This window comes from Magallana gigas, chromosome 3, assembly GCF_963853765.1.
Source record: "Magallana gigas chromosome 3, xbMagGiga1.1, whole genome shotgun sequence".
NCBI lineage: Eukaryota > Metazoa > Mollusca > Bivalvia > Ostreida > Ostreidae > Magallana > Magallana gigas.
Window position 1 is genome coordinate 51,969,324 of NC_088855.1, and position 144,179 is coordinate 52,113,502.

General features: G+C 33.9%; 9 protein-coding genes and 1 long non-coding RNA gene across 20 annotated transcripts; 5 read left to right on the forward strand and 5 right to left on the reverse strand.

Annotated features, from left to right (window-relative positions):
• Nucleotides 1–6,284: 6,284 nt before the first annotated feature.
• LOC136274086 (uncharacterized) lies at nt 6,285–9,426 on the reverse strand. The gene is made up of 2 exons (XR_010712378.1): nt 7,799–9,426; nt 6,285–6,357 (listed from the first exon to the last, which is right to left on the reverse strand). It is a non-coding gene; the product is annotated as an uncharacterized lncRNA (long non-coding RNA).
• A 3,523-nt stretch (nt 9,427–12,949) lies between these two features.
• On the reverse strand, nt 12,950–19,239 carry LOC136274087 (uncharacterized). Of its 2 annotated transcripts, none has more exons than XM_066080274.1 (3): nt 17,698–19,239; nt 13,953–14,173; nt 12,950–13,112 (listed from the first exon to the last, which is right to left on the reverse strand). In XM_066080274.1, exons 1-2 carry the CDS (start codon nt 19,121–19,123, stop codon nt 14,118–14,120), a joined length of 1,482 nt encoding a protein of 493 aa, XP_065936346.1. In that variant the 5' UTR covers nt 19,124–19,239; the 3' UTR covers nt 12,950–13,112; nt 13,953–14,117. The 2 variants fall into 2 exon arrangements, with proteins under 2 accessions (XP_065936346.1, XP_065936345.1); XM_066080273.1 differs by having other exon boundaries at nt 13,994–14,173; nt 17,698–19,238.
• Nucleotides 19,240–24,758: 5,519 nt separating this feature from the next.
• Nucleotides 24,759–29,176, reverse strand: LOC105318421 (large ribosomal subunit protein uL16m). Its single transcript, XM_011415544.4, has 4 exons — nt 29,053–29,176; nt 26,978–27,037; nt 25,651–25,817; nt 24,759–25,364 (listed from the first exon to the last, which is right to left on the reverse strand). Exons 1-4 carry the CDS (start codon nt 29,135–29,137, stop codon nt 24,912–24,914), a joined length of 765 nt encoding a protein of 254 aa, XP_011413846.3. The 5' UTR covers nt 29,138–29,176; the 3' UTR covers nt 24,759–24,911.
• LOC105318420 (GATOR complex protein Iml1) lies at nt 29,173–57,311 on the forward strand. Of its 5 annotated transcripts, none has more exons than XM_011415538.4 (39): nt 29,173–29,288; nt 29,508–29,595; nt 30,706–30,755; nt 30,931–31,016; nt 31,401–31,534; nt 31,841–31,910; nt 32,967–33,110; nt 33,380–33,449; nt 33,650–33,722; nt 34,018–34,205; nt 34,537–34,671; nt 34,919–34,980; nt 35,826–35,899; nt 36,012–36,090; nt 36,181–36,211; nt 36,379–36,499; nt 37,158–37,378; nt 37,727–37,945; nt 38,339–38,439; nt 39,680–39,774; nt 39,952–40,205; nt 44,871–44,972; nt 46,292–46,436; nt 47,415–47,661; nt 47,941–48,026; nt 48,190–48,364; nt 48,486–48,568; nt 49,954–49,965; nt 50,752–50,869; nt 50,988–51,046; nt 51,966–52,037; nt 52,399–52,531; nt 52,758–52,869; nt 53,130–53,342; nt 53,910–53,939; nt 55,490–55,653; nt 56,079–56,247; nt 56,564–56,624; nt 56,764–57,311. In XM_011415538.4, the coding sequence occupies exons 1-39, from the start codon at nt 29,228–29,230 to the stop codon at nt 57,188–57,190; spliced, it is 4,764 nt and encodes a 1,587-aa protein (XP_011413840.3). In that variant the 5' UTR covers nt 29,173–29,227; the 3' UTR covers nt 57,191–57,311. The 5 variants fall into 5 exon arrangements, with proteins under 5 accessions (XP_011413840.3, XP_011413842.3, XP_011413843.3 ...); XM_011415540.4 differs by having other exon boundaries at nt 47,442–47,661; XM_011415541.4 differs by lacking the exon at nt 53,910–53,939.
• Nucleotides 57,312–58,348: 1,037 nt separating this feature from the next.
• On the forward strand, nt 58,349–98,155 carry LOC105318419 (microprocessor complex subunit DGCR8). 3 transcript variants are annotated; one of them, XM_011415535.4, is made up of 18 exons: nt 58,349–58,462; nt 59,382–59,425; nt 59,989–60,982; nt 61,125–61,267; nt 61,479–61,608; nt 61,866–61,988; nt 62,114–62,183; nt 62,351–62,411; nt 62,598–62,667; nt 62,956–63,057; nt 63,554–63,652; nt 63,752–63,831; nt 94,827–94,927; nt 95,030–95,129; nt 95,220–95,276; nt 95,643–95,726; nt 95,840–95,950; nt 96,925–98,155. In XM_011415535.4, the coding sequence occupies exons 3-18, from the start codon at nt 60,049–60,051 to the stop codon at nt 97,000–97,002; spliced, it is 2,343 nt and encodes a 780-aa protein (XP_011413837.1). In that variant the 5' UTR covers nt 58,349–58,462; nt 59,382–59,425; nt 59,989–60,048; the 3' UTR covers nt 97,003–98,155. The 3 variants fall into 3 exon arrangements, with proteins under 3 accessions (XP_011413837.1, XP_011413839.1, XP_011413838.1); XM_011415537.4 differs by having other exon boundaries at nt 58,351–58,462; nt 60,037–60,982; XM_011415536.4 differs by having other exon boundaries at nt 58,354–58,462; nt 59,934–60,982.
• A 1,290-nt stretch (nt 98,156–99,445) lies between these two features.
• On the forward strand, nt 99,446–104,496 carry LOC105318418 (coiled-coil domain-containing protein 63). The gene is made up of 9 exons (XM_011415534.4): nt 99,446–99,647; nt 99,849–100,038; nt 101,051–101,170; nt 102,691–102,872; nt 102,978–103,165; nt 103,295–103,587; nt 103,692–103,943; nt 104,068–104,177; nt 104,262–104,496. Exons 1-9 carry the CDS (start codon nt 99,493–99,495, stop codon nt 104,416–104,418), a joined length of 1,647 nt encoding a protein of 548 aa, XP_011413836.3. The 5' UTR covers nt 99,446–99,492; the 3' UTR covers nt 104,419–104,496.
• Nucleotides 104,497–104,857: 361 nt separating this feature from the next.
• Nucleotides 104,858–111,567, reverse strand: LOC105318417 (ankyrin repeat, bromo and BTB domain-containing protein DDB_G0293800). Of its 3 annotated transcripts, XM_011415530.4 has the most exons (10): nt 111,280–111,567; nt 110,794–110,918; nt 110,143–110,308; nt 109,823–109,921; nt 108,995–109,372; nt 108,742–108,793; nt 107,867–107,983; nt 107,252–107,263; nt 105,799–105,816; nt 104,858–105,421 (listed from the first exon to the last, which is right to left on the reverse strand). In XM_011415530.4, exons 1-10 carry the CDS (start codon nt 111,476–111,478, stop codon nt 105,157–105,159), a joined length of 1,431 nt encoding a protein of 476 aa, XP_011413832.3. In that variant the 5' UTR covers nt 111,479–111,567; the 3' UTR covers nt 104,858–105,156. The 3 variants fall into 3 exon arrangements, with proteins under 3 accessions (XP_011413832.3, XP_011413835.3, XP_011413833.3); XM_011415531.4 differs by lacking the exon at nt 107,252–107,263 and having other exon boundaries at nt 105,055–105,421; XM_011415533.4 differs by lacking the exons at nt 105,799–105,816; nt 107,252–107,263.
• Nucleotides 111,568–111,694: 127 nt separating this feature from the next.
• Nucleotides 111,695–115,225, forward strand: LOC105318424 (NADH dehydrogenase [ubiquinone] flavoprotein 2, mitochondrial). Its single transcript, XM_020063357.3, has 9 exons — nt 111,695–111,843; nt 112,357–112,416; nt 112,627–112,689; nt 113,012–113,099; nt 113,381–113,480; nt 114,054–114,157; nt 114,257–114,366; nt 114,549–114,625; nt 114,977–115,225. The coding sequence occupies exons 1-9, from the start codon at nt 111,805–111,807 to the stop codon at nt 115,077–115,079; spliced, it is 744 nt and encodes a 247-aa protein (XP_019918916.1). The 5' UTR covers nt 111,695–111,804; the 3' UTR covers nt 115,080–115,225.
• Nucleotides 115,226–115,951: 726 nt separating this feature from the next.
• LOC105318416 (sodium-dependent multivitamin transporter) lies at nt 115,952–121,911 on the reverse strand. 2 transcript variants are annotated; one of them, XM_011415528.4, is made up of 13 exons: nt 121,204–121,904; nt 120,870–120,935; nt 120,162–120,213; nt 119,967–120,034; nt 119,541–119,695; nt 118,449–118,589; nt 118,126–118,252; nt 117,927–118,015; nt 117,444–117,729; nt 117,130–117,341; nt 116,502–116,602; nt 116,212–116,303; nt 115,952–116,127 (listed from the first exon to the last, which is right to left on the reverse strand). In XM_011415528.4, exons 1-13 carry the CDS (start codon nt 121,543–121,545, stop codon nt 116,029–116,031), a joined length of 1,830 nt encoding a protein of 609 aa, XP_011413830.3. In that variant the 5' UTR covers nt 121,546–121,904; the 3' UTR covers nt 115,952–116,028. The 2 variants fall into 2 exon arrangements, with proteins under 2 accessions (XP_011413830.3, XP_065936347.1); XM_066080275.1 differs by lacking the exons at nt 116,502–116,602; nt 117,130–117,341 and having other exon boundaries at nt 121,204–121,911.
• Nucleotides 121,912–124,128: 2,217 nt separating this feature from the next.
• LOC136274090 (melanopsin-A-like) lies at nt 124,129–125,358 on the forward strand. Its single transcript, XM_066080276.1, has one exon. It carries the CDS (start codon nt 124,189–124,191, stop codon nt 125,239–125,241), a length of 1,053 nt encoding a protein of 350 aa, XP_065936348.1. The 5' UTR covers nt 124,129–124,188; the 3' UTR covers nt 125,242–125,358.
• The last annotated feature ends 18,821 nt before the right edge of the window (nt 125,359–144,179 follow it).

Genomic DNA, 144,179 nt, shown 5'->3' on the forward strand with positions numbered 1-144,179 from the left:
TCTTATGTTGAAACCTCCCCCCCTTTCAACAACAACCCCCCCCCCCAAAAAAAAAAACAACAACAAACAAACAAACCCAGAACACCTTTGCTTGAACGGGTTATTAATTTTTCCATTTATTAAAATTGTTTAAATTTCCATTCCTGTTGAATAATTCTAGTTGTGTTGATAGAAGTTAATCCGTTTACAGAAAAAAAAATCTGCCAGCGCTTACCCTTGAGCACATCTTGTTTTTGACATCTTTCTAAGAATAAGCTCTATTGTCAGAAATCACATCATCATACGTCTTTATTTTTTAAATACATGTATTGTTTTCACACACTCTAAAAACAATAGTCTTGAAAGATAAGCGGAAAAGATTTAATCGTTTGTCCTAATTTTTTATCAAGGAAATGTGCAACAATCTATACAATATATAAATGCAAAAACAAACCATTTTATACGGCAAAGCATATTTAACCCCATAAAAAGGAAAATAAGTACATGAAAATATTGACCAAAAATCAAAAACATTTGAAAATAGCATTCTACTCTAATTTATCATTTATAATCTACTGTCTTCCCAAATGTTTATTTAAAATCAAAACTGGTGTTATGAATAGTTTCAATTATTAAACATGACCTTCCATTCCAATATACTTCAAATAAAATATACATTTCTTTAAAATCATTGAAAATTGATAAATTAATAATAAACTGTCCGGCACTCCAATGCCGGGTTCGTGAATTTACACATTCGGTTTCTGTAACATACATTGTTGGTGGAAAACATAAAAACGGTCCGAAGATTACATTTCACACTGCGACATATGTGTATGAGTGAATCATATAGCATTTTACTATTTATCTAATGCTACGTATTGCCAAAAAAAAAAACCACCATTCGTCTTTTACATTTTTTTTTTCATTTAAAGAAATGGCACAATCAAATAAAGTTGTTCAGATAGAAAAAAAAGAGTAATTAAACTCGTCATACTCAATTGTATGTTTAACAACAAATTAAAGTAGCTCTGACGGAATCCCTTAAAACAAATCGTTTTAAAACAAAGGCGTGTTGCAACGGTAAAATATAAATATGTAATTAAATGAGACTAAGGGGACGTGATGCATGTCTTCTCTCTTATTTCATTTCGTGTAAACAAGTGCACACCTGTGCTGACCCCAACAAAAGACTGCTGAATTGCACACGGAATCAAATCTGCGTCATTCATAACAAAAATCATTTCCGCCAAATAGGATACAAAATTTAATTGCTTCGTTCTGAGCTTTTTGAAATTCTGTTTTGTCTCTCCTAAATCGAATATAGTAACGTCATTTATCAAATAAAATCATGAAGTTAAAAAATTCTGATGATTTTTCGTGTTTGTAGATTAAAGTAGTAATTGTTAAACATAAAAAAGTGGCCACTTAAAAGCATCGCGATTAAATCGTTTTTTTTTATGGATTCTCCTAGCCCTTTGAATTGGATATTTTATATCCTATAATATACCTGTAATTTACACCCTGTAAATATCACTTTAAACTCATTCTACCGTGTGCACCCAGGGCATGTATTTAGAAGAACCTGCGTAATACCATCTTCACAACGTCAAGGTTTTGTGATTACGGAACTCCACACAAACCTTGACGTTGTGAAGATGGCGTAATACATGTACATTAAGGACATGTGAACCTGACATGAAACTAATTGAATAATTGAAAAAATTGTTTAAACAGACTCTAATCGATTTGTTTTTGTCAAAAAAGACATTTTAAGCATATGTTCGTGAGTTCGTTTCCATGGCAACGACCTTCAAACTTACCGATGTTCAAAAAATTAGAACGAGAAAAAAAAACTTAAATGCAAATTAAAAATGTCATAAAAGACATATTTACAATAAACTAGAAAAATTTTCTCACCAAAATATTAAAAAGGTTAATAAAATACTCTATTTATCTGAAAATGGATTATAAGAATTCCTTTTATTTAATCCTCTATTTTAGTCTGAATTTCCTCTGACCACTAAAAAAGTGACACTTTTTGACGTGACCAGAGCTAGAAAAATTGCAAAAAATACTATTTCCTATAATTACACTATTATGTTTTTAATGTAATTTTGAAGAAATGATAAATAGCAAAAAATAAGTAATCAATAATTGGCATGTTGGTGAATTAAAAAAAAAGATAATAACGTCTGAATTTCCTCTGACCTCTATTGAAATAAACGCTACATTTCAAACCTTACATGCTGTTAAAAAAAGACGTATAATTCAGTTTTAAATGGCAATTTCTTTCAACTAGTTATACTGTGAACCTGCATAAGTTCTTGTATAACAAAATTAATGGAGTTGTGTTGTAAATACTACAACTAATTGAATTTAAAAAACTGAAAATCCGAATTTCCTCTGATCTGACTTTTACAAAAAATCACTCTGCGCGCTTCATCAAAGTCAACACTGCATAAATGGTTGTATTTCTAAAAACCAATCATATAGAGAGAAAATGATTCTTTAATTTAACAATTTTTTCACTTCCTAAAGAGTTTATTTTAATGGTAATGAACAGAATGTCATAGTTGTGCATCTGATATAATCAAGAAACTCTAGTCTCTGTACACAAAAAAGAAAAACATGCATGAAAACTTTAATACACACAATCTTTATTAACGAGGCCGAGTACAGAACGAGTACGCACGCTTTCGCGCAGCGTTTCATTTGTATTGTGACGTCATCTTTTTGCTTGTTTGACGCCATGGCGTGATAGTTTTATCTGCAGATATTCAGCGAAATTTGTTGAAAATGGCTCGTTTAATGCGTAAAATTAATGTTATATTGTGGAATAAACATAACTGTCTCGAAGTATAAGCTATATTTGGGCTCGGGTCGAAAAAGTGAAGAGAGTTCAGCAGGCCAAACCCTCTGTCACGTTTTCTTAACCCGCCTAAATATAGCTTAATTCATATATTTCAAGACAGTAACCATGTATTTTATATTAATGACCCTTAATATGTGATGTTATATATTTTTTTATTACTTAAATATGTCTGAAGGCTTTAATAATACTATAAAGATCACCTTTTCCGCCTTTGTCAAATAAAAAATAGCCATTATCTGACAAATCTGGGAAATTGGGCATACAAAAATCAACTTCGAAAAGACCCCTGGAACAAACCAGGAGGTAAAAGGTTTTTTTTATATGACCATTTGATGCCTTTTAGCAATAACTTTAATATGTAGAACAGAAAAAGAAATCCCTAGGGCAGAAGTTTAAAAAAATGTGCAAAATTGATACATTTCAAGCGAAATCCCATAGGGTCCTATGTTAAAGATTAACAAACTTTGAGATGACCCCCTAAACAAACGGTGTGGTAAATGTCTTATTTTTTAATCTTAAAATAATAATTATATCAGTAGAAATTCAGGTAAAAAAATTCATTAAAAAATCTAGGGCAGAACTAATTAGACCCGGCCTCGTTAAGCCTTTGTTGAAAGATTTAAAATACAATCAAACCAAATAAATCACAGGTTTCATAAAAATCATATACTGATTGTAATTAATTTGAATTAAAAGTTTGTCTGATTTGCAAGGTATTGCATTAAAATGGGTGTCGGAAAATAGGAGAATCTTTCAAATGATTACAGGTATAAAATGAAATTTGATACTTAATCATGATAATTCTTTAAATCATATTATCTGATTGGACTAAACAACACTGCAGATTCTGAAATGATTTATGATTTGTCCTTATGTATATACATGATTTATGCAATCCTATAATTCCTTTGAACTTTGAACCCTTCCTTGGTCCCCATATTGGTCTTGATGCTATTTATTATCAAAACCGATTTGGTTTGACTTTTCCTATAGCGTCACGATCATTTCTGTCAGCTACGTCATGCATAAATTATACACGCCGCCGGTGTGAAAACTTTATGATTGGTTAACTCCTATTTTTAGGCCGATTTATCAGTATACGCTTATGCAATGCCAGAGCTGAAGGATTTCTCAGAACAGTTTATTTCCCCCCAATATTATTCATTCAAAATCGACTATCCCGTATGTTTAAATTCTGTGCTAAACTCTCTCTCTCTCTCTCTCTCTCTCTCTCTCTCTCTCTCTCTCTCTCTCTCTCTCTCTCTCTCTCTGTGTGTAAACGGGCGTTAAACCATAGCCTCAAGCCACGGTCCAGAGTACGGCGTTATAAAAAATATAATATTTAAAAGTTGCATGTGCTAAGCGTTCATTTCATGTAAATACCGTAAATGTATAATGCACATGTATTACCTACTAACTTGCCAGTAAAAGTGATAGGTATGAATTCCTCGATTTCTACACCTTTCGATCGGCAATCGACAGTCAATAAAAGTATTGAACGATGGTGTGAAAGAACGAGACGGAAGTGGAGAGTGCAAGGAGGTTTGTACATGTGCGTCTTCATTAGGCAAGTGTCCGATTCGTTTCTCCTCTGTTGCCCTATCACTTTCGGTGTAAATATATATACTAAAATATCCACAAACCATTTACTGCAGATTTCTTTATTTTACCTGTCTCTGAACCCCCGATCACCCGCTCCATACATGAACACTGGTTTGTTTACATACATAAAAAATACAGTTCTTGATCCGCTTTCCGAGTACGGTTAAAGGTTGTTTAATAGGAGAAAGTTTTGGGCGGGTAAAGCTACAATTATTAACAGTAGTTAACTAAATGAAGAATTATTTAAATGGATAATTATTTGCACAAAATGTGGTATGGTATGATGTAAATAATTTTAAAAAATAGTGTTATTTTTATACGCGGCAAATTGCCGTAAAGTTTTTTTGTACATGTAAGTATTGTATGCACTGTAGCTTTATATTTTCTAACCCAAAATTTATACACAGAGCTACAGCTATATATGTTATGTACCGTTTGTATTGTTTTATCACAAGTGTACACTTTCGAAAAATAGCCCAATTTCGACAGTCACGAGTACCCATGTGAATTTTTCATTCTCTGATATGTTGTTGTTCTGTCCGTGCATAATTTAGTCTTAGTTAACCAGCAGCCAATCAGCGGTAAGCTGTATCCACCAATAAAAAAACTGTGGTTAAGGTGCGGGTATTGTTTATGTATGACGTAGCTGAAAAAGTTGAACGCGACGCGATCGGAAAAGTCAAACCAAATCGGTTTTAGTAATATAATGTATGATTTAGACTTTATCAGAATGATTATGCAGGGTAATATATTACAATTGTTCAGCCTCAATTTGAACTAAAATATAGAAAATGTGGAAGGCCACACCAATTTAATTTCTCTTTCATCGGATCCTGCATGCTCGTGTTTAAATAAAACTTTACAAATCATATCATTATGGACCGCCTAAAAATTTCGGCTACAAAAAATAATAATCTTATTTTTTTATCGCTAGCCCGCTTGTACCCTTTTCCACTTAATGTCCGACAAGCAAGAAATTATATTGGTGTGGCCTAACTAGGATATGTATATTTTTTTTTCATGCAAAAATGATAAAAATATAGATAAGGATAAGTTATAACAAAAATATTCTTATTCACAAAAATCATTTCAAAAAATATTTAAAATAAAAAATTTACTCAACAATACATTCATAACTCATTCAAAAACTCTGTAATTTAAGAGGACTGATATTTTCTGTGAGGCTTGTTGTATATAATTGTCATAATGATGATAAAACAGACTTCAGACAGATAAATGGATGGACAGACAGACACTAATAGACAGAAATGATGATTTGATATACTATGCAATCATCAAATTAAACATAATTATAAACATAAGACATATATTTTAAAAACCAGTTTCTCCACATGAACAGTATATAACCATTACAAACTTCATTACTGCACTTGGTCAGCATAAACACCTTTTGATATCTATCAATTGTATTTCTTATAGCATATGCATTATCATAATATATATTCTTTTAAAATACTAATTCTTAATTGTATGCATTATATGTCCAAATATTCATGACTTTTGGAGTTTAAGAAATGGTTTTCAAATCCAAGTAAATGTAATAAATCATAAATGGTAGATTATCACTGGTTTGGTCCAGTTTCATATTTCAGGATATGTTGTGCTGCTTATTAATTGTCTTCATATATTATATCATAAATGTTGAAATAAATATTGTCATCCTTAAATTACCAAATAAATGATCCAGGGCATCAATCGGGAAAGGCTTTATCAGGATGAACATAACAGAGAAAATAATCTGATTATCAGCTCTTCTCTTCATCACTCTTGGTTTCAGTTCTTTACATTAGTCTTATATTTTTCCGCATTGTGTCTTGTATTAGGAATGACCTCGTTAACACATACCAGTGATGTTCTCATCTCTTGGAGGTTTGAAAAGTCTGTATTAAAAAAAACCCTGATATTACTGGTACTATAACTTATAACATATAAGAAAGACTTATATGAAAGGATGATTTTAAGAAGCTACATGTAGAAAAATAAAATTCATATAGGCACATCATGAAAGTGTATGCAACATAGACAGACAGAACCTTATATAAATGGATTCTTCTATATAAAAATTTGATATCAGATGAAACTTGTCAACATTTTATTCTAATCTTGAAAATTTAAATTGATGTTACTTAACTTGACAATTTCATATCTTATATACTTGTGTGTATTTACAAATCTTGCGTTTTAATGATTTGAAAAAAATGGGGAAAAAATAACAATTTGTAACAATAATGAACCCAGCACATGAAAACCAAATATGATGTGAGCAATTATATCAATCGATAAACCATGACATACTAATTTTTCTTTCAACTGTACTTTGATTTTTACAGTTAAATAAAGTTGAATATCAGTCAGCTGTTCAAATGTTTTCACAGTACAGAGAATCAACATTATCAATTAATGATAGTGAATAAAAGATTAATTCTTCATGTTATGAACTATACTGGCGTGCGACCAGTTCTCGCCGAGTACCATTTCTCGCCAGTACATTGTGACGTCATTTTATCAACACATAAACTTAAAGACGAAATATGACGTCACAATGTACTGGCGAGAAATGGTACTCGGCGAGAACTGGTAGCACGCCAGTATGTGCTAAAAAAATCATCAATACAAACATATAACCAATTCCTTACAAATATACTGTTCAAGCTAATGTGCATGAAAGTGTTACACTAAAAAGATTTTGAAAGTAAATGTTGGTAAATAAGCTTGTCATATGCTAGAGTAAACTCAGGGCCCTCTATGCGGTTAACCTTACCATTTATCATCATGGTTAATTTCATTTAAGAAAATTCGAACTAAAATTGTGATTATTTTAATTACAAACACGTATGAATTAACAATGAATAATTTTTATGTTTGAACAAATTAGGATTATTGTGTAGCTATTCTGCATATAGGCTAGGCGATATTGTTCTCACGTGGATAATATACGAGCATAATAATCTGTAATGTGATCATAATACAATAGACCAATCCACACTTTACAAAAGGTATGTCCCTTGTCCGCCATCTTTGGGGAAACACCCATATATTTCTCACAGTAGCCTTTGTAGTTTAGAGGGTTGTAACTTCGTCAAATGACATTAGAAATCTGTTTCCGCTGTGAATTTTATTGCGCAAAGTTGGGGCAACCCACACATCGAAGGAATGAATTAAATTCCAAGAGATTTCTTCACAGGACGTCCAAATATTTGGTTGCATAAAGAAGGGAAAAGTTGTTTTTTCCCTTTTGACCTTTGGGTTGACCCCGCAAAGGGGAACAACTTTTGCAAAGTGTGGATTGGACTATAGCACATGTCATAATAAGACACCTACCATGCTTACTGCTTGCAAATGGCAGGTTTAGATCACAGGGAACTGGTGTATGGTCTCGTCCTTTTTTTCCATTCCCTTTTTATGACACCCGACATCAGTTTGTGCTCGCAATATTCGTCATACACTAATAATATTCATCAGTTTTTGTCATTCCGACTTAAGAAATGAAGATAATAATTTTTCTATTGATCGACGTATCAAAGAAAAAATTGACCGAAAAACTTCATCAATGCGCGTCATTTAATAAAACATTTTCAAATAAAAAAATGTGAAGTGTCATTGATCAAAAATATAAATATTACTAAAACCGATTTGGTTTGACTTTTCCGGTCGCGTCGCGTTCAACTTTTTCAGCTACGTCATACATAAACAATACCCGCACCTTAACCACAGTTTTTTTATTGGTGGATTCAGCTTACCGCTGATTGGCTGCTGGTTAACTAAGACTAAATTATGCACGGACAGAACAACAACATATCAGAGAATGAAAAATTCACATGGGTACTCGTGACTGTCGAAATTGGGCTATTTTTCGAAAGTGTACACTTGTGATAAAACAATACATACGGTACATAACATATATAGCTGTAGCTCTGTGTTTATATTTTGGGTTAGAAAATATAAAGCTACAGTGCATTCAATACTTACATGTACAAAAAAACTTTACGGCAATTTGCCGCGTATAAAAATAACACTATTTTTTAAAAATATTTACATCATACCATACCACATTTTGTGCAAATAATCCATTTAAATAATTCTTCATTTAGTTTACTACTGTTAATAATTGTAGCTTTACCCGCCCCAAACTTTCTCCTATTAAACAACCTTTAACCGTACTCGGAAAGCGGATCAAGAACTGTATTTTTTATGTATGTAAACAAACCAGTGTTCATGTATGGAGCGGGTGATCGGGGGTTCAGAGACAGGTAAAATAAAGAAATCTGCAGTAAATGGTTTGTGGATATTTTACTATATATATTTACACCGAAAGTGATAGGGCAACAGAAGAGAAACGAATCGGACACTTGCCTAATGAAGACGCACATGTACAAACCTCCTTGCACTCTCCACTTCCGTCTCGTTCTTTCACACCATCGTTCAATACTTTTATTGACTGTCGATTGCAGATTGAAAGGTGTAGAACTCGAGGAATTCATACCTATCACTTTGACTGGCAAGTTAGTAGGTAATACATGTGCATTATACATTTACGGTATTTACATGAAATGAACGCTTAGCACATGCAACTTTTAAATATTATATTTTTTATAACGCCGTACTCTGGACCGTAGCTTGAGGCTATGGTTTAACGCCCGTTTGCACACAGAGAGAGAGAGAGAGAGAGAGAGAGAGAGAGAGAGAGAGAGAGAGAGAGAGAGAGAGAGTTTAGCACAGAATTTAAACATACGGGATAGTCGATTTTGAATGAATAATATTGGGGGGAAATAAACTGTTCTGAGAAATCCTTCAGCTCTGGCATTGCATAAGTGTATACTGATAACTCGGCCTAAAAATAGGAGTTAACCAATCATATAGTTTTCACACCGGCGGCGTGTATAATTTATGCATGACGTAGCTGACAGAAATGATCGTGACGCTATAAGAAAAGTCAAACCAAATCGGTTTTGATAATAATGTAAATGAAGCGGCGCGTATGAATACAAAACAACAACAGCAACAATATTCAAAATGGATGCGCCTTCAGCTGATGCAGAGCTATTGAGCTGAATGAAAGGATTAAACACAAATAGTGAGTTAAAATCTGAACTGGCTGAATTGAAAACGAAAGGAAAATACATGCGATAGCTTGTGATATTATTCACTGTGCAGAAAAACTCGTAATAAAACTAGTTTTCATGTGAGATCGCTGGAGCTGGAATATGCAACTGGACATAACCATCAAAGGAAAGGCGATCGTGGATGAAAATAACTGATATGTCGACAGAGAATAGTATGTATAAGCGACTTTTGTAAATGTTGCGGTAACTAGATAGCCAGTGATGTACTTGAATGGTATATCAGCCGCTTGGAATGCGCAGAAGGAGTTGATGCATCACTCATAGCTTTTCTTTACGACGCTTATTCTGATGACCGATCATGCATGTACGTGTGTAAATTTAAAAATTATCGTTACCAAACTTGAACAGCAGTGTTTACCGTGAAAGTTTATAGGCCTATATGTTCGTTATAATATTCCTGGAAAAGGAACAGCCAGCCTCGCCGCGCTGTAAATGTTGATTGATCTCAAGCAGACGAAATCGTGAGAAGACGCTTAATTTTCTATTTCGTGATCAAATAATCAAATAATGTGTTTTGTTTATTTTTGAAGGTTAAACTTTCAATTTTTTATATTCACAAGGTTGCATTTTGTTTGCTGACAATAAAACAGACACAACTTTACATTTTCTTGGCAGTGTTTATCTTGGAAATTCCCGTTCTATAAATAGTGTTAGATCAGAACAGTTGAGAAAAGTAGATCCGGCAAAAATTTTATTGATGCAGGTATCAAAGAAATTTTTCGACCAATCAGAAGCGCCGATATCTCATCAAATGAATAAATATTAAATGATTTGTTGTTTACATCGAGATTTGGGAAATTACCGGAAATCGGCGCAAGTGTGTCGTAAACTTTAAGTTTGTAAATGATTAAAAAAGTAAAACCTTTTGATGTAAATGTTGATATAAATGATATTTTATGCAAATTCATAAACTTACACATTTTATATCACTGTTTTAAATCTTAAATTAAGCAAATAAACCGTCGATGTGGAAATACGACAGCTCATCGCCAGACGACAGTTCGCGTTGCGCAATGAACTTGTTTTTGTCAGGTTTACATATCCTTAATTTTGTAGTCACGACTTCTTCACGCATTTTTCGTTGATATTGTGCAACTGATCAAAGAATATAATGACGTTATTTCCCAGATAAGTTTTACATGAAATAAGTGCATTCACGGGTCAAGATGGGACGTCACCCCCCCCCCCTCCCCCTTCCTTTTATTACAGGAAGGTTTGTAATTAATTAAAGAGCTAGAGCCACGAAGCATCAAATGTGCCTTAAAATTTTCACAAAACTCAAGTTTGAAACAATACAAATTGTAATTACTTATAATGTAGGGCACAATATTCTGCTTCTATGCATATGAATTTTTTTCACTTCGGTCCCACCGTTTAGCACATGCGCATCATCAAACATACTATGATCGTTAAAAATAGCTGAAAATTGTAGGTTTTACTGCAGTATTCCCCAAATTTGAATGTGGCCACACTTGAGTACCTCTTTGAAACTTTTAAAACTGAGAGATATTGAATAAATGCTTCCGCCTGCAAAATTTCGTAGAGGTACTCAAGTGTGGCCAATGTGTATTTTACAAATTTTGAAAATTTTAATAACAGAAAATAACACTGACCACTCTATTTTAGAGTAATTATTTGCTTCCTTGTTATTGAAATAGCAGAATTTAATTAATAATGATAAAGAATTATTTGTGATTATTTACAAAATCATCATTTTATTATATATTTGAGGAAGAAATGCATATAATCTGAACTTTAACATGTTTTATCTAGTAATTTTATACTGTGTATTCATGCTTACATCGTGCATCATCAATGACGTCATAGTTTGACGTTTGCGACGTCAGTTGAATCTGTACATGGAATCTTGAGTTCTTTCAGTATTTTGCCAATAGAATTGACCAGTAAAGTATGCATTTTTAAAAAGCATTATTTCTATGTACCACGGTATTATTCAATTGCAGTAGAATATGAGATACATGAACATTGCTATAAACAGAAAAAAAATTAATTGGCAAAGTTAACATTGTACGTACGTAAGTAAATATATATTCCTATACCTTTACATATATAGAATAAGCGATAGCATGTATACGTAGCTAGTTGTGGGTTTTTTGTCAAACGGTGAAATGCATTAAACGAAAGGAAAGATGCAAGAGATTTTTTTCACACAAGTACGTGTTCCTGAATACCGCGGGAGAAAGACAGTCGACATCACATGAAAACATGTACATATATGATAAACTTAATTTATTCCGTCAAAAAACTTGATTATTTAATTCGTAAGTACAGCTGTAATTGAATATTAAGCCAACGTCCCTTGCATAAAAAAATTTTGCAAATGCATACGTCTTTTCTTTATCAGCCACCTGTTGATCAGTGTTGATTTGTCGCGTGGTCAATGTATTTCCGGTGAACCGTTACATGCAGTTACACTCCTTTCTTAAAAGATCGATTGTGTCCGATTCGATGAAGACGGCTTTTGGTATACACAGCTTAGAATACATTATCAGCATGTGCTCTATATAGAAGTCTAATCCTAATTGCGATGTCTTTGTTGATAATTTGTCCAATAAAATAAAAAATCACCCTAAATGTGTGTACATCGGTGACTTACTTTTGCCTATAAAATTCTCGATTGAAATCATCTTTGATTATTTTATGCGTATTAAATCTAATCAAAGTTTTTCTTGTATGGAATATAGAAAAAAATCAGATTGCCGGGCCCTTTCTTTAAAAAAAAAAAACAGCGATGAGTACAGAGATATTTAAAACAGTATTTGTTTCCATTCAACCCCCCCTTCCCTACCCTCTGAAAAAATCGATGTTCATGCATATTTAAACATTTTAGATATGAAAACATTGACAGTAGAAATTCTTTATTCTTTATTGACCAAATGAGCCATGTGGCTCATAGGCATATATATAATACACACAAATTAGCTGGGGAATGGCGGAGGATTCTACATAGTATATATATCATATGGGTTAGCAGTGTACAACATTATTAATGAATATATAATATATATGTAAATATACGCAAGACAGATGCCATCATAAGGGATTAACATATTAAATTCTTTCTCAGATTTGAAGCTTTCAATAAATATTGACAAAGTTTCTGAATAGATTTGAAGTTATCATAACTAAATAACTGTTGATTGTTTAGTTATAAACGTATCCCCATATATATAATAGTATTATTATAATATATTATTATATTGTATAGTTGATTACGGCTGAATATTCGTATTTGGTTCTTTCTTGATTCATGTTTCTTTCTTAATTCACAACCAAGGTAGGGACATTTCAATAACGTAAATAAAATCTAATTAATAATAAGAAAAGCTATTTTCCTTTTATTTATTTTGCCTTTCATTTATTTTTAAACGCAGAGAAACTATCAAAACTCATTACACGCTATAAAGCATTATATTGATTATCGTGCAAAGATGAAAAGGTCACATTGATTTTAAGGAGGTTCAACTCTGCTATAGTCGGTTTCACTCGATCTGCAAATAACAAAGATTCTCATTTATTGGTTAATAATTTCGGAGAAAATCTATTTTTAAATAACAGTGACAATATATCAGATCGTGAAGAAAAGTGCAAGAATAACTTAAATTAAAAAAAAAACTTTATAATAAATTTTTAGAGTTAAATTCGGATAAGACGAATTCCCATTCACTTTTTAATTTACTTCGATTTGTCCGTAATTCTTAATATATCTATGATTTCATATATACGTTTAACAAATTCATAATGATAAGTAAAGCAAGAAACATATCAGAGTTACTGAATAATTGAAAAAAACCCTGCTTTTGAGAACTACCCGTTAGAACTTCAAAATGTAATTATAGAACTTATGATATCATATGATCTCACCTTTAAAATTCTTAACTTTGAAACAGTTCGTAATGAAGGTGTAAATTTTGTTATTTTTCAAATTTGAATTTCTCAAAATCAGTTCGCTATGTTCGTTCGTTATATTAGGATATGTCATAAACGTAGAATAGTTGTAAAGAATTTTAGCCGGCCCGAGACCCTAAAATCGGGATAAATTCATTAATTAAATATGTCTCTCTTCGTTATAAACGAGTTTAAAGGAGTACCTCTAAAGAATCTGAGCCAGAACTATATATATATATATATATAAAATAATTATTGTTACTCAAAGTCAATAGTTTTGTACTTATCACTTTTTGAGTGGTTAAATTTGCAAAATCAGTAGTGAAATTTATTACATAAGTCATATCAAAGTTATAAAATATGTCTTATGTTTTTTAAAACAATTTTCATTGAAATATAGACTCTCAACATCAAAATTTATTTTAACGTCAAATATATCTTACGCAAAATCGCTCGTTGTATAGTACAATTCTTATCTGCTTACATCGCGTTTCTCTCTGGTCAGTTTGTCTCCACACATCGAGAGCCCGTTGCAAAGTGCCCGGCGAATCCTGCTCATTCCGTCACAGCTCACCAGACCCGTCCCACAGAAGGAGTCGGCCACCACCCTAGTCAGCGTAGTCATACACAGAACGAGGAGAATGACGACGACAGTGTTCCTCATCTGTGGAGGATATCAGTATCACTTCTTGAAGCAAATCTCCAGAAAGAATAAATACGTACTGTATACAGGGTTATTTTAGCATTGTGTAATGTTTGCCAGTTTACATTTGCAAACAGTTTCGCCCCGTCTTGAATTCGCCCAGAGACAGTTGTGTTTTAAGAGAGATAATATGAGGAATTGGAGGTCGCCCAGTCTGACAACGAAAACGGGGGAAAATATATCCCTGTTTACAGTAAATACCCCTCCCCCTCCAAAAACAAATACAACAAATGAAATAAAAAAATATATCAGAGCTGCTCATGTTACGTGAAAAAAGCTTAATGAACAAAATAATTTTCTAATGGGGGTAACAATAGATTCGCTCAAAGATATTTACTCAAATATGATCCTTTGATATGAAACAGAAATTGAAGGAATTAAAAGGTATTTATCTTTAAAATGTGAACAGTTAAGTAAAGTTGTTGGCGGAACATAGTAATTTTGTTGTCATAATTATTATAGTACATTTAATAAGGAGATTAGTTTATAATTCGATGAACATTGTACATGCATATACAATGTACATGTACTTACATGCATTTACATGTAAGAGGATACAATTTTCTGTATGGGGCTTTACTAGTTATCAAACTACCCCGGTGATAAAAATCGGACTTCTCCAATATGAATTAACTTGTAAATGTATTCTAGTATCCTACGGGTTAATATATCAGACAAGTGAGGATATAAACATGCTTCAAAATGAGAAAACAAAGTGTTTTGTTTTATGAACATTCTCGTATATTTAAAACAATCTACATGCCTTACTGGTACACAGTGAAATGCGAACTTGATAAAGAAACAGATCAGAAATCGCGGAGTTTTTAGTTTAAGTAGACAACATGACAATAGTCCTCGACCGTGCTTACCCCAGCTGTTACATTCGGGGTCCTTATGTTGTTCTAAATCAATCGAAAATAGATATAGGATATGTAGTATCAGTGTGAACCTAATCAGAAAGGGTGACACATCTTTTGTTATTTCACAACAATCTTTTTTTTTATCTATTGTAGTGAAATCTTAAAGGGGCTTTTTTGGAATAAACATTGGAATGGGGAAAATTTTATTTTCTTATGACTGTTCTGAAATTAATGTCCTCCCTGTTTGCTTCCAACGTATGAATTTCCTTCCATTTAGTAAGAGTTGCCTTTTTCCATCTCTTTTAATTACCCACCACAGTTCTCTTATATTTGGTCTTTTATTTTACACAAGGTTTGCTAGCTTTGACTGTACAGAAGTACTCTACTAGTATATTGCATCGTGTGATACCCCCCCCCCCCCTTCCCTCTGATTGACGCACCCAGCTGTTGCCATTGATCGTCCACCACAAGACTTGGTCGATTCTATTCAATTCACGCCTATAATAACCCCTGTACCTAATTTATTTTTACCTGTGCTATATTCAAATACGTCACCTTTTTTCAGGTAGTTACTGTAATTGAGGTAGCAATAAATTTGTTCTCTCTTGTCACAATGAGGGATGGGTGGTCGTAGTTAGTTTTAGACTAGAAAAATAATATCATTGATACGAAGCCCTTTGTAAGGATATAGAAAAATATTCAAATTTTAAAGCTAACATACAATTTGGATTTCTTTCTTTACTACATGTCCAAAATAGGTTAAGGCCAAAAATATCATATCAAAAATGTTGAGGCCGATATGATGGGTAGTTTGTTGATCATCAAAATGGCCATCATGCCACTTTAAGTTTGCTTAATGTTCTCCCATACCACATTATGTGGTAGAAACTTACAGACCATTAGTAAGAAAAAATAAGATGTATAGAATCATGCAATTTAGTCTGGAATTAGTTTAATGGAGAACATACTATTACTAATGCACTATTTAAAACAAGAGGCCAATTGGCCTTAACGGTCACCTGAGTAGCATATAACCCATACACAAACTTGTCGCGGAGTCTCATATATGCATTTAATTAGTTTTCATTCTGGAGTAAAAAAATTATAAATCTGTAATGACGACCACCTCCCTGCCTGAAATCTTTCAAAAAGAACTATGAAACCTATAATTTTGGTGAAAAACTTAAAGATATGGTCTACAAAATCATGAATTCAGTTTTCCTTTCAGGTGTGTGGGAGTAAAGAAGATATTTTTTAAACATTATATGCATTAACACATATACATCCATTTTGGCCATGTCCTAGAGTCAAAACCCATAATCCAGGGGACATAAAATTTGAAATTTTAGTACAGGACTTACTGGTAAACATAATTATGAAGTCAATTTTATATACAGATGTGTGAGAATAGAGAAGAAGATTTTAAAACATTATATGCATTAACACTATATTGCCCCCCCCCCCCCCCATGTCCTGAACCCCTGACCCAGGGGCCATGAATTTCACAATTTTAATAGAAGAGTTAGTGGACATCATTACCATGTATTCAGTTTTTTGCCCACATGTGTGGGAGTAAAGAAGAAGATTTTCTACGATTTAATACATTTTAACTATATGGCCATATTGGCCCCACCCTAGAGCCTGAACCCCTGACACAGGGGTAATGAATTTCACAATTTTGGTAGAGGGCTTCATAGACATTATAATCATGCATTTAGTTTTTAACAAATATACATGAAAGTAGAGAAGAAGATTTTCTAAGATTCAATACATTTTTACGATATTTCACAATTTTGGTAGAATATTTCATGGACATCATAACCATGCAACCAGTTTTTCCCTCACATGTGTGGGAGTAGAGAAGAAGATTTTTGAAAAATTGGCTTTTTTTGCATATTTAGCCCCACCTGTGGTGCCCCGGGGGTGGTAGAGCCATGAATTTCACAATTTAGATTCCTCTTACCATAGAGATACCTCACATCAAAAATGGTAACAATTGGACTTGTAGTTTTTAAGAAGAAGTTAAAAATGTAAAATTGTTAACGCACGACGCACGACGACGGACGACAACGGATAGCAATAGGTCACCTGAGTTTACTCAGGTGACCTCAAAAAGAAATCTACATACATACAACATTAGTATTTAAAGATAGAGCAATATTACAAATTTGTTCACATTTGGTCTATGAAAATACAAATATAGTTTTTTTTCTTATTCTTTAACAATGCAATCAATAATTACTTACATCATTTCTTTTGTTTCTAAAGTACTGGTATGAAATATAAAGGAAATTTGAAAAATTAATGATGATCAATTGCATTTATTTTGTGCTAGTTTCACAGAACAAATACAACGTGTAAGTTACTTCTTGCTATCACCTTATCTGCGCAATTCATCCCGCCGGAACTAGTTCACGTCTTCGAAAAAAAAATTCTCATTTTGTTTGTCTTGCGAAGAACATGAGTGGTTAAGTTCATGAATGATAATATGTTTATAAACAAACACGAGATGTCATTATTGTCATTGTTACTTTCTTTAATTTGCTACCGTGAGAGTGCGTTATAACATACTAGTGCTTTGAATTGTCTGAATCATTGTCCAAGAGAAATTAGCAGCTGTCTCACCGGAAGTGTAGCCGCTACAGTAAGCTGTGTCCAAATGCAGTCGATCATTCAATGAAAATACCAAAATCTCAAAAACGGGATGGTTGTCAATTCCTATTTTCGATAGACCGGTGAACCCCTTCAGTTGGAAGCAAGGATGCTCGTCTGGTCGCACGATACGGTCCACACTGTTGAGGTTTGTAATGCACAGTACGTGCGGGGATTTCCCGACCCCTTCCCCAACTGTATCGATTTCATACTCGACTTCTTCCCTCATGATTCTGAGAGGCTTTGAAGAATCCAATGCGCTGGTCATGTCAGCGGAGCATTTTTTTGCAATTCTCCAAAACAACGTTTGTGAATCTAAATTTTCCTGTAGAGGAACTTTGACGAGGAAATACAAATGCATGGCTGCAGTGCCTGGGAAAATGGGAAAGTCCTTCATAGGTTCTGTCGTATAACGACGCATATCCACCATAACATCAACTGGAATATCGAGGATTTTAACAGTAGGTTGGAGTGATTTTTTCAGTCGTTTGGCGAATGCAATAGACGCAGCGGCCATGATGGCTCCAGAGACCAAAATATGTTGTTGCTTGCAGTTTGAGAGAAATTGAAATGATTTCGTTCTGTCCATATTCAATCGCAACGCCTCGGTCCGTTCTGGCTTCGATCTAAGAAACCCGATTTCAGAGAAGAAGCATCGCTCGTAGGCGGTTAAAGCATCCATAGATTGTTTAATATCACTGCGTGTTGGTACAAATATGGACCTTTCTCTCCATGATACAGGTTGTAAAAAGTGTTCAATTGGAGGCAGGATTTCTCTTTGTTCGAGATCTTTTGAACTATTGAATTCCTCATTCAGTTGAATGTTTTGTAAAATCTCTAAAAAATCTCTCAACAGGCATACTAAGTACATTCCATCTATTAAACTATGATGAAAAGACAATGCAAATGAAAAATTGTGCAAAAAACGATCTTTGTTACTTATCTGGCAACCAGAGCAAACATCGCCATTTTCTTGAATTATACTCCTTGTTTTTTGTATGATGATTCTCCACAAGGGGCCATCAGCTAAAAACTTCTTGTTGAGTGCCTCTTTCAGGAGATCTTCTGTCGACAAATACGACACACTGCAGTCAACACTACGGGAATTCCTCTCGACGAAATGAAAGCGATGTTCCGTGTCTTCGTCGATGAACATGCGCAACATTGGATGCTGCATTTGAAGACGTTCCATTGCTTCACGAACTTGGGACAGAGTAACACATTGAACACAGTCAAGATGGACCACCTGGGCACACATATCGATGCCTTTCTTGTGATACGTGTGATACATGGTCTCCAGTCTACCCAGGGTACGAACTGGAGCACGTTTAGCTCTACCCCCGCTCATTTCTCTGCCGTCTATCATTTCATTTGTGACAACCAACTTCTTGACATTCATTTAAATAAAGCTCCCAGGCATTATAGCATTATCATGACGGTCCCTATCTACCCCCGCGTTACATAAGATTAAAACATATACCAAAGCAAGTAAACAATGTGTTAACGCTGTGGGTTAAATATTGTTGTTTATTGGTTACGGTACTAAACCATCGATGTACATCACTGTTTATCTATCCATTTCCTTGATCTGCTAGCTTACTCAGTTGTATTTACGGGAGTGGTCTCAATGTATCTTTGTTTAGTGGAAAAGAAAATCGTATCACAGTGACGTTGCCTTTCTTTTTTTTAAATTGCGAATTATAACTTTCCAACAAATCTCCTAATCTTATGTTGAAAAAACCCCCCAAACAAACACCCCCTTCCCCCCAAAAATACCCCTCCCCCACCAAAAAACAAAACAAAAAAAAACCCCAAAATACCTTTGCTTGGACGGGTTATTTCCTTGTTTTTTAATTGTTTAAATTTCCACTCGTGTTGAATAATTCTAGCTGTGTTAATAAAAGTTAATTCATTTTCAGAAAAAAAAACTGCTGACACTTGAGCACACCTTGTTTTTGACATCTTTCTAAGAATACGCTCTAATTGTCAAAAATCATCACATCATCATACGTCGTTTTTAAATATTGTTTTCACACACTCTACAAGCAATAGTTTTGAAAGATAAACAGAAAAGATTTAATCGTTTGTCCTAATTTTTTATCAAGGAAATGTGTAACAATCTATACAATATGTAAATGCAAAAAAAATTTTTATAAGGCAAAGCATATTTAACCCCATTGAAATGAAAATAGATCTTGACCAAAAATCAAAAACATTTGAAAATAGCATTCTACTCTAATTGATCATTATAATCCACTGTCTTCCCAAATGTTTATGTAAAGGAGAAAATCCGAAAACTGTCCATTCTGTGAGAGAAAGAACTTTTCGAGGCCTGAAGGGCCGAGAACAGTTTTTTCTCTCACAGAATGGACAGTTTGAGGATTTTATCCTACTTAAAACATTTTTTCTATTGTTAACTTAATAAACTGTCTCAGGTGTTGGCATGAATGATTGCTAAGATTACGTAACACTCTTGATTGTCCATTTAAAAACAACAACAAAAGGGGTGAAAATAATTGTGTATTGTTGAACTTAATGGACAGTGCCAGGTAAGTTTATATTTAAATGATACTTAAGGTGATTTCTGACTACTCTCTGGGTTAAACTCAATGACACAGTTTGATTTAAGACTGGATTTGTTCACAGATGTATCTGAAGAAGAATTATTAGAGGCTAGTGAGTGAAATAATTCATGGAAAAGAGGGAAAGGGGGAATTCAAGTGATGGCCAGTATGGCCAGTGTGGAAAAAAAAGATGAAAATGTGCGATCCCTTTGATTCCAATCGCAGTGCACCTAGTGAAATAAATATTGCCTCTGGAAATATGTCTTTCTCATTCAAATTCTGATATGTTTCTGGAGTCCCATTTACAGAACCATTCACTGAAATGGTCAACATATTTTCTGCATGTATGCCTTTCTCCATAGATGATAAATTCATATTGTTGTAAAATAATATTTTAAATACTAATGTTGGTATTTATGTTTATATTTGAATTAAGTAAATTTTCCTAACTGTTGAAGACCATGGTTGGGTATTGGTTTCAACATTTAAAACATGTACATTAAGTTACCTGTAGCTGTACATTAAGTTGGAGAATCTGTTGATTAAGTTAAGAATCGACAGTTTTTTCCACTTAATGTACAGCTACAGGCAACTTAATGTACAGGTTTTAAAAATCCAAATATATTACGCTATATAATGTACCAAAAACATAAAGGATTACATAACAAAAATGTTTTAATTAAAATTAAAACTGGTGTTATGAATACTTTCAATTAATAAACATTACTTTCCATTCCAAAATGCTTTTAAAAAAATATACCTTTCTTTATAATCATTGAAAATTAATAATGAACTGTCCGGCTCTGCAATGCCGGGTTCATGAATTTACACATTCGGTTTCTCTAACATACATTGTCGGGGAAAAAAATAAAAACGGTCCAAAGATTACATTTCACACTGCGACATATGTACATGTACATGTATATGCATGAATCATATAGCATTTTACTATTTGTCTAATGCTACGTATTTCCAAAAAATGAGACAATCAAATAAAGTTGTTCAGATAGGAAAAAAAAGTGTAATTAAACTCGTCATACTCAAGTGTATGTTTAACAACAAAGTAGCTCTGACGGAATCCCTTAAAACAAATCGTTTTAAAACAAAGGTGTGTTGCAACGGTAAAATATAAATATGTAATTAAATGAGACTAAGGGGACATGATGCATGTCTTCTCAGAACTTATTTCATTTCGTGTAAACAAGTGCGCACCTGTGCTGATCCCAACAAAAAACTGCTGAATTGCACACGGTATCAAATCTGCGTCATTTATAACAAAAATCATTTCCGCCAAATAGGATACAAAATTTAATTGTTTCGTTCTGAGCTTTTTAAAATTCTGTTTTGCCTCTCCTGAATCGAATATAATAATGTCATCTATCAAAGAAAATCATAAAGAAAAAAAATTCTGATGATTTTTTCGTGTTTGTAGATTAAAATCGTAATTGTTAAACATAAAAAGTGGCCACTTAAAAGCATCGCGATTAAATCGGTTTTTTTAATGGATTCTCCTAGCCCTTTGAATTGGATATTTTATATCCTAAAATATAATATACCTGTAATATACACCCTATAAATATCACTTTAAACTCATTCTACCGTGTGCACACAGGGCATGTATTTAGGTGAACCTGCGTAATACATTAATTTTGTAGTCACGACTTCTTCACGCATTTTTCGTTGATATTGTGCAACTGATCAAAGAATATAATGACGTTATTTCCCAAATAAGTTTAAACATTTTACACGAAATAAGTGCATTCGCGGGTCAAGATGGGACGTCACCCCCTCCCCCTTTCTTTTATTACAGGAAGGCTTTGTAAATAATTAAATTTACATCGTAAAGTAATCACATTTACGCTTTGGAAACCCTTATCACCATAAGGCCATTGCAAGTTTTTTCTTTGTTTAGCGTCCACCCAAAACTCAAAAACCTATCTTTCTATCAGGTAAAAAAAACACAAACCTTAGAAAAAAAACCACAACTTTAAAATTTCAACAAAATACAATTTGTTATATATTTTGAAGTATTTTCTTCATTTTGTAACAAAAGTAACAAATACCTACTATATGATTTCCATTTTGAATGTTGTTATATTTGATTTCTGATCTGGATCCTGATCCTGAGCCCGACATAAGAAAGCAATCTAATTTTATGAACAACAATCGTGTGTATTTTTTAAGTTTTACATCTCAAAACCAATCCGTCCGCGGACGCTAAACATAGAAAAACTTGGAATGGCCTAAACCTCCAACGAAAATGAGTTTTCAGACTGATGCTACTAATGTATCAAATATAAAGATTTCTCAATAAGTATTCAAATTTTTGAAATTATTTACATTTGTCCCCTACCCCTATTTAAATGAAACATTTTTAAAGTTACAGCTATACAGCTGTCTGGTCCATATAAGGGAGCTTGTTTTTTGTTGTTTTACTTTTGTAATACGCCGCTGTCGCATCTCTTTAAACAGCGAAAATTAAGAAGATGGAGTTTTGGGGAGTCATAGTCAGAAAATAAAGAAGTTAAGCATCTAGCACCGCGAAAAAACAAATCTAAACTACGTTGTGACAGCCCTGATAACTCGGCGCCTGGTGAGATGTCGTAGTCCTCAATCACAGATTCCCACCAGGGCTACGTTCAAGATGGTAGCAGCTATCCACGGGCACCTGATGCTGTACATTTTTATCATATTGAAAAATATTACCATCTACATAATATTGCACAAGGTGTATTATTACTAGTAAAGAATATATAGCGCCAGGTGTCTGTGCAGCTAGCCTAGCTGCTAGGTCGAAGATACTAGTATCTAGGTACAATGTATAAAATTACTGAACGGACCGCTATTTAAGCCGCTGGACCTCTGATTTTATGTTGTAAGTACATGTATTCAATTTAGACTTCACATATCAACATCATTTGTTAATTTCAATCGGAAATACTAGTACATGTATACATATTTTCAATTCATAATAACTTATGGGATGAACAAAATTCACAAAATTATATAAAATTCATGTTTGTAGTAACTGATGTAGCCATCTTTACTTTGATGCTTAGCATAAAAAAAGTTAGGCTACGGATATCTACGTAGCAGCTGGGCTAGCTTACCGTTCAACAGCCTAGCTGCTACGCAACCTATTGCAGCAGCTACGATCTTGAACGCATCCCAGGCATTGCGGTATGATACAAAGATGTTACAGGCAAACTGCCGTAATGTAGTCGAACACGTTCGTCAATGACTTTGCACAAAGGCATGCAGTACGATTCCGGCGGGTATCTAAGATGGTCCATAGCTCAACGACAAAATTACACAGAACAATTTCATGAATATTATTAGGAATGACCCATAGATGTTTAGGTGGTTCCGTGCGCAGAGGATGTTGAATTGAGCAAAGTCAAGGTCGGCAATCATTCGGTCGCTCCTAGAGATGTACTAGATAACGGAGGACTCCAATGATGTTTTCCACTGAGTGTTGTTGAGGAGGAATCCCTTTCTTATCCAAACTGTTTAGGTACGGAAAAGTCATTGAGAAATGGAACATCGAACCGGTACCCCATCCATCATTTTAAAAAATGAGGTGTGGCAAAGTTAATCTCTCTCCCATGTTTTTGTAACGTTTTTGTGTTCGATACGAGAATCGGCTGTTCTTCCTGGGCAAATTAAAAAGTGAAGGTTTTGAAATATGTGCAATAATTATCCCTGCTCTTTGAATGAGTTCCGGGGCTGCAGCATACTAACCAGTTATCAAGCCAATCTCTCTCTCTCTCTCTCTCTCTCTCTATATATATACAGTTTTTTGTATATATAAACTGTAACACACAATCTCGAAAGCCTATTTCAGGCATGTAAGAGTATATATGTTAACCTTACAAACCTGTTTCTGTCCTGGCTTTTCCGTGTTGATTTATCAGCCGTCAAACACAGGCGCTCCGAACATCCCGATTTTCTCATATTATATACCCTTTTTTTAAGTATCACGTGACAAAATGAGAATCGAATGGGATGGCGTACATGAAACCAGAATCAGCACAATACTACCACTAAAATGTTTTTGATTATAACTCCGCTTCATTTAATTTGAGAAAAAAACCCCAATCCCACTTGAGATAAAGTCATTTTTGTCTGAATTCTTAGAAAAAGCTTTGTTTTTTTTTTTAATGAAGAATAATCATTTTAAATTTTCTGTTCTAAGAAAAGCCTTATTTATAACAATAAGATGCAACATTAATTAAGTCAAAATGAAGTAATGCACAGGAACTGAGGACAATAAAATAATAATGAAATAAAAGATTCTGTTGACTTACAACATCTGAAAAGTCGCTGTTTGACATTAAACATGATTCAGGTGTATATTTAAACCAGCCACATTTCTTGGAAATTTAAAATAGAAAACTATTCTCAGTTTCTTATAATTGTACACAATTAATTCTAGAGTAGCATTAAATTTTACTTAAATATAACTAAAACTGAAAGTTTTGGTACATTTAATCAATTTTTACTTTACCATAGAAAGGTATAGTACAAACTGAATAAACTACAACACTGCAATGTTTAAAGAGAAAATAAATAAAAGACCTGGAATTGATACTGGTAAAACAGATTTATTAGTTTGTAATCTATTCAATATTTACCAGACCATTTTAGATCATATGGACTGAGGTCTTTTTTAATTCCAAGAAAATTGTTTCTTGCACAATATCTGAATGAAAATGGGTTTAGATTATTTGTTGCAATCCAGTTCTTTTGCTCCTCTTCTTTCTGTAGAATTTCAGCACTGATAATTCGTGCATCAAAAGGACACTGAGCAGCCACATGGCGTAACATTTTGTAAACTTGTTTATATTCAATTTCTCCACCCACTTCCAGAAGAATCCTTCCAGCTTTCACAGGAGTAACATAATGGGAAATGGAGCTTTTCCCTTTTCCCATACGTTTTCCAGTTCCCTTTTTTGTTACAGGTTTCCATGGCGGTTCTATACGCCATTCAGCAAACATTACATTTGTTAATTTACTATTGATGTACAGTCTCCAGGCATCCATGTGTTTATGACTCAGGTATCCTCCATCTAGAGCCTACAATAAAAAAGATCATCTTTAAACGACAAATACTTCTAAATCTTAGCAGAGCTTGATTAAGAGCTAAGACTCAAAATTGTGCATTTATAAGAAAAATCCTTCAACCCTATTGAAAAAATCATATGCAATCTTATCTACAAACTGCAGCAATTTACAAATTTAGCACATGTGCAAAGGAAGAATGATCAAAATAAATAAAGATTAGAGCAAAATGAACAAAAATGCCACATCAATCAATCAACAAGCAGGCATTGCCATGTTACACAATATGAAACTGTATGACCTGTACTCCGTATTGTCCGTAGTTCAGCTTGTTGTGGATCGGCTCCGGTCCCCGGCAGTATTTGGCCTCACTCCTCTGCTGTACAGCCAGGTTACTCGCTGTGTGTAACACGGGTGGAGGAACCTTATCCATCATTCTCAACTTTTTCTTCTCAGGAATTTCAATATCTGTTAGAATAATGATATGGAATTCCAAATCTATATCATATTGACTCGAACTAAAATTCTATTTAACAGCGAGTTAGACCACAAACTGACTTCGCTGTAGTGCGACTTAAATGAAATCAAACTATCTTTAATCTGACTGAAATGAAACCATGGTTCAACTAATGGAGAGACTCTGGTCAAGGTAGTTAAAAGAATGCATAGGAAAACAAAACCTCCAAATTTTGCTTTTATGAACCAGCATAACATGCTTTCTGGTAAATTTGAGCACACATACTCAAGATTTAATATGTTAACATTATTTTAACTAGACACAGACCAATGTGCATTCAAACATGGACATGTGCACTATAAGTTTGCCTTTCTAAGGTGGTTCAATTCTAGTTAATGATCCAACTAGCCCAATACGACGTGATTTTGAATGACAGCAGTTATCTATGGAATTGAAGGTAAATTACTTGACCAATTTTATAGAAATAAACAGGTAGTGAAAGTAATTGATGCACAGGATCATGCACAAGACAAATAAAGGGTCATAACTCTAAATGTTAAGAACTTCCTACGCATCGTTTGACCTCAGAATGTTATGTTAAATGAGGCACAACAAAAAAGGGACATAAAAATGCTTGGCGGATCTAGATATTAATTATAATCCTATATCAAAATGATATTGTTGATGACACCTGTGAATTCACATTATTTTCTCTTACAAGATTTTTAGATTGTGCTTGTGTCTGTCTAAATTGAATTAATTCATGGTCTTTTCACCTTCTTGCTGAAAAATATGCTGAAATGTTTATAATTGATGCTCATGCACTGTTGAACGAAAAGCTGAGCTAGCAATATTTATTTATGGAACATCTAAAATTATGAATTTTGATGATAAATTTAGAATTTTTAGATTTTACATAGCATAATTTTTACAAAGTTCATACTTTTAACCTTGCAAGAAAATTCAGTTACGGTTTTGAAAAATTTTCAATTCATGGTATTTGCGCAAAATGAGCTGTAGTGTCTCTTTTAACATTTCTCTTAATTAGTTCATTTAATTTATAATTAATATTTGTATTTATCTTTAAACAGTTTAAACATAACACCAAGAGCATCCTTTTTTATTTGCTTCTGGATTTCTCCTATTTAATTATTTCACCAACATTACTTACCGTCATAATTTGGTGCTACCTTTATCTTCATATATGCTGCACTTTGAACATAACTATGTGCTGAAAAAAAAAAGAATGATCACACTGATAAACAATAAATAAACCATGCATATATGTTGTTTAAATACATATGCTATTATATAAATAGTGCCTGTTTGGGAGGGTAACAGTTGAAATTGACACCCCGAGAAAACCATTGTCAACCGACGCGAAGCGGAGGTTGACAATGGTTTTCGAGGGGTGTCAATTTCAACTGTTATCCTCCCAAACAGGCACTATTTATTTTGTTATACTGAATGTCTTTTTTAAAATTTTTAAGAAAATTTTACTGCTTTTATATAGGAATAACGTGAATTCTACAGCGAACCGTACGCACATAATTTTCGCGCATGTAACATTTTTTAATGTTACCCGTTGCCAAGTGCGTTGCTAACGCTGAGGGTAATAGTAAATATCATTAACTGCGTCTTAACCAATCAGATTTCAGTATTTAACATGAAAGTATAACAACAATAATTATTCCATCTCTATGGTATAAAAATCAAAAATCTTTTATCAAATTTAACCATCTTCTTAATGTTTTTTTTTTAATGAGAATTAGCTTTCTGTATAAACGTTTCTTCTTATAAATGAAAGAAAATTGATGAAGCTCACATAGCCCATGCTCCCCAATTACTTGACAATGGTACACATAATGAATGGCAAGGTATGCATAAAATATGGGGTCCACAAAAAAAAGAATCGATAAAGGGCATAACTTGCAAAAAACTTCCTGTGAATATGCACATCATTTTATTCTTTTGTCTTTAACAATTAAAATCATTCTAAGTTCAGATGGGCCTAAATTCCTAGAAAAATAAAGAAATTAATATTTCCTGGTAATATGCACATCTAGACATTGTGTCCTAAATACATACAAAGTTTCAAAAAATTAAACACACCAATTTAAAAGGAGTTGTGCTTACTTAAAACAGGACTGAAAGACTGACTGACGAACCAGTCAAAAACCTTAATATTGATTATAGCCCTCGAATTTCATTGCGAAGGGTATAATAAAACAGGTAGTGAAAAATTATTGACTCATCCTGGGGACAATGAGCTGTTACAGTTTTTTAACCACCAAACTCAAAATCCAATAAATACATATCATCAAAAGATGACGAAGTATATATTTGTTCCCTATCATATCGTGGGTTCTATGGTATGATTGGCTGTTCGTTCGCCCTAAAACGCGCTCGCCCTTGACGCCGTTCGCTCTAGTTTCCGTTCGCCCTAGGTCCGTTCATTCTTGACGCCGTTCGCACTGGGTCCGTTCGCCTTATTTTTATATAGGATTAATTTATATATTTGTTGTATATTCTGATCAATTTAAACATTATGAAGATATATATCAATTAATGAAAATAATATCACTTCTATAAATAATGACCATTTGACTTACGGTGGCATAACGTTAACGTTGAAATTTGTGGTTTTGACAAGGGACCTATATATCAGAGAGCAGTCTTTGCAAAGTTACAATTAAAAAAAAAAAAACATGTACAGTTGCTGTATATAACTTTAAAAAGGATATACCGCTACATGTATCACGTTAATTCTGTTAACGTCTCTGCGTATAGTAGCACACATTGAAATTGACATTTGATGTCAGGATATTTTTTGACATAGTATTAAAACAGAGGCACACTGAACATCTCTGAGGTATATAATAGAGGTAGAATAGAGGAATCTCAAATTAACATTAGTTTTGGGAAATATTTCCGTATTGATAGGTTTTTCGACAAAATAATTTAACTATAAAAACTGGCTCTGAACAGTTTAAACTACAACATATGCAACCATTAAATGATAATCTTAATACTGAGTCAATAATTCCAAACATTACTTTAAAATATATTGAATTAAAATATTATTTTGTGTGCCATATGTATATAGAGCATTATGAAGAAATAAGTTTTGTTATTGTTTCGAATTTCCTCGGGATGCATTTATCATAATCCTGCATCCTATATTAACGCAAATATAAATTAGGTATTAAACGGAAATGATGATTAAATGACACTGTTTCTACATACGCTTCGACAATGATTTTATCACCCAAGCAGCGTTTGTGTTATAGAAGTTTAAGAACACCTTCGTCGACATCGTGACCGACATCATCGGCCGAAAACTAAAATCTCAATCTTGAAAACGCTTTTGTTTAAATATAGAGCAAGCAGAAAACAAACGTCCAATCAACATCGATGGAGAATGGAAAAAACATTGAACTTGAGAGTCCACAAAAGAAGTTTTAATGAAAATAGCAATTTAAGTGAGATATTACGGTGACAGTGAATTTATTGCATACATTTTATGTTAAAGATGCATTGTGTATGCGTGTGGAACACTATCTATGCCACAATTATTGTTTTACCAAATGTTAACACTGTATTCCACATTCCACTGTTCCAATTAATGGATTATTAGATTCAGGGGTTAAATTTTAGCTGGTTTTTGATTGCAGTAATTGTTTTTATTGTTCATTCTCTAGATGAAGAAATATTAATCAATCAAAAAGATGTACCAGATGTGATAATCGGCGATGTCGTGGAAATTTATCACATTGAAGATGAGGAAAGGTGAGATTGAAATTTCTGAAGATTTCCTAATGACAGATATCAAAACTAGTACTTTTGTCCCTCGTCCAAAATTGAAATAAAAGAAACAGGTTTCTTGTTAATGCATAATGTTATGTATAGGAGTTACTGTCACCCATTGATAATACACAGCATGTACATGTACAAGTGTACCATATATTTCATGTACTTAAAGCATCTGGCCAGAGACATACTTGCCAACTAACCCGATTTCGTCGGGTCACACCAGATTTTTCAACCCTTCACCTGATTATTTTATTAAGTAACGCGTAAACAATGCCAATGGCTATAACAGACACATTAAGTGTAATTATTATCGTGAGTTGTTTTGACTAAGGGAAGGTTTAAATCATTAAGTGTGATGGCTTCCAATAAGAAAAGGTCTTCATCGGGGCCAGCGGAATCAAAACGAACAAAAGGAAAACGATATTTTTGTACCTATCAACATATCTGGGAAAACGAATTCCCATAGGTTAAACAAAGTAATCGAGTACAAAACGAGGCTTTTGCGTTCTATGTAACGCACATTTGAATATTGGATTTTGTGCCCAAAATGATCTGACTAAACATTCAAAAATGCTAAGTCATGTATTATAATAGAATGCTTTTTAATACACAAAAGTCTTCCAAGTCACTTACAACTTTCATGCCATCATTTACAGAGTTCAAAAGCAAGGTTAATGTAGCAGAAACTCTTTTTGCATTTTTTTTTCAGCTGAACACAACCTACCATTTTCTGTGTCAGATCACTTTACAAAATTCAAAATCAGCAACTGTTAGTTAAAATGCTTCTTTATGGCCCAGAGACATAAATAACATGTTATTTATGTCTCTGATCTGACAAATTGGTAAAACCTTTACAGACATATGAACTTTTGTGCAAAAATTTTAGAATTTTTTCTATCATAAAAGAAATATGAGCATGCATTGTATAGTCTATCAGAAGGAAGAGAAAAAAAAATCATTTTTGTGTTTCATTCTGATATATTTAAATAGTTTTGAGAGAGATTGTCGGGCAATCTGTACTATGGATATTTAATTTGTATTTTAAACTTAGTTTTTTTTTGTCTAATGAATCAAAATATATTTCAGCCGCCTACTTTTGCAAGTGACATCATTATCTGATGAATTTCAGCAAAAAGGTAATCATATTAAGATTTTGTATGATTTATCTGTATATGTTTTTTTCTAAAAATGGTTGATTGTTATTAATTCATTTTGAAAGGATTATTAAGTTGTGAGAACTTGTATCCAATTTTTCTGCATGCATTATACAACAATAAATTTTCAAACCACTAATTTCATCTATTTGATCAGGGACAGTTAGTATTGAGCAAAGTATTGCTAATACTTTCCAGCTGAGAGCATACAAAGATGTCATTGTCAAGAAAGTGGACCCCAAGGTAATACATTACAGTTATGTACATGTGTTGTACACTTAAATACTGTGGTTTCATCAATATTCGTTGAATACCAATTTTCATGGATTTCGTTATTAAGTTGATCTACGAAATTAATTAAGTGTTCATTGAAGTGCAATTTCTATTAACATTTTGTATTGATAGGGTCATTGGCCACAAATTTATGTCTTCTTGAAACTGTGATTTTCACTTCATCCACGAAAATTGATACCCTTGAAAATTAATGAGACCACAGTATTGCATTTGTTTGACTTTTGAAATGTACCTGTAGCTTGACCTCTTACAGTAGAATACACTTTTGACCTTGACTCGTAACCTGGCCTAGTTATTATATAATGTGTCTGACCTATCTGTTATATATTGTAGGGTGTTGCACTGGATCTTGTGGAGATGCTATTTAAGGATCAATACTTTAGCAGAAGCGATTTCTGGAGGATGAGAAATGGCATCATCGGCACCTGCGTGTACCTCAATAAAAAGATTGAACATGCAGAAATGAGGTCAGTGTAGATTTACCCCCAACTGACTCATATGTCAATCAATAGCTTGGAAGATAGGAATATCAATACAAGTTCATTTTCAATTTTTCTTTATCTGTAAATTTAAATTAAATAGCCCATATTAATGTATATACCTGCAAAGATGATTTATGTACATGTAATTGTTAAGATTTTGAATTGTATATCATTGATAATGTATCAGTCATTCATCTCCTTTTTTTTAAACTTTAAAATACATAAACACAGTAAGTAGAACCAGGGTGCCAGTGTGCATACATGTACATGTACTATATTTTTCTCTTAAAGGCAACAAGTGATGGAGATGTGGTCTAAAGGAGAGAGAGTCATGTGTGGAACCATCACAGAGGAAACACGGGTACGCCCATTACTTTACAGATCAATATTGTCTTTCTGGGGTAGGCCCATTACTTTACAGATCAATATTGTCTTTCTGGGGTAGGCCCATTACTTTACAGATCATTATTGTCTTTCTGGGGTAGGCCCATTACTTAACAGATCATTATTGTCTTTCTGGAGTACGCCCAATACTTTACAGATCAATATTGTCTTTCTGGAGTACGCCCATTACTTTACAGATCATTATTGTCTTTCTGGGGTAGGCCCATTACTTTACAGATCATTATTGTCTTTCAGGGGTATGCCCATTACTTTACAGATCATTGTTGTCTTTCTGGGGTACGCCCATTACTTTACAGATCATTATTAATTTTCTGGGGTACGCCCATTACTTTACAGATCATTATTGTCTTTCTGGGGTACGCCCATTACTTTACAGATCATTATTGTCTTTCTGGGGTACGCCCATTACTTTACAGATCAATATTGTCTTTCTGGGGTACGCCCATTACTTTACAGATCATTATTGTCTTTCTGGGGTACGTCCATTACTTTACAGATCATTATTGTCTTTCTGGGGTATGCCCATTACTTTACAGATCAATATTGTCTTTCTGGGGTATGCCCATTTCTTATTGTCTTTCTGGGGTAGGCCCATTACTTTACAGATCAATATTGTCTTTGTGGGGTACGCCCATTACTTTACAGATCAATATTGTCTTTCTGGGGTACGCCCATTACTTTACAGATCATTGTTGTCTTTCTGGGGTAGGCCCATTACTTTACAGATCATTGTTGTCTTTCTGGGGTAGGCCCATTACTTTACAGATCATTATTGTCTTTCTGGGGTACGCCCATTACTTTACAGATCATTGTTGTCTTTCTGGGGTACGCTTATTACTTTACAGATCATTATTGTCTATCCACGGTTGTTGTTTAATCTACCAAACAAAAGGAGTTGATAGTTATGTAACTTTTATCTTACAAGAAAATATACACTGTACAAGTAGATCCTGAATTTGTTATCCAAATACTAAGAGTTGATAGTTTCTATGACTTTTTTGGTACAATGTAGATTGTGTACAGATCCTCAACGGCTGTTGTCCAGATCTTTATCCAGATGAGTAGCGAGATGTGGGACTTCGACATCCTGGGAGAGGACCTCTACTTTGAGAAAGCTCTCAATGGTTTTCTGACTGATCTCTTTGCAAAATGGAAGGTACAGAAATACGACTGAAATTGTTTGAGATGTGTTGTAGATCATATTTATTTTTTCCTGAATATTCCTATGTACATTGTATCTATCATGAACACGTCAGTTTTATCCCAGACTGACCTGTATTTGTAAACTTTAATTTTAATGCGTGATGTTGCTACTGTGGGAAGTTTCAAGACTAGTAAAAAATTATCGTTAACAAAAAGTTATTTTTGGTACGAAATATTCATCAGGTTTATAAAGAAACTTTGACTGAAATTTTTTTTTCTCAGGAACAGAACTGTCAGCACGATGTCACAATTGTCTTGTTTTCAAGAACCTTTTATAAAGCTCAATCACTAGGTAAATTTTTTTTTAAGGATTCTGTGTATGGATGTCATTAAATGTTCTAAAACATATTCTACACAAAATGCAAAATAATATTAATTGATTCTGTGTACCAGACATTTATAAGCAGTGCAATCACTACTGTATTGATCTAATGGGTCCAATATCTTTTCTGGCCATGTCATTTTACTATTTGCTTCTATTTGTCATTGCAGATGAATTTCCAGAATACATGAGAGATTGTATTGTGTGTGATTATAAAGGACGGTACTATCAGGACTTTTACAGGTAAACATTGGAGTAGACATGCTTTAGATGAATAAAGTACAGATTTTTCACATCTTTTCACTCTTTCACTTTCACACCTTTTCTTTTCTTGCTATATTTTTATTTTATAAGACTTATCTGTTACTGATTTTGTAACCTGTTACCATCATTCCTACTAATTAATTGGTTAACCAATCACAGAATGTCATCCCTAATATATTTCTTTTAATTCCTCTTAAGAAAACATGATCTGTAAGTCTTTATATTTTGGGAAATAATTGCCTGAGTTTTGATGAGATATTTTATGTGTATGTAGAATTGTGGTTCAGAACGAGCGATACGATGACTGGACATCCACCATGATACTGCTCCGTAAGCTGTGTAACTCGTACAAGGATAAGATCTTGAACTACCACAAACAGAAGGGCCACAAAGCCCCAGCCGCCTACAACTCAACTGCCGCCCAGGGCAACTTCCTTGAGACCCTCAACATGTCCCTCAACTGTAAGTGTTCATCAGATTTATGAACAAGTGGTTCATAGAGGTTCCCTTGTCTGCCTGATAGGACTCATATAGTATGGACTCAAGATTTTATTGACAAGCATTCTTATTCTTCACGTAAAAAGTGTAAAAAGTGATGAAATGATAGAATAGCAGATGTGTGTGCTTGAAGTTTCTGAGTAAATACATGCATATATAAGAAAATATCAGACTGAGAGTTGATATTATTACTGTGTTACCCGAAGTTATATTTGCCTTCTGTCCATTAGATACATGTAGTTAAAGGTAACAAAAGATAAATATATTTAATTAACTCCTCTCCATTACTCTGCAGTGTTTGAGGGCTACTACATAGACAGGAACTTTGATCGGACGGGGAAGGTTGCCGTGGTTATTACACCGGGAGCTGGCGTGTTTGAGGTGGACAGGGAACTAGCCAACATCACTAAACAAAGAACTATTGACTGCGGTAAGAGAGCACCATTGTCTTGAAAAGTTAGATATTTTAATGATTGTCATTTATGTATACTTGCTATAAAAAGTATTTGTAATCAAACATTTGTCTCTGGTAGTGCATAAGCAAATTAAGAGGTCTAAAAATGATATTTATTCAATAAAAAATTGTTATTCATGTACCGGTATATGCAGCTAATACATGTATTTGTTTCCGATATTTCAAGGCAAAATTTAATACTTATATTTCTGCCTCATTACAGGAATAGGGAGTGACTTGGTCTGTATGGGGGAACAGCCTCTTCATGCTGCCCCATTATTCAAGGTACACTGTATATTTAATTTTCATGAGCAGCTTTGCATTGCTGTTGTGTAGGTTTTTATTCTTTGACTTCTCTATAGATAAATACATGTACATGTATCAGTAGATTGTATTTTGTATAGATGATTATTTACAGGTATACTCTATGTATATAAATTGTATATCATCTTTATTTTATGTAGATACTGTGCAATCATTAGAATTCATGGTGGCTTAATTTTCGTGGTATTTGTGGATAGCCCTCTTCTACGAATTTACATCATCAATGAAAACAAATTTTTAAAGAGTTAGTTATCACTGAAACTGATAACGAATGCATTCAAGAAATTATATCCCCACGAATAAGCAATAAAACCCACAATCCATGAAAATTAGTCCCCACAAATTTAAATTATTCCACAGTATACATGTAGATATGCTCTAAAGTAATTTATTTCCATGTATTCTCTCTATATCTTCTTTTAATAAAGGTATTTTCTATTGAACTATTATAAATACATGTACATGTATACTTTATAAACATCCAGTATTTGGATTGTTCTATAAAACCATATTCAGCATGTTTAGTTGGTTATGAATATTCTTTTTTAAAAAACTGTACACCAACATTTATTCGCGACTTCTTTATTTCGCGATTTACTTCCGATAGAGTGGTTTGCGACGACTTATGTTCGCAACTAGGCCTTCTCCAGACCAGTCTTGTTATAACACCCATACGACAACGAATGATTCGCGGAAGAAATATTCACAACGATGATGTCCTTGCGAACCTCGCGAAAAATTCTCGCATGCGGATAAAAGTTGGCTTACAGTATTCATTCACTGGTTTTCTCTCACTCTTCTTTCAGTTCCACAACAAGCTTGCCAAAACATCTCTAGAGGTTGGAGATGATTACAACATCCCTCACTGGATGAATCACAGGTAAGCCCAGAATGGATGTAAACATTTATCAGGTTATTGTTTGTCTGAAGCACAGGGTGTTCTGGCTAATCAATTTCTAAATATTTGACTGGATTTTTGTTGATCATTTCAGCTTTTACATATCAAAAAGTCAAATAAAGGCACGTCTGCAAGGCTCATTCATCCCAAGAATTAAACCACCACCAGAATTTGTAAGTGCTTGCTAGATGTTGCTGATTTCCAGAAAATGAATCAAATCTGAATTTTGTTGAATAAGAAAAGAGCATGATCTTTATTTATAGAATGAAACCCAAAGAAGACCCAGTGAGAGAAGTTAGTATGCCAGCTATTTAAAATTCAAAGACTTTTAATATATCAAATAATTTGAGCATTGTTTACATGTTTTCCTGGTTTATGGTAACATTCTCTGAGTTATATAAGTGTTAATTTGATACTATTTCACTTACCAGTAATTATAAAACTATTTATATATTCTTCAGAGTTGTTGGCCCATTCTCCAAATAAACAGATTCAGGATGAAAACAATATTCCATTTGTTGATTATGATGAATACGATGCTCAGATCTGGAAACTCCCTACACCCAACTCTACCAGGTTTGGGTATGTACACAAGTTCCATTCCTACTAATTTTTCTAGCAAATCATAGGACAATGATGCTGGAAATGTAAACAATTTTGTTTGTGTGTGTTAAAATTTTACAGGAATTTTTGTAGCATATTAGTTACTGCAAACCAGCCTACACTTGTCTTTGTTTGTTAAGGATTTTAAACATAGTCTTGATACTGTAAAAATTCATTACCACAAGCAACAGTAGACATATTATATTTGGCATGTACGATATTTGGCGGAAAATAGTTTTTGAACAAGTTGGTGTAGATTTAAGTTTGCTTATTCCCTAATGTGATTTTGCTTATATATATATATGCATTGCATCTAGAGACTGATGTATTTGATTTAGCGGAAGTTGCATTCCACCAAAAACGCTAAATAAAATACACAGCCAAATGTAATTTGTAATACAAATGTAATACAGTATTTTATCACCACTCAGTCCATAAAGAAGTTGTCGCAAATGATAGTTTGTTAATCCATACCAATAGTTTCAAGTTTTTATCATAGAGATTCTACACTACCATAAATTTTCATAGAGTAATTCTTCATTATTTAAATTGAAGTAATAAAAAGACAAGTGTAATATAATTCTTAACCTACTCTTCATGTATTGATATATACTGTATATGTATTCAATCTGTGCAGGTCTTTGAAGTTTTCCTACCAAACCAGAAGACAACCACAGACCATGGCAGAGGCCAAGCAGATTAAAAAGCCAAGAAAGCGGAACGTTTCCGATGACTACCCGAGCATGGCGGTGGAGAAAGGGGAGAGGAGGGGGTCCCCAGCCATCAACATCCCCACCCTGTCACGCTCCAGCAGCTCTGAGGACATCTCCTCCTCTGTTGGGTGTTATCCAATCATAAGTAAGTATAATCTACATAAGTAATATATATTAATACACGTGCATGTAAATGTCCAAGACTATATAAAAACCACTTCATATACTGTAACTTGTAGCACAATAAGCAAATGTACAGGCAGTTAAGATTTCAACATTGTCTTTATGATAATACTATTATTCTTTCTCTGAATATTTCTTTCATTCCTTAATAATTCCTTAAGACCTAAGTACATATGCACAAAAACTTTTGTAAATATTTGTCCATGTATTAGCTTTTTTCATGAAGAAAATCATGAATATTTTTATATTCATAGAAAAATCTCAGTGACAATACAATTTGAAAAAAATGCAAATATTTTTGCACTTGCAGAAAAACCCTCCAGCAAGGAATCGAATGAATCTGCCGAGACGGACGACTCTTTCTTTATGCGTAGAATTGTTGGTAGTGCAGAGTCTCCTGTTGGCTACTCCCGTAAACACATTCACCAGGCCAAGTCACGACGAGCTCTCATCAACCCATTTGCTCCCTCCAGGATGCAGTTCAAAATGACCTCAAACAGACGGAGATGGGTGCATGCCTTCCCCACAGGTCATTGAGTTGTCCATATCTAATTATCCATATCTAATAGAAGATTTTAAAATTTCTCTACATTTAACTGTCACATTTATTTTGTCTTAATGATTTAAACTTCATTTTTGGGAGATCATTGCAGTGTTTAAATGACAAACAGTACTTACATGTGTATGAATATATGGAAGTGCTGAGGGTGATAGCCATTCTTCATTGTCAGTTCTTACTACAGTAGTAATTTTTGGCCATGATAATACATGCATTACCGATATTACCAATAAAATGAACACTCTTTTGAAAAAAAGAATATTTTTTTCTAATATGCATGCATATGTATCAAAAGTGCATTGTATTTGTACATTACATTCTCATCTCACCGTTGTTTATACTTTCTGTTCTTTTACATTTCAGATCCTCAAGGTGCAGCAGTACAAACCCACCATTTTCACATGTATAATAAGAGAGAATCTTCAGCTACATTAGAGAAGAAGCTCAGCAGAGACTCATTAAAGGTACAAAGATACACTGTCACTAGTCCTGTGAAATTGCCCCAATAACTGTAGTATGGGTGTGTTCATGGTACCAGTCTACCAGTAGTATGGTATTTTTCAGAAATTAGGTCGATACTTTTTTTCCCTGACATGTGGACCTCGCCCTATTCATCGCTTCGCCCAATTTATTTATTTATTTTTTTTGGTTGGAAAATTTGATATGAAATTTTGCAAAAATTTATGCAACCCTCCAATAAAATCATGAGTGTTTACTATAATTATACTGCTTGAATTTCTGTGTAAAAATCGTATGGATTTTAATCAATATACTGTAGTAATTTATCATTTAAACAAATTAAATGTAAATAGATTTATTTCTTCTTACATTTTTTACTTAGATCACTGACTGAATCATCTTTCGATCATTATTATATGCTGTCATGCATTTTGATACGATAAACAGGAAATCGATTTGCGTGGTAAAAGTAAAATGAGAACCGTACAAAGGGTAATTATGGGGGGAAAATATCGTCGGGTAGAAATAAAAAAAAAAAATGTTTTCATAATAGAATACATGTACAAGTTTTTTTTCTGTTTATTCAAAATAAAACTTTCGATGAAATCTTAGCCAGGTGTCTCTGAAATCAGTCTGGGTAGCGCCTACTTTGTTTATACACAGTTGAACTCTTGGCACGTGCTACTCATGCCTGCAGGCTTCAATAAGATCAGAGGTTGACTACTGTGTATAAACACAGTAAAAAGTCACACAGAGACACAGGGTGGCATGTGCTACCGTAGTCATGCCTCCAGGCTAGGTTACTATCCCCCAGTTAACACCAGTTTGTACACATGGCAGGGAAGTGATAAAAAACGATCTTAAATTAACCCGGCCATACTGAATTAATTGGTTTGAAAATTTTGATGCAATTTCAGACATTTTCTCGCGATGTTTTTAAGAAATACATTTTATTTCCCTTTTGTTTAAAACTGTGAAATAAGATTAAAGGATACTATATGATAATGTTATTGGTTTAAACCATTTATTCATTAAAACTAGCAGTAATTTTTCTACCAATTCTTCGAAGTCAACCTATTTATACTTTTTTTATTTTTTGGCTAAAAACGGCCTCCTTCGCCCAATAAACCGTATCGACCTAATTTTCGAAAAAACACCGTAGTTGTAGTAAGATTGGTTGTGATAAATTGTTGATACATGTATTCCTGTAATAATACCCTGTTTAAAGTCTGACCTTCATTTCAGATGTCTCAGTTGTCCATGGATATGAAGACACAATCCTCTTTCAGCAATTTTGACAGCACTGAGAAGTTCAGTGAGAAGTTCTCTGAACCCTCCAGGTAGGAACGATGTCACTATTTCTTTATTACAGTATTGGTACATGATGTATCAAGTGTAAAAGTAAGTGACTGTCAGCATGAATACAATAGTTATTGTATCATCAATAGTAACTTATTTTGCGACGCCATTGATATATCATAATTGTGCAACATTTTCTGTTGTATCCATATCTTTAGTCTAAATCGCATCCCGAGTGGCCTCGTGTCGGAGGATAAGTTTTATGTGGGGTCAGTGGATAGCTCCCCTACCAGTAGTGTCCAGAATCTGGAGCGACTGTTCCAGGGTTCCTCCCTCACCTCTACAGTACAGCACAACAGTTCATCTGACCTGGGTTCCCTGGGAGGACGAGGCATGAAAAAGGCCCGGGAAAACAGGTCTTACCTGTGGGGGCCGACAGGTGAACAGGAGTGGAGCCCGGACATGACCACAGGTAGTGACGTATTCCTTCGCCTTCTGCACTGTTTCTTGACCGTCTAACAATGTACATATACCCTTTACATATTTTAGCTGTTACATGTCTAGGCGGTATGTTGTAGTGTAATACTGGTACTTACAATAGGGAGTATCTTACTATGAGATTAAGTAATTTTCTTGAATTAATTCAATGTAAGGAAAAGAATATACATGTAGCATGCATGTAATTTAGAATACTGTCATCTTTAGAACATTTTCTTGATGTATTTGGTATTTTGGTAGACACTGTAATCAATTTCTTTCAACTATACAGTCCACAATTCTTCATTGCTTCACAGGGAGAACTAAATTCCATGTAAATAAGAGTTTTCGTATGTGATTTGGAAAGAAAATAACAAGTATAGAAGGTGTAGTTCTTGTGTGTTGGAGAATGATGCATATTTCTCGAGATAGGGTGTAGTCTTACAAATCCTGTCTGTGTCATGAATGTGTGATGAGTGATATATATATATGGGTATATATATGTAAAAAAGTTAAATATACATAATTATAAAAACACACTGACTGCCTTGAATCATTTGAGTTTATTATTAATAATAGTGGTTTGTTTCATTCCTCTTGCAAAATGTACCATAATGTAGAATTGGTTGTTAGATATGAATTTGAATTTCACAAGAGTAGGTACAGGTCTCCTTGTAGTCACAATACTGCTGTATAAAAGTGTAAAAGGACAATATGCAATTCTTACATATCCATTGTTTAAATTTAGGGGTTTGATTCCTTTTTGACATAGTGTTTACTGCATGTGGGTTAGACATTGATTTTGTGGTGACATAGGTGTGATTTATAAGAAAATTTTTGCTTAAATAATATCTAAGCATGATTTAAGCAGTTTTAAAGCATATTTCATTACATTCATGTACATGTTCATTCATTTCCTGCCTTGTTTCATTTTGTTTCTAGCTGTCAGGTTTTTCATAGTTGTCATCCTTCCTCTTCCTTCCATAGGACATACATGTATTTAATATTACTTATAAAAATCACATTTTTAGGAGGTATATTGTACATATATGTAATTTCTAGGACATCTTGTGGATCTGTGACATTTGTATGTGGATAGTTTTAGAATAACTCAATTTTATTTGCTGATCAAGGGTTTTTAACTCACTTGAGCTGAAAGGTCAAGTGAGCTTTTCTGATCACTTTTTGTCCGGCATCTGTCTGTCTGTAAACTTTTTACATTTTTGTCTTCTTCTCCAGAACCACTGAATCAATTTCAACCAAACTTATCACAAAACATCCTTGGGTGAAGGAGATTCAAGTTTGTTAAGATAAAGTTCTACCCCCTCTTTTAAGGAGAGATAATTAGGAGTTCTTAAAAATTTGTCAGTGAAATATACGTTAAAAAATATTCTCCAGAACCATTTGGTGGCCGCAAAAGCTAAAACTTGTGTGAAAACATCCTCAGGTGGTGTAGATTAAAGTTTGTTCAAATCATAATTCCCAGGAGTAGAATTGGGTTGTAGTGGTGGTCAAAATTTTACAAAGGAATATATAGAGAAAATTCTTGTGTGGAAGCATCCTCATAAAGTGAAGACTCAAGTTTGTCCATATCGAAATCTTCGCAGGTTAGGTGGAGGGTGTCGTATTCTTATATACAAATATATAGAGAAAAAAATTTAAAATCTTGAGAACCATTTGCCTAGAAAAGCTGTAACTTTAATAAAAGCAATCTCATATGGTGAAGATTCAAGTTTGTCAAAATCATTATCTTCAGGGGTGGGGTCGGGCCTCATTAGGGCGTCCAAGATTACGCAGGAAAAATATTTGAATTACTTTCAAAAAGGAGACATGGTGACGCACAAACCCATGATATACTAAATATTGAATGTTTTCACCATTTCCTTATGTTTTTTGTATCATATGGAAAGATAAAACTTTTTAAAAATAACGATGTTCAAAAGTAAATAAATCCGATTAAAAAGAGAAAATATTGAGTTTCCCTTCCGCTTTATAGCGGGAATGTAAATTTTTATGTGTTGAAATTGTTAATAAACTTGTTCGTTTAACTTTACAAAAGTCTTACTTATTCTGCGAATGGTTGAGTTATTTGGTCGTTATTTAACCATATTATAAATACAACCGGTACTGCTACGTTACATTTTTGTAATGGCATTTTGTTGTGGCATATATCATGAGCGAACGGCCTCTCTGTGAAACCTGACTTCAAGAACTGTTTATCTATTAAAGTGCACAATCTATAAATGCATGTTTCTTACTACAGATATCAAATAACTTCAAATTCAAATTCTTTCTCAGTGTTAAATCCCACTGTAACTATTTTTAAATGGGCATGTTTACATGCGTGATTCTGGATAAGTTTCAACAATTTGTAAACTGGTAGATGATGACTTATAATGCGTGAAACCGTCGGTATGATGAAATTTTATACATTTCCGTTGTTATATTCAAAAAGTCAAACATCTTTTTGTGAATCACCAAGTCACTTTAAATGTTATTATGTACATGTATGGTAATACTTATATACAAGTATCTTGACATATTGTAGTTTCTTAAATATTATGGGTAAGACTGTGGCACCTGGACAATTCTTGGGCCCCACAAGGGGTTCAAAGTTTGATGAAGGTTAATATTTTAATATTATCTTGAGAACTGCAATGGTCAATATGTGATATGGCTATGATATTACTATGATATAATCCTGTTACAATAGGAGCTTAATATTCAACATGAAAACACCCAGAGAAATATTTGATAATCTTTCAATACAGAATCTATTCTACGACATTGTCCAGATATTTTGTATATGATTTCATAAAGCTGATTTTATTATGGCTATTGTTGCTCAGGTGAGCTATGTGGCGCATGGGCCTTTTTTAAATTTTTACCTTTTATGCCAACATTTTATTATCAAATAATCTCTGCTAGCGAAGATGTACTTAAAAGGGAGGGACACTTATGTAATTCTTCTAAAAATAAATTTTAAAAAGCAGTGAAGGATTCAGAGAGATGATAAGATTTTTTCATGTGTATCTTGCATCTCTATATATTAACAATGTATTGATCACTTCTTGCGATAATAATCATATAGTTTGTTAAAGTTATAAAAGTAAACCTATGTAAGTAGATGAATTTTGTGCACATATATTCAACAAGAATTATGTATCAAGTTCAGCTTTATCATTGTATATGATTATTAGAATCTAGATTGTGTTTGATCAACATATATATACATGTATGTACTTCATATTCGGCAAACTGAAATATCTCTTTATATGTACATGAAATCCAGTAATTATTATGTGTGTTCTTAGTGGGTTTCACGTGACTTGCATGTACGAGGGTTTAATTAAAAGTTTGTGAGCTAATGCTATAAAATTGATATAGACATAACTATAAAATTTGACATACATCAGATAGACAAAATATACACTTATTCTTGCACATATGTAACAGAGACACTTTTTGCTTCTCCTGGGGTTTGAATCTGGCATGTCAGTCCAGTGCTCTACTGATTGAGCTAAAGGATTAACCCTTTAGCTTGGTTGGTAGAATGCTGGACTGGCATGCCAGAGGACCCGGGTTCAAACCCCAGGAGAAGCAAAAAGTGTCGTTTTTGACAATATGAATCAATCTACCCGCCTAACATAAAACAAAGATCAACGTACTGCGGGAGACATATATATATATATAAGTAAAATAAACAACCAAATGTTGTTATATTCTTTTATTAATTTATAAACAATATTCAAAACATCGTAAAAATTGAATTAGGCGAATTGTAGAAAGCTGAAATAAATAGTTATATTTGATATTTAATTATTGCAATAAAAACAAATTTAAAAATAACTCTCTACCACACAAACAATGTCCATTAAATTGAAATTTTATTATAGATTTTATTAATGAGAAAAAATCGTCTTGCCTTGACGCCGCATCCCAGATAACCTCAAAACCATCAAAAATATTCTGTTTGTATTACAGCTGAACTCTACTCATCAAAGGCATTGTCTGCTGTATTTCTCTTTCACCACCGCTATCCCTACAACCTATATATAAGCTGAAGACCTCTGTACAGTTTTAAAATATATTATTTCGCAGTAGAGGTCTCACCTGTGTTGACGCACATCTAACATCGCCATGTTATTCAATCGCAATAAAAGTATAAAATTTTCCTCACTTTTTTCAAGCCATGAAAAAAAGGAGCATCAAATATAGAGGTCAATACGTACATCATTTACACACAGGAAATCCATCTTTTGTTTTATGGCGTTAGTCCACAAAACTTTTGAGAACCCCTTGTAAATCTCTCCTGGTTTGAAATTATGAACTTTATTTCGAACACAAGTCGTTTACTGTGTACACTTGATAAAAAAAAAAATAGAAGAAAAAATGAACAACAACTATATGCTTGGTACCTGTATCTTTATTTTTGAATGTCAAATACAATGTATTACTTTCATGTGTTGCTCATGTATATATGTATTGCAAACATATATTCCAATGCAAGCATGTAATATACAGGTTTCCAAGCCCCCAGACATCTGGCTTTGTCCAGCAGTGTGGAGGTATTTGAAGAACCCAGATTCTTCTGATCCTCACTAACGTTATGCTGATGAACAATATCAAAAAAAAATTTTGTGTGCTATGTAAATTTCAGGCCAGGACTGGTTTCCTGCTCATGGTTGCCAAACTGACTCGTGTCTCGTCAAGCCAATACTTACTGCAGATATACACTCACAAAATTTCTGTGCTGGAATAAGTATGACTCTTCTTCATGTCCTCTATACAGCAGACGGCACTGTAGTGTTTGTACTTCATTTTATTAATGATGTCGCATATCGTTGCATGCCAAAAAAAAAGAAGCATATATCGTCACTACTTTTGACAATTTTATCTATTAATATAAAATGAGATTTAAATTGGCTTTAAGTGAATTTCTAATTTTATTTTTTGTCATTGTTATTTCAAGCATTTGAAGTGCATATATTGCTATGAGAGTTTAGTTTAGTAACAGTTTTATTTTAATCTTTGCTTGGTGTGGCTGAGTGAAACATTATCAGCTTGTTATCGATAATGATTTATTTGGAGTAAAGGCAAACTAGTAACAGTGATATATGAATTGAATGAATCTATAAAATAAGTGTAAAAATTGCAATGAATAACAACAAGAAAATAACAACCAATCTCAGCTTTTAACTGTGTTGCTTCTTAGAGTAGGAAAACAGGTGTAAATGAACTAATACATGTATGTCTTCGGCTATGATGATAGATGTACTGTATGATACAGAGAGGATTTTCTATGAAGCTGTCAAAAATGTTACACACGCATTGATGATATGTATGACCACCTAAATGACCCCTCTGGTTTCTAATTAACTGTTATATAGGTATGCATGATGTGTTTACTTGTTCACTCTTCTTCTTTACTAATAGAATGTCAATGGAGTATTTTTCTTCCTGTCCCTTCTCCTATTTGCGTAATGAATGTTTTCTTTTGATTCAACATTCAAATTGCCAGATTTTAAAAAATTGTTGAAAACTAGTGTGTGATAAAAGCAGTGATATATATATAAGATAGTTAATTAAATCTGAAATGTGTTTGGAAGTAAAATGTCTCCATAGACATGCATGTAATAACACATGTCTATTCAGTCAGTTAGAGTTGGATTCATATTTAAGGTTATAAAAAATTATCAATAAATGAATTTTATGTAAATCACATGTAATTTTACATGTTAAATACATGTATTATACATTTACATGGATAGAAGATCTGTTATTTGAAAAGATTGGATCTCATCTAACTGACTGAATAAAAGAGTTTGTGCATGCCATAAACTACCTATTTCTTCTGTCTCTTTGCAGTGGCTGCCTATTTTCTTTGCTTTTTCTTTGTTTGAAATATCTTGAAATAACATACAAATCTATTTTGTCACAGATTTGCAAGGCTTTTAAGCATTTTTCTGATTTTTTTTTTAAGTTATCAGACAATAAGACTGCTTCTGTTTCATTCTTTGTGAACTGTTAATTCCTGTCCTGGTCAGCTCAGGGTAGCTAACTCTGTCAAGTTTTCCGCAGGCGTAGACTGGAAGTCACTGACTATGCCTGCCTCTCTCCCGATCACCACGGATTACTTCCCGGACAAACGTAGTCTGGAGAATGACTACACTGTGTCACAGTACACGCTGATTCCAGAGGACGTCAATAGTGAATACTACTCAAGGTAATCAAACCACTCCAGGTATTCAAACTACTCAAGGTATTCAAACCACTCATGGTAATCAAACTACTCCAGGTATTGAAACCACTCCTGGTATTCAAACTACTCCAGGTATTCAAACCACTCCAGGTAATCAAATTAATCCAGGTAATCAAACTACTCAAGGTATTTAAACCACTCCAGGTAATCAAACCACTCCAGGTACTTAAACTACTCCAGGTATTTAAACCACTCCAGGTAATCAAACCACTCCAGGTACTCAAACTACTCCAGGTATTCAAACCACTCCAGGTAATCAAACTACTCAAGGTATTTAAACCACACCAGGTAATCAAACTACTCCAAGTCATCAAACCACTCCATGTAATCAAACTACTTCAGGTAATCAATCCACCCCAGGTAATCAAACTACCCAGGTATTCAAACCACTCTAGGTATTCAAACTACTCCAGTTAATCAAACTACTTCAGGTATTTAAACCACTCTAGGTAATCAAACTACTACAGGTAATCAAACCACTCTAGGTATTCAAACTACTCCAGTTAATCAAACTACTTCAGGTATTTAAACCACTCTAGGTAATCAAACTACTACAGGTTTTTTGGGGAAAAGTTTGAAAAAAAGAACAAAATCAAGACTTTTGGGTGATTTCGAATCAGGATCAGGAAATGGGGCTTTGCCTTTTGGACTTATCAAAATTTTGATAATAATGTCTAAATCATTACACTTCATCAGGTGATTAGAAGTGTATGCAAAATTTTGTGTACTCTGCAACTGGGCAAAAAAATGTTCTTCTGAATATTGAGCCAAATGTACCAGTTCATCTGTTGATAAGGGGTTTACAAATTCAAATTAAAGTAAATTAATTGATAATAAAACCGGTCACTTTATTAAAGGATCCTCTGAAATAAATTTATGCATTGAATTTGAGATGCATAATCCAATTTTGACAACTAACTTACCCACTTTTCTGAAATAAAGATGGTCGTTGTACCAATCTTTCCATAGTCCCCCTGTGACAGAAGATGATAAGTTCTACAGAAGGCAGCCGTTATCGGTGACGGAACTGTTCCGAGAGTTGATCTCTCAGAGGCTAGCCCAGGGCTTCCAGATCATCACCAAGAAGAAGCCCCCCAAGCAGCCCCTGGACACCATGTCTGTGGGGGCGAGTCCTCAGTTTCAGCACACCTCCAGTCTGATTCGGGCCAGACCCAGATCTGGGCCACAGGTCAGTGGTTAAGGACACCAAAAGGGAAAGTAAAAAATGTAGACTGACACACTATATAATGTGAATCAATGGTAATCAGTAATAATCATCAATGGATTATTATATTATGTTAATCAGCAATAATCTGTGATAATCATTGGATTATTACATTATATGCCTGAATGCATTACCGACAGAGAAAGTAAAGAATGAAGCATTTAGACTTGAATACATTTACTGTAGCATGATATGCCTGCAGTATTTCAATCAGCAATGCTATTGTTTGTTTTTGTTTCACAGGAGGAGATATACCTGAGTATAGGACTGATATTCCATAAGCTGACCCTCAGTGGACAAACCATTCAGGTCACTCAATACAGACCTAGGTACACGATTGTTAAAACTCTTGTACAGAATGTCTTGCAACTTTCTGATTTTTTATCTGTAAGGTTTATGTACGTTAATGTACATGTACTTGTCACTGCAAAAGAGATTTCATAAATGTTGTAAAGCGATAAGTGATTGGTCCATTATTTTGTTGTTTTGTAGACATGAACAGCGACAGTTGAAGTATCTGTACCACTACCGATTCCAGGTCCCAGACTCCCCGAGTTACGATGTCTCTACCAGCCAGTTCAAAAACGAAAAGCTGGAGAATTATAATTGGAACTATCTGGATCAGTACATCTGCACTCGGGGCGAGGGCGATTATGGACTTTTGGATGTAGGATCTTGATCAATATAATATATATTTACCTTACATATTCACAATTGGAGTGTTAATATCCTTTGTGAATGCATGTGTGAATGTGAAATTACCAATACATGTATAATCATTTTTGTAGCCCCTGAAGTACTGGAGATCCCGATTTTTCCTGCTGCCATGCAACAATCCAGCAACCAGGAAAATTATTGAGGGAAATGATAGGCAAGTTTATATGTACATTAAGTACATCTACATGTACATGTATGCATAGGATTCAAATTTGGCTCAATTAAGCAATATATTTTAAAGGTAATAAAATGTTGTTGTCATGTTACATTTAAACTACCGGTAGTACAATGTACTGAAATCTGTCAAAAATTGTTTCCATTTACCTGGTCAACTATCTTGGTGTGAAGGTAGTGAGCATTGCTTAAGGTGGAATAACACACCTGGAAAAAGTCACTCAAAATATGAAAGATATATGATAAATAAACTGTACATATGTCAAATATACAAAAATTTTCAGTTTTGGGAAGAAAAAGTGAATATGTAAAAAAGATCGATTCAGTAAGTAACAACAAAATCCCCGGCGTGATTTGAACTCGGGATGTACGGATCACAAGCCAAACACTTTATCCACTCGGCTATGGAGTAGGTTACCAGTTGCCGCTGATAAAATCCTTTTAATAAAATGAAATGACGTTTCGATCAGATGTCAGCCATTTTGTGATGATGTGTTTTTCCACCTTAAAAATACATAACATCATACATTTGTGTTGTTTTTTCTGCAATGAATGCTATGAATGAAACACTTACCAAAGAATTTTTCAAGCATTTTGCATTTAGATCTCCTCATATTAAAATTATTCAGTAAAGTGAGATTAAATTTGTCAAAATATGATATGATAACAATGAGCAAGTTGCATAGTTAGAAGAGGCAAGAAAAGTGTCATCTTCCTTTGTTTTCAATGTTGCTAAAATTACACAAAGTGTGTGTATGGATCAATTTAAAAATTGTTCATGTAAATTAAGAGTGAAATTTAAAAACGTAAAATAAGCATTAGTCCTATTTTAACAGTTATAACTTGATTCATCATATTAGGTGTTTTAATTTGCAATGAACAATTAACAAGTTAAAACAGTGTAATAAATTTGTTATTTTTATTATCTCAATTAATAATTAAGCCTGTTGCAAATTGCACTTAAAATTGTCATTCATCAATCTGATGTTAATGAGTCATCTCTGAATGCAATATTTGTGTCAGGTGGATTTGAAGTTTTTTGAAATTTTTAATAACTTTGGATCTTAGAAAACAAATTAATATGTAGAGTAATGTTAATTAAAGAGTTGCAGGGTTGTCTCCAAGACCCGGGAGGCGGGGAATTTCCCCGCCTAAAGTGATGTGATTACCCGGCTATTATTGCATTTCAAACACAATCTAGCTATAAGGTAGACCCCCTTCTACTTTTTTATTTCTCCCTTCTACTTCAATTTTTAGAGACAACCCTGGAGTTGTATTAGTAAAATTTGATTTATGTGTAGAACGATATACTGTGTTTTGTTTCGATTTGATTTTGATCTTAATGTTTCTATTCATGTTCAATAGCATATGGCCTAGGTCAGTGTTTTATAATAAAACTTTGCTTCTGGCTTCTCCACAGAAGTGTATCAACTCTTTGCACAACTGTATATGCTATGCACATGTACATTACATCCCAAATTATAGATTAAATTTAGCTACATGCACACACCTAGATACATACATACACATATATATGATACAATATTGCTAGAAAAGAAAAAGTATTTTGAGAAAACTAAGAATTATTTCAGACTGTGTACATATTAGCTTGCTCATGAAAAATAATTGGCTGTGGTCATTGACATTTCTCAAGATATGTTGGAAACAATTATGACTTGAACAAAGCTTTCCTAGCTTACATTGAACTATCACCTTTTAAACCTATATTCATTGCACTTTTATATTGCTAATGAAATATGATTATTGAAGATTAAAGCAAGTTGTTGTTTCAAAAAATATGTAATCTTTATGTAATTTTTATCATGCCCCACAATTTAAGAGATAGCAAGTAAGGATACATGTATTATTATTCTTAAACCACAATATCTGATGTAAAAAATTTTTGTTTGATGCAGTTTGGTTTCACAGGATTTTAAATAAATGGAATTTTTAAGGAAAAAAAATTGTGTGTTTTTGTTTAAGATTGTAAGTTTATCTTTGGGATAATTTTTAAAAACTGGTCGAAAATTTTTTGTAGCACTCTGCCTACATTACTCAACTTCCTGGCTTAGTAATTATGTGATTCGAATACCGGTAAATAAAATTCACCAATGAGATTGGTAGGCTGTATTTTCACACTATGACATACATTCTCTGTTGTAGGTGTGATATATACCAGACGAGGAGCAAACAGGAACTTCAGCAATTAATCAGTGGATTTGTCCGCTTCCTGGAAACGCTGAACAAAATGCGCAGGACAGCGCAGACCCGGAGACAAAAGGTGAAACAAACAACAAACATGTATCTGCAGATATTAATATCCAAAACAGTCAACAACAAAAATTGTCAGTGAACAAATCAAACCTATGACTGATACTGTGAATGATTATTTTATACAGCACTCTGGAGACAATGTTTCTAGTACACCAACATCAGATCAGCAGACGTCACAAACCAGGTAAGTAGTGGAGGCTGAGTATACACCTGGTGAGGTGTACAGTAGCTATTACAGAGGGGTAATAAAAACAAAGGGGGAATGAATACATGTACTAAAAGGAGGTGGGAATTTTCAAAGCTGATTAATGTGTAATTGGTCATCTTTATTCTTCTCTTTGAATGAAATCTAGTGTCTCTCATCACAATTAAGTGGACGTTGGGCAAATATTCCCAGACATGAAAGATTCTGTGCTCATTGCAATAAGTGAGAAATAGGAGATGAATTTCACTACATACTTAGCTGTAACTCGTTGCAGCAAGAACGCAATCAATGCTTATCAAATATAAAAATAAAAAATGCTATTAGTTTTAAATTTACAATGGCAAGTACAAAACACTGTTCTTTGAGGAAATTATGTGCTTTTATTAGAAAAATAAATAAAAAATGCTCCCCAGGTTAGAACCCCAATACGTCACATTTGTATTAACGAGTCGGAGTTGTACATTTTTTTTTCTCTCTCTCTCTCTCGCTTACGCATGCATTGTTAATTATTAAGAAATACCACATATTGTATTATTATAATCTCTGTGTACCATTGTGCAATGGTGTTGAGATTGAAATAAAATGAATGAATGAATGCAATAATTAATGTCCATGACTTCAGCAGATGTAACAGATTGGTTGAAATGGCAACGCTTGCCTAACCTGTAATTTGTGTGATAAGTTTCTATAGTTCATCCTTAGAATCAGAAGATGAAACAGTTAAGGCCATCTTTTTTCAATAAGCTTTATGAATATTGTACTTCAGCAACGATTGTATGATACTTGTACTGACTTTTATTGACTAATGTGTAAAAAAAAAATGATGTAATATTATATTATAAGAAGTACATATGTAATAGCAAAGACTTTCCTCACCTTTGTTATCAACTTTTTACAGTCAGAAAGAGGCTGTTCTATTATCAGTGACCATGGCATCCTCTAAACTGATTGAGGCAATGAAAGATCCACAGTAAGTGATGCTGACCCTCAGTAGGAATAGAACAGAATGTACACTTTATGTCAGCCATGTTCTGTTATTATTACTGGATTACTTCTGATACATATACATACAATGGCTTTCTAAAGCACTGTGTTTAAAAAGGTATTTAGTGACTTATTGTACTATCATAATTGCACTTAATTACATTAATGTATACTTTACAAAGTGTGATGTTAAGATATCTAAGACATCCATGTGTATATACCTATGGGACTGATCCCCAATGTGTATATGCACCTATGTGATTGACCCCTGGTGCTGTATATATACCGATACCTCTGTGATATACCCTCTGTCCTGTGTCTGATTTCTTGTTTTTTGTGTCTAAAAGGACAGGACTGTCCATGCTGCCTAGACAAACTGGACTCCCAGAAAGCTGCTTCATTGCCGAAGAAGCTGTTGACTGGTGTATACAAAATATTCAGGAGGTCAAGGACGTTACCAGTGGCATAGGGCTCATGCAGGTCAGGGTCAATTTCTATTATATATACAAAGACTTACAGAAAAATAGTCAAACTTTCAACAGACGATGTACTTGTATATAAGGTAAATTTAAAAAAGCAAATTTTCATAACACTTCTGTAGACAAAGAAGTTATTTGACTGAGGTGACTGGTTCAGGTTCAAGCTTTGAAGCTTTTTGTTTTCCCTTATTGACTTTTTTCTACACTGTCATTGTAAAACATTTCAGAGACTACAAGATGAGCACTACATTTGCCACTCCTCAGGAAACCCTCAGCACAAGTTCATACATGGCTTCTACCTTTACAACATTGTGTCTCCAAAAGATAAACCTAAATCAGGTACTCTTTATTTTAACTTTTATATATTAATTTCTTTAATTTTTTTCTCTCTTCCATGGGGTTTAAGATATAATAACAAGATCTTATTTCAAAAGCAAGTGAGTATGATTTCAAATTGGCCTTTTAAACATAGTTGTATTAAAATGTATCAAATGGTATGCAAATGTACTTTAATCATGTATTAGTTTGTTCTTATAATGTCAGATAATGTGCATGTTGGTGTTTTAGGTATCTTTGTGTTATTTGTTTGTTTTTTAAAGATATGTATGGTCCCAGCTACAATTACTTGTTCCAAAACGAGTGGTGCGAGGTGTCTATACTGCCAGTAGTGAGGGAGAGAGCGGAGGTGCCGTTGTTTACGATGAATGAGTCACCCTGCCAGGTGTCTGAGCTCTGGGTCAACCAATTAACCAACGACTGGCGGGTCCTCTCGGGGATTGACACGGGGGCCCAGGGCTGGGGCCAGCAATCAGGTAGGACTAGTGGGAGTGTGAGACTTATCATGTTGTCATGTCTTGTTATGTGGACTTGGCGCAAAGACCATCAACTGAGAATACACCCAAAGTGAAATCTGGAATTGATTTAGCATTTGAAGTTTTGTTCATCAATTGAACTTTTTTTCTGAAAGAGAGGGGGTTCTATGCCTACCCAAAATATTTTACAAAGGGTAATTGTTTGAAAATTATCACTAATTTAAAGTAAATCGAAGAAATTTTTTTTCCACAGTTTATGGTGTTGAAGCCGTGTCTATATGTAAAAATATAAACGAAAAGTAGGGTAAATTTGTGCTATATTTGATATACTTTGCATGGCTGCCACAGGGAAAGGATTTCCTGTTCACATCCTAAATATTGTACATGTACTTTGATTCTGAAGAAAAATTCCATGTATCTGTATCTCTAAAGAATCAAAAAGCCAATTTGTTGTACCAGCTAGTTTTCATTGTTTATACTCTGTTCATGTATTCAATCTTAAACTGCTCAAACTGTTGAAGTTTTTAACAAAAAGGCAAGCTGTGTTACATCTGAGTAACTTTCCAGGTTCTCGAGTTAATCTGTGTGCAATGAAAGGTAGGTAGGCCAAGACACATATTTCTTTATACAGTATGTTCAAACTTAGCCTATCTGACCAACTCTTCTGCAAAATTCTTTCTTTAAGCAACATATTCAAGCTTTTGTAGGGTGCACACATCTGTATTTTCTTGTTTACAGTTTGGAAAAAAAAATTAAATCAGTTTATTTTAAAATTTTAGTTCTTCTCAGCACCTGATTTTAATTTTATTTCAAATCTTTTAATATCTGAACTGAAAATTCAGTTATCATTTGAGTATGCAATGAAACTTTCAATTAAAGTGATATGGTGACTCTAAAAAAGGTCTGGTACTAGTAATTCACTTCCTGATCAGAGAAACCAGTGAGTAGATTAATGGAAAATGTTCATTGTATATGGGATCAAGTTTTGAGACCTATCTCTTCACAGCTTAGGGCCCATATAACTCATCAGTTTACAAAAAGAATTGCATTCGACATACATGTAAAAAATATGCAAGTCATGTGGGATTGAAAGTGAAGTGCAATATCTGTAGTATTTTATACCAGTCTTTTGTCATGTTTGTGCATGCAGGTTTTTGAAGAACATGTAGTAGGAAAAAGCATCATTTTTGTCCTGGGAAGGCAAAAAATTCTATGCAAGAAATGAAATATGTTTAAATAGCAGAAAAATGGTATTTCGAAAGTCATTGCATTGGTACCAGGTATACCGGTATATGTCACCATGATACTTTAACTGATACTCTTGAATTTTTATATTTGAAATATGTAATCCTCTTTATTCATATAATTATATACATGTACATTACACTGAAATGCATTCCAGTGTGTAATATATGTGCATTCGTGAACATGTAATACTAATTTCTGTACAAATTAATAAAACTATATTTTATTTTATATTGTGATTTTTCAAAATGATAAAAAAAATAATCAGGAATATGTCTTGATTGGTCAGATAGCTATTTAAGTGGGTGTTTCTGGTGATGTGGTAATGGTGCATTTGCATGTAATTAAACCCCGTGTAATCAGGATGCTACATTACACATGCTTAGGGAATTCTTTGACTATAGTAATTTACACAAGATAGAAAGAATCGGTTCTCCAAATTTGTTGCTTGAAAGATGAACTCATGCCATTTAATATTAACATAATTATGAATAATTAACTTAATCTTATGGACCATTTAGACTTTGAATTAAATACATTTTTTGGCATGGACCTGGAAAAAAAGTGCCCAAAGATATAAATGCTGAATTTATGTAGTTCATTTTTATACCCCCTACCCCCCCAGGAGATGCAATGTAGTACTGAGGAAAAATTTACTTTTGTTTTCTTATATGGGGTAAATAGAATGTCAATTTTATGCAAATATTGTATTGTATAAAATGCATTTTCTTCTTGTTATGTCAAATTTATATAAATTTTCTGTGTTTCACAAAATATATTAAAATTCATAATAATTGAGTACTGAAATGTACTTGTAGTTGATATGTGAAGAATATTCAAGACATATTGATAACTATACTAATATTTTTCCTGTCTTGAGATATATAAACTGACTGTTTCAGCCACACTGACTCACAAGTATGTTCAAGTTGACGTGGATGGAAACAACAAGAGTGATCGCCCTGAGTGGGCATCGGCCCGTTACCATGCCTACTACAGCCCCAATGCTGCTTTTGAACTACAATTACAGTGGATGGTAGCCACAGGACCCATTCTCCAAGACCTGGTAAATATTTCAACAGATCTATTGCTTTTGACATTTAAAAACCTATTTTTTTAGGGGTTTCGAGTTATTTGCAGATGGTGAAATATTTTATTTCCAATGTTGTATCATTTATATGTTCTTATACTATATATATATTATAATACAGTCACACTTCGTTATCTCGAACTAGATGGGACTCCTTAAAAACTTTGAGATATCCGAGTATTTGAGATATCGAGAGTAAAATACTTAAAATTTCAGAATATCCTTTGTATTTAAGATATCAGTGTTCCAGATATTGAAGTTCAACTGTATCAATCATACTGAGCAGAATGCAATAAATAAATATGAAAGATCTGCTCTTAATGAAACGTAAATGCAACACTCAACTTGGTTGTAGATATATCTGTTTTATGTTTATTTTACACATATTCGTGTTTAAATAGGTGACCACATGGGGACGGAAGGCCCAGGCCTGTGGCTTCCACTTGTTGCCTGTACCTGGTGACCCCTTTGCACTCCCCTCTGCACCAGACTCTGACCCTTTGAGAGGTCCTATTTTCGTCCCATTGGACATTGCTAGTCTTTCACAAGGAGGAAAGCCAGTTTTTCATGGTAAATGTACTTAGTTTCATATTTATTATTTAAGACCTGTGTATGAATGTATTATATTAAATGGGTTTTTAACTTGAAGAAAAAATTTGATAATCAGGCAATTCTCTATCATGTTAACATTAGTGTGAAATTTTGGGGTTCATTTCATTTAGTAGGTCTTGACCGAAGTAAACTTTTATCATTGCATGAAAATACATGCAATTTAAGTGGACTTGGCAACTTTTATCATGCACATATATCTATTAACCTTTGTCAGTTTTCCTATCTTGTTTAAAATCATTAAGCTTGAAAACAAACATATTGCTCTTTTTTGTAGATTTGGATCAAGTTGCAAAATCCAAAAAGTTACTTCATTTTCAAGATGAAATTATCAAAAGGTATACATCTTCAATACTAATTAACTTTTCAGTACCAAAGATATATAATTAGAATAAAGTATAAAAGTTCCATACTTTTTAAGATTTGATTGAAATTTTTCTGTAGATATGTCAGTCAATTGTCAGTTATTCACTTTAGGTATGGCTTTATGCCTATCAATGTGTGTGTGTCAGAGACACATCGTCACTACATGTCAGATGAACAGCAGCAGTATGTGCACTGTACCGGAGGAATGTTTATCCTGATGGAAAGCAGTCAAGTCACTTCATCGCCAAAAGTCATCAAAATTTCTAGTCGTGTCAGCAAGAAGTCTGCAGGGGAACTCCGCAAGGATTATATTGCCAGACAAAACAGCAACACCTCGAACACCGAGGTTGTAACACAGAACAAAGTGGGCTTCCTGTGGTCGTGGAATTTCATGTCGTCCAAGCGATGGCGGTCCCCAAACACAGGCGACGAGATCTTCCAGGACAGAATGTTGGCAGACTTCCGTCAATTCTGTGCAAACAAGAACAACAGACTGAAAGAGTTTTGGAACGATTTCAATTTAATGTTTGCTTTGTAGTGCAGTTTCTGGGAGTTGGTGCAATTTATAAAGGTGCAAATTTAAACATTTTGCTATTCATTGCAAGTTTATTAAAATGTTGTGATATTATACATGGAATAAACAATTTATCAGTACTTTCTGCATATGAATTTAATACACTTTTATCTCAAAGAAAAATTGGTTTCCCTGAATTGGCTTGAATGTGGATTCTTCAAGAATCAGAAACACTTATTTCAAGTCAGTGATGAAAGGGTGCGACTTGCATAACTATTAATATTTAGTTAATAACAATTTTATATCTGCTTGATTTTAAAAACTTTTTAAATCTTAAAAATTGAGTGATGCAAATATAAAAGGGTTACATATTTTCCCCATTTTTGCTGGTTTTAAAATTTAACAGCACTCTAATCAACATTTACAGAGATAGACATCTTCTTTGATCCATACAAAATATATCATGATAGCTTAATTCTACAAGGGCTCAGAATCTCAAAATTTGGTGCATGATATATTTATAGAAATAAAGACTGTGAATTAAATTATACTTAATCAAAGACTAACAGAACAGGTATATATACTTGGTAACAAGTATTTAGAAATATTTTATGCTCCTGCTGCACATGGTATTATATGTAATATTGAAAGAGGCAACTTCTTCACAAGATACTGAAGGGTCAATTAGCAAAGGGTTTCCAGGTATTGTGTAAGCAATATTAATTGTTCCAGGTCAGTCTGACCCTTGACCTTGTGATCTCAGAATCAATATGGATCAATTCTTTAAGTGGAGTTGTAAAAGGTTCTTTAGGTATTCAGGAATATACTCTCCTATGTCAAAGGTAGCTTGACCTTGAATGAAATTGTCATAACTTATTCTACAAAAATGTTGGTTTCATTTTTGTTTCTCACATCAGTGAAATATAATCAGAGTCATGAAAAATAGTAGGATTTGTGGATAATACGTTGAACTAAGTTTAGAGTTGATTTAACCTTGACCTTTGACCCTGTGACCTTAAACCAAGTAGGGTCTTCCATCTTACAGTTGAAAGGATGTAAAAGATTATGTCCCTATTAAAAAAGGAGCTACTAACTGAGAAACTACAGATGTTGATAAAATGTAAGGTAAGCATGCCCAACAAATGCACCACGACTCTTAATTTGCAACGCGTTTAGAGTACGACTTACTCATTGTGGATCCATGACGTCACTTCCTTCCAAAATTTCCAGAACGAGATGCAAATGAAAATATTATAATATGTGAAATTCTCGGGAGAAATCAACCAAATTTCTCATGTATGTTCATTTTAGCTTATTTACTTAATGTTTGGTCATTGCCTGGCCAGGTAGATATGAAATATGACGATGTATTTGATGTTTAAAACAGGGCTGGTAGGGTGTTGCAAAACTCACATGGCGTTACAGAAGGTCGCAAAAAAAATGTCTCTGCTAAAATGATTTATAAGAAATAATGAAATACATGAAAAATAACCTTCAGACGTCACATATCCTTTCCTTTGAGATGCACACACACGACTAACGCGTGCTCTTTAGCCTGAAAAATAAAAATCTTTAAAATGCGCGTTATTTGGGTTCGAGACACCCCCTTTTATACTCTCATTCGTTGCTCAAATGCCAATATGGTACATCTATTTTAACATTTCAAACAGGATTCAAAAGTTATTATTTTTTTTTTTTTTGTCTACTCTGGGGAAAAAATGCATCGTGTTAACTATCTAAAAGGTGGGTCATGACCAACCTACATGTAGATTAATTAATTCATATGCACAAGTTTTCCAAGGTTGCAAGGGAGTTCATCAAGTTCTAACAATTGTTCACCATATCTTAACTTTAGTGCATATCAACATGTGTTTCAATTTCAATTGAGCTATTTATCTTTATGCCAAGTTTAGTATGAGCAGGGATGTAATGATTTATATACTACATCGTATATAAATTATTCTATTTGTTTGCAAATTGTGACATAAACTTATCCAATGTTTAATGTAGATTGAAGAAAGTGTATTCTAATTAACTTTTTAAGAACAAAAAATTGTTAACTTTTGATATAAACCTCTGTCATTTGCTAAGAATGACACTCCTATTTAGTATACCGGTATATTCCCACCTTAATTATGAATTGTATGCATTTCTTAATATACATGTTTTTTAGACTAAGTTAAACTTATATTATTGATATGCTGGTTCTTTTCAGGTTAGCAGTTACCGGTATAAGACTGTTGAAGTTGTTTGGTGCAGGTAATAGGCTGAAATACGATTAACACCTGTTTTGTTTTTAACAATGAAAAAGTTGTGCATACAGCATACGTCTGTTTAGTTTAGAAAACAGCACTTAGTGATACATTATAATCACTTGCTATGTACATTGTACATAAACTCGTCATTACATACACATTCAGTATCAGGCCTTTATGAAAGTTATGATTAAACAGTAACTATTGTCAATGTTCAGAAAACTTGCAGTAATCAGTTTGGCAAGATTATATAATCCCAGAACAAGGAAAAATGGAATTTAATCATGTGTAGTGAAATTGCTATACTTGTTGGTACTGATTTTATTTGAAATTCAGTTCATTAGTTCATTTAATCATAGCATGTCATCTTTCATTCATCTTAAATATCATGCCTTGCAGATTTGTACTGGCAAAGTTAGGGAGAGTGATTAAATCTCTAGCTGTATCAGTACAATCGAGCAGTGCATCTTCCTCAACTTCTGATGGCTTTCATATTTCTTTTTAATTGGAAGAAAAGCACAGTTGATTGAATCAGCCAAGCTGCAATCATTTGTTTCTCTTACTCAGCTTGTTGATGGCCTTCGTAGATAACGTCTCTATTGTCAAATTTCCCAGTGAAAGCTAAGGATGGAGGAATTTTGCGAAAAAGAACCACCTACATCAACTCGAACGTCCAATCCACATTGTGATAGGTTGGACTTTGAAAATGATGATGGTGGGAGTAATGCTGCAGACCAGTCTTTTGAGCTCAGTGATGCTCAAGACTCGGACTCGGAAGGAGATCTGGAGGAAGGCGAGATTCAGTCAGAGGCAGATACAAACGAGGAGGACTCAAAATTTCTCTGTGGGGTCAAAGGTAGTTCAGATAGTGATATCAATAAGAAACCTCATATACCAAACTTTAACATAGTCAAATATAAACAGTCTGATGAAAATGACAGTCCCGCAAGTAGTAGCATGTTGGACTCGAGTACAGACCAGTTTAAAACTGAGTCTTCTGATATGGCCCCTGATAGTTATATCAAGAGTGATATGGAGTCGAGCGATGGGGAAATCTATTCAGCGAGTGAGGATAACCAGATTTCAGAGGACAGGGAACAGTCAGTTGATTTGTATGACATGGTGTTTGATTTCAAGTCGGAGAAAGATCAGAGTACTGCTGATTCCTTAGATGATACTCTTACAGAGGATGTTAGTGAGAGTGTGGGTAAAAAAAGAAAACACACAGACATAGAAAACGATCATAGCAAAAGTCAAAACAATGAAGCAGGCCCTGTTGCCAAAAAATCAAAAGGAGACCAGGCAACAGTGGGGGGTAGCAGTTCAGATGGTGGAAATCTCCAGGAGAATGGCTTGACACATGAGTTTGATGTTATTGATGAAACCAATGAGGAGGGAGGTGACAATTATGAACAAGATGTTGGGGATTATGATAGTGATGAAGATGACTTGGATGACAATGAAATTTATGCATGGTTAGAGGAGGGTGTCAATAAAAAGTCAGTCAAGCTTGATGATGAGGACGAGGGACCATCTCAAAGGGAGAAACTTGTACTACAAGGTACAGTACCCATTGATCTTAATGTGTTGTACATTTATGTTTAATCAGAGTTGTAACTTTTGCTTCTATCCCATGATCATACCTAACAATTGTATTAAGGAAACATTATTCTGTGTGCATTGTGAGTTATGTAATTTTACAGAAAAGGGAAGTGACCCCTTTGACATGCTGCCCGAAGGCTGGGTGTTGGTCACACATAACAGTGGTATGCCGGTGTATCTTCACAAGCAATCCAGGGTTGTCACATTTTCCAAACCATACTTTATAGGTCCAGGCAGTGTTAGGGTAAGATTTAGAATGTCACTGTACTGGCACATCATGTTTTTTTTGTTTGTTTACATAACTTTACAAGTTCTTTGAGTATTACATCAATTTGTAGAGATATGTAGTAGAATACCGGTACTCATTTAAGAAAAAAACAACAAGTACGTGGTATGCATCACTTGAAGGATATTGTATGGGAGAATACATTGTATTACTCTATTGATTTCTTCAGAAACACAACATTCCTGTGAGTGCCATTCCATGTCTGTACTACAGGAGGGAGAAAGACAGAGAAGCCAAGGAGAAAGCAGAGAAAGAAGCTGCTGGCGCTAATTCCACTGGTCATAATGGAGACAACACCAGTAAGAACAAATAATCAGCTGTTGGGCTTCATCATTTATGAATAGTGATTTGTTAATTTTATTTTTTATCTGTAGCAATATCATGTTATTCATTTCGAAATCTGAATGAAATTTTTATATTCACTGAAGTGAATTTTAACCAGTTTTAAAGATTAAAGAACACAGTGGAAATAAAATGAATGTAAAAAAGCCTTTTCATTTTAATTCTTTATATAAATCATTTATTATTTGACCAGATTAATAATGTATTACAATAGATGCAGAAAGTACAACAGAAAATCAATCTAATAAAAAGTCAAGTGATCCCTCCCAGCCTACATTAGCCAGTCTACCTGTAAAGATAGAGTATGCTGAGGAAAGAGAGAAAGAAAACTCGCTAGGTACAGTTTAAATATTCGGAAACTCCACAAAAATTCCTATGGTCTATATACATACCGTATGAGATGTGAAAAAAAATATATATAAAGTTAATGATAACACCTGGTTGAATGAATTTTTTTCCCAGAACCTGAAGAGTTGAGAAAATACTGTGAATCTCTGTTTGAGTTTAGGAAAATTACAGTCAACAAATTCAAGTAAGTCAGCCTTGTACTGTGATTACAAGCAACAAATAACAAATGGTACTCAGAAAAAAAGATTTTACAAGATTTCTTAAAAGAGTTTGTTGTCATAATTTTTTTTCTCATCCTATTTCTGATAGTTTTAGAATTAAAGGGTACATGCAGATCTTAAAATTTTGTAGAACCTGGAAAGATAGAAGAAGACACCTGAACAATGTTAAAAAACAGTCCCGACCTGCTCTGGTTTGTATTGTTCTGGAGGTTGTCAAACTTGAGTCAGAGTAAAAATTTTATTGTTTCGACAGGTTTTTTTTTTTTGTCAGCATTATTTATATGTGTTATTACATAATGAGTTAAATGTCTTTGTTTTGATTCAGTTTTAGTGAGTTATGCTTTATTGTTTTGATTCAATTGTGGTATATATTTCAGCCGTCCAACACCAAACTCATTACCTGTAAAGTCCCCACTGACAAGGGAGATCATAAACCAAGAAAGAAAGGTAAAACTTATTCTGCCGGTACAGACCATCATAGTAGTCAACATACAACAATCATATGTAATATCTAATGAATTATTACTTTGATTGTTAAAATTTTAGTACTGGTACATTGTGAGAGTGTGAAGGGTTTATCATGTACATGTAATAAATTATTCATCTTATGGCTTTCTGATATTCATGATTATTATATTCAGTTACTGGGTTTGTTTTCTCACTATACAACTTTATATTGACAAATAGTTTGCCGTCTGAAGCAGTGTCGTACATGGTTATGTTTTTGTTTTGTAGAATTTGTTCTGAACCCCACAGGGAAATCCTATGTGTGTATCCTGCATGAGTATGCACAACACACACTACGAGTACAGCCCCGCTATGTTTTCAAAGAACTTGGTAAGATCAAGCATGCAAATTCACTGAATTCATGTATGTGTTGTACAAACTACAGATATATTTAACAGTAAAACTGCATGATTTTTTTGCCAATCTTTGTACATGTACATGGCTAGGCACTACAGTGTTTATTATGTTCATTTTCTGTTAGACATTTTTATCAAACTTGATACTTTCTGACAATGACCTTCCCTTTGATCTTTACTATTCCTCATATTACAAGTACCTGAGTATCTTAGAAACTACATGTATTACTGTTTAAAAGCTACAGTATATTTTCGAAGATGATATCCGAGAATTCAACTGTGCCATAATTTTTGGCCTTAACCTACAATACATTGAGCATCACTATATATTTTACAATTGGTTTAGATTGTAAAATTAAAACACAGATTAGTGTAAAAAAAATGTAATATTGGGTAGGGAACAAATTGAATAAAATTCATTCGTATTCCAGAGCAACAAATATTTTAAGTGGATTTTTTTCCATTCACAGAAAATGCTCAAAATCCTTACAGTGCTACTATTATCATCAATGAAATAGAATATGGTACTGGCTTTGCAGGAAGTAAGCGAGCTGCCAAAATGGAGGCAGGTAAGAATATGAACACAGAAAAAACTCTTTTAAAATGAAAATTGAATTTTTCAGCATAGATCATATTTGGAACGAAATTGAACCTCTTTTTCTTTGCAGCCAAAGCAACACTGAGCATACTTATTCCAGAAATGTCCAAGTTGATTGAGAAACAAGTTGAAGAGGAAGAGGATCTCTCGGTAACTTTTTCCTCGTTAATTTTTTTAAAGTTTTGTCTATTTAATATGCATAATTTTCAAACATTTGCCATGTTTTGGCTCTAAACAGTTTACATACTGGCAGATCATTAGTCACATCCTTGAAAGAATGATTTCTTTCATACTGGCAGATCATTAGTCACATCCTTGAAAGAATGATTTCACATTTTGATTTGCAGTGTTTTTCATGTTCATGATTGATTTTGTTATATAGACCTAAAGGCCTTTACACTTGTCACAAAAAGCAGATTGATGCTCCCAAGTTGTTGATTTCTGCAATGTGAAATCATCTAAATTGACAGATTTGTTTGTCATTTGAACATTTCAAAGCAACTTGGCCTCATCATTTATCATCAGAGTTTACACACTGTAAAATGATGGTTTGTTTCATTCATGGACATTGCATGTTATACCCTAAGCAGTAGTTTTCTCTATCATATAAGTGATATTTCTATTCCAAAAATGATGTACAAAGTCTACACAAATTTTACATAAAAGGACTAGACACGATCTCGTTGCGAGCAACGAGGAGGTCTTCCGTCCGATTTTTAGAATATGCAATGACCTTACTCTTGACCTTCATCAACGAAACGTAGTCGGAAAAGGAGGCGGGATCTATGAGTAATGGGTGAAAGACTATCTATCCCTTTGGTGTCCCTTATTTGAGGGATCAGCTCCTTTTCATTCATTTTTGTCAAAAGGTATTTTTGTGTACCACTAATAAGTATTTAGAAATTGGTTACCGTTTTTGAGATATCTGGGAAAAATCGTTTTGATATCTGGTCCTAAAACTCCTTTTAGGGTCCAGATAAAAACAATATATATGTTTGTACATTGTTAAGCTCAATATTTTGAGCATCTTTTGTTAAATATTGCTTTCCAAAGTTTTCCTCTATTTCGAGATATTAAACATCAAAGCTTTAGACCTCTTGTCCCTTAAAATTCCTAATTACGTAACATAAGTGTAAATGATTGCTATGTACAGGTAAATAACATTAGAATGAACATAATTGCTTCTATAACGTATCACCAAATATTTAACAGTAAAAAGTTATCATTAATAGACTTAAGAGCCCCCTCAGCCCCTTATTAGAAGGGCCAGCACCTTTTTCATGATTTCAAATGAAAGCTATTGTCAATTCTAACACTTTTTGTTCAACAAGTAATTAGAAATTTTGTACCGTTCTCGAGATATCTTGAGAGGGTTGTGTTAGGGGCCAACCCTGTATCTCCTTTTAGGGACCGCATAACAAAGAAATTATAGTTGATTATTGTTAAGCTCTATATTTTGAGCATCTTTTGTTAAATATTGCTTATCCAAATCTTTCTTCATTTTGAGATATTATGCATTAAAGTTTTGGACTTGTGGCCCCTTAAAAATTACTAATTACGTAACATAGGAGTAAATGATTGCCATGTATAGGTAAATAACCTTAGAATGAACATAATTGCTTCTATAACGCATCACAAAATATTTCACGGTAAAAGGTTATCATTGAAAGACTTCAGAGCTCCCTCAGCCCCTAATTTGAAGGGCCAGCCCCTTTTTCTTGATTTCAAATGAAAGCTTTTGTCAATTCAAACACATTTTGTTCAAAAAGTGTTTACAAATTATGTACCGTTCTCGAGATATCTTGAGAGGGTCGTTTTAGGGGCCGACCCTGTAATTCCTTTTAGGGACCGCATAACAAGGAAATTATGGTTTCAGGTTGTTAAGCTCTATATTTTGAGCATCTTTTGTTAAATATTGCTTATCCAAATGTTTCTTCATTTTGAGATATTGAGCATCAAAGTTTTGGACTTCTGGCCCCTTAAAATCCCTAATTACGTAACATAGAAGTAAATGATTGCCATGTATAGGTAAATAACCTAAGAATAAACATAATTGCTTCTATAACGCATCACAAAATATTTCACGGTAAAAAGTTATTATTAAAATACTTTAGAGCCCCCTCAGCCCCTTATTTGAAGGGCCAGCCCCTTTTTCATGATCTCAAATGAAAGCTCTTGATTTAATTAAGTTTTTTTGTTCTACATGTTTTAACAAAATGTTTTCATGAAAAGAGATATTCAAAGAAAACCAAGAAAAATCACGACGCCTTTTTTATCCTAATTTTCAAGCTCGGGCGAGCTTCGGCGCTCTTTGAGATAAAGATGATTAATGACCATTAGACACTATTTCAGTCTTTCGTCTATCAGCCCTGAAAAGTTCAACATCATATCTTAAATGGTAAAAGAGGAGTTCTCGTGACAAAATACCCCTATAAAAACCGATAAATCCATGATATCTCAAGACAGGAAGTGACGTCATAAACAAAAAAAATTTCCAACAAGGTTCAGATCAATACCTATCAGAACTGAAAATTTGACGTAAATCAGTTGAGCCGTTTCCGAGAAATCGCGTGCACAAAATCGGTAAGAAAAAAAAAAATAATAATAACTAGACACGATCTCGTTGCGAGCAACGAGGAGGTCTTCCGTGTGTTTTAGAACACGAAATACATGTACGACCTTTGTTTTGCTATTTAACGGCTACACGTGATTTAAAATAAAAGACAAAGGTCTACATTCTAAGGGCCAGATACTATTTAGTTTTAGATGTATGAGCTTTGGTTGAAAACATTTAGATCTCTAATTCGAGGGGCAGCCTCTTTTTCCTCGTATCAAATGAAAAGTCATTTACTTTTAAAGATATTTTGTTCAACAAGTGTATAGAAATTTGTTACCATTCTTGAGATATCTCAGAAAGAGCGTTTAAGGGGCCGGTCCCTTATCTCCTTATAGGGGTCGTTTAACGAAATTTTGAAGAATCCATTTTGTTTAGTAGATCGTTTTGAGTATCTTTTCTTCTATACTGCATTTCAAAATATTTTTCCTTTCTGAGATATCGGTGATCAAAGTTTTGAATTTTGAACCCTTAAATACCTTAATTACGTATCACATTATAAAATCATGACACTGCTTGGATACATAACTGTAAGATAAACATATTTGCTTCTATAATCTTTCACAAAATATATCTCAGTAAAGGGGCTATAGATGAAAGACTTGAGAGCCGTTTGGTCGCCTAATTTGAGGGGCCAGCCCCTTTGTCTTGATATCAAATAAAAGGTCTTATAAATATAAAAAAAATTTAACATTATATGTTTGAACAAAATATTATTCAGAAAAGAGATAAACAAAGAAAACCAGAAAAAATTATGATATTTGTTTAATTTCAATTTTTGGGTCCAGGCGAGCTTCGGCGCTTTTTGCGATCGAAATGATTTTAAACCTTCATGCACAATTTCAATCTTCCGTCTACCATCACTGAAAATCTCAAGTGTATATCTGCTATAGTTCAAAAGGAGTACTGCCGACAAAATACCTCTCTGAAAATCGACAAAACGACTATATCTCAAAACCTGAAGTGACGTCATCAATAAAAAAAATTTGCAATACTGTTCACATCGTCATCTATAAGATCGATAAGTTTCATAAAAATCAATTGAGTAGTTTTCGAGATCTTGCGTGCACAAAATTTGTAAGAAAAAAATAATAATAATATAGGAGAATAGGGAAAAAGGAACAAAGCAATAACAATAAGGTTTTCCGTTGGAAACGGAAGACCTTAATAAGACGAAAAGTGAAAAAGAAACAACAGAATAATAGAAGGGTCTTCCGCTGAAGACGGAAGAGCCTAATAATTAAAGAATGTTTTTGTCTAAATCTTAATGTACGAGTCACTGTGTTTTCAACTTGTACTTCAGTCCAACAACCCCTTTATTTTGAATATCTTAGTTAGAAAGTCAAAAAAAAATGGAGAGAAGGAAATAGAGAGAAAGAACAAATCTTGGCTCCGGCGAGATTCGAACACACAGCCTTTGCAGGTGTCATAACAGTATTTCATCGTAGACTGGTCCTCTGTCTCTATCATACGAAATATATATCGCGCATATCAGACAGGCACTGCCAGTCTATATTTAATCATCGAAGGTTCACGTCAAAACATGGCTGACGCGAAATAATTCTCGATTTTCTCTTTGAATTTGGGGCGTTTCCGCCCGGGACAGGAGCTGAATTTTTGTATGAGATGAAAAACAACGTGTAAGATGTCTCACTACTCAGGTTTGGTAACAGTGAGAGGTCATTTGAAATATTAATGCGTGTTTGTGTCTGGAGGGGGATGAAAAGGACCGAGCTTGATTTTCGTCGTAAATAAATCGAAAGTAGAATTTTGAGGTGTGGATCTCGGATTCGGTTAACGACAATTAGGGGAAGTCCTAAAACAATGACTGATACATTTTACACATGTATTTCAGAGTAGAGATTTTTTTGTGTCGTTTACTATTATGTTTGACTTTTTTATATCAACAGGATTGATAAAATTCTTATAAATGTAGAAATAACGAAATCAGTAACACGTAAATTTATTCATAAAAAAATTGATGACAGTAATTTCCACAGTTCTAACATTCATAAGTAGTTCACACGCTATCGTAGATACAGACTAAACGGAAAACAAGAAATATACATGCAACAGAAATATTACGCGGCTGCTTACATCCCTTGCACTGTGTAAATTTTAAGTCCCCATATAGGCTATACTCGCGGCTTGATATAGGAAATTTCTTCTTAATTGTTAAACCCGCTGCAAATTTGGCAGAAAAACAGAATGAGGTCCGAGGTACATTTACACAAAATTTCATGTGGATTGAGTGAAGGGCTCGGGAGTTAGAATTTTTTTCTACAGTACATGTCAAACACGAAAATTAAAACTCAAATGCCAAAAAGTTCATAACTCTGTTAATAATGAACGAATTGGTCTGGTAATTAGTACGGTAATACAGAATGGTACTAAGTTGAAATTAAAGGTCCGAGATCAATGATCAAGTAAAATCGGGCCAGAAAAACTAAATGATTTTATGAAGGGTGGGGGGGGGGGGGGGGGGGTTCTATATTAAACATGTCATTTGTTTTTTTTAGCAAGATCTACTGTACTCAGTTGTCAAGATATTTTGATACTGTAACGCTTATTTGATCAGAATTAAGGCAACTGTTGCTCAGGTGAGCGATGTGGCCCCTGGGCCTCTTGTTGAGATATTAGGGAAAGATTGTTTTAGGGGCCGATCCTTTATCTCCTTATAAGGACCATTAAACGAAACTTTGGTGGTTAAATATTATTACGAATATTATTCTGAGTATCTTCTCTTCTATAATGCATATCAAAATATGTGTCCTTTTTAAGAAATAAATGATCAAAATATTGGACTTCTAGCCCCTTTAAAATCCAAATTATGTAACATATCAGAAAACTTTTAACAAATATAGGTAGATAACTGGAAGATAAACATTTTTGCTTCTATAATACATTACAAAATATTTTTCATTAAAGAGATATAGATAAAAGACTTTAGACCCCTCTTGGCCCCTAATATGAGGGGTCAGCCCCTTTTGCTTGGTGTCAGTTGAAAGATCTTTTATAGATTAATTTTTGATGCTCTACATGTGTTAGCAAAATATTGATTAGAAGAAAGATATTCGTGATCAAATCTCAAATTTCGTAAAAATTGTCAAAAAAATTTAACATCAACATTTTCAGTTCCGGGCGAGCTTCAAGGATGATGACTTCTGGTCAAATCTAAAACAAGCAAGCAAATCTACCATAACCACTCTATCTTGCATATAAATTTCAAGTCCCTAACTATAACAGTTTTTGAGGAGATGCGTGGACAATATCATGTTCCAAAATACATGAAAAAGGGAGATAATTCAGAAACGGAAGTGAATTTTCAGACAGGAAGTAAGATGCAAAGAGATATTCACCTAAGACATCATCCCTGTAAAAATCATTAAAATCGATTGAGAAATGGCTGAGAAATTAAGGGTGACTACCAAGAAAAAAAATAATAATATAGAAGAATGAGAACGCGTAGAAAAACAGTAAGGTCTTCCGCTGAAGACGGAAGACCTTAATAATAAAGGACTGTTTTTGTCTAAATCTTAAAGGAAGAGTGTTTTTCAACTTGTACTTCAGTCCAACAACCCCTTTATTTTGAATATCTTAGTTAGAAAGTCACCAAAAAAAAATGGAGAGAAGGAAATATAAAGAAAGAACAAATCTTGGCTCCACACAGCCTTTGCAGGTGTCATAACAGTATTTCATCAAAGGTTCGCGTCAAAACATGGCTGACGCGAAATAATTCCCGATTTTCTCTTTGAATTTGGGGCGTTTCCGCCCGGGACAGGAGCTGAATTTTTGTATGAGATGAAAAACAACGTGTAAGATGTCTCACTACTCAGGTTTGGTAACAGTGAGAGGTCATTTGAAATATTAATGCGTGTTTGTGTCTGGAGGGGGATGAAAAGGACCGAGCTTGATTTTCGTCGTAAATAAATCGAAAGTAGAATTTTGAGGTGTGGATCTCGGATTCGGTTAACGACAATTAGGGGAAGTCCTAAAACAATGACTGATACATTTTACACATGTATTTCAGAGTAGAGATTTTTTTGTGTCGTTTACTATTATGTTTGACTTTTTTATATCAACAGGATTGATAAAATTCTTATAAATGTAGAAATAACGAAATCAGTAACACGTAAATTTATTCATAAAAAAATTGATGACAGTAATTTCCACAGTTCTAACATTCATAGGTAGTTCACACGCTATCGTAGATACAGACTAAACGGAAAACAAGAAATATGCATGCAACAGAAATATTACGCGGCTGCTTACATCCCTTGCACTGTGTAAATTTTAAGTCCCCATATAGGCTATACTCGCGGCTTGATATAGGAAATTTCTTCTTAATTGTTAAACCCGCTGCAAATTTGGCAGAAAAACAGAATGAGGTCCGAGGTACATTTACACAAAATTTCATGAGGATTGAGTGAAGGGCTCGGGAGTTAGAATTTTTTTCTACAGTACATGTCAAACACGAAAATTAAAACTCAAATGCCAAAAAGTTCATAACTCTGTTAATAATGAACGAATTGGTCTGGTAATTAGTACGGTAATACAGAATGGTACTAAGTTGAAATTAAAGGTCCGAGATCAATGATCAAGTAAAATCGGGCCAGAAAAACTAAATGATTTTATGAAGGGTGGGGGGGGGGGGGGGTTCTATATTAAACATGTCATTTGTTTTTTTTAGCAAGATCTACTGTACTCAGTTGTCAAGATATTTTGATACTGTAACGCTTATTTGATCAGAATTAAGGCAACTGTTGCTCAGGTGAGCGATGTGGCCCCTGGGCCTCTTGTTGAGATATTAGGGAAAGATTGTTTTAGGGGCCGATCCTTTATCTCCTTATAAGGACCATTAAACGAAACTTTGGTGGTTAAATATTATTACGAATATTATTCTGAGTATCTTCTCTTCTATAATGCATATCAAAATATGTGTCCTTTTTAAGAAATAAATGATCAAAATATTGGACTTCTAGCCCCTTTAAAATCCAAATTATGTAACATATCAGAAAACTTTTAACAAATATAGGTAGATAACTGGAAGATAAACATTTTTGCTTCTATAATACATTACAAAATATTTTTCATTAAAGAGATATAGATAAAAGACTTTAGACCCCTCTTGGCCCCTAATATGAGGGGTCAGCCCCTTTTGCTTGGTGTCAGTTGAAAGATCTTTTATAGATTAATTTTTGATGCTCTACATGTGTTAGCAAAATATTGATTAGAAGAAAGATATTCGTGATCAAATCTCAAATTTCGTAAAAATTGTCAAAAAAATTTAACATCAACATTTTCAGTTCCGGGCGAGCTTCAAGGATGATGACTTCTGGTCAAATCTAAAACAAGCAAGCAAATCTACCATAACCACTCTATCTTGCATATAAATTTCAAGTCCCTAACTATAACAGTTTTTGAGGAGATGCGTGGACAATATCATGTTCCAAAATACATGAAAAAGGGAGATAATTCAGAAACGGAAGTGAATTTTCAGACAGGAAGTAAGATGCAAAGAGATATTCACCTAAGACATCATCCCTGTAAAAATCATTAAAATCGATTGAGAAATGGCTGAGAAATTAAGGGTGACTACCAAGAAAAAAAATAATAATATAGAAGAATGAGAACGCGTAGAAAAACAGTAAGGTCTTCCGCTGAAGACGGAAGACCTTAATAATAAAGGACTGTTTTTGTCTAAATCTTAAAGGAAGAGTGTTTTTCAACTTGTACTTCAGTCCAACAACCCCTTTATTTTGAATATCTTAGTTAGAAAGTCACCAAAAAAAAATGGAGAGAAGGAAATATAAAGAAAGAACAAATCTTGGCTCCACACAGCCTTTGCAGGTGTCATAACAGTATTTCATCAAAGGTTCGCGTCAAAACATGGCTGACGCGAAATAATTCCCGATTTTCTCTTTGAATTTGGGGCGTTTCCGCCCGGGACAGGAGCTGAATTTTTGTATGAGATGAAAAACAACGTGTAAGATGTCTCACTACTCAGGTTTGGTAACAGTGAGAGGTCATTTGAAATATTAATGCGTGTTTGTGTCTGGAGGGGGATGAAAAGGACCGAGCTTGATTTTCGTCGTAAATAAATCGAAAGTAGAATTTTGAGGTGTGGATCTCGGATTCGGTTAACGACAATTAGGGGAAGTCCTAAAACAATGACTGATACATTTTACACATGTATTTCAGAGTAGAGATTTTTTTGTGTCGTTTACTATTATGTTTGACTTTTTTATATCAACAGGATTGATAAAATTCTTATAAATGTAGAAATAACGAAATCAGTAACACGTAAATTTATTCATAAAAAAATTGATGACAGTAATTTCCACAGTTCTAACATTCATAAGTAGTTCACACGCTATCGTAGATACAGACTAAACGGAAAACAAGAAATATACATGCAACAGAAATATTACGCGGCTGCTTACATCCCTTGCACTGTGTAAATTTTAAGTCCCCATATAGGCTATACTCGCGGCTTGATATAGGAAATTTCTTCTTAATTGTTAAACCCGCTGCAAATTTGGCAGAAAAACAGAATGAGGTCGAGGTACATTTACACAAAATTTCATGAGGATTGAGTGAAGGGCTCGGGAGTTAGAATTTTTTTCTACAGTACATGTCAAACACGAAAATTAAAACTCAAATGCCAAAAAGTTCATAACTCTGTTAATAATGAACGAATTGGTCTGGTAATTAGTACGGTAATACAGAATGGTACTAAGTTGAAATTAAAGGTCCGAGATCAATGATCAAGTAAAATCGGGCCAGAAAAACTAAATGATTTTATGAAGGGTGGGGGGGGGGGTTCTATATTAAACATGTCATTTGTTTTTTTTAGCAAGATCTACTGTACTCAGTTGTCAAGATATTTTGATACTGTAACGCTTATTTGATCAGAATTAAGGCAACTGTTGCTCAGGTGAGCGATGTGGCCCCTGGGCCTCTTGTTGAGATATTAGGGAAAGATTGTTTTAGGGGCCGATCCTTTATCTCCTTATAAGGACCATTAAACGAAACTTTGGTGGTTAAATATTATTACGAATATTATTCTGAGTATCTTCTCTTCTATAATGCATATCAAAATATGTGTCCTTTTTAAGAAATAAATGATCAAAATATTGGACTTCTAGCCCCTTTAAAATCCAAATTATGTAACATATCAGAAAACTTTTAGCAAATATAGGTAGATAACTGGAAGATAAACATTTTTGCTTCTATAATACATTACAAAATATTTTTCATTAAAGAGATATAGATAAAAGACTTTAGACCCCTCTTGGCCCCTAATATGAGGGGTCAGCCCCTTTTGCTTGGTGTCAGTTGAAAGATCTTTTATAGATTAATTTTTGATGCTCTACATGTGTTAGCAAAATATTGATTAGAAGAAAGATATTCGTGATCAAATCTCAAATTTCGTAAAAATTGTCAAAAAAATTTAACATCAACATTTTCAGTTCCGGGCGAGCTTCAAGGATGATGACTTCTGGTCAAATCTAAAACAAGCAAGCAAATCTACCATAACCACTCTATCTTGCATATAAATTTCAAGTCCCTAACTATAACAGTTTTTGAGGAGATGCGTGGACAATATCATGTTCCAAAATACATGAAAAAGGGAGATAATTCAGAAACGGAAGTGAATTTTCAGACAGGAAGTAAGATGCAAAGAGATATTCACCTAAGACATCATCCCTGTAAAAATCATTAAAATCGATTGAGAAATGGCTGAGAAATTAAGGGTGACTACCAAGAAAAAAAATAATAATATAGAAGAATGAGAACGCGTAGAAAAACAGTAAGGTCTTCCGCTGAAGACGGAAGACCTTAATAATAAAGGACTGTTTTTGTCTAAATCTTAAAGGAAGAGTGTTTTTCAACTTGTACTTCAGTCCAACAACCCCTTTATTTTGAATATCTTAGTTAGAAAGTCACCAAAAAAAAATTGGAGAGAAGGAAATATAAAGAAAGAACAAATCTTGGCTCCACACAGCCTTTGCAGGTGTCATAACAGTATTTCATCAAAGGTTCGCGTCAAAACATGGCTGACGCGAAATAATTCCCGATTTTCTCTTTGAATTTGGGGCGTTTCCGCCCGGGACAGGAGCTGAATTTTTGTATGAGATGAAAAACAACGTGTAAGATGTCTCACTACTCAGGTTTGGTAACAGTGAGAGGTCATTTGAAATATTAATGCGTGTTTGTGTCTGGAGGGGGATGAAAAGGACCGAGCTTGATTTTCGTCGTAAATAAATCGAAAGTAGAATTTTGAGGTGTGGATCTCGGATTCGGTTAACGACAATTAGGGGAAGTCCTAAAACAATGACTGATACATTTTACACATGTATTTCAGAGTAGAGATTTTTTTGTGTCGTTTACTATTATGTTTGACTTTTTTATATCAACAGGATTGATAAAATTCTTATAAATGTAGAAATAACGAAATCAGTAACACGTAAATTTATTCATAAAAAAATTGATGACAGTAATTTCCACAGTTCTAACATTCATAAGTAGTTCACACGCTATCGTAGATACAGACTAAACGGAAAACAAGAAATATACATGCAACAGAAATATTACGCGGCTGCTTACATCCCTTGCACTGTGTAAATTTTAAGTCCCCATATAGGCTATACTCGCGGCTTGATATAGGAAATTTCTTCTTAATTGTTAAACCCGCTGCAAATTTGGCAGAAAAACAGAATGAGGTCCGAGGTACATTTACACAAAATTTCATGAGGATTGAGTGAAGGGCTCGGGAGTTAGAATTTTTTTCTACAGTACATGTCAAACACGAAAATTAAAACTCAAATGCCAAAAAGTTCATAACTCTGTTAATAATGAACGAATTGGTCTGGTAATTAGTACGGTAATACAGAATGGTACTAAGTTGAAATTAAAGGTCCGAGATCAATGATCAAGTAAAATCGGGCCAGAAAAACTAAATGATTTTATGAAGGGTGGGGGGGGGGGTTCTATATTAAACATGTCATTTGTTTTTTTTAGCAAGATCTACTGTACTCAGTTGTCAAGATATTTTGATACTGTAACGCTTATTTGATCAGAATTAAGGCAACTGTTGCTCAGGTGAGCGATGTGGCCCCTGGGCCTCTTGTTGAGATATTAGGGAAAGATTGTTTTAGGGGCCGATCCTTTATCTCCTTATAAGGACCATTAAACGAAACTTTGGTGGTTAAATATTATTACGAATATTATTCTGAGTATCTTCTCTTCTATAATGCATATCAAAATATGTGTCCTTTTTAAGAAATAAATGATCAAAATATTGGACTTCTAGCCCCTTTAAAATCCAAATTATGTAACATATCAGAAAACTTTTAACAAATATAGGTAGATAACTGGAAGATAAACATTTTTGCTTCTATAATACATTACAAAATATTTTTCATTAAAGAGATATAGATAAAAGACTTTAGACCCCTCTTGGCCCCTAATATGAGGGGTCAGCCCCTTTTGCTTGGTGTCAGTTGAAAGATCTTTTATAGATTAATTTTTGATGCTCTACATGTGTTAGCAAAATATTGATTAGAAGAAAGATATTCGTGATCAAATCTCAAATTTCGTAAAAATTGTCAAAAAAATTTAACATCAACATTTTCAGTTCCGGGCGAGCTTCAAGGATGATGACTTCTGGTCAAATCTAAAACAAGCAAGCAAATCTACCATAACCACTCTATCTTGCATATAAATTTCAAGTCCCTAACTATAACAGTTTTTGAGGAGATGCGTGGACAATATCATGTTCCAAAATACATGAAAAAGGGAGATAATTCAGAAACGGAAGTGAATTTTCAGACAGGAAGTAAGATGCAAAGAGATATTCACCTAAGACATCATCCCTGTAAAAATCATTAAAATCGATTGAGAAATGGCTGAGAAATTAAGGGTGACTACCAAGAAAAAAAATAATAATATAGAAGAATGAGAACGCGTAGAAAAACAGTAAGGTCTTCCGCTGAAGACGGAAGACCTTAATAATAAAGGACTGTTTTTGTCTAAATCTTAAAGGAAGAGTGTTTTTCAACTTGTACTTCAGTCCAACAACCCCTTTATTTTGAATATCTTAGTTAGAAAGTCACCAAAAAAAAATGGAGAGAAGGAAATATAAAGAAAGAACAAATCTTGGCTCCACACAGCCTTTGCAGGTGTCATAACAGTATTTCATCAAAGGTTCGCGTCAAAACATGGCTGACGCGAAATAATTCCCGATTTTCTCTTTGAATTTGGGGCGTTTCCGCCCGGGACAGGAGCTGAATTTTTGTATGAGATGAAAAACAACGTGTAAGATGTCTCACTACTCAGGTTTGGTAACAGTGAGAGGTCATTTGAAATATTAATGCGTGTTTGTGTCTGGAGGGGGATGAAAAGGACCGAGCTTGATTTTCGTCGTAAATAAATCGAAAGTAGAATTTTGAGGTGTGGATCTCGGATTCGGTTAACGACAATTAGGGGAAGTCCTAAAACAATGACTGATACATTTTACACATGTATTTCAGAGTAGAGATTTTTTTGTGTCGTTTACTATTATGTTTGACTTTTTTATATCAACAGGATTGATAAAATTCTTATAAATGTAGAAATAACGAAATCAGTAACACGTAAATTTATTCATAAAAAAATTGATGACAGTAATTTCCACAGTTCTAACATTCATAGGTAGTTCACACGCTATCGTAGATACAGACTAAACGGAAAACAAGAAATATGCATGCAACAGAAATATTACGCGGCTGCTTACATCCCTTGCACTGTGTAAATTTTAAGTCCCCATATAGGCTATACTCGCGGCTTGATATAGGAAATTTCTTCTTAATTGTTAAACCCGCTGCAAATTTGGCAGAAAAACAGAATGAGGTCCGAGGTACATTTACACAAAATTTCATGAGGATTGAGTGAAGGGCTCGGGAGTTAGAATTTTTTTCTACAGTACATGTCAAACACGAAAATTAAAACTCAAATGCCAAAAAGTTCATAACTCTGTTAATAATGAACGAATTGGTCTGGTAATTAGTACGGTAATACAGAATGGTACTAAGTTGAAATTAAAGGTCCGAGATCAATGATCAAGTAAAATCGGGCCAGAAAAACTAAATGATTTTATGAAGGGTGGGGGGGGGGGGGGGTTCTATATTAAACATGTCATTTGTTTTTTTTAGCAAGATCTACTGTACTCAGTTGTCAAGATATTTTGATACTGTAACGCTTATTTGATCAGAATTAAGGCAACTGTTGCTCAGGTGAGCGATGTGGCCCCTGGGCCTCTTGTTGAGATATTAGGGAAAGATTGTTTTAGGGGCCGATCCTTTATCTCCTTATAAGGACCATTAAACGAAACTTTGGTGGTTAAATATTATTACGAATATTATTCTGAGTATCTTCTCTTCTATAATGCATATCAAAATATGTGTCCTTTTTAAGAAATAAATGATCAAAATATTGGACTTCTAGCCCCTTTAAAATCCAAATTATGTAACATATCAGAAAACTTTTAACAAATATAGGTAGATAACTGGAAGATAAACATTTTTGCTTCTATAATACATTACAAAATATTTTTCATTAAAGAGATATAGATAAAAGACTTTAGACCCCTCTTGGCCCCTAATATGAGGGGTCAGCCCCTTTTGCTTGGTGTCAGTTGAAAGATCTTTTATAGATTAATTTTTGATGCTCTACATGTGTTAGCAAAATATTGATTAGAAGAAAGATATTCGTGATCAAATCTCAAATTTCGTAAAAATTGTCAAAAAAATTTAACATCAACATTTTCAGTTCCGGGCGAGCTTCAAGGATGATGACTTCTGGTCAAATCTAAAACAAGCAAGCAAATCTACCATAACCACTCTATCTTGCATATAAATTTCAAGTCCCTAACTATAACAGTTTTTGAGGAGATGCGTGGACAATATCATGTTCCAAAATACATGAAAAAGGGAGATAATTCAGAAACGGAAGTGAATTTTCAGACAGGAAGTAAGATGCAAAGAGATATTCACCTAAGACATCATCCCTGTAAAAATCATTAAAATCGATTGAGAAATGGCTGAGAAATTAAGGGTGACTACCAAGAAAAAAAATAATAATATAGAAGAATGAGAACGCGTAGAAAAACAGTAAGGTCTTCCGCTGAAGACGGAAGACCTTAATAATAAAGGACTGTTTTTGTCTAAATCTTAAAGGAAGAGTGTTTTTCAACTTGTACTTCAGTCCAACAACCCCTTTATTTTGAATATCTTAGTTAGAAAGTCACCAAAAAAAAATGGAGAGAAGGAAATATAAAGAAAGAACAAATCTTGGCTCCACACAGCCTTTGCAGGTGTCATAACAGTATTTCATCAAAGGTTCGCGTCAAAACATGGCTGACGCGAAATAATTCCCGATTTTCTCTTTGAATTTGGGGCGTTTCCGCCCGGGACAGGAGCTGAATTTTTGTATGAGATGAAAAACAACGTGTAAGATGTCTCACTACTCAGGTTTGGTAACAGTGAGAGGTCATTTGAAATATTAATGCGTGTTTGTGTCTGGAGGGGGATGAAAAGGACCGAGCTTGATTTTCGTCGTAAATAAATCGAAAGTAGAATTTTGAGGTGTGGATCTCGGATTCGGTTAACGACAATTAGGGGAAGTCCTAAAACAATGACTGATACATTTTACACATGTATTTCAGAGTAGAGATTTTTTTGTGTCGTTTACTATTATGTTTGACTTTTTTATATCAACAGGATTGATAAAATTCTTATAAATGTAGAAATAACGAAATCAGTAACACGTAAATTTATTCATAAAAAAATTGATGACAGTAATTTCCACAGTTCTAACATTCATAAGTAGTTCACACGCTATCGTAGATACAGACTAAACGGAAAACAAGAAATATACATGCAACAGAAATATTACGCGGCTGCTTACATCCCTTGCACTGTGTAAATTTTAAGTCCCCATATAGGCTATACTCGCGGCTTGATATAGGAAATTTCTTCTTAATTGTTAAACCCGCTGCAAATTTGGCAGAAAAACAGAATGAGGTCGAGGTACATTTACACAAAATTTCATGAGGATTGAGTGAAGGGCTCGGGAGTTAGAATTTTTTTCTACAGTACATGTCAAACACGAAAATTAAAACTCAAATGCCAAAAAGTTCATAACTCTGTTAATAATGAACGAATTGGTCTGGTAATTAGTACGGTAATACAGAATGGTACTAAGTTGAAATTAAAGGTCCGAGATCAATGATCAAGTAAAATCGGGCCAGAAAAACTAAATGATTTTATGAAGGGTGGGGGGGGGGGGGTTCTATATTAAACATGTCATTTGTTTTTTTTAGCAAGATCTACTGTACTCAGTTGTCAAGATATTTTGATACTGTAACGCTTATTTGATCAGAATTAAGGCAACTGTTGCTCAGGTGAGCGATGTGGCCCCTGGGCCTCTTGTTGAGATATTAGGGAAAGATTGTTTTAGGGGCCGATCCTTTATCTCCTTATAAGGACCATTAAACGAAACTTTGGTGGTTAAATATTATTACGAATATTATTCTGAGTATCTTCTCTTCTATAATGCATATCAAAATATGTGTCCTTTTTAAGAAATAAATGATCAAAATATTGGACTTCTAGCCCCTTTAAAATCCAAATTATGTAACATATCAGAAAACTTTTAGCAAATATAGGTAGATAACTGGAAGATAAACATTTTTGCTTCTATAATACATTACAAAATATTTTTCATTAAAGAGATATAGATAAAAGACTTTAGACCCCTCTTGGCCCCTAATATGAGGGGTCAGCCCCTTTTGCTTGGTGTCAGTTGAAAGATCTTTTATAGATTAATTTTTGATGCTCTACATGTGTTAGCAAAATATTGATTAGAAGAAAGATATTCGTGATCAAATCTCAAATTTCGTAAAAATTGTCAAAAAAATTTAACATCAACATTTTCAGTTCCGGGCGAGCTTCAAGGATGATGACTTCTGGTCAAATCTAAAACAAGCAAGCAAATCTACCATAACCACTCTATCTTGCATATAAATTTCAAGTCCCTAACTATAACAGTTTTTGAGGAGATGCGTGGACAATATCATGTTCCAAAATACATGAAAAAGGGAGATAATTCAGAAACGGAAGTGAATTTTCAGACAGGAAGTAAGATGCAAAGAGATATTCACCTAAGACATCATCCCTGTAAAAATCATTAAAATCGATTGAGAAATGGCTGAGAAATTAAGGGTGACTACCAAGAAAAAAAATAATAATATAGAAGAATGAGAACGCGTAGAAAAACAGTAAGGTCTTCCGCTGAAGACGGAAGACCTTAATAATAAAGGACTGTTTTTGTCTAAATCTTAAAGGAAGAGTGTTTTTCAACTTGTACTTCAGTCCAACAACCCCTTTATTTTGAATATCTTAGTTAGAAAGTCACCAAAAAAAAATTGGAGAGAAGGAAATATAAAGAAAGAACAAATCTTGGCTCCACACAGCCTTTGCAGGTGTCATAACAGTATTTCATCAAAGGTTCGCGTCAAAACATGGCTGACGCGAAATAATTCCCGATTTTCTCTTTGAATTTGGGGCGTTTCCGCCCGGGACAGGAGCTGAATTTTTGTATGAGATGAAAAACAACGTGTAAGATGTCTCACTACTCAGGTTTGGTAACAGTGAGAGGTCATTTGAAATATTAATGCGTGTTTGTGTCTGGAGGGGGATGAAAAGGACCGAGCTTGATTTTCGTCGTAAATAAATCGAAAGTAGAATTTTGAGGTGTGGATCTCGGATTCGGTTAACGACAATTAGGGGAAGTCCTAAAACAATGACTGATACATTTTACACATGTATTTCAGAGTAGAGATTTTTTTGTGTCGTTTACTATTATGTTTGACTTTTTTATATCAACAGGATTGATAAAATTCTTATAAATGTAGAAATAACGAAATCAGTAACACGTAAATTTATTCATAAAAAAATTGATGACAGTAATTTCCACAGTTCTAACATTCATAAGTAGTTCACACGCTATCGTAGATACAGACTAAACGGAAAACAAGAAATATACATGCAACAGAAATATTACGCGGCTGCTTACATCCCTTGCACTGTGTAAATTTTAAGTCCCCATATAGGCTATACTCGCGGCTTGATATAGGAAATTTCTTCTTAATTGTTAAACCCGCTGCAAATTTGGCAGAAAAACAGAATGAGGTCCGAGGTACATTTACACAAAATTTCATGAGGATTGAGTGAAGGGCTCGGGAGTTAGAATTTTTTTCTACAGTACATGTCAAACACGAAAATTAAAACTCAAATGCCAAAAAGTTCATAACTCTGTTAATAATGAACGAATTGGTCTGGTAATTAGTACGGTAATACAGAATGGTACTAAGTTGAAATTAAAGGTCCGAGATCAATGATCAAGTAAAATCGGGCCAGAAAAACTAAATGATTTTATGAAGGGTGGGGGGGGGGGGTTCTATATTAAACATGTCATTTGTTTTTTTTAGCAAGATCTACTGTACTCAGTTGTCAAGATATTTTGATACTGTAACGCTTATTTGATCAGAATTAAGGCAACTGTTGCTCAGGTGAGCGATGTGGCCCCTGGGCCTCTTGTTGAGATATTAGGGAAAGATTGTTTTAGGGGCCGATCCTTTATCTCCTTATAAGGACCATTAAACGAAACTTTGGTGGTTAAATATTATTACGAATATTATTCTGAGTATCTTCTCTTCTATAATGCATATCAAAATATGTGTCCTTTTTAAGAAATAAATGATCAAAATATTGGACTTCTAGCCCCTTTAAAATCCAAATTATGTAACATATCAGAAAACTTTTAACAAATATAGGTAGATAACTGGAAGATAAACATTTTTGCTTCTATAATACATTACAAAATATTTTTCATTAAAGAGATATAGATAAAAGACTTTAGACCCCTCTTGGCCCCTAATATGAGGGGTCAGCCCCTTTTGCTTGGTGTCAGTTGAAAGATCTTTTATAGATTAATTTTTGATGCTCTACATGTGTTAGCAAAATATTGATTAGAAGAAAGATATTCGTGATCAAATCTCAAATTTCGTAAAAATTGTCAAAAAAATTTAACATCAACATTTTCAGTTCCGGGCGAGCTTCAAGGATGATGACTTCTGGTCAAATCTAAAACAAGCAAGCAAATCTACCATAACCACTCTATCTTGCATATAAATTTCAAGTCCCTAACTATAACAGTTTTTGAGGAGATGCGTGGACAATATCATGTTCCAAAATACATGAAAAAGGGAGATAATTCAGAAACGGAAGTGAATTTTCAGACAGGAAGTAAGATGCAAAGAGATATTCACCTAAGACATCATCCCTGTAAAAATCATTAAAATCGATTGAGAAATGGCTGAGAAATTAAGGGTGACTACCAAGAAAAAAAATAATAATATAGAAGAATGAGAACGCGTAGAAAAACAGTAAGGTCTTCCGCTGAAGACGGAAGACCTTAATAATAAAGGACTGTTTTTGTCTAAATCTTAAAGGAAGAGTGTTTTTCAACTTGTACTTCAGTCCAACAACCCCTTTATTTTGAATATCTTAGTTAGAAAGTCACCAAAAAAAAATGGAGAGAAGGAAATATAAAGAAAGAACAAATCTTGGCTCCACACAGCCTTTGCAGGTGTCATAACAGTATTTCATCAAAGGTTCGCGTCAAAACATGGCTGACGCGAAATAATTCCCGATTTTCTCTTTGAATTTGGGGCGTTTCCGCCCGGGACAGGAGCTGAATTTTTGTATGAGATGAAAAACAACGTGTAAGATGTCTCACTACTCAGGTTTGGTAACAGTGAGAGGTCATTTGAAATATTAATGCGTGTTTGTGTCTGGAGGGGGATGAAAAGGACCGAGCTTGATTTTCGTCGTAAATAAATCGAAAGTAGAATTTTGAGGTGTGGATCTCGGATTCGGTTAACGACAATTAGGGGAAGTCCTAAAACAATGACTGATACATTTTACACATGTATTTCAGAGTAGAGATTTTTTTGTGTCGTTTACTATTATGTTTGACTTTTTTATATCAACAGGATTGATAAAATTCTTATAAATGTAGAAATAACGAAATCAGTAACACGTAAATTTATTCATAAAAAAATTGATGACAGTAATTTCCACAGTTCTAACATTCATAAGTAGTTCACACGCTATCGTAGATACAGACTAAACGGAAAACAAGAAATATACATGCAACAGAAATATTACGCGGCTGCTTACATCCCTTGCACTGTGTAAATTTTAAGTCCCCATATAGGCTATACTCGCGGCTTGATATAGGAAATTTCTTCTTAATTGTTAAACCCGCTGCAAATTTGGCAGAAAAACAGAATGAGGTCCGAGGTACATTTACACAAAATTTCATGAGGATTGAGTGAAGGGCTCGGGAGTTAGAATTTTTTTCTACAGTACATGTCAAACACGAAAATTAAAACTCAAATGCCAAAAAGTTCATAACTCTGTTAATAATGAACGAATTGGTCTGGTAATTAGTACGGTAATACAGAATGGTACTAAGTTGAAATTAAAGGTCCGAGATCAATGATCAAGTAAAATCGGGCCAGAAAAACTAAATGATTTTATGAAGGGTGGGGGGGGGGGGGGTTCTATATTAAACATGTCATTTGTTTTTTTTAGCAAGATCTACTGTACTCAGTTGTCAAGATATTTTGATACTGTAACGCTTATTTGATCAGAATTAAGGCAACTGTTGCTCAGGTGAGCGATGTGGCCCCTGGGCCTCTTGTTGAGATATTAGGGAAAGATTGTTTTAGGGGCCGATCCTTTATCTCCTTATAAGGACCATTAAACGAAACTTTGGTGGTTAAATATTATTACGAATATTATTCTGAGTATCTTCTCTTCTATAATGCATATCAAAATATGTGTCCTTTTTAAGAAATAAATGATCAAAATATTGGACTTCTAGCCCCTTTAAAATCCAAATTATGTAACATATCAGAAAACTTTTAACAAATATAGGTAGATAACTGGAAGATAAACATTTTTGCTTCTATAATACATTACAAAATATTTTTCATTAAAGAGATATAGATAAAAGACTTTAGACCCCTCTTGGCCCCTAATATGAGGGGTCAGCCCCTTTTGCTTGGTGTCAGTTGAAAGATCTTTTATAGATTAATTTTTGATGCTCTACATGTGTTAGCAAAATATTGATTAGAAGAAAGATATTCGTGATCAAATCTCAAATTTCGTAAAAATTGTCAAAAAAATTTAACATCAACATTTTCAGTTCCGGGCGAGCTTCAAGGATGATGACTTCTGGTCAAATCTAAAACAAGCAAGCAAATCTACCATAACCACTCTATCTTGCATATAAATTTCAAGTCCCTAACTATAACAGTTTTTGAGGAGATGCGTGGACAATATCATGTTCCAAAATACATGAAAAAGGGAGATAATTCAGAAACGGAAGTGAATTTTCAGACAGGAAGTAAGATGCAAAGAGATATTCACCTAAGACATCATCCCTGTAAAAATCATTAAAATCGATTGAGAAATGGCTGAGAAATTAAGGGTGACTACCAAGAAAAAAAATAATAATATAGAAGAATGAGAACGCGTAGAAAAACAGTAAGGTCTTCCGCTGAAGACGGAAGACCTTAATAATAAAGGACTGTTTTTGTCTAAATCTTAAAGGAAGAGTGTTTTTCAACTTGTACTTCAGTCCAACAACCCCTTTATTTTGAATATCTTAGTTAGAAAGTCACCAAAAAAAAATGGAGAGAAGGAAATATAAAGAAAGAACAAATCTTGGCTCCACACAGCCTTTGCAGGTGTCATAACAGTATTTCATCAAAGGTTCGCGTCAAAACATGGCTGACGCGAAATAATTCCCGATTTTCTCTTTGAATTTGGGGCGTTTCCGCCCGGGACAGGAGCTGAATTTTTGTATGAGATGAAAAACAACGTGTAAGATGTCTCACTACTCAGGTTTGGTAACAGTGAGAGGTCATTTGAAATATTAATGCGTGTTTGTGTCTGGAGGGGGATGAAAAGGACCGAGCTTGATTTTCGTCGTAAATAAATCGAAAGTAGAATTTTGAGGTGTGGATCTCGGATTCGGTTAACGACAATTAGGGGAAGTCCTAAAACAATGACTGATACATTTTACACATGTATTTCAGAGTAGAGATTTTTTTGTGTCGTTTACTATTATGTTTGACTTTTTTATATCAACAGGATTGATAAAATTCTTATAAATGTAGAAATAACGAAATCAGTAACACGTAAATTTATTCATAAAAAAATTGATGACAGTAATTTCCACAGTTCTAACATTCATAAGTAGTTCACACGCTATCGTAGATACAGACTAAACGGAAAACAAGAAATATACATGCAACAGAAATATTACGCGGCTGCTTACATCCCTTGCACTGTGTAAATTTTAAGTCCCCATATAGGCTATACTCGCGGCTTGATATAGGAAATTTCTTCTTAATTGTTAAACCCGCTGCAAATTTGGCAGAAAAACAGAATGAGGTCGAGGTACATTTACACAAAATTTCATGAGGATTGAGTGAAGGGCTCGGGAGTTAGAATTTTTTTCTACAGTACATGTCAAACACGAAAATTAAAACTCAAATGCCAAAAAGTTCATAACTCTGTTAATAATGAACGAATTGGTCTGGTAATTAGTACGGTAATACAGAATGGTACTAAGTTGAAATTAAAGGTCCGAGATCAATGATCAAGTAAAATCGGGCCAGAAAAACTAAATGATTTTATGAAGGGTGGGGGGGGGGGGTTCTATATTAAACATGTCATTTGTTTTTTTTAGCAAGATCTACTGTACTCAGTTGTCAAGATATTTTGATACTGTAACGCTTATTTGATCAGAATTAAGGCAACTGTTGCTCAGGTGAGCGATGTGGCCCCTGGGCCTCTTGTTGAGATATTAGGGAAAGATTGTTTTAGGGGCCGATCCTTTATCTCCTTATAAGGACCATTAAACGAAACTTTGGTGGTTAAATATTATTACGAATATTATTCTGAGTATCTTCTCTTCTATAATGCATATCAAAATATGTGTCCTTTTTAAGAAATAAATGATCAAAATATTGGACTTCTAGCCCCTTTAAAATCCAAATTATGTAACATATCAGAAAACTTTTAGCAAATATAGGTAGATAACTGGAAGATAAACATTTTTGCTTCTATAATACATTACAAAATATTTTTCATTAAAGAGATATAGATAAAAGACTTTAGACCCCTCTTGGCCCCTAATATGAGGGGTCAGCCCCTTTTGCTTGGTGTCAGTTGAAAGATCTTTTATAGATTAATTTTTGATGCTCTACATGTGTTAGCAAAATATTGATTAGAAGAAAGATATTCGTGATCAAATCTCAAATTTCGTAAAAATTGTCAAAAAAATTTAACATCAACATTTTCAGTTCCGGGCGAGCTTCAAGGATGATGACTTCTGGTCAAATCTAAAACAAGCAAGCAAATCTACCATAACCACTCTATCTTGCATATAAATTTCAAGTCCCTAACTATAACAGTTTTTGAGGAGATGCGTGGACAATATCATGTTCCAAAATACATGAAAAAGGGAGATAATTCAGAAACGGAAGTGAATTTTCAGACAGGAAGTAAGATGCAAAGAGATATTCACCTAAGACATCATCCCTGTAAAAATCATTAAAATCGATTGAGAAATGGCTGAGAAATTAAGGGTGACTACCAAGAAAAAAAATAATAATATAGAAGAATGAGAACGCGTAGAAAAACAGTAAGGTCTTCCGCTGAAGACGGAAGACCTTAATAATAAAGGACTGTTTTTGTCTAAATCTTAAAGGAAGAGTGTTTTTCAACTTGTACTTCAGTCCAACAACCCCTTTATTTTGAATATCTTAGTTAGAAAGTCACCAAAAAAAAATTGGAGAGAAGGAAATATAAAGAAAGAACAAATCTTGGCTCCACACAGCCTTTGCAGGTGTCATAACAGTATTTCATCAAAGGTTCGCGTCAAAACATGGCTGACGCGAAATAATTCCCGATTTTCTCTTTGAATTTGGGGCGTTTCCGCCCGGGACAGGAGCTGAATTTTTGTATGAGATGAAAAACAACGTGTAAGATGTCTCACTACTCAGGTTTGGTAACAGTGAGAGGTCATTTGAAATATTAATGCGTGTTTGTGTCTGGAGGGGGATGAAAAGGACCGAGCTTGATTTTCGTCGTAAATAAATCGAAAGTAGAATTTTGAGGTGTGGATCTCGGATTCGGTTAACGACAATTAGGGGAAGTCCTAAAACAATGACTGATACATTTTACACATGTATTTCAGAGTAGAGATTTTTTTGTGTCGTTTACTATTATGTTTGACTTTTTTATATCAACAGGATTGATAAAATTCTTATAAATGTAGAAATAACGAAATCAGTAACACGTAAATTTATTCATAAAAAAATTGATGACAGTAATTTCCACAGTTCTAACATTCATAAGTAGTTCACACGCTATCGTAGATACAGACTAAACGGAAAACAAGAAATATACATGCAACAGAAATATTACGCGGCTGCTTACATCCCTTGCACTGTGTAAATTTTAAGTCCCCATATAGGCTATACTCGCGGCTTGATATAGGAAATTTCTTCTTAATTGTTAAACCCGCTGCAAATTTGGCAGAAAAACAGAATGAGGTCCGAGGTACATTTACACAAAATTTCATGAGGATTGAGTGAAGGGCTCGGGAGTTAGAATTTTTTTCTACAGTACATGTCAAACACGAAAATTAAAACTCAAATGCCAAAAAGTTCATAACTCTGTTAATAATGAACGAATTGGTCTGGTAATTAGTACGGTAATACAGAATGGTACTAAGTTGAAATTAAAGGTCCGAGATCAATGATCAAGTAAAATCGGGCCAGAAAAACTAAATGATTTTATGAAGGGTGGGGGGGGGGGGTTCTATATTAAACATGTCATTTGTTTTTTTTAGCAAGATCTACTGTACTCAGTTGTCAAGATATTTTGATACTGTAACGCTTATTTGATCAGAATTAAGGCAACTGTTGCTCAGGTGAGCGATGTGGCCCCTGGGCCTCTTGTTGAGATATTAGGGAAAGATTGTTTTAGGGGCCGATCCTTTATCTCCTTATAAGGACCATTAAACGAAACTTTGGTGGTTAAATATTATTACGAATATTATTCTGAGTATCTTCTCTTCTATAATGCATATCAAAATATGTGTCCTTTTTAAGAAATAAATGATCAAAATATTGGACTTCTAGCCCCTTTAAAATCCAAATTATGTAACATATCAGAAAACTTTTAACAAATATAGGTAGATAACTGGAAGATAAACATTTTTGCTTCTATAATACATTACAAAATATTTTTCATTAAAGAGATATAGATAAAAGACTTTAGACCCCTCTTGGCCCCTAATATGAGGGGTCAGCCCCTTTTGCTTGGTGTCAGTTGAAAGATCTTTTATAGATTAATTTTTGATGCTCTACATGTGTTAGCAAAATATTGATTAGAAGAAAGATATTCGTGATCAAATCTCAAATTTCGTAAAAATTGTCAAAAAAATTTAACATCAACATTTTCAGTTCCGGGCGAGCTTCAAGGATGATGACTTCTGGTCAAATCTAAAACAAGCAAGCAAATCTACCATAACCACTCTATCTTGCATATAAATTTCAAGTCCCTAACTATAACAGTTTTTGAGGAGATGCGTGGACAATATCATGTTCCAAAATACATGAAAAAGGGAGATAATTCAGAAACGGAAGTGAATTTTCAGACAGGAAGTAAGATGCAAAGAGATATTCACCTAAGACATCATCCCTGTAAAAATCATTAAAATCGATTGAGAAATGGCTGAGAAATTAAGGGTGACTACCAAGAAAAAAAATAATAATATAGAAGAATGAGAACGCGTAGAAAAACAGTAAGGTCTTCCGCTGAAGACGGAAGACCTTAATAATAAAGGACTGTTTTTGTCTAAATCTTAAAGGAAGAGTGTTTTTCAACTTGTACTTCAGTCCAACAACCCCTTTATTTTGAATATCTTAGTTAGAAAGTCACCAAAAAAAAATGGAGAGAAGGAAATATAAAGAAAGAACAAATCTTGGCTCCACACAGCCTTTGCAGGTGTCATAACAGTATTTCATCAAAGGTTCGCGTCAAAACATGGCTGACGCGAAATAATTCCCGATTTTCTCTTTGAATTTGGGGCGTTTCCGCCCGGGACAGGAGCTGAATTTTTGTATGAGATGAAAAACAACGTGTAAGATGTCTCACTACTCAGGTTTGGTAACAGTGAGAGGTCATTTGAAATATTAATGCGTGTTTGTGTCTGGAGGGGGATGAAAAGGACCGAGCTTGATTTTCGTCGTAAATAAATCGAAAGTAGAATTTTGAGGTGTGGATCTCGGATTCGGTTAACGACAATTAGGGGAAGTCCTAAAACAATGACTGATACATTTTACACATGTATTTCAGAGTAGAGATTTTTTTGTGTCGTTTACTATTATGTTTGACTTTTTTATATCAACAGGATTGATAAAATTCTTATAAATGTAGAAATAACGAAATCAGTAACACGTAAATTTATTCATAAAAAAATTGATGACAGTAATTTCCACAGTTCTAACATTCATAAGTAGTTCACACGCTATCGTAGATACAGACTAAACGGAAAACAAGAAATATACATGCAACAGAAATATTACGCGGCTGCTTACATCCCTTGCACTGTGTAAATTTTAAGTCCCCATATAGGCTATACTCGCGGCTTGATATAGGAAATTTCTTCTTAATTGTTAAACCCGCTGCAAATTTGGCAGAAAAACAGAATGAGGTCCGAGGTACATTTACACAAAATTTCATGAGGATTGAGTGAAGGGCTCGGGAGTTAGAATTTTTTTCTACAGTACATGTCAAACACGAAAATTAAAACTCAAATGCCAAAAAGTTCATAACTCTGTTAATAATGAACGAATTGGTCTGGTAATTAGTACGGTAATACAGAATGGTACTAAGTTGAAATTAAAGGTCCGAGATCAATGATCAAGTAAAATCGGGCCAGAAAAACTAAATGATTTTATGAAGGGTGGGGGGGGGGGGGGGTTCTATATTAAACATGTCATTTGTTTTTTTTAGCAAGATCTACTGTACTCAGTTGTCAAGATATTTTGATACTGTAACGCTTATTTGATCAGAATTAAGGCAACTGTTGCTCAGGTGAGCGATGTGGCCCCTGGGCCTCTTGTTGAGATATTAGGGAAAGATTGTTTTAGGGGCCGATCCTTTATCTCCTTATAAGGACCATTAAACGAAACTTTGGTGGTTAAATATTATTACGAATATTATTCTGAGTATCTTCTCTTCTATAATGCATATCAAAATATGTGTCCTTTTTAAGAAATAAATGATCAAAATATTGGACTTCTAGCCCCTTTAAAATCCAAATTATGTAACATATCAGAAAACTTTTAACAAATATAGGTAGATAACTGGAAGATAAACATTTTTGCTTCTATAATACATTACAAAATATTTTTCATTAAAGAGATATAGATAAAAGACTTTAGACCCCTCTTGGCCCCTAATATGAGGGGTCAGCCCCTTTTGCTTGGTGTCAGTTGAAAGATCTTTTATAGATTAATTTTTGATGCTCTACATGTGTTAGCAAAATATTGATTAGAAGAAAGATATTCGTGATCAAATCTCAAATTTCGTAAAAATTGTCAAAAAAATTTAACATCAACATTTTCAGTTCCGGGCGAGCTTCAAGGATGATGACTTCTGGTCAAATCTAAAACAAGCAAGCAAATCTACCATAACCACTCTATCTTGCATATAAATTTCAAGTCCCTAACTATAACAGTTTTTGAGGAGATGCGTGGACAATATCATGTTCCAAAATACATGAAAAAGGGAGATAATTCAGAAACGGAAGTGAATTTTCAGACAGGAAGTAAGATGCAAAGAGATATTCACCTAAGACATCATCCCTGTAAAAATCATTAAAATCGATTGAGAAATGGCTGAGAAATTAAGGGTGACTACCAAGAAAAAAAATAATAATATAGAAGAATGAGAACGCGTAGAAAAACAGTAAGGTCTTCCGCTGAAGACGGAAGACCTTAATAATAAAGGACTGTTTTTGTCTAAATCTTAAAGGAAGAGTGTTTTTCAACTTGTACTTCAGTCCAACAACCCATTTATTTTGAATATCTTAGTTAGAAAGTCACCAAAAAAAAATGGAGAGAAGGAAATATAAAGAAAGAACAAATCTTGGCTCCACACAGCCTTTGCAGGTGTCATAACAGTATTTCATCAAAGGTTCGCGTCAAAACATGGCTGACGCGAAATAATTCCCGATTTTCTCTTTGAATTTGGGGCGTTTCCGCCCGGGACAGGAGCTGAATTTTTGTATGAGATGAAAAACAACGTGTAAGATGTCTCACTACTCAGGTTTGGTAACAGTGAGAGGTCATTTGAAATATTAATGCGTGTTTGTGTCTGGAGGGGGATGAAAAGGACCGAGCTTGATTTTCGTCGTAAATAAATCGAAAGTAGAATTTTGAGGTGTGGATCTCGGATTCGGTTAACGACAATTAGGGGAAGTCCTAAAACAATGACTGATACATTTTACACATGTATTTCAGAGTAGAGATTTTTTTGTGTCGTTTACTATTATGTTTGACTTTTTTATATCAACAGGATTGATAAAATTCTTATAAATGTAGAAATAACGAAATCAGTAACACGTAAATTTATTCATAAAAAAATTGATGACAGTAATTTCCACAGTTCTAACATTCATAAGTAGTTCACACGCTATCGTAGATACAGACTAAACGGAAAACAAGAAATATACATGCAACAGAAATATTACGCGGCTGCTTACATCCCTTGCACTGTGTAAATTTTAAGTCCCCATATAGGCTATACTCGCGGCTTGATATAGGAAATTTCTTCTTAATTGTTAAACCCGCTGCAAATTTGGCAGAAAAACAGAATGAGGTCCGAGGTACATTTACACAAAATTTCATGAGGATTGAGTGAAGGGCTCGGGAGTTAGAATTTTTTTCTACAGTACATGTCAAACACGAAAATTAAAACTCAAATGCCAAAAAGTTCATAACTCTGTTAATAATGAACGAATTGGTCTGGTAATTAGTACGGTAATACAGAATGGTACTAAGTTGAAATTAAAGGTCCGAGATCAATGATCAAGTAGAATCGGGCCAGAAAAACTAAATGATTTTATGAAGGGTGGGGGGGGGGGGGGTTCTATATTAAACATGTCATTTGTTTTTTTTAGCAAGATCTACTGTACTCAGTTGTCAAGATATTTTGATACTGTAACGCTTATTTGATCAGAATTAAGGCAACTGTTGCTCAGGTGAGCGATGTGGCCCCTGGGCCTCTTGTTGAGATATTAGGGAAAGATTGTTTTAGGGGCCGATCCTTTATCTCCTTATAAGGACCATTAAACGAAACTTTGGTGGTTAAATATTATTACGAATATTATTCTGAGTATCTTCTCTTCTATAATGCATATCAAAATATGTGTCCTTTTTAAGAAATAAATGATCAAAATATTGGACTTCTAGCCCCTTTAAAATCCAAATTATGTAACATATCAGAAAACTTTTAACAAATATAGGTAGATAACTGGAAGATAAACATTTTTGCTTCTATAATACATTACAAAATATTTTTCATTAAAGAGATATAGATAAAAGACTTTAGACCCCTCTTGGCCCCTAATATGAGGGGTCAGCCCCTTTTGCTTGGTGTCAGTTGAAAGATCTTTTATAGATTAATTTTTGATGCTCTACATGTGTTAGCAAAATATTGATTAGAAGAAAGATATTCGTGATCAAATCTCAAATTTCGTAAAAATTGTCAAAAAAATTTAACATCAACATTTTCAGTTCCGGGCGAGCTTCAAGGATGATGACTTCTGGTCAAATCTAAAACAAGCAAGCAAATCTACCATAACCACTCTATCTTGCATATAAATTTCAAGTCCCTAACTATAACAGTTTTTGAGGAGATGCGTGGACAATATCATGTTCCAAAATACATGAAAAAGGGAGATAATTCAGAAACGGAAGTGAATTTTCAGACAGGAAGTAAGATGCAAAGAGATATTCACCTAAGACATCATCCCTGTAAAAATCATTAAAATCGATTGAGAAATGGCTGAGAAATTAAGGGTGACTACCAAGAAAAAAAATAATAATATAGAAGAATGAGAACGCGTAGAAAAACAGTAAGGTCTTCCGCTGAAGACGGAAGACCTTAATAATAGGGAAAAAGAAACCTAAGAAAAACAATAAGGTCTTCCGTTGGAAACGGAAGACCTTAATAATACAGATTCACCTGATGTCATAGTGGGTATGATTGTATTAGACTGATGTTTGCTAGAAATAGTTTGTTAACTGGGTTTTCCAACGGAAAAATCCGGTTATTAAAATGGTGAAAAGGGTGGGTGGGTGGGCAGGCGGGCGGCTGCCAAAAGGGTACCCTCATTGTACAGATAACTCCTCCTACAGTTTTCAAGATAGGAAGTTGTTCTTTTGCAGATTAATTGTACATATATCAGAGGTGTGCATATTGCTAGGATTTTGATTTCTGTTAATTTATGAAAAAAATACCAGCTTTTGAACTTAGTCATTTTTTGGCAAAATATTGTACATAGGGTACCCTCATTGTAAGGATAACTCCTCCTACAGTTTTCAAGATAGGAAATTGTTCTTTTGCAGATCAATTGTACATATATCAGAGGTGTGCATATTGCTAGGATTTTGATTTCCGATAATTTATGAAAAATATACCAGCTTTTGAACTCAGTCATTTTTTTGCAAAATATTGCATATAGGGTACCCTCATTGTATGGATAACTCCTCCTACAGTTTTCAAGATAGGAAGTTGTTCTTTTGCAGATCAATTGTACATACATCAGAGGTGTGCATATTTTGGCAAAATGTTGCATATAGGGTACTCCATTTCACTGGAGACAGGTTGACATGGATTATGGATACAGTTCACATAAAAGAAAACCCAGTTTGCTGTCACATTGACAGCTTTTCACTTGTTTTGAAATTTGTTTTGGCAAATGGAAAATAAACTGGCGTATATATTTTCCTCGAATCTTTTGTACAAAAATTGATGAAAAAATGTGGACTGAATTTGGGGATGAAATCAAACAAGTTTCTTTTTGTTTACATTTTTAACTGTACTTGACAAACGCACATTGTATTTTTGTGTAACCTAACACAAATTATTTCTATATACTACAAATATTACTATCTCATAAAAAAGATTGATTATGCTGGTGTAAATAGGCAAAAGTCTATAATTATCCAGGATAATTAGTTTGTATGAAAAATTAGTCGATAAACTCAGATGAATCAGCTTTAAGTCAGTAAAGGACAAAGACATTATGTTGCTGTTTTTATTTTCAGTTTTTCGATGATATTAAGATTGAGGACCCAAGAGTTTATGAGTTGTGCAATAAATCTGGTCAACCTAGTCCATTTCAAATATTATTAGAGTGTCTCAAAAGGTGAGTTCTGATTCTGTTTTTCTGTTACTCATTTTTAACGTGATATGGTTTGTTTGTTTTTTCATGCAAATAATTGACTTCCTTTTCTGTTCATTTTCACAGGAATTATGGCTTGGGGGACACTCAGTGTAAAATAGATGTTAAAACCTTAAAACATCAAAAGAGTGAATACACGCTTTCTGTTGGAAAACATTCTGTTACTGTAAGTCTTTTTAAGATATCTTACTCAATGGTTGATAGAAAGATATTGGGGTTCATCCTTTCCTAAAAACATGTTTTAACTGCATTGCAGGTGGTGTGTAAAAACAAGCGGGAGGGCAAACAGAGTGCTGCTCAGGCTATGCTGAAGGTAACGGTGCTTGTCTGTACCAGTGTTATACACTCTGTTTAAAGTCAGGGGGCATGGCGACGTCCTTATCTCAAATAACCTTCTGTGATGCTCCTTTTTGTCTCAAAAATAAAAAGAATTCCTAAATTCATGTATTCTGTCCATGTTGGAGGTCATGGTTAGGTTGTGAGGCTTAAAAGTTTAAATTTGATACTCTTATTTTGTTGATGCTCATGTGTTCATTCACATGACCATCATATTTGAAGAGCTAGTGGAGGGTTTAACTTTAACCAGGCTATTCCTGGTAGTTATTGTATGATCCTTAATTTTGAATATGTTAATATTATTATTTTCATATGCTGTGCATTGTCTTTTTTTTCGGAACAGCAACTTCATCCACATATCTACAGTCTCGGGGCTTTGTTACGGTTGTATGGAAGATCTTCCTGGAAGAGTGTCAAAGAAAAAAAGGTTTATTATTCGTAAAATCAAAATTTATAAGCACAATTTTCAATAAATACCTCTTCATAGTTGCATGGGTTGTAAAATGTAATATAAATGTAACAATCTTCTATTGTTTGTAGAAAGAAGAGCATGCAATTACTGGATTGCAGTCCCAAGTTCGATCAAAGAGGCCCAATGAACCACTGCTACAGAAGTTAAAGGAGGAAATGATGAAAATTCAAATGCAAAGGGTAAAGTTATGATGCAAATGTATTACTCCAAAGTGCAATGGTTTTCCAAAACCTTATGGTCACGCCGAAGTCTGATGGTCTGTGCCAAACCCCAATGGTGTGACACCCTGCACCAAAGTCTCTTGGTTATAGTAAGACTCCCATATAAATAGTACAAATATTGTTTCTTTTGTGCATACGATCCGTCTCTATGTGTCACAATAAATTTTGGTAAGCCTTTTAAAATAAAATTCTTTTAAATTGAATTGAAAATAAAGAGGGAAAATCTAGCTTATGGTCATAACTATATTAATCAAACAGACACTTCCCAAAGTTCTCAACATGTTTCTTAGATTTAATTGTCTTTGAATAATTCCAAGCAAATTTTAAAAGTGCAACAGGTATTTGGACACATTCTTTTTTTTCGTTTTTGCAGTCCTCTACCATAAACACATTTCAGTCAAAATCAAGACGAATGTTCCGCCTGTAATATACGGTATTTTACACCTCAATTCAAACTGTTCCAGACTGGACCGTTAGTCCGAACAGCCTGACGCTGCCATTCTGTTGATTTTAAATTCTTAGTATGATGTTAATTATGACGATGCCTGACATGCATCACAAACGTCTTTATTCTGTCACCATCAGACATTGGTGTCCCTTTCGGCAACATACCATTGGACTTTGGCGCAGATTATCAGACTTTAATGAGACCATCAGACTTTCATGTGATCACCGGACTTTGAAGTCTTACATATATACATGAAATATACAAATAAAGTAGGGTAACAAATTATAGTATAAAATTCTGCTGTATAGTAGAACTCATAGGAGGGTAAAAGGTGGAAGGTAGAAGGGGAAAGGGTGGGGTGGGGGGGGGGGGGTTTAGAAGGAGACTCGGTTGAGCAGTTTGCCTTTTTATCTATCCAAATATAAAGGGATCTGTTACTTTCAATTTTTAACAAGAGCTAATCATTGCTATGGTTTATCTACAGGAGTCGGTGAAAACTAAGGGAAAGTTCCGTGTGGACACGAAGGCTCTGTCTGGTCCAGTGACATGTATAGACCTGTAGAATCTCCCTCAGTTCTCAGCTGTAGGACAAACAAACCTGCAGAGCAGGCCGTAACTACCATGTACTCAGTGAACTTGTATTGAAACATGCGGACCTGGACCATGATCTTATTTGGAATTCATCTTTATATTAAAATTTGAGAAATGTATTTGTGCTGGTGCATGTAATTTATTCAAACTTTGCATTCAGTATATATTGATTTATTTGATTTAACAGTTTATGAATTATATTGAAACATTTGAAGTTATTAAGTACCGGTATATACACTATATTAATGAATTATAAATGCAAATAATTTCATCAATTTGCAAGCTTGATTTTCAAAATGAGTGATTATTTTTGGGGTCTAAATTCAAATAGCAATGTGTGTCTGTAGGTGTCTGTATCTTGTGAAGTTATTCTCTAATGTTGTCTTGGAATCATTTACTGGTATGCGAAGATGAGAGTGTTTATATATCTTTTAGAATCCAATGATTTGCTGCTGTTGAACAAAATTTTTTGAAATGGATAAAAAAAAGTCTTGTTATAATTTCAACCAATTTCATATGTAATCAAATGTTAAAATTTTACTGGTTTGATTGATCATGTACTTGTATGGTGTTTGAATGTATACAACAGTTTTGTGAACACACCTATTGATTGTCCTCTTTGTGGTGCATCATTCTACTGGTACATGTATTTATGCACTGGGTTTTATAGCAAAAGGCGACATTCTGTAGTATTGAGAACAATGTATACATTTGTCTTAAATTTGAGAATCTTATGTAAGTGTGGAGCAGTGGTTCAGCTTGAATGATGACTGCAAGGAACAGTTACACGAGTGTAGGATTTTAAGAATATTTGTGTTTAATAGGTAGGAATACATGTACATGTAAATCTGAACAGTGTGTGTGTGTCCTCTCTGTGTTATGTATGTGGAGACAGGTGAAACACATAGTTTATCATCAGAATTTGTTAATCCACGACTTTATCCAGGCATTCCATGTAGAACCTACCGCATACACTGTCCAATAAGTCAAGAATTTCCACTGTATAGTATTGATACTGCCATATACTTCTTAATGACTGGCTGATTTCTGTGTGTATTGTTTGTCTGCTCAAGAGTCTTATCCAATGATTTTGAAATAAAATGATATTTATCTATTTAACATTATTCATTTGCAGTTTTTTTTACACTGACCATGTTATGTACTTATTTATATATACATTCTACTGTGTTTTTCCATTAATTTCTGTGATCATTTAATGCCTCTAAATGCAACAACTGAATCACTGCCTATGAATTTACATGTGATTTATATACATGTAAGTAGTTCCCAAACGTTGATTTCTATGCTATATAATTAAAATAAAATTTAAGAAAGTGGATGTAGAAGTACATGATTCCGTATTCTAGCTCCCGATTTTAATAACACAAGCTAGTGTTGATGAGTTAATTAGTCAAAAGATAAATCTAATTAGGAGCCCCGCTTTGCTGACAACCTATAATGACCAGTCTGTCCTTCCTTCCATCCGTCCGAGATCCCTTGTCCATGATATATATTTTTCCCCCTTGGCCCAATCTAGCTCGTTCTTCACCTACAAAGTGCCTTGGGATAAATGGGTCATACCATAATTATCGGAAAATTTCTTGTCTGCATCTTATATTCCCCCCTCTTGGTCTAATCTGACCCATACTTCACCCACAGAGTGCATTTGGTCAAAGGGTGTGTAATGACGTTTCTATATCAAGGTCATATCAGACCACGCAAATATAATTCAGAAAATAGTTACTCATAAATCGTAGTTTACATAGACAGAGGATTTGAGTAAAGGGTGTGTAGGGATTTGACTCAAATAAGGGTCATAGTAGATCTCTTTTAAAAAACTTTAAAATACAGTTTTAGACCATAATTTTTCCCCATTAATCTTGCTCATATTAAACCCAAAAATGCCTGCTCGAAATTTTCAGGTGTGCATAAAACTTTAAATCAAGCTCATTACCTCTGACTAAGTCATAGGTTAATGTCAAAGTAAAATCTCTGAAATGCTTTCACCTATTTTCATTTATTTGGGCGGAGCCAATTGAAACGGTCACCATCTCAACGATTTATGAATATGGATTTGTTTTGAAAATCGCAATTGTTTCAAAGATACTGAGCTTTGTCAGAATTTTTTTTTTGAATGTCGGCGTTAATTTCACAGCGGTTTAAGAGGCTGTCATGGTTAGACGTGACCTCCAAAATTCTCTCTCAAATAAATTTTGCTGATTCAATGAACAATTACAACAATTTGGGTCAAGTATTTTTAAAATTGAACTAAACAAATTTGCGAAAAAGAGGAAAGAATTACAAACAGTCATTTTTACTAAACGTTATTATCATAACGGCGATGCATGAATTATGACGTCACAATAACGAGTGTTTGGGAAAACGTAGCAACAAAGTTGCGCCGTTGGGGACCGCCGTTGTCATAGTCATAATAGAATCAACATTAGAAAACGGAAAGAAAATGAGGCGAGCTAATCAGAGAGATGCGGCGGATGAAATGATGGACGAGGCCTCTCAAAGTGCCGAGATGCTTCGGCTCCAGCGGAAACTCCGAGTGATGGAGAACGACCGGAAGGCGTATGAAGAGGATGCTAGGAATCTACTGCGGAAACAAGAGTAAGCGAGTAACCGAGGTGTTAGGTGTAAGAGAACAACCAACTAAATTATAATGGATTTATTTGAGAGTGAACTATTTTTGAATACTTAAATATCTTCTTTTCATGTTGTTTGTTGATGAATCAAATTCTTAAAATCAAAATTACTGCAGCATACATCATACTGTTTATGAAATAGTGTATCATAAGACTTTTTTTAAAGGTGTGAAATTCAGTCCCTTTTAAAAGAGAACAGAGAAATTAGGACTGTTCTGAATCTTGCTAATAGCGATAAGAATCGGACCATTGATATACAGGACACAGAGTGCCTGGTGGATCTAATAGACAACCTGGACATGCACAGCGCGCAGGCGGACGCCGAGGAGGCGCGGATCAAAGAACTCGATGCCGAGGTACAAATTTTGTTGCCTGAAATGTTTACCCTTTCCTCGTCATTCACATTTGTAAAGCGTGTATTTATGTTAGCACAGCCGTTACAATATATCTTATTATATTAACAAGAACTTATATTTACTGGTAATCTCTACGCTGCATATGCTGAACCTACACGTGAGATATTTTGAAATATCTATTTAACCCTTGTTTCTCTCTTCAACGTTTGTCCAACGCATTTATCTGCGACAAAAATTACTACAATAACTATTTCAAAAAATCATACGTTTACATACTGAAATTCAAAGTTATACCGTGTACTTCTTTCATTCAGAAAAAGCTTTATTGTAATCTAGTTCATCACACATTATATCAGACACCTTTACTCAAGCATTTACACCATTTCCAGTACTTTTAGTTACTACAGAATCCGATTTAATAATCCGATATCAAAAATCTCATCACAGAATATACTACAAGTATGTAAATGTAATCATAATTTTTTCTAATTTTTGTAAAGAAAAAAATGTAGGCTGTCTTAATATCGTTCTTAATAAACTATAAAGCAACAAATACATGTATCACTTTAAGCAGATAGTACTGTAGCGCCAGATATCGATTTTGAATATAATTTATTTCGGCCGAACTCGATGAATTAGAATAAAACTATTTTCTTTTGTTGAAACGCCAATAAGAGTAAAGGATGGGGCTAAATATTTTGTCGGTTATTCGTGTTCGAATTGTATTCATGGGAAAGTTCAAAGTGTACGGTACTTGATGAGCTTCTTATTGAGTACTAGTATATCGGTATAATTGTAATGTGATTTTGAGCATACATGACAAGCTGCTTGTCAATGAAAACTTCAGAAGTTGTCAGATATGATTGATGTTGAATATTACAGACTGTGTGTGAGTGACTTTCTGTAATCCAAGAACGCAAAATGCAAAAAATAAATGTTGTTTTTTTTGGTGTTTTATTGTTCTTATGAAGTTTAAGTACAGAAGAACTGATATTTAAGGCTTTCCTTTTAGATAAGGTCGCTTGATAACTGTATCACATCCTACAATAAACAAAAAGGGGGAGTCATTGAGGCCCACGAAGAGCAAGCCATCCAAAAGACGATACGGGTCATGGAAAACAGACTGGATAAAGTAAGCTATAAGCCAAAAACGATACAATTTGAAGAAAAAAACCCCGATGAGATAATAGATACTATATATTTAGTTTGTCATCCTGAAAATAACACTGGCATAGAAAAATGCTGGCTGTGGTAATACATATGCCATCAAATAGACGATAGGGTCATAGAAAACAGACGTAGGTCATCGTGGAGTTGGCAAGTTTCATTGAATCAGAATCAGGTATGAAGTAGGCCAGGAGACGATATAGGCATCCACATGAAAACAGATCGGCAAATGTAAGACTATTAAACCGTATTTATAAGCCAATAGTCATGGGAAAAAAGACTAGAAATTAGAATGTTTGAAAACTTAAAGGGTTATCCATAAGGGGGTACAAGTTATCGAAAACAGACTCGGGCCAACCAAAGGGCGAAACAGTTTGTCGAAAAGAGAATGGTATCCAATGACGAAATTTGTCAGCCAAGGGAAAAAGACTTGATTAATTAAGACTCAAAATACGTATTGCATAAAGAATGGCTCCTTAATAGTAATCTACATATGTAGGTAAGGGAAGTCAAAATATATAGTAAAGAAAAAAACATACTAGTCTATAAACAGGAATGGCGTGGTAGGATGTACATTGGTATGCTGGGTGGAGTAAAGAAAAAAACTGGGTATGATATAACTTTGCTTCGCGGTTTATAAAGCGTACACTGCCCATCTAGGTTTATAATAATAGTTTCCTTAAAGTAAATAATATATAAATAGTGCCTGTATGGGAGGGTAACTGTTGAAATTGACACCCCGAGACAACCATTGTCAACCGACGCGAAGCGGAGGTTGACAATGGTTTTCGAAGGGTGTCAATTTCAACAGTTACCCTCCCATACAGGCACTATTTATTTTATTATACTGAATGTCTTAATTTAAAAGAAAATTTTACTGCTTTTATATAAAAATGAAGTGAATTCTACGGCGAACCGTACGCGCATAATATACGCCCATGTAAGAATTCGTTGTGTTACCCGTTGTCAAGTGCGTTGCTAACGCTGAGGGTAATAGAACGGATTACCAACTGCGTCTAAACCAATCAGATTTCATTATTTAACATGAAAGTATAATAATATATAAATAGTGCCTGTTTGGGAGGGTAACTGTTGAAATTGACACCCGAGACAACCATTGTCAACCGACGTGAAGCGGAGGTTGACAAAGGTTTTCGAGGGGTGTCAATTTCAACAGTTACCCTCCCAAACAGACACTATTTATTTTATTATACTGAATGTCTTAATTTTAAAGAACATTTAACTGCTTTTATATAGAAATGAAGTGAATTCTACGGCGAACCGTACGCGCATAATTTACGCGCATGTAACAAGTGCCAAGTGTGTTGCTAACGCTGAGGGTAATAGAACGGATTACCAACTGCGTCTAAACCAATCAGATTTTGTGAGCCTATTCTTTGCCTGTAATGATTTAAGAGTTTTGCTTTAAGATTTTTAAAGCAATGAGAATTCAATGAAAAACGCTAAATATTTCCTAATAACCAGGAGATGGCCAAGTTTAACCAGCAGTTATCAGTGAACAGCCGTCTGAGGAAGGAGATTGATCACCTCAGACAAGACCGCCTGGTATTCAATGGTCTATTCAAAAAACTTAGCAAGGAACTGAATGACACGAAGAAGTCTATGAACGAAATAGTAACCGAGGCATCTCAGGCATATGAAGACAGGCAAGTTCCGCAGCCTTTTGAATCTAGATACGTACGCTTAAGTCGGGGTGTAAAATTACTTTTTAATAACTTAATTAACACAAAGTATTCGTTGATTTTTTTTAGAGATGAGGCTCATAACAAAATGCTGGCATTAAAAGAGAGAAGTGAAAAAGACATCGCGCAGCAGGAAGTGGAAATGAAAGAATTGTATCGCATCATCGACCACGATAATCGCCTAAAAGAGTTCATGATGTTTAAAACATGCGAACGTACAGAGTTCAAAGAGGAAGAAGAGGCAAAGAAAAAGAAATGTAAGTTTGACACACAATATTTTTTATACGTTCATCTTTGCATGTTTATTTGGTTTTAAACATTGACTAATATGAATTAAAAGCATTCATTGTGACCCTTTTTTTTTTTTTTATTGTTTTGCTGGTCAGGTTCGGGAGGGGACAAGGATATCGACGCAGAGAAAGTACAGATTAAAACTTTGGAGGAAGCCTTCCAGCGAATTCGCGAGGCGACCGGCGAAGACGATGTTGACTTCATAGTCACGAATTTCATCCGGCGAGAGAACGAAAATTTCGCGCTTTTCCAGTATGTCAACGAAATCAACGATGAGGTCGAGCAGCTGCACGATGAAATTTACAACATGCAGGCGGAAATCAAGCAGTTTGAAAAGGACGACATCAAGAATGAAGGCGTTCGCGTCCAAATGCTCAAAGACCTGGAGGTTGGATTCGGTGTTGATAAGATGAAGTCAAGAAAAAAAACTAACATTTAAAATATCATCAGACTGATTTTTTTCTAACATTTTTGTGTTTTGTTTTGAAACAGGAGAAGAGCGACAAGATACGACAACAAAGGGAGGCCACTGAGGAGAAGAATGTTAAGGTAAAGAAGGTGCTGGATGAGCTTCGCAGTGGGGTGGAGTTGCTGTTCCGATCCATTCGGTGCGACTCCTCCGTCATTCAGGACATGCTGGGCAGTGACAATCGCGTCACCAACAAGAACATCCTTCAGTACATGGGCATCATTGAACAGAAGACGATGGAGCTACTACAGGCCCAGCAGTACCTGCAGATGAAGGTCTGTATAACGGCTATACTTATTGTAATGTATCATGGTGTGTCAGTCATAAGGTATGGTTATACGTCATAAAGCGTTCTCAGATGATTGTTAATGGTTTAATAAAAATGTACTTCGTTCGCAGGCGAATCCACCAAAACAGGAAAAGAGAGGAGACTCTACAACGCCTGTCCACCAACAAACCCAGAAAGTGGATTTACCACCTACAATTTCTATTCAACCGCCAAATGCCGGGTGAGATGCATTGTTTTTTTTATAGCACCTGCAGATCTTTTTTCTCAGAAAGAAAGGTGAATACATTGATAGTTTTATTTGCAGTGAGGACGATGATATTTTCAATGATTACGGTGAAGAGATGGACCTTCGACCCTTGACCCAGGAAGAACTTCGCAGCGCCATCATAAACAAGGTCACCCGGAAGTCAACTTGCCAGCGTCTCTACATCCGCCACGCTCGTTCTACTAGGCTACAATAAGCGAAAAACTATCCCTTAAATTAATGTTTAACCCAACAATAAATCTGCAACTAGTGGGGTTGCAAAATTGTCGAAGAATTTTTTGTTCAGATTAACCACAACCTAATTTCAAGATTTTGTGTTTCCAATCATTGTCGACTATAGAAATCACACGAAGGCACTTAAACCTTTTCCTTTTTATACAAAAATTTAGAAGAAATCCGACCTAATGACAACTTATTAAATCGAAATCAGCATAAAAATAAGTCAATAAAAGTTGATAATTTATATATCCGTCTTCATACACGTTTAAACGCTGAGGAAACGATGACTAGGTGTATTTTGACACTAGTTTTAACATTTCAAATTCAAATTCGGTTATACAAAGTAAACTTTGTTGTCTATTTTCAGCACTCATAGCACTGAAAAAACCAAAAAACAACATTAAAAAACCAAAAAATATTGTTTTCAATTTTTAAATTTCATTTGCTCGTATTCCTAAATTACAAGTATAAACAAATTTCTATACAAAAAAATATACATTACATAAATACATATAACACATTATAACAAGTAATTGAAATAGTTCCTGCATTACATGAAAACTAGCTTAAAATTTGATCACTTGCACTTGCATTAATAACGTTATTTGAACCCTTGCATCTTTATTAGTTTGCAAATTCCATTCTGAAGCAAATTTTACACTAAAAAGTTAACGCAAGTGCGCCTATCACATTACATTGGATCACAAGACTATATTTAAGCAGTTAATGATTTTGCTGATTGCACTCTGTCCTTATATAAATCTAGTTCAGTCTCTTTTTGATCCAGCCAATCCTCATAGGTATCGCCCGCTCGGGTTTTGCCCAGGGACCTAAGATATGCCCTCAGGGCTCCAGGGCCCCGATCTGCAGCCAATGGGAGATCGTCTTTCTGACGTTGGAATTCCACCTTCTTTTTCTCCACTTCCCTCTGGGCTAGCCATGTCTCGTAAGACTGCGATTTTTCAGCCTCCAATCGCTTTCTACAACAGCAAGAAATATTATGTAAGACATTCTTTCGATTAAAATGAATCAGACGCAAGCGGCGATTGACAGAAATTGGATTCCAATATATTCCAGTATATATATGCATGCATCTACAGCGTGACCAAAATTAGTAGCAAATAATCGATGAAAGCTAATTATAAACGATATAAAGTTTAAAGCCAACGACCAAATTTCGAATTCTTGTAGCATTACAACTGTGTAAAGAGCCATGCACATCATTGTAAAAGAATAATAAAAACTCTGAATAGTAACAGCATTGCAAAAGCATTAAAGAATGGCAGTAGAATGAGAGATCTCGCCCCCTGGATTCTTGTGTCGAGCGTGACTATAGAGTTACTACGGACAGACATACCTTCTCAGCTCCGGGTCACTGAATGACAACATACATTTATTAATTGTGCAGTCTACATAACGTGGCTATCAGCCAGTGATAAAAAACAACAACCCAAAATACGCTTCAAACACGTTCACAGGATTATTCAAGCGCTTCCATGAACTCCTTCAAAAGTCCTGTTATAGGTTTAGATTGTTTACAGTACGACATTTAACACTGGTTACATTTGTATTTATTTATAACACAACAGAGGAGGAAGATTGCGACTGAAATAATAGTGAAAGGTCGAGAGTTCCGTCACTACAACAAGGGAGAGAACTGACATACCTCTCCATACTTCAGTGGCATGTAATAAAAAAAGGTTTATATTGAAGATAAACTCCTTGCAGTTGAATGAACATATATATATTTAACTTTGTTAAAATTAATTTTAAAATTAAAATCAAATCTTGGCAATTATTTGTGGTGCTTAGGTATATGCTTGATGAAGAAAATAATAATCCAGAGTTATCCCCTAACATTTGGTTTAAGGACACACCAGACGTTCCTCAATTTTAGATAATTTTTCAGGAAAGATTAGGTCTATTCCTTATTTATTTGCATTTAGACTTGTTAATGCCCAAACATTCGGGGTACATTACCAGGTTTTTTTGGGAGTTAGAATATTTTAGATGTTCTTTCTAATAGCATAAAAAGTGCAATTAAATGTTGATATAAATTCATAGTATATGGGTTTTCATTGAAACCAAAAAATAACCCCCATACATACAAATAGAAAAATATCATTATAGAATTACGTTGTGGAAAACTTTATATTGCGGGGATAGAAAGTAAATTAGAAAATAATGGAAGATAGGACAGGTCTGACTCTGACCTTAAAAAAAATTAGGAAAGACATGTAGTGATATTTTTAAAGTTTAAAAAACTGTTTGTATAAGTCGGGCACATGTATACATGTAATTGTATAGTTAAATGGGGTACAAAAAACCCATGAAACTTCTGAAAATGGTAGATATCAGTTTAGCTATTGTTTATCACGAAGATATTCGATGTTATGATTTAAAACATATAACAATGAGTTATACTTTGGTTAAATGAAACATGGAGTCAAATTAATATGTATGCATGCAGCGCCATGAAAGACAAACACATCATTTGTTATTCTTACAGGAAGGGTTAGGTCAGACAAAACATAGCAATGGAACTTGTATATCACACACAAAACAAAGGCACAAATAAACATATTGGACAGTTCAAACTCAAATCATATATAATTATGTAGTTAAAGTCTCATAAATATAGCCACAAAAAGGAAATAAAAAGCTGCAAGACGTGTACTTATAAACCCCAACGCTACCGCTATTTGAAATAAAGAAGCTGAGACTCACATGTAATATTTGCACACATAGTACATTATAATAATGAAACAAAACACAAGAGCCGTGAAGTGACAGCAATGAATTCTACTTACTCTTCATTTCTTCTGCAGTCAAAAATTTATCATACAGAGGTTAATACATGCAGTGCATCCTAGTCTCAGTATGGATCATTTCATTACTTTAAGAAAATTTTCTAATTCTGACTAACTGCCCAGTGATTCAAATTTATTAAAAATCAATTTGCAGTACTAAAATTGAAACTTAAAATGCTAGTTAATAAACCATACATGAAAGTAAGCTGATATTTACCGGTAGTTAAATTGTATAAAATAATTTTTTTTCGAAAACTTAAAACTCTCTGGATTTGAAAAATATTGACATTTAAACCTATCCCCTCCCCATTACATGGGTATAGTTATTGTTAGATTTGTTACTCTGACGTCATGAAGAATCAGTATCTAATCAGTTATTATGTGACATCAAGGTTCTGTAGGTAATAGTTAGTATATCATTTTTTTTTTCATTAAAAATGAGCCAACCATATTTCATATACTAGTATTACACAAACTGCTAACAAATGTCAGTTTAATTGTAGACACTTTCTTTTTCATCATGACTGTTCTGAACAATTTGACTTTATGTATATAATCATCTATTTTGCCAGATTTACATTAACTGAATATATATATATGAGAATTGGTATTTACCGTTCTTCTTCCTCTAGTCGTATTTTTTCCTCGGCTGCTTTCTTGATGTCAATCGCTCTCTGTTCTACTGCCTTCTTTTTTTTTAACCAGTCGTCGAAGGAGACACTTGACTTCATGCTGCAGTTAAAGCAAAGGAAAGAATTTTTATAATTAAAATATTGATTTAAACAGAGACATAAATTATGTCTGTTTTGAATCACCTGCATTTTTACAATAATTTTTACAAGATGGTGTCCACCGATCAATAATCTTTGTTTTTACTAAAACTAGGCCTGCCATGTCATTTGATACAAGTAATGTATCAGAATTCAAAGAAATTTAAACAATAAAATACTTTCTTTGGTGATTCTTACAAGATTTGAAGGAAGCAAAATTGCAGAAGAAATACTTATATAACCCGCATTAGCAGGTTTAGTAAATTTTTTCTGCAATGATCGCTTACCTTCATAACCTGCATGAATCATAAATTTAAATATCACATTTAAATCATTGTTTATATATTTACATCTTTCTTTTAAAAAATCAATGAATTGATCAAAAAAGTAAGTAAAAGTAACTCATTTATTGTACATCAGTACATTAAAGTTAGATAAAAGAAATAGTCAAGTCATCTTATATGGGAATTTGAGTCTGACATCATGATTATTTCATGCCGTCCGTGATTTTACTAAGGTTGCTGAAGTTTTCGAGGGATCGATAAACAGTAGATTTCAGCCTTGTCAGTTTCTATACAGCATGGAACCACAAAAATAGAGGAGAAACTACTAGGTAGATATAAATACATATATAAATTTTCTATGAATCTATATGAGTACATGATGATGCTTGACAATTTGTTTCTTATACATGTAGTTTCTTCCAATGCCTAAATATACCTTGATTTGGTTTTTTGTCTCTCCTCTCTTATTACTGGAAGTTTGAAGTTCCCTGTAAATGAAAAATAATACATGTAATTGGAATCTTCCAATGTTTAATTTACAACATTTAACATACCTGGTACATGCATTGATCTACATCAGGAATTACATATAAGTTTGAGAATACATCCTATTCTTGATGTTTTATTGCACCCCTGGCTTGCATCATATATGTCTTTGTGAATTTTATGTTTTGAAATTAAATACTTACCATCTTCATCAAAGCCATCAGGGTCTATTTCAAAACTTTCCTCTGTTCTTTGTCGCTCTAGTGACTTTATTTCATCTTCTGTAAATCCTCGATTGTGCATTTTCTTTTTGGGAGAATCTAACCTAGTGCCTTCATACTCGCCTGGAGGCAGAATGTTTGTCATATAGAGTTGACACTTCTGTCCCTTCATCCACACAGGGAAAGCAGAATCAAAAAACTGATGAGCCATGCGGTCAGGCTCTTCACTTGGTTTTGTCCGCTTGGCACGTTCTTGCCAGCGGAAGAGGAAAAGATGTCGCTCACAACTTTTGTGGTTGAACTTTGCTGCGATGGACAAGGCTGTGGAACCATCATCATCTTCTGCATCGATGTCAGCACCTTGGATCAACAAGTTGTTCGAAAATTTATCAATATCAAAGCAAAATATACCAGAAGCTATTAAGTCAATGTGTTGTTATAGCGCAAATTTGAATATATCTTACAGGTATAAAATTGAAACATATTGTTACTCATTATAAAAGATTTCAAAAAATTTGATTTTCAACATAGGTAAAATAATTTCTTTTAAAGTTTAAAGACTATAGGTAGACTGTTACTAGTTTCAAATACAAAAAAGGTACACAATAAGGAAACTGTATGCTTTAAATCATTTTTTAAGATACATCTCACTTTCTTTAATTTTTCCTCTGATATGGATAATTACTGATACAAAAATCGGCATATCATGTAAAGTCCTTTAGTTTGAAAGACGTTGGTGGTGCTTGGTAATTTCCATCAGATATATGTACGGTAAATATCTTCAATTGATTTGACTTAAATCTGAATTACCTTTTTCTAGCAGAATGTCTACAATATTGCCGCGCCCCTGGGAAGCTGCCACATGCAGAGCTGTACGCCCACAGGGAGTACATGCATTCAAATCTGTCCCTGTCAAAAAGTAATTCCAACATCATAAATGATTCAAATTAATAATTTAAACTTTTAAATTTCTAAATGAATCTAACAACCACTTAGCTGTACATGCATTTCTATAATTTTAAATAACTTTTTCTTCAAAGCGGTAACATTTAAACGTAATGGCAGTACAGTAATGTGACTTAATGATAAAAATATAATGAAAGGTATGTAATGGTTGGCAGAATTCCCACCTGCTTCAATAAGCCTCTTGACTAGTTTTTCATGACCTCGATGAGCAGCTATAACCAGGGCTAAAAACGCTCTCTCTTCAAGCCAGGCTTTTCTTGCCTTTTTTGTCATGTAATCACTGTGTGGAGTTCTGTAAGATGTTGGATTTGTGACTCCCAGGCTGAAAACCTAAATTCAAACAATGATATAAAGTCAGTCATATCAAACATTCAAACAACAGAAATTAATTACCAATAAAAACAAAGCTTATGTGATTTCATTTCAATCTCTACACTCAAAACTTGAATTAAAATGAACATCTGATCTAATTCCTTTATCAATTTTAATTGCTCTAATTCCTTTATCAACGTAATAAATGAATACATGTACTGTAACAGCATAGAATCAAAATCACTTGTTGCACATTACAGTAACTCTCATAAGCAACACAACTCATAAAATCACGCTTTGTTTGGCAAGAATCTAGCTTTCTGAAATCATACGTGTATGTACTTGGTGTTACTTATCCAGTCATTGACAATATCATTAACAGAGGCAGCCTCTATGAGATCTTACAGGTACTTTGTGATGTTACTTAGCCAGTCAATCTCATTAACAGACTCTGAGGCAGATTCTAGCTATGAGCTCTACATGTACTCAATGGTGTTACTTACCCAGTCAATATCATTAACAGAGGCGGCCTCTATGAGATCTCGCCACATCGGCCACACACTGACATTCAATGTGGCCCCAGGGACAATGTCATTGCTGCGGATTGTGGAGTTTTCCAGTAATTCCCCTGTAAATATTAAGAATCTCTTTACAGGATTAAAAGGTGGTTCAAATAGAATACAACATGAACTTATGAAGAGGGAACTTAAATTACAATTGAATAATAAGTCATTCAATTGGTACTGTTACTTTAAAGACTGCAAGGGTTAATTATTCTCATATTGATCACATTGTCAACCAGCATGGGTTTTACTTAACACAACGGAGAAACATCTGATGCAATTGTACTGCAATAGTCTATAATGAACACACTTAAGCAACATTTCCAAAGCACGTGTTTTTCTAATTATAATGTTACATATACATTGTAACAATACTTGGTTTGAATGATATCTTTCGTTAATTTCAGCTGCCAACTAAAGAATTACCTGCATCAAGATAGCTTATTTTTTGCATATGAACAGGAATTCCTGCAGCAAATTCCATATATCTTTTGAGTTCAGATATTTTCATTTCCCCTGATACATGCTTTAAGGGGAATTTTTCGTCCGTAAAAAGTCGAACTTGAATGTCAAAATGTGTACGTTCTCTACCCGTGTGACCACGGCTACGAATTCTTGAACCCATCTTATGTAAAACGATAAATATTCTACATTATTAAATCAGTTTTACTTCAAAACGACTCCATGTTGTTTACATAGAGACGAAATAGTAGTCCCGCAAAATGTAGAATAAAATGTCATTCTGATAAAAACGGATAATAAACCACAAAGAAAAAATAAAAAAAATAATTTGAATATGTAAAAATAATTCATATCAAGATGTATAAACGAAGAATTTTCTGGAGGAATCTTAAGGGCTATAAAATATATTGATAATTTCTTTTAAGTTTTTGTGTCCTTGACCTTTACATAAGCACCGCAGTGAATATTCAGTCAACATCCGCTGCAGAGATGATTCGAACTGTGTGTGGAAGAGTTTTGTCTGCGGCTGTAAGTATCTTTCGCCCTGTATATTAACAACATACATCGATTGTATTACAGAGAAAGATTTTTGTCAAAGAAAGCAAACTTTTATAATGGCACCTTGTTTCAAATTATTCAATGTATTCACAACATCGGTGAAGGTCAAAAATGTTTCTCTATTTCGTTACATTTATGTAATACATGTATACGAACTATAGTCCCATAATACCATACAAAGAGTTATTAACAGTCGAATAAAAATGAGCAACGATTCATAAACTTGCTTCAAAGCATTTAAAGTGATACTCACAATTACATGAATATTTAAAATGCCAACATGATAGACATACATACTGCTGAAGGCAGAAGACTGCAAGAAATTGGTAACATCGGTTAAATCGTTCTCATGCTATCTTTGGATGAACGAACATATTGGTACTATATAGTTGTTTCTGAGTATACAATGGACGGATCACGTAGAGGCATGTGCATATATGTGCTATGTTTTTTGAATTAATTTAATGACAATTATTTTTCCAGTCGGCCCAGGTAAGGGCCTTCCACCGCTCAGCTGCAGTATCTGGGTCACAGTCATTTGTGGTGAGTTCTATAGTACCCTAATTGGGGTACTGATAAGTGATTTATTTCTTATAGGGCATTTGATTTTGAAATATTTTGTCGGAAATATAAATGTTTGCCGTGAATTGGCTGTTATTGGCATGAAAATTTGGAATAAATATCATATCATAATGTGAACATGCATTTGATTTAAGAAGAAAGATATAAAACAGTGCAACAATTTAATTTCAGCATAGAGATTCACCAGAAAACAACCCAAACACTCCTTTTGAATTTACCCAGGAAAATATAAAGGTAACTAATTTAAATTGACTATGTAGATGAAAATACTATTCATGAATTAGTATAAATAACTTTTTTGTGGGATGACATTACTCAGTTACATGTATATGATAAATTGTAAAAGGTTAGATTTTTAACACAAGTTAGTAGGAAAAGAAGGTAGTCATATTGAAAATATATATTTAGACACAAATATTGGTTATTTTATAATCTAACATTAATATGTAGGCAGTCATAGTGAAAATAATGTAAGAAACACATATCTAATGCTTCTATTAATGTGATGTTACAATTTCTGTCTTGTGTACAACTTATATGTATGTAATGTTTGCAGAGAGCAGATGTCATCATAGGAAACTACCCCGAGGGCCACCAAGCTGCCGCAGTTATACCACTGCTAGATCTGGCACAGAGACAACATGGTAGTAGCCTCGTACCCCTCCATTTCCTTTATATCACAACCAGTGTAGAGTCTGTTTCTCAACAATTCATATTTATTATATTAAATTAATGAATTAAAAAATGTTCCACTAACAATCCATGATTTATATGCTTCATGATGTGTTCTACTTTTACATGTGTAGTGAATTTACGTACACACTTACGTACATACATGTTTATCTTTGATATTTTCAATTCAGTTTTATGTCATGCAAGGAGTTTGAATCTTTTTGTATTAATTGATTATGATTTTTGTTTAAAGGTTGGCTGCCCATCTCGGCCATGCACAAAGTAGCAGAGATGCTTGATATGCCCAAGATGAGAGTTTATGAAGTAGCTACATTTTATACCATGTTTAATAGGTAATTATTCCCTCTTCTTGATGAAATATGTTACTTGGCATCAGATTATGTACCAGTATGTTAAACGAAAAACAAATCAAAATAATCAGATTGGTTATTTTAAAATGTGACAAAGATCATACAAGTAGCACTGAGTTGAACAGGGCTGCGTTCAAGATCGTAGCTGCTACGTAGGGCTACGTAGTTGAATGGAAAGCTAGCCTAGCCGCTAGGTAGATATTAGTAGCCTAAATATTTTATGCTAAGCATCGAATTCAAGATGGCCACCTTAGTAACCACTTTGTAACAAACACGAAATCTATTCATATAGTGATGTATTTTATTCCTCCTTTAAGTTATAATGAATCTTAACATGCATATTTCCGCTTGAAATTAATAAATTATGTCCATGTAATAAGTCTTTAGTTGAAAATTTCCAACTTCAAATCTGAGACCTAGCGGCTAACCTAGCTGTCTGTTCAATAGACCTAGATATCTACGACCTAGCGGCTAGGCTAGCAGCTATCTTGAACGCAGCCCAGGCTTGCTGATTTGATTTTATAGATATACATGTATTGTATTGTTTTTATTTAGGAAACCAGTCGGTAAATACTTTGTACAGATCTGTACCACAACGCCCTGTATCCTGGGCGGAGTAGGCTCTGATGTAATCTTAAAAGCCATCGAGGAGAACTTAGGTAAAATTTGTTTTTTATCACAAAAAAGTTGAACTTGGTGTTTAAAAGTAAAAAAAAAGCTGTGGACATGTGATAAGATCAAGCACATGTTTTATTTAGGTATAAAGCCAGGGGAGATGACCCAGGACGGCATGTTCAGCTTGCTGGAGGTGGAGTGTCTAGGAGCCTGTGTCAATGCCCCCATGGTGCAGATCAATGACGACTATTTTGTAAGTGTGTGAATTCAGTCATCCACAACAATACGCATTAACTATCCACAAATTTATCTGACAAATTCAGTATTAAAGAAAATCATTATTAAAATTTATACATACTCTAAACATGGATATTTTTATGATAATTTGTCTATTTCTATATACATATAACTTAGTCCTGCTTTTTACAATTACAGGAAGACTTGACTGTAGACGATATTAATAAAATTTTGAATGAAATTAAACAAGGCAAAAAGCCCACCCCAGGACCACAGTAAGTCTGAGCCAAATGTTTCTTGTTGATACCTTAGCCATAGATATGAATGTCTTTACATGTATTTGTAAAGTTTTTGGTAATGTTCAAAGGATTTGAAATGAGTCACAGCATTTATCCCGTACAGAACTTCTTGTTATCAAAATATTTGCTGTCTGAATGGAAAATTTAACCTTTTACCTGCATTATCTACAACAATGTTATTTAATGTATTAGAAAATATTGAAGATCATTTCCTATCAGAGATACCAATGTCATGTGTAAAGAGTGTCAGAGTGTCAAATATTTAGTCTAAACGAATGATTATTTGTAATTGATCTTCTACAGAATTATTTGTGGTGATTTTTATAGGAGTGGTCAGAATCGCAGGTTCGCATCAGAACCCAAAGGAGGATTGACCTCCTTGTCGGAACCACCCACAGGACCAGGCTTTGGAGTTAGGCCTGATTTATAAAGATGTGTGGGAACTTTAATTAGATCCACAATCTAATGGACAGTATAAATTATTATACATAATAAATATGACTCTGACACACATGTTATTGTGGAGTCAGCTTGTTTTAAAAATGTTGATAAAAAAATAAAACAGCCAGAAGAATCTTTCTGTTTATTTTTAATGTTTTCTTACCGGTATTAATGGGGCGTGGTCACAATTTGAGTTTTTACCCCTTCCTGTTTTTATTGACTAAAATGTTTTTCTTGCGTATTGATAATGGAATGTTATCAAGTTAGAAGTCAAATACAGCACTCACAATTCTTTGTTATGTAAACATGGTTTATGTGATGTACTACATAGGTTGTGTAAAAGTGAACATCTGTTGATATATTGTATCATTTTACAATTGTATATGATGTTTACATGAATGAAGCGCTGATGAAAAACGATTTAAAATGGTGACCACAAACCTTATTATTGTAGTAGAGGAAAATATAATTTTCTTCTGTAAAAAAAAAATTAACGTCAAGTGCCTGTTTATCCTGTCAGCAACATATTGTCGAGAAGACAGGCATTCTCTTATGTCCAGCAAACTTCTGCTTTATATCTCTCTGTTGCACCAATTGCCTTTGTGTGGTACCCACAGCATTCCCTTTTTCGGTTACATTCCTACATATTGCCTGTATTTTCCGGTTTGTCGCCGTAATATAACACTCTCCATTTTGACTTTTTGTCCTCTCTTTTTCCATGGTTATATATATGTTACGATCATTGCAGAAGAAAATCCAATTACCCGCCCCTGCATTACTCGCTGCCTCGATACTTGTAAACCGCCTAATACAATATCTTATTGTTTAAATGAATTCAACACACAAATAAGAGTACAACAGTATTACAACTTCATTTGATTTACATTAACATTCTGAGTAATAATAGTCCATGGATATTAAAAAAATACAACGTAATATCATAATACATTTTCATTTGTGTTTACGTCCACTGTCTGTCTCAAAGAAACCACGCCATTTCCCACTGCTTCTCTCTTTTCAAGGAGTTGGTCTTGTCTCTAGAATAAAATAACAATGTAAAAATGGATGGTATCATTTATAAACTTTTCAAAAAATTAATTATGCATGATGCTAAAACAAACCTCTGAAAATTGCTGAAATACAGCGAACGACGACAGGTATAAGTAAAGTGGGGATAGGAGGCGTCTATCCACGGGTTTTCGTCTGGTTCCACCTTTTGAAGGAAGAAGTCAAACAGTATAACGGGGGAATGTTGAAAATACATTTATGTTCAACCAGGTTGACCATTTCAAAGCAACAGTGCATCGCGTATGTGTCCATCATGAGGCAGATCAATAATTAATTTAGATAAGGATAAGGAGTCATTTATTGAAAATAACGAAAATATTTGGACACATCATTTTTATTTTACCTGTAATTAAGCTAACAATGATAGCCACAGTCACCCCTACAATGACGGCGATAGAGCTATACCACAAGTAGGAAATGTTGTAGATTTCATTCCATGTGCCGCTAAAATAATATTTCAACTGTTAGTTTCTGCAAATTAATGTATTAGATTTCATGCCATGCCTGTAAATTTGTATAAATATATATAAAATGTATCTGTAAAAAAAAATTGTAAAAAAATTCAGAAAAATCATTCCGTATTTTTCAATCATCATTTAATTTTAGAAACATGAATTTGCTTTTGATTAACGACCATTTTATATAACAATTTGATATGACATATAATAAATCGTTTTCATATCTATTAGTATAATTTGTATGCATTAAATGACACGGAACTTTATTCTCATAACTGCGGAACTTTATTCTCATAACTAAAGTTACAGTGTAGAGAAAGGCCTTCTTTGGATCCATTTAATTTTTCAAAAGGATTTGAAACAATGAGAACGATGTTTATGGCCAACAATAATTAGAAATGAGCTTTGTTATTTACAAGATGTTATATATATTGATTACTTTTGGTTGACTCAAAACAAACATGATTTTAATTGTAAATGAAAATATAAATTGTCAATGAAGTGACGCATTACCCAGATTCAAGGGACAATGTTGACTCAGTCAAGGTACTTGACTGCAAAACGGAACTAGATGTGCTGAAGAGGTTTGCGATTGAGGTTGAATTTAAGGCGGAAGTGACATCATTACGACATATGGGAGTTGGGGGAGATGGTCTGTGAACAATGGCACTAATCGCAAGCCAAAAAGTGAAAACGAGGCTGCAGATGAGACCCGCACCAGCGCCCTATTATGAAAATTGCAAATGTTGCTAACATTGAGTTATTCAAGTGTGCTTATGAAAATACGATAAAATAAATCGACATGAAGCGTAAGATAGTCTACTTACCCACGAATTAACACAAGGGATAAACATCGCCATTACAAAGAGGCTGAGAAGTGGTCCTCCGACCATTCCAAAGATGCTCAGAGCAATTTGTAGGATTAGGGGACCCATTTTCTCCGAAAGAAAAGCCATTCCGATCGTAAGAAACCCGAATATCAGAGCGATCAGTTTTGAATAAAGAGTAGCTCTCCTCTCGTTGATCGTAGATTTTGTGAAGAAGTGGTGGAGTGGTCGAAAAACGTCCGTCATAAAAGTCAGAGCAAGGGCGTTAACTCCTGATGAAACAGTGCTGTCGAAAGTTATATGCCCAAGTTTGATATTTGTGACCAAATTAAAATCATATCAAAGACATTTCGTCACATTTTTTAAAGGTTGAAACGAAACGGCAATATTGTGACTTTCGTTAATAATGTTAACATTACATATGCAGTCGTATGTGTATAAAGAAGAGTGTTAACTAACGTCATTTATTAGAATGAAACTTACCTCAAAGATGCACTAAATATACAAGCAACCATCAAACCAGGAAATCCAGCGTAATCCCCCAGAACATCCATTACAAGCCAGGGTATCATCTATTACAAAAAATATACAAAGTGAAATATAAATTCTACAAAACATAAATTCTAAAACAGTTTAGTGTACTGCATTTTGTGATTTCATGATAAATAACGACTTGTTTAACCTGGTCCCTCCTCTGAATAATGCACCCCACTGGATCATTGGTCCCGTATCGTGCAAATAAGACTAGCCCAACATACACCAACAGTGTGGTAAAAATCAAACTGGCCGGTAGGTTCCAGTATAATGCTCTGGGAAAAATAATATAGAACTATTTAAAAATCAAGATTTCTGGACTTGTCTGCATTCGAACCTGGAAAAACTTTCAAAGTCAGGAACTTTAACATTAATTTGATTCTTTTTGACAAAAGTTATCGAACAAGAATTGGAGAGAAAAAAAATTCACTTTCAAAGTAAACCAATGTCAACGTAAATTATAGAGCTTACGCTTGTGCACTTCGACAGCTTCTCATGCTGAGGTATCGCTGAATCATGGCTTGGTTGCTGCCGTAAATCGTCATTGACGTCACAAACCCACCGACCGCGAGTGTCCAAAATGTGTGCCGCTCAAAAGGACTTGTGTTAAAACTAAGAAATAAAAATCTTGGACCATGAAACAAATGTATTCACAGTAAATACCGGTATATTAATCAATATTTTCCTATTTGTACTGATTCAATATATTTTGTACTTACATGTAAAACGCGAATACTAGTAAATCCTTATAAACGGTGAATTATTTAAAAAAAAACCCACTTTGGGTTACCCAATTGGGGGTAATACTAGTAATACTGAATATTGAATGGATTACAAATAATGCTGTACCCTTAAAGTGGCGCGGTGATCCAAAATAGATGTAAAAGAGCTACACGAAATTTCATCATACGGAAGGTTTCACGCATCATAAGTCATCATCTATCAATTTACAAGTCATTAAAACTCATCCGGAATTGCACAGTCATGTAAACATACCGAGTTGTTTTGGACATTGCTTTAGTGTCACGTGATTACGATTTCTGTCTAAAAATAGTTACAGTTTGATTGACACACTGAGAAAAGAATTTGAATTTGAAGCTATTCGATGGTAAGAATATGCATCAATAAAGAATGCATCTTAATAAAATAGTTTTTAAGGCATCAGGTTTTAATGAGACGCTTCTGGCTCATGATGTATGCCACGCTGCAGTATTTACATGTACATGCCCATGCGCTTGCGTGGCCATGAAGGAAAACTCAATAATATTGTGATGGCCCAACGCTAAATTCTATTTTTCTCTTTTTAATTTTATTTACTTTTGAACATCGTAAGTTTTCAAATATTAATCTTTTCATATGATATACATAAAAAATGTGGAAATCGTGTAAAAATTCGATATTTGCTAATTCATATGGTTTTGTGCGTCACCATGTCCCTTTATTATAGTAGATTATTCATTTTACATCGAATGGCGACACACTCTTATTGCAGAAAATTATAATGCAAAGAAATTGTTTGCGCAGATGCCCTCATAAGATTCAGTGGTGCGGATAACTCGTTACTTGTCAGCCTGGAGTTTTTCCGCCTGTTTAGCTGTCTCCCACACGTGATTGAACCCGCCAACCTCCACCGTGGCTTTTATAACCAGCGCCAAGAGGCCAATAAACACTATAATCATCTGGAAGGCGTCAGTCCACATCACAGCTTTTAATCCACCCTGTATATAATGACAATTCGTACCTAGTTATTGAATCAATAACATTTATGTAACACAAATCCAAACAAAAAGTATTTTAATTAAAGGCATGAAAATATGAGGCATTACACAATGCTAGAAGTAATAGATATGAAGTGATGTTCAATGGTGCCTGGATTTTTAGAAAAGAAGTGGTAAGAGAATCACATTTTAAAAATTAATTTAAAAAGATATCGTATTTTATAGAAACTTCTAGTATCTTACAATGGTAAAAACATCTGTCATAACTCACAATTGCGGTGTAGAAAGTACATACAAGTCCAATGACTAAAATTGACAAAAGCATGCTGAATCCCATAACTAAAAAAAAAAAAAAAGAAGAAATTTCGACGGATTAAAATTCAAATCCTGAATTCAAATCTTAAATCTTTTTTTTATTCATGACTTAAATATTTCTGATGGTTAAGGATTAGTGTTGCTTTCCTACCTTGATTCAGAGCTAGCGCTGGGGCATACAACACAACTGCCATGTATAGAAGCTGGAACAATACATCGGATATGTTGTATTCTTGATAATATTCGTGCATTAAAGAATCATAAAAGTAATATAGGCTGATTTTTTTACGTGTTTGGTAAAATTGATTTTATCTATGACAGAAACAAATCAAGATTTATTATGTTATTAATCTTTTTGCTGGGTTCTGAATAAAGTGAATATCGGCTATTACAACCCCGTTTTTTAAAACGTGGAAATAAAGCTTTGGAGTTCCTGTTAACAAGTATTTAATCTGATCAAAATTAGACTTATAAAATTGCCCCTTTACGATAAGTTAATTAAAGATGATCGACTTTACAAGAGACTGACCAAGCATAATCATATACAGTACGTCTTGGGTCACATGACCGTACAGACTGACCTTTTTGGTAATGACGACTGAGGTATTTTATGTGGACAGTAAACAATAGGTACATTAAACAAGCTGACCTGTCCCTGACAGCCTCATCAGACGCGTGGCACGTTAGCGCCGTTTAATTTTGAGACGTTTTATAGGATGCCATAAATAATGATTATTCAATGTATTTCTTTTTGTATACTTTTTTTTCAAAGATATCGATTTTCATTAAATTTTGAATTTAGTTGAGTCTATGTTTGGAGGAGGGAGGGGGGCGCAGCCCGCTTAAAAGGAATCCTTACCATCTGTACTTGAAACACAATACATCCCATTGTTCGTATCGTTTTCGAAAATCTCACTTCCAGATACTGAAAAAATATCAATAAGATGCAAGGCGCCATCATTTTTGGGAGATGGGCATATAACGAACACTTTCAAGAATACGTAATTAATCCAAAAAATACAAATATCAAAAATCTATTTATTTAGAAATTAGTGATTTGAATTATTTTAATCCAATCAGTCATCGAATAATAAAATAAGTCAGTTTTCAGATGCCAATTGTGAGATAATTAAGAAATTTCCCCTCTTTATTTTTAAAATAGTAATACACTTTGATATCAAATTGTTATTTACCTCATATGCACTCGATATTTCTAGCCTGTGAAATACGGGTAAAAACGCATGAACGGCCACCGGAAAAGTCAAGATATTGGAAAATGATATCACCCAATACATGGTGCCATGATAGTATATTTCTGTCGGAACTCCAAGAACCAAAACAGCGGACAAAAAACTGGCCATCAAAGATAGAGTCACCGGGAATATGGACATTTGTCTGCCCCCAAGAAGAAAATTTTCTGTACTTTGTCGCCTTTTGTCTCTCCATGCATAAAATAACCCTATACCCGCGGATATCACAAGAGTCAGAACAAAGATCACATAGTCCGGAATACCGAATTTTTTTTCCTCTGCCATTTTGTGAGAGCAGAATATTAGTTCTTCTTTTTAAATTTTAAAGGTTGTTTAACATTTTCTGAAGACTGAATCTTTCACATATCTTTTAAGACGATTAGTCCTATCTTGATGGACTAATTTGTTAACTTTGGACAAATCCTACATTTCTTTCGGCCGTCAGAAGTTATCACCTGAGAAGTGAGATACGTGACCGTCTGGAGTATCTATTTAGTACGGAGGTAATCTACTAATCTTGATAGATAAGTAATTATGCTAAGCATGTTTTCTAAACATTATGTTATCTGTGTTTGATGCCATAAAAACCGTTACCCATTATTCAATGTGAATTTATACAAAAATATCCAATTTCAAAAATTGCAATAGTTATGAACAGAGTCACAGGATCTATGATGGCTAGGATGTACAGTATATAATTTTCATCAACTTCCAACTCAAGGTGTTTTGTGACGTGGAAAACGTGTTTAATGATTGATAAACTTTGGCTGTGGTAAAAGATGACGAATGTAAGACGATGTTGTAATCGAGCATGTTGGTAGACAAAATAAAAGAATTTAAACAGATAACTAATGTCGTTTAATGAGCGCAGTTTTGTTTTAGCTAGAGAAAAACTTGGATCTCATTAGCACAAAAACGACACACAGTTAACGATCCGAGTTGTGACCACCAGTCCTTCAAGGAATCATACCGATATGTGTACAGCAAGGAAGAACATCTTTGCAACGGAAGTAACGGACGATATTCTTCTTTCATTAAAAAAGTTACCCTTGCCAAATTGCAATAACTTATAGTCTGTAGTCGAATATTGTATTTTTGATTTTTTGATCTTGTTTGGTTAAATTAAATCGCCCTCCTTAGTATATTTTAAAAAATACCAAGCCTACTCAGGTGAGCTATAAAGTAATTTAAAAAAAGTACACTTTTTATGATCTTCAGAGTGGTTCCCCTTCGCATTCCCTAAAGGAAAGAATGATGTGAAATACGACCCCAGTAAATTGGCAAAAATATTCTTTAGAATTACTCTTTTTATTTGGCATGAACATGTACTTAATACTTGATATATGTACTTTTATAGAATGCCCTTCTTACCCACGAAAAAACAATAAAATGGGAGATGTAAATATGTAGGGGTACTCTGTTTACTTTCAGTCTTAGACTTTTAGCTCCGCCTCCCATTTAAAGCCCTTAAAATGCACGAGCACATTTAGATACATTTTTCTCCTTCAGCTGTTCAATGTATTTTGTCAAACTCTATATGTGAAAAGAGAAAAATGTATCTCACTGTTCTCAATTGGAAATTCTGAAACAGATGCAAAAGTCCAGTGGTTCTTCCTTGTTGTTTACCTGGAACTCGCTTAACCTTTCATAATGTTACCGGTCTGTGTCACGCGTGTCACGTGGCATAAATTTCGATAGGCGTGTTCGACGTGAATTTATATGCCATCTACCTCCATTTATGAGAATACATTATAACATTATTTGTATCAACGGCCGATTGCAAAGTTTCTCCCATTTGGTGATAAGTAAAGTCACGTAATATGTAAACAAGTCTTGTCCTTATTCATCCATGTACATGTTGTCTATGGTACCAAGGTCCACCCATTCTGTTCATTTTTATTCAGGACGAGGTTTAATTGGAAGGACATAGTCACAAACCTGAACGAAATTCACTGTTACAGGATGTACGAAATCATCAATCCACACGGGGAAAAATTGACCCTAAGAACTTACAATCTACAGAGCCACCAAAGTATTCAACAATTAAATGGGTTAATTTTCTATGAAGAAAAATGACCATCGGTCAATATCATACATGGATCACTTTTCGTGGTTATACCGACCGTTGAGATGGTTTCAGTCTCGTATCAGGTAGATAATAAGTAATTCCGATTGGGTATTGTTTAATGGGACTGAAAGTGAACAAAAATATACCAAAAACAATTAGAAAGCTGAGACATTTGATATACTTTCAGCAACAAGATCAAGAACATTTCGTTACATTTTGAAATCTATAGAGTACATTTTTCATAATTTTTGATTTCTCTGTTTTCTGTCATTTACTTCCAGGAACGGGGTTTTCATCTATGATAAACTATTACTGATTGCGTATTTTGTTAAATCAATTAATGAGTTTTCCATTTGCCATCAATGTGAATTATTTTTATGTAAGATGTAAAATAGCATATAACGAATGGACAAATAATCGAAACGTATTTAAATGATATATTCATAACGTAAAATCACAATCAATACATAATAAAAAAAAATGTAATACTCAGTCCTGGTTAGTTATACAATGTAGAGCAAGCCAATTGTTCTAAACCAATTACAAGAGGCATGCGATGGGCTTATCACCGGACGGTGACACTTTAATGCTCCTGTTAACAATGTTAAGTCTTCTGTTGATCTGTAGGTCTGTTACGCTGTAACAAGTCCTGCTATCCCTTGACTCGCCCAGACAGCGTGAAAATGGACACCTTTCTCAATTCGATATTCAGAAGTGATCGAGTGTCTTGCGAAATGAGCGACACCATTAGCAGATAAGTGGTTCTGAACAACGTTAAATTCATTAATGAGAGAGAAAGGAATGCAGTATATGTATGATACAAAGTGGCATAGTATATCTTTTAGTAAAATATCGGAGCCATGGTGTATTTCAACACGACTGGGTCCGACAAAGAAGACCAAAATACTCTGGACACAATTCTAACGGCTTTTAACGTCTGTATATTTTTGTTGTCTCTTGTTTCCAATGCCTCTGTGATAGCTGCTTTCTGTAGGTTTCGCTGTCTGAATACCGTTCATGACAAACTGATCCTGAACCTCTGTATACTGAACACGGTCATTCTAACAGGGGTCCCCATACTTATCGTCAAACTCCGGATTTACGACTGGTTGGAAGCCACAAAGTTCATGTGCTTTTTTCACGTCACATCAATATATGGCGGACTACTTGCGTCTTTACTTATTCAATTCGGCCTTGCAATAGAGAGATATATCTGCATCAAGTCTCAACGAAGTAAAAACACACACGATAAATATTTCTGGATGTATATAGTTTTTTCCTATGCATTTGGTTTCGGATTCATTTCGGTTCCAGCTTTCGGATGGAATAACTGGGAGAAGGAAAAATATTGCACGTATTCTACGTTTCCTGTCGTTTTTCGACGATTGCTCTTTGTTACACCTGCATTAATTCTTGTCATTAACCTGTTGATGCATCTATTGTTATATCGCATAAGCCGTGGCCAAATTCGACGAATATCGGTAATAACAGGAGGCACGGCGAGAAAATTGTCAGTACAAACAAGGAAAGCAAATTACAACGCCGTCACTACAACATTACTCTTGTCAACTGTATCGGCTGTTTTATGGACGCCATATTGCACCATTGTTCCCTTAGCTCAGTATCTTAAGGTCAGTGAAGGAAATCTACCGTTTATATTCCGGTTTTCCTTCTCGTTAGTAACGTTCAGTTCTCTCAGTAGTCCTTTTATATATTGTATGAGGAATCGTCATTTTAAGAACATTATTCTTTACATGTTATCCTTAAAAAAAGACAGGTGTGCGCATAAAAGACAGTCATTTGATGTGTATTATAAAATGAGAGAATTCAATAAACGCACACAAGGAAATGTTTTTATCATTAATGGTAGAGTTATAAGGTACCGAGGGCATATAAGGAACATGAGTTGCTGAAATAGGCTTTGAATATGGAGGTCATATCGTTCTAACATTAAAATCTTTGGATGCTATAATTTCATAAATTTGGCTTGATGATACGCACTAGTCAACACAGCTGAGGACAGATTTCAGCTGCATAAGTTATGGCGTTGTAGTTAAGGTTTTCCGCTCTCAGCGGAAAACCTTACTATTATTCTGAAAATTTTTCAAATTTCTTATTATTTTTTTTTTCTTCTAGACGCCAACTTTGATCCTTAATATCTCGCTCGTTTGTTCACCGATTGTTTTGAAATTTTCAGGACCGATAACATGCCGCGTGATGTTGTCGTTGCATATTTTAGTTGAGGAAAATCCATATCCGGTTTTGAGTTATTCCTCTTTTAGTAAAATTTAACGACTTCTTTTGTCCAGGGGTGTTTAGCTATAACGATGACTGGCAGAGTCTCAAAGATGGGCTCGTTTGGAAGCTAATACATTGAATTTGTGCGAGATATATTTCATTTATTATTTAAATGCAAATAAAAGGGGTGGATTAGATGTTGAAACAAAGGTAAGAAAAAAATTCAAAAAAATTCGCGTATTTTCCGTGTTAGTTTTCTACCTGATAAAAATTTGTTATAACATGTATTTTAAAAGTTTTTGGTCTTACCCAGACCTTTCATTCGGTATACCGAAAAAGGGGCTGGCCCCTATAATTAGGGAGTTAGAGGCGTCCAAAGTTTATTGTCAATAACTTAAAAAGGAATAAAAATTTCTAATGCATTATTGAAGCAAAGTTGTAAAGAAATTAATTTTGAATCCTTCCATTGTATTCAATTTAATGTATTTGTAATTTATAGTCAGTATTTGCAGAAACAATTGTTGTCAGTTCGGTCCATTTTTGTAGGGGTGCGCACGTTTATGGGGTTATGAAAGGACTTCTTGTAATGCACTAACTGATACATGTAGCGCGCAAAAATAATTCCACATAAAATTCCCAAATGTTTTTATTCATATGTACATTTTCATTTCATAAAGATGAACCTCTCTGACCTTATTTTTGTTGTTTGTTTCATAACTGTGCCCCTGTCTATATTTAGATGCATTACGAGACTCAGGTAACCGATCGATAGGAGAGTCGCTAGCTGTATTCATGGCCGTCGCCTAGACGACAGTGCATGTGCTTGTAGAGCTGGACGTTCACGTTTAACGCCACACTTTGTTACTTTGAATTGTTTCAGTACTGGGAGATGTGTTAATAAAATGGTTCCAATACATGGTAATTAAACTCAAATTTTCTACAATACGTATACACGGCCGTCTTATAAAGCACAGTGTGTATTACTGACATGACAAATGTACGCGAACGCGGGATTGCTCCCGATAGAACATTTCTTTTAAAGCCAAAAAAAAAAAAAATACTGATTTGCGATGGACATAATATAATTATCATCGTGGAGATGATTTTAAAAAGTGAATGTAATATTCGTATACGATAATATTTGAATCCTAAGCCGCTAGTTTTAAGTTACGATTATTAGGGATATTAATTATGACTTGCCCCGCGTTTCACGTTTTTTACTTGCAAAACATCTACAAACGAAAATACCAAACAACCTTCAGCAGCAACTTTTAAATTATTTATTCCATACACAATTCTAAAGAGGTAATTAAATAAATTTTATAAATGCTTTATACTTGTACTCGCTATCTTCCATGGAAAAAAGTGACATGGAAAAAATGTTGTTCAATGTTCATCAAATACGCTGTAGCCTTAGCAATCGAAAATAATTAACAAACTGTATATTGATAGATTGACATAGCAACAAACATTCAGACCCGCAATGTGTTTTTTTTTACAAGTTCTATAAAATGTAGACCTAATGACTGAATTATTTACCGTTTTCCGTCTGCGTTATTTTGAATCACGTGTGTACGTTGTGTTTAGCCATATAGATGAACACTTTAAGTGTTTAATTTTTAAAAGAAATTGTGTACATGCAGAGCAATGCAATGCTAGGACAATTAAATTTCAACAATGTATATGGTGAGGCCGGTCGGACTGATACTGGTTCTGCTTGTTCTACAAATAGCGAATGTAAGACGAAGTATTGGGGGTGTTATATTTTAAACAAATATAAGTATTGCTTTCTTAAAAGCTTGCATTACTCAACTTAGTATTTTATTGGAAGCATTCTTAGTTACCTTAGCTGCATATATGTACCAATGACAATGAACTTTATTCTCAATAAACTGTGTTTACAGTGTAGAGAAGATATATACAAAAAATACATTGTGAAGAAGGATTAGTACATGTACACGCTCGGTCTGTATCCTGGAAAAATTGACTACCATCCGAAATTTTTCATAAAAGGTCTACACACTTGCAGCTAACATTACCTTTAAAAATACATTCTAGAATTTGCCGCTGTTTATAAATTCATTAAAAAGACGCGCAGAATCAAGTGGTAATATGTCGTTTGATATGGGATTTATGACGTCTATTTATATTGTTTTCATTAAAATTATTTCAAGCTTGTGGGTGGAATGAAATCAGTTTCACATGTTAAATGACATAAAGATGTCCTTTCCCCACTTTTTCTCGCAGCAACTATTTTTTTTTAAATTTACATACAAAAATTGAATTATCATGGAGTTGCCCCCCCCCCCCTCCATTTTGGTAGCATGTAAAAAAATGGTATGAAAATCATGAAATTATGGGTGAAATTTTGACAATTTTGAAAAATTCAAAATTCTTCTTTTTTGCTTTTCAAGACTTGTTGGATGAGTTTGCCCCCCCCCCCCCCACTTTCAAAAACGATGCTACGTGTCTGGAAATTACTCATTTCTTTATTCCCTTCTTTAATAAAGAAAACAAACCAACAAACATAACCGATCCAGATAAATATAATTACATGTATCAAAAATAAACTTCAAAAACAAACTACACATTCATCCATCACCCACAATATTGCCTTTTCGATATCTGTCATCGTTGTAGACCCGTGTAACAATCTGTTAAGTAGCTGCTTGCACGACAAAGAACCCCTTGCTGATCTACATTTTCATTAACGCATACAAAGAAAAAATATATTTTGATTTATTTTTGAATTTCTTTTGATGTAAAAAAAAAAAGAGAAGAAATTGGTTCCCAGTCTCTCTTTATGCCTGTTTGTTAGCGGTTAATCCAAGTTCATTTTGAATATCCTTTTGTAATTTAAAAAATGCGATGTAATTTTTTTTCATGCAATATTTCGGATAAAGCAATGAAGAGTTGTTTCTTGAAATTTTATTAGACCATAAAATTGTAAAATGCTAACATTGAAAATTGTGCCCGATTTCTTTCTTTTTTTTAAGGTAAAACTTTATTGATTTAAAAAATGATTCTTTGAGACAAACAAATTGACATAATCAATAAAGTTTGACAATTTCTAACTGCAGGTCTGTAGCTTTTAGTCTGAAAAAGAAACGGATGGACGACCTAGGAAACAGATCGTCCATCCGAATTTCTTGAAAATTGCCATTTCTTTCGTACGCGGACGCAATGCTCACCGAGACTAAATGGTTCGTATCTAAAGTTTTAAGTTTTAACTGCTTTGAAAGATAATATTGGTTTTCTGATAAATATGAACATGAATAATTAAATAAAAATGGTTAAAATTACAGTAAAATTACCGGCACCGGTCTTCTCCATGCGCGGATCTAAAAGGGGAAGGGTTCCAGACCCCCCCCCCCCCCCCAGCGAAATTTCTTTCAATTACGTGTACATTATAAACTTACCAAATATGCCTCCTTGGCAAACTCAAAAAACCGTCTGACCTTTCAACCCCCACCTCGGAAAAATTTTCTGATCCGCGCATGTTTCCCCTCCTCGAAATACAAAATTATTCTTCAGAACCCCCTGTAAAATTTCCAGGATATCCGCATATATACTAAGAGATTCATTGGCGCTTGCGTTCGATAAAAATGCGTGTAAAACGTTTGCCAATGGTCTTTTTACCTTCGTACCGGGCATAACCATAGTCCCACTCTGTGAATAAAATGCGGCGAATCAAGCTAGAGACAACGTGTTAAGATCTGTATTTGCTTATAAACATGTAGTATCATCGTGCAAAATGCACTGTTCAATTATAATTTTTTGTTTACTTTACTTGTAAAATTCAACATTTGTTTCGTATAATTTTTTCTCACAGTTTATTTCTTACAAAACAAAGTTACTTTTTTATTTAGTGATTGACACTTTTCAGACTTTATATGTGATTTCAAAGAGACAGAGTGTCATGTCTCAAGGACTGTTTATCTCTTAAAAAAACATTGTGCAATTATCAGATTTTCATTTCTTGGACATCAAAGACTCATTGAGTTTATTTGATTATTTTATATCTGTGAACCTTTCACTCAGCTTACTTATATCATTACCTGTCAATTTATACTCATTGTTAAGATTCTTATAAATAGTTATGTACAATTGTCAATGCGCAGTCTGGAATACGGCGGCCAGCCCCGGCCACGTCCGACTCTCCCAGAGTCTTGAGTCCGGAGGCCACTACTGGCCATATCCGACTTGTTTGTAACATGTCTGTCTGTTAAATTGTTATAATGTTGCCATCGTTGAGTCTCGTCCAATTAATGTGGAATCCTGCATCAATTGCCTGTTTATTTCTCTGGAACTGTATACTGGTGGACCTTCGGGAATACGGCAAACCTACCCTTCGTTTTAGCTTACAGCCCACAGCGCGCCACAACCTTATACCTTATACACTTTACGCCAACATTCCCTCACCCGGTTCGTACTGCACACGACCGATGCAGATCCAGACGAATTCTCTAGCACCGTAAAATCTACGCGGTCACAGAAATATTATACAATTATTTAATGCTTGAGCAGTCAATAGACCAGAATATTTTTTCCGAGGTGCAGGGAACAGCTCAGTATGATCTATTGCCCGAGGCCAACGGCCGAGGGCAATAGATCATACCGAGCTGTTCCCTGCACCAAGGGAAAAAAAATCTGGTCTATTGACTGTTCAAGCATTAAATAATTGTTTTATTACCTAATTCCTTTTTTAGTTTTCGGGGTTTACAATTTGCATATTGCAGATGGTTTTCGTGCCATTATGCAATATACTAAGATATTTTTTTTCATCTTTTACATGCACAGAACCTGCTGCATGCATTACAACATCTCAATTTAATAGTAGTTTAAACAAAAGAAGGGGGGCTTAAACCCATTAGATTTTAAATAGTCTTTTACCTTATTTGAGGCTTTAAAGCTGTTGATTATTTGATACTCCATTTTGATAACATTGAATTTGGTTTCACCAAGTACTAAAAACAACGTCTATGTAAAGGAATATACATTCCCTGAGAACTATCGAAAGGATGTAACATTAACATACCCGCGTTCTGAAATACGTTGCCGGTCCAATAGATTGCAGTCTATTGACCGGCGGTCCAATAGATCGCAGTCTATTGACCGGCGGTCTAATAGATCGCAGTCTATTGACCGGCAGTTCAAAATAGACGCAAATATTTAATTGGTAATAAAACAACAAAATCCGTTTGATTCTTTGTTTCTCAGTGTTTGTACATCTAATATTGTACTATGGTCAGCTATAAATTTTTTGTAATACGTCACAAGTATGACGCAGCTACGACGGAAAACCTAATCGTTGCTTGCAACGAGCTCGTCTCTAGTTAGAAAGGACATTCCTTGTAAGTTCGTTTTAAATTTTCGAAAACTATCAGATTACCAAACCTCTGTTGACTACACGTTATATTAGAATCAGACTGAGGGACACTTTCGCTTGCCGAGTAATCCACTTTAAGAAACTTTTCCTTCATCCTTATATTTTGTCCCGAGTTTCTTCTTCCCATCACTTTTTGCAGAATATTTCGATAATCATATATTGCCTTTGTGCCCAGTGTACATATGTTTATTCCTTCACTAGAATGAAAACGTCTGTTTTTGTTTCGAAACGCACACTGTATATCATCAGGTTTCAATGTACAGCCAAAAAGAAAAAAAACCTATAAAGTCTACGGGGATATTGCATTGCTAACAACGTGAAAAGTACCATGATGATTATATATTAACAAATTTGCGAGGAATCTTGAGAATTTCTATATGGATAAAGAATGCCAGGTTTTCCAATTATAAACCCTCGTACGAAATGTATTTTTCTTCCTATGAATTCAGGTCTACAGATGGAAGTGTGAAAGAAGAAATTTTAGAAAATTTGCTAAATATTGATTTCAATTGTTTATCGCCGAGATATGTATTAAAAGTTTTTTTTAATAAATCTGGGACAGTCTATAGAAGCAAATGAAGTTCTAGTTGGAATATATATTGCACTATTATTGGGAAAATAAACAATTGCCATCAAAAAGAATTATTTTAAGACAACTGATCATTCTAACATGTAAATGTAACACACGCCTGCATACTAGAATTCATCTCTTTTTTCTGGATAACTGAAAAAAAAAATCACGAATAAATAACATTGTTCGCATATGTTTTTTAATGGTCAATTATAAAATGCAAATAACTCTATAATTAGCTCGCTTTTAAGCACTCTACAATATGATATAATACGTATGTTGTTTTGCTTTTTTTTTTAAAGATGCATGGTCACGATTTTGGTCAAAATTAGTTTTCTCCGATTTTAATGTTTGCAATGCTTCAGTGAGGCATTTTTAATAGGCAACCAAAATATGTGAGTCATTCGTTGAGTTAAAAGCGAGACACAAAGCTTACAATTCTTTGCACTGTAAACAAATTTTTGAATTTCATTTTGAACGTTGAAGTGAAAAATTCCAGTTTAAGACCTACGTTGTAAAATGAATGTGTTAAAAGTTACGAACTGTTTATTTAAGCTTAGAATGAAGAAGAAATAGACAAATCAGCTTGAAAAAGAATTTTTACTGGTATATTGAACCTATGTAAGCAAAAAAGGGCACGAGCCTTGTTTACATGACAAAGAATTGTGAGCCCTGTATCTTGCTTATAACTCTACGGCTGACTCTCAAATTTCACTTGATCAGTAGAAATGCATTTCTAAAGCATTGTAAATAATAAAAACAGAAAAATAGAATATGACTAAAATCGTGACCATGACCCTTTAAAAAGGAGACCATTAACAATTTCATTAGATTTACTCATATATCTAAAAAAGGTAACAATGATGAGTTGGCATTGGCTTTGTAAATCTGTTGGAAACTGTATACATATATCCTCTCTATGTTGTATACAATGTTGGTAAAGTTAAATTGAATTACCGATATTAGTTTATCCAGATGTTTGAAAAAGAAAAACTTGAAAAAAAAGTTTTACTCTGTCAAACTGATGATCACATAACGTTCTTATGTATCACCTCAAACGTTTAAAAGAAGTCTGGCTACGCATAGTCACCAATTTTCTTTATATTTCATACATGAAACACCTGTGTAAAAAGCAAACTGACACCAAACATTGGTTGCTGGGGGTATTCGTCGCTATGGTAATTAAGGTGAACGACAGAAAAATCGCAAAATCTTTTCTACTTTAAAGCCATAAAATAAGGTTTTGCCTACTAATTAAGCTATCAAAGATGTAAATAAACCTTCTTGTTATTGTCGAATTTCATAGAAGAAAGTCTGTGGAGAAACCATTACTTTTAAAATGTTACCATGAAACTGGTGAAAATTACGTGGTTTTTTTCAATTCTTTGTCGGCCCAGTTGGGTTACAATCTAAAGTTTACTCCCTTTTCAATGTATTTACGGATTTTTTTTAGGTGAATCTAATAACATAATTACATAATACTTGCCATTCTTGATTTTAAAGATTTGTGTTATTATTGTTTTTTTGTACATACTTATGAAAGACTTCCTTAACTATTATAACATATCACAAGAAGCATTGTTATACAACACTAAAGTGTTGCTATTGAAATTAACGAGGTATAGACAATCAGTTACAACTTCTCACTTTTTAAAAACTCCTTCGCAACAGCAACTATTTTTAGAAAAAAAATCAGATTTCTTCCTAAGCTGCGTTAAAGTTAGGGATACACTTGAGTTATTCAACAATTTAATTCAAAAAATTCATCCTTCATTTATGAATAATGTAAAACCCATTTATAAATGCATCAAAACATAAACATTTTCTTTAATATTCAGCTTGTTACCATAGTAACGGTTCTCAATTTCCGATTTAAATTTAATATCATACAGTCATTATAATGGAAATGGGCCAAACAATTCTAGGTCTGTTATTATAATTTCAAATTTATTAAGATATATTTTAATTTTCTTTAAGTTACCATAGAAACACTTAAAAAATGCATTTCTTACGGTATTTGTTTCTATAGTTTGAAAAATGACAAATTATCCATAAAACATTCTTCTGTAGAAACCCTAGGTTGTTGCCATTACCCTTGAAGGTTGTTCAAATAAGCCATTTCAAATTCTTGAATGTTATCAAACACCTGTTAAGCATCATTTAGATGTATTAAAGGGACATGGTCACGATTTTGGTCAAACTTTATTTTCCTGTTTTTATTTTTTTCAATGCTTCAGGAATGCATTTCTAATTATCAAATGAAATTTGAAATTCAGTCGTAGAGTCATAAGCAAGATACAGGGCTCATAATTATTGTCCCGTAAACAAGGCTCGTGTCCTGTGTTTTGTTTACATAGGTTCAATATACCAGTGAAAAAATCTTTTCAATGTGATTTGTCTATCTTCTTATTCATTGAGGCATAAATAAACAGTCCCTAACGTTCAACAGTAAAACTGGAATTTTTCACAACATTCAAAATGTAAACAAAAGCTTTGTTCACAAGGCAAAGAATTATAAGCTCTGTAACTCGCTTATAACTCAACGAATGGCACTCAAATTTTGGTTGCTTATTTAAACTGCCTTAATGAAGCATTGTAACCATTAAATTTTGAAACATTTTATGATTTCAATATATTTGTACAGAATCTCAAAAGTTGAAACAGTAATTGCGGTTTGAAGGCATCGATCTCCAAATTATATGAAGTACAACTTTTACATAAATAAAAACTCTCTTCAAGATGAAAAGCAGCGGCCAAATGTTTAAAACAAATTACTGTCCTTTAAAACAAGGACTGCAATACGTGGACCCAATGCATGTGTTTCTAACTAAACTGTGAACGCCTTAAGATTCTCGAGATTCCACGGACTCTAACCCCTTGCTTTTATATTTTGACATGTGCATGAGAGACCTCTGGTACAGCGCACTTAGAAAAATTACGCACTTTAATTTTTTTTCAAAGTTCGTTGAATTGGTCCGAAATTTAACGCACTTTGAAAAAAAAATTCAAAGTGCATTATTTTTCAAAGAGCATTGTCACCTCCAATTGCAAAAATGTTATGATGAATAATGAAGCAAGCCTGAATATTTATTGCTCTTAACCAGTAGTTGTACCTTAATATGTACGGTGTATAGCTTCGCCCCTTTTACCTAGACATTAAAGGGTTCATATTTCTAACATATGATTAGTTGCTGTCCTTAAAAAAAAGGACTGCAATACGTGTACCACGTTATTATCCGCAATTCCACCCACTCTAACCCCGTGTTTTTATATTACATGTGCAGAGAGATCTCTAATTGCAAAAGTGTTATGATGAATAATAAAAGCAAGCAGCCTTAAACCTCTAAATCAAAATAAAATCATCGAAATAAAAATTTTAACCATAAATATAAATGCCTATATGATTCAGATTGCCCTTTGAAATTCTTAAGCCGCTGATTCGGTATTTGCAAAAATTGTATAATGTAAATAATTGATGTGCATTCTAACATTTTTTTGATTGGATTCATTCAAGGGATTGTCAAACTTTCACGTACAGCTTTATATACAAAATTAAAGGGTTAATATTTCTAGCATAATTATAAATTAAATTAGGAAAGATTACAGGTATTAGTATTAGGCATTCGGCAAATTCCACTAATTGTGCACACATAACGCCTCCGTTTTTAATTTCATATATTGATGCATTTTTTTTAGATTAATACTTGTATACAGTCACATGAATATTTTTAATCATGTATGCACTTACATAATATTTCAATCTTGATGCGTCAAATTTTTATTCGAAAGTACACTAGCTTTGCCTGCTTAAAGTCAAGTTAAGCTATTTCAGAATACAACAAAAGCTCGCAATCTATGCAATTTGAAGCATGTTGTAGTTTTGGCATAACATAAACATTTTTCATCATGCGGACAATTAATATTGCATGCAAATCAATTTATATTGCATGCAAATCATTTCTTTTATAGAAATACTTTTTTTGTACTATTTATCGACAATTTACAATCTCAACGCCTTTGAACTTTAATATCTTTTCATTGTATGGAATCTCGATCTCGATTCAGATAAGCATGTGCTACCCTCCCATACTCCTGCACATGAACCAGCCTAGCTCATGCGCAAGCTGAATTTTCATTTTCCCCATTGCATCCTGTTTTACCTTGCTTATATATTTTCTGCGTAGACCTCATGATCTATGCAACCAGCCTCTTCTAAGAAAATTTGCCTTCAAAACAATTTGGCACTTTTACCTTATTTTCTCTTATCTGCGTTCAACGATTGTTTGATGACTGTGAAAGTCATTTTACACCAAAAAGCTATAAAAGTACTGGTTAGAATCCATGAATGATAATTAATGTATTGAAAAAATTCAATCTCTTTGTTTTAACACTGCAAATAAAAAATTAACTTGATAAAATGATCATCAACAATAATCACAACTCTGCTGCTCATTACAGGAATTAAAAAAGCTTTGTTCCACGTAAGTTGCTTCAATTTTAGCTTTTAAAACCACCCCATATGTAATAGGCTTACAAAGAGTGCACACTTACTTTGCATGAGATCAGAACATGACATATTTCAGTGTGTAACAACCTTTCACCTTTCAATTCCGTGAACAATGTTTTGATGCTGTTTACACGGATCGGAGGCAACAAAGTCGGTCATGCCATATATGATTTTGTTGATAAATTATTGAAAAAAAAGTTAGTTAACATGCACTGGTTTTCCTCTGAAAGCAAAAATGATTGAAATTCACGAAAGGGTCGGGCTCAACATAATTTTGAGTTTGAAACTGTGTGTTTAATTTATGCTCTTGGTTAAACTTTATTGCAGAAACAAGTTTTTATGAGTGTACTATGTTATTAAACCAATCTGACCTGACGATGATGGATGGAAATCACTGACACGTCCTTTTATGCTGCTGTTAATGAAAATAGCACAACAACGTGTTTCACTCTCACGTGTCGTTATAAAATCTGTGCATCTGTTTGACATACATGTATCTGAGGTTAAAAACGACATACATCAATATTGAGGAATTTCAAGACTGGGGGCAAACTAAGGAAAAAAATAAATATGTTAACGAAATGGTTGTTGTTTTTTTTAGGCTTTTCTCTACCAAAATTATTTTAATCAGTGTAAGTTAATTATAGTTAAAATCTTGTACAATTTAAAAATAATAATAATTTGGATGATCAACATTTTGAGTTAATTGAATGTTTTGAAATATTGAAATTATTCTGTATTCGAGTTTTCTTTCTATTGTGAAATTATTGTTGCCATTGAAAAAACCCCCGTTTTTTTTCTTCGATAAAACTTTCGAAAGTATTCATAAGCGTAGGCCGCGATGATTTTTAAATCATATCCACTGCATAAGGTGTAGTATAAATCAAGCAGTTCATCATGGCAGGAAAATTACCAGGTAAGGTGTATCTTTTTCTTTTTTTTTCTATTAATTATCTAACCTGTCTTTTTTAAAGCAATAATTAAGATTTGGTAGCGTTTGCTAAACTAAGAAAATATAAATGGTATTCGTCAAAGGAATGATATCTGCGCTCGAAGTATTGCAGTATTTGAATGTAGAGTGTTATATTAGTGCATGTATTTATTAGTATTATCAAATAAACTAATATATGCTCTTATGATTTGTATATGATTTCGAGTTTTCTAACTGTGCATTATCTTTATATGTATGAGCTGAAATTGCGGTATTTTATTTCTAGTATATCATTGTCTTGTGCATTATTTGTTGTTATTGATACCAACAATTTTTAAATGACTTGGAAAACTTGAAGTGTTAAATAAATAAAATATTGGTAAAGATAATGTAATTTTAATATAGTTGAACCAAAATCATCCAACTTATATCAGTAAGACTTTAAGTGAAATTAATGTATTTCATTACATTATTGTTAAGGATAATTGTTTTTTAAATGATTGACTCAATGACCATACCCAATATTTTCTTCAATGTACATGTACTTGTAAAACTTTAAATGGCAATGAAAAATCAGGAAAATAAAGAGACTTTAAAATAATTTGATAGACTCCTTAAACTTCATAGTGAAAGAATTCAAAGATACGTTGAGTGCAAGCAAAAATATTTTGCACCTGAAACGGGACGCGTTGTGGTCTAAGAAAATGTGTGTGTTATGCACGGCTCCAGCTGCAGGATTTTAATGTATACGGATCGAATGATCTGAATGAGAAAAAAATTATTTATCACAAGGGTTAACACAAATTGAAGTGCGTTTTGGTACAGAACAATTACATCGTCTTCGGTTTACACCATTCTGCTGCACTGTTTTATTATTTGCCATGGATCCTATGCAGTCTAGACAATTTTATGAATACATGTTTTGCTTATTTTGAAATCATTTTATTTGGAATAAAAATAGTTTCTAAAAATAAGCGCGTACATTCATACTTAAAATTTTCAATCGAAAACTTTTTTTTTCAACAAACGATGACAGTTTATGAGCTCTACTTTAAAAACTAATATTTTTCTAATTTAAAAAAACCTGAGTCAACTGACAAAAAAGTAGAGCAAACTTAATTTATCTTCATGTAAATGAGCTTTGTGAAAAAAATTCATAATTTTTTAAAGGTTAAAGTTTTCTGCAATTGACAATCAGATTGCAAATGTATTTTGTTCCCATTACAAGCGTGAATAATTAAGCATACTCTATTTATGTATATCTGTATTAAGGTCTTCCGTATTCAAAGATGGTATATGGATTTTATCATTCGAAAAAATACTTTCGATTCTTAAAGACTTGTTAACTATTCCGCTGTTACTTAAATTGTCGTATTATCATTATTTAATATATATATATATATATATATATATATATATATATATATATATATATATATATATATATATATATATATATATATATTTATTTATATATATATATATTTTAGGGTGAGATGTTTGTCCAAAGATTTAAATGCCTTTGATATTATTTTTAAGACAATAGAATATGTGAAAAAAAATCCCGATGAAACCGAAAGTTTTCTTATCAAAGAAGTGTGTTGTTCTTTTTCTTATCGAAAACTACACAGTCTAACAAAAAATAATATACTCTTATGAATTTGACTTTAGTTTTATTATTCATATAATAAGTTTCCTTTATGATTTTTTAAAAGAAATGTTGAAGTTTGAAGTGAAATAAGTTTATCAAAAGCAATAAGCTAGCATTTTCAACAAGTTATACGAGTTAAGGAAACAAGATAGGTATAAAAGTTTCGTCAAAGATTAGTATACAGGAGAAGCAACGTGCAACGGCTGTCAGATCACAAATAGATTTATTATCCTTTGATCTGCATTAATACTTCAAGCACCATTATTTTTTGCATTCGGACTTTATTAGATTTAAACAATTCCGACAGAATTTATGCACCCTTTAATACTCAAAGAATGATTCCTTATTCCTCATATAAAACCCATCAGGCTTTTACCTTAGTGCAACCCCTATAAAGCCGTACATCTTAGATTTCAGTTACTTAACTGCTTTACCCCACTTTTAACTATCATCTGCCCCAGAATTTAAAACATGATTGTTGCTGTAACATTTGAATTTAGTTTAACAATTCTACAATTTTGTTTCGCTAAAATATTTTGATAAAAAGAATTTGACCTATAAATTGAGATATAAATGTAAGTTCTTGACATACTTTATCAAAAACTTACGCAAACATATGTCGACTAATTATGCCGCAGAATTTACAGAAAAATATTCAGGTATTGCTCTGAGGACCAATTTTTTAATCAGACCACTATATCTTCTATTCACATTTTTTTCTGAAATAGACAAAAATATGAGGGCACATGAACCTTAGTTGGAATGACAAGTCGTTTATTTAAAAGATAAAATGATTTACACAGAATTATATTGCTTTTATATCTCCTCCTATCATTAATGTTGCATAAATTTGATAAGATGTACAATTTTATTTCCATATCAATATAGAAAGATGCAGTTTGGTGAAAAGGCACAAAAGGTTTCACCTAAAAGAAAATTTACTTTATCATCCTGACGACAAGTTCGGATGTTCTTTGCTAATGGAAAAGCAAAAAATAGAACGATTTTATGAATTTTTAAGTACATAGATACTTGTTAATCATAATGGAAAATCTTTCATATTGTAAGTTAATGTTTCTCTGTTAAGTCTCTTTGAATATTGTGGCTGTCATACGAAAGGCCACAGCATTCTGATTTAAATCATACTACAAAGCTATCATCTAGATATGACCGATACAAAACAAGTTGATAAACTGCAAGTTTGATAAAAGTACTAATACTAAATTATTATTTGTTGTTTGGGAATTTTATTTAAAAATTTCCCTCATTTGTGTGAAAAAAAGAAATATAATATGCAGTCCATCTTTATTTATTGATACCATTTTATATCCTTTTAATTTATTTTTAGCTAACGAACCTCTTTTCATGACTGTTTTCTAGATACATTTGATGAAGTAAGTATAATTGAAATAAGGATTAACTAAAAAAAATTGAAAACCAACATTAATTTTTTCATTCTTAATTTTGAGTAATATATAGCAGTGTCGGAACTTAATAGTGAGTTTTCTCCCTTTTGGGGTTAAACTTCATAAAAAATCTATACTGATTCAAAAAAAAATAATCTTTTGTCTAGTATGTATTTTAGTGACAACAAATGTGCAACTATGTGTGTGTTTTAAATTATGATATCAGTTTTAAAGTTTTATGTAAACGAACTCTTGATTACTATTTTTATCATTGAAATCGAAAGTTGTATGAACGATAACTCTAAACTCTTGCTTGGTCCGATTTTATATCAAATTTATATGTACGCTTTTAAATGATGGTTTTGCTTAGTAAGTTTATAATGATAGGCATTGTAGTGCTTTCCACGGTCAAATAAGCCACATTGCAATGGATAAAAATGTACAAAATTTGTTAACTAAAAATAATCTTTTGTCTAGTATGTATTTAAGTGACAACAAATGTGCAACTATGTGTGTGTGTATTAAATTATGATATCAGTTTTAAAGTATTATATAAACGAACACTTGTTTACTATTTTTATTATTGAAATCGAAAGTTGTATGAACGATAACTCTAAACTCTTGCTTGGTCCGATTATATATCAAATTTATATGTACGCTTTTAAATGATGGTCTTGCTTAGTAAGTTTATAATGATAGGCAAATCTGTGTGCTTAGTAAATTTATAATGAAAGGCATTGTAGTGCTTCCCACGGTCAAATAAGCCACATTGAAATGGATAAATAATGTACAAAATTTGTTAACAAAACAAAATCTACATAAATGGGTTTCGCGCTATTTTGCCCCGATGAGGATTTTTCCCTCGGACGTCGAGACAGGTGTGATTGTGTTAGGACTTTGAATTTCGCTATAAAAAAAGAAAGCAAGATTGCAAAAATGGTTTGACAATTCAAAAACAAATCATCGGGGGACGAAGCCAAACGATTACGAAAACGTCAATCCTGTATTTATATCGGCAAGTATGAGATTTGTTTATACTGTAATAACCAAAAATCGGACCAAGCGGCTTTAGTATATGTAATTCATCTTTAAAATATCTTTCTTTTTAAAGATATAAATTATGTTTAGGTATTTTATGTTTTAGATATTTGTACATTTCCAGAAAAGAATGGTCCCCTCAAAACTCGGTTGGCAAAAAATACCCCCCCCCCCCCCCAAAAAAAAAAAAAAAAAAACAAAAACAAACAAACAAAAAAACAAAACCCAACACCAAACACAAAACAGAGAAAATCAATTAATGAAAAATATTCTTTATCAATTAAATTTTGTTTCTATCGCTTAGTATATTTTTTATAGTTATATTCATCACAATATGAAAACAGCAATTATCAAAGTACACCATGATTAATAAACAATTGAGGCAATATTTGTTGAAGAGTTAAGATTATCAAAAGATATTAAATCTCATGTCAGAACGTGTACAAATGTATTTGATGTGTATGGGTTTTTTTTGTATATTTATGAATATTGATAAGATTGAGAACAGGAAAAAAGACGATTTAAATTAAAAAAAATAATAATGCAGAGAGTATACTGTATGATAAAATGTGGAACATTCATGACCATTTTCAAATGCATTTCCTGGTATTAAATGATATATGCCCGTCCGATGTGCAGGTGTAACGACGAAAAGTGACCCCCGTAGAATATTGACCCGGGGTCAGTATTCTATGACAACAAGGGTCCTTTCTCTACAGTAGATAACCATACCAGACCTGTAGATCTACGACCCACAACACGTTGAAAACTGACCCCCATAGAATTTTGACCTCACCAATAACCTGTAGAGAAATTAAAGAAACTCAAGGTGACACGTTCAGCATTCATGTTTGGCGAGTGCCGGGGGAGGGGGGGGGAGGGTAGCGAAAGCATATGAAAATTAAGATAGAACTTAATATGCGCCTCCAGCTTGCTTTGTTGAGCACCTTCGCTAAGCCTTTTTGGGGTTTTGCCCACCCACCCCCCTTCCGCGAGGTATAAGCATTATGATGTGCTCGCATACGCTCCCTGTTTGCATTATGCTCGCTTTTCTAAATAGGCCCCATTATTACACTCACTAACTTTTCCTCTCCTTGCCCCGGAGGACGCATGAGGACGTGTGACAAAAGACGCCATTTACGTCAGTCGCTGACAACAAGCCTCTCAAACTGTTCCACCCAAGTTCTTCTCTCTCTTTCTTCAATGTACGCCTCCAGCTATTCCTTGGCCTTCCTCGCCTTCTTTTTCCTTCAGGAGCTCAAGTCAGCGCAGTTCTGATATTGGATTTGTTGTTGCTGTTTGTTCATATAGTTGATGGTTTGATATCTTGTCTGGCCAGTGTATTTTCAAAATTCCCCGAAGACATTTCCGGTGGAATTTATCAAGCTTCTCCTCATCTTTTTCGGTGGATCTCCAGAGTTCAGGGTAACACAGTAATACAGAGATGTTGAATATTCTCAGCTTGGTCTAAGTGCTATATTGGGCTGATTTTCATAAATTGCTCAGGGATGAAAAGGCACCCATGGCTAGCAATATTTATTTCTTTATATCTGCTTCTGTTCCTCTGGTCTTGTCTATTGTGGCTAGGGATAAAGGACTGTTTGCACCTCCTCAACTTTTTTGATGTTTACGCTCATGATGGCTTTTCTTTTTTCATTTATCCCTATGCCTTTTGTTTTATTAATATTAATATTTAGTCCTCTATATCTTGTGACATCTTTCAGCCTGTTGGTTATCTCTTGTATGTCGCTATACTTGCTGGATATCAGCGCCAGGTCGTCGGCATAATCAAGATCTTCTACTGTGGACATGAATTTCCAGCGTATACCCCATTTCCTATAGTTAGTGCTTCTCATTTTCCAATCGGCCACAATGATGAATAGGAACCCAGACATGACAAATCCCTGCCTCATTCCGGTCTGAACTTTGAACCAGTCAGTTGTTTTTTTTTTCGTTTTAAAAAACACAGGTAGTACTTCCATCATATATTTTTCTGATGATGTTAACATATTTATCAGGAATTCCATAATGCCTGAATATATTCAATAATTCATCTCTTATTATGCTGTCAAAGGCTTTTTTGAAGTCTATTAAGTTTATGTATAAAGGTGCTTGCCATTCTATAGACTGTTCTAGTATGTTTCTTAAGATGTAAACATGTTCTAATGTTCCCCTTCCTCTCCTATATGCAGCTTGTTTTGGCCTTAATTTGACCTCTATCGCATCTCTAATTCTGTCTATCACTACTCTAAAAAACACTTTCGAAGGAGCAGATAGAAGTGATAATACTAGTGAGATCCCCTTTCTTTGGTATTTTGACGATGAGTGATCTTTTCCAGTCTGATAGTATCTCGTGTTCATCAATGATTCTGTTGAATAATACCGTTAGTTTTGGTGCTGTTGGTGCTACACTTTCTTTTAACAGTTCTGCGCTGATGTTATATATTCCGGGACATTTCCGTTTTTCATTTTTAGGATTGCACTTTTAACTTCCTCTTCTCTTATCGGTGATGTATCAATTTCTATGTCCATGTTAGCCTGGTCAATACATCCTTCTGGGAGTTCTGCTGCCTCTGTTGGAACATTGATTACTTCCCTAAACTATTCTTGCCATTTCTCAATTATCTTTCCCTCCTCAATGAATAGTTTGCTATCTATCGATCTTATGCCACTTGTCCTGCTCCTTTTCCCCCGCAGAGCTGTTTAGTCAGCTGGTATACTTTTCTGAGGTGGTTTGACTACTCTGCATTTTCAGCCTTGCAAGCTACCTCATCCAAGTTTTTTTTTTTTTCTTTTATCAGTTCTTGCTCTTTTTTTGACTTCTTGGTCCTTTGCTCTATATTCCTATCTCTTAATTTCTCTTATTCTTTTTTAGTTTGATTTTCCAATTTCTTCTTTTAGTTTCCTTCTTTCATCCGTGGCTTTGTGTGTTTAAGGTATAAGTCAATCTTTATGTTTCCTTGTCCTCAGGTCAAAGCGTTTTTCTGCTGTTTCGTTATTTGTCTTTTTCACCCGTGTCCAGTTTTTGGCGATATCATTTTCTTCACCGGATAATTGCTGGAACCTGTTTCTGATATCAAGTTGGAATCCTCTGCATACCTTGAGGTCTTTCAGTATGCT

What these genes read in the sequence shown, in the direction of transcription:
- LOC105318420 (XM_011415538.4), top strand. Translation starts at nt 29,228, where the DNA reads ATGGAAAAAACATTGAACTTGAGAGTCCACAAAAGAAGTTTTAATGAA. An exon ending in CCTCACTGGATGAATCACAG is followed by an intron (nt 35,900 to 36,011) that starts GTAAGCCCAGAA and finishes TGATCATTTCAG; the next exon opens with CTTTTACATATCAAAAAGTC. An exon ending in CAGCAGACGTCACAAACCAG is followed by an intron (nt 51,047 to 51,965) that starts GTAAGTAGTGGA and finishes AACTTTTTACAG; the next exon opens with TCAGAAAGAGGCTGTTCTAT.
- LOC105318419 (XM_011415535.4), top strand. Translation starts at nt 60,049, where the DNA reads ATGGAGGAATTTTGCGAAAAAGAACCACCTACATCAACTCGAACGTCC. An exon ending in TCATAATGGAGACAACACCA is followed by an intron (nt 61,609 to 61,865) that starts GTAAGAACAAAT and finishes GTATTACAATAG; the next exon opens with ATGCAGAAAGTACAACAGAA. An exon ending in TTATTAGAGTGTCTCAAAAG is followed by an intron (nt 94,928 to 95,029) that starts GTGAGTTCTGAT and finishes TCATTTTCACAG; the next exon opens with GAATTATGGCTTGGGGGACA.
- LOC105318417 (XM_011415530.4), bottom strand. Translation starts at nt 111,478, where the DNA reads ATGGGTTCAAGAATTCGTAGCCGTGGTCACACGGGTAGAGAACGTACA. An exon ending in CAAGAGGCTTATTGAAGCAG is followed by an intron (nt 109,922 to 110,142) that starts GTGGGAATTCTG and finishes ACTTTTTGACAG; the next exon opens with GGACAGATTTGAATGCATGT. An exon ending in TGATGGCTTTGATGAAGATG is followed by an intron (nt 108,794 to 108,994) that starts GTAAGTATTTAA and finishes TTTCATTTACAG; the next exon opens with GGAACTTCAAACTTCCAGTA.
- LOC136274090 (XM_066080276.1), top strand. Translation starts at nt 124,189, where the DNA reads ATGGTGTATTTCAACACGACTGGGTCCGACAAAGAAGACCAAAATACT.
- LOC136274087 (XM_066080274.1), bottom strand. Translation starts at nt 19,123, where the DNA reads ATGAATGTCAAGAAGTTGGTTGTCACAAATGAAATGATAGACGGCAGA. An exon ending in CTGTAGCGGCTACACTTCCG is followed by an intron (nt 14,174 to 17,697) that starts GTGAGACAGCTG and finishes TATCCTCCACAG; the next exon opens with ATGAGGAACACTGTCGTCGT.
- LOC105318421 (XM_011415544.4), bottom strand. Translation starts at nt 29,137, where the DNA reads ATGATGTCGGTCACGATGTCGACGAAGGTGTTCTTAAACTTCTATAAC. An exon ending in GGTAGCACCAAATTATGACG is followed by an intron (nt 25,818 to 26,977) that starts GTAAGTAATGTT and finishes TTATTCTAACAG; the next exon opens with ATATTGAAATTCCTGAGAAG. An exon ending in ACGGACAATACGGAGTACAG is followed by an intron (nt 25,365 to 25,650) that starts GTCATACAGTTT and finishes TTTTTATTGTAG; the next exon opens with GCTCTAGATGGAGGATACCT.
- LOC105318424 (XM_020063357.3), top strand. Translation starts at nt 111,805, where the DNA reads ATGATTCGAACTGTGTGTGGAAGAGTTTTGTCTGCGGCT. An exon ending in TCTGGCACAGAGACAACATG is followed by an intron (nt 113,100 to 113,380) that starts GTAGTAGCCTCG and finishes TTTTGTTTAAAG; the next exon opens with GTTGGCTGCCCATCTCGGCC. An exon ending in AGATCAATGACGACTATTTT is followed by an intron (nt 114,367 to 114,548) that starts GTAAGTGTGTGA and finishes TTACAATTACAG; the next exon opens with GAAGACTTGACTGTAGACGA.
- LOC105318418 (XM_011415534.4), top strand. Translation starts at nt 99,493, where the DNA reads ATGAGGCGAGCTAATCAGAGAGATGCGGCGGATGAAATGATGGACGAG. An exon ending in TCAAAGAACTCGATGCCGAG is followed by an intron (nt 100,039 to 101,050) that starts GTACAAATTTTG and finishes CTTTCCTTTTAG; the next exon opens with ATAAGGTCGCTTGATAACTG. An exon ending in TCTCAGGCATATGAAGACAG is followed by an intron (nt 102,873 to 102,977) that starts GCAAGTTCCGCA and finishes GATTTTTTTTAG; the next exon opens with AGATGAGGCTCATAACAAAA.
- LOC105318416 (XM_011415528.4), bottom strand. Translation starts at nt 121,545, where the DNA reads ATGGCAGAGGAAAAAAAATTCGGTATTCCGGACTATGTGATCTTTGTT. An exon ending in TTATTCAGAGGAGGGACCAG is followed by an intron (nt 118,016 to 118,125) that starts GTTAAACAAGTC and finishes TTTTTGTAATAG; the next exon opens with ATGATACCCTGGCTTGTAAT. An exon ending in TCCCTTGTGTTAATTCGTGG is followed by an intron (nt 117,342 to 117,443) that starts GTAAGTAGACTA and finishes TTTTCATAATAG; the next exon opens with GGCGCTGGTGCGGGTCTCAT.